Source organism: Manacus candei, unplaced genomic scaffold (assembly GCF_025592945.1).
Source record: "Manacus candei isolate 608988 ecotype Guabito, Panama unplaced genomic scaffold, ASM2559294v1 h1tg000010l, whole genome shotgun sequence".
Taxonomy (NCBI): Eukaryota; Metazoa; Chordata; class Aves; order Passeriformes; family Pipridae; genus Manacus; species Manacus candei.
In genome coordinates, this window is record NW_026138058.1 from 1,241,134 (window position 1) to 1,385,312 (window position 144,179).

Below are 144,179 nucleotides of genomic sequence, written 5' to 3' on the forward strand. Positions count from 1 at the left end.
AAATCTCTTCTGCTGAAATGCACCTCCAGCTATTTGCTTCCATAAACAAACAGATCGTGATAGCTGTTCCATCCTACTTGAAGATCATTTCCACTGGCATACGAGTATTTTCTATTTTCTTTAAAAAATGTTTCAACACTACAACAATATTACCTTAAAGGCCTTTAAATATCCCAAACTCGACCTTATGGAGCTTGGTCATGTACAGAGCAAGTCCTAAGGCACAAATCCTGCAAATAGTTACATATCTGATTAATTTTACAGGCTTAGGAGTCCTTTGAGAGTTAAGCACTTAGTAAACATTTGCAGGATTGTTGCTTAAGTATTTTTTATTGTAATATATTATTTTGCATGTAGGAATATGCTTATATCCCATGACTGTACTATCTGTTCAAATATAAATTTTCCCTCTCAGCCCCCAATGTCAGACAGCGATATTTGAATGCAATCCATGATGTCAGATTCCCAACCTGAATTCAAAGCCGTCTAAGAAATGCAGGTTTCTCCAGCAAAAAAAGGTGCTTTCGCAGTTTAAGCTGAAATAGCTGCAGATCCTGCTTGTGGCTGGGCATGAATTACGGACTTTAAAACAGTGTTTGAAAATCTGTGCTTTTAGTGTAAGAGACAGTGTGTATAAAACCAAATTTTTCTCCTAAATGCACTTCGAGATGAAACATCCACCCCTTCAACGTTAACTGGATAAGTTGCAGCAGTTACAGTGAAAGGATGCCAAGACTAAACTATTTACTTAAAGGATTCCAATTTATCCAAGCACCAAATGGCTTAAGTCTCTCAACCAGACAATTAATAATACAACCACTATTCCAAAACACAGTGTAGCACCCCAGATATACACCGCAACTTACCAGTATCTGACTGTCCAACACGTTGCACATTGCCCTAAAGAAAAATTTCTCCCCACATGGATAGCTTCAGTCCTGAAATCCACATGAGATGTTCAGGATGTATACTGGTAAAAGATTTAAATGCCTTGGATTTTAAACAGTGGCTTGTCTTCTCGTGGACAAGTACTTGAGGAATTAAAACAACCCCCCCCCAAAAAAAAACCCAAACCAAAAAACACTAAACAAACAAACAAACAAACTAAAGAAGCTCAAACATTTGAAAATAGTTTTGTTTTCACTGGAATGTCCGAAGAATTAACAACACTTTTTTGTATTCACAGACTTCTTCCCTTGTGATGATAGCTAGATGCCACTCAGTTGGGTAGAAAGTGTATTTTTTTTGAACTGAATGGGTTGCATCAAAATAAAAGGAAACCTTCTTGTGTCACTATAGCTTATCATTAATTATTTTTGCATTACCTGACACCTGTTTAGAAGGCCAAACTCAAGTGCCTCAGTTTTCTCATGTGGACAGAAGGGGGAAACTGGTGCAAATGCAAGTAAATATCCAAGTGAAAAACATAAGTGAACATACAGAGACGTCCAAAGCAGAACATTGATAATGAAAAGTAAACACAAATCTGTATTTTAATAAAAGAGATACAGCCACTGCAGCAACATTCAGAAGTCACAGACCCTAGTAAGCAACATCCAGTGAATTCAGTTCACAATTCTGAAGTCAAAGCAATAGAAACAGTTTAGAAGGTTCACCTGATAATGTTAGATTCCATGAAGGATTAAACTGATGTATGTCCAAAGTTCCAATGTTTTACAGCTGTGCCAGAACCACTAACAATGATGCCCAGAATAACAATTTGGATGCAATTTATTCTTTAGAAAGATGAGTTATTGAAGGCAGTATACACATCTTGGAGTCAGCTTTTTATGGGGAAAGCAGTGCATTCTCTTTAATAGGATTCCAGGTGTCTTTTTATTTATTGCGGTGGTCTTCCTCAGATCTGTCTTTACTTGATCTCACTTACTGTAAAGATGTTAGGGAGAACCTACCAGCGATGCTTCTGCATAGACTCCTTGAATGGGTGTAAATTATTATCCATAGTAGCATATAAATTTGCACATTTCATAGAGGCAGTGTCTTCTTTCAGCAGCTGGCAAACAACAAACACTTTCAAATTTGGTATGCTCTGGTTGCTCCCTGGCTATGACAATAAACTGCTTAAATGGCCATGACTGCAGATATGCCATTTTTGTCAGAGGGTGTGTGAAGGGGGACCAGTGTTGTGGCTGTTTCTGCTGACCCAGTGAATATCTGTTTTCAGCAACATGTTTTGCGACACATCTGAGGCTCAGGAGGTAAAAACCTGACCGGACTACGTGCCCTAAAGACTCTGCATTAGCAGAAATTCTGCTATATTTCCCCATTCACTTCAGCTCAGCTCATCTCATCTCAACTAGATACAGAAAAATCTTTCCTCGGTGCCTTCTCCTGAGCTATTAAACATGGACCTTTCCTTCCATGGAAATGCACAGGGGTGTTTAAACTCTGTTAAATGATATGGAAGAGTAGAAATCAACTTTAATTGTATGTAGCTGGGAATCACACACTTTTTATTAGTCTGAAAGATTACCCTGCTCATCCCTTCATCAATTTGCTACTTCAGGACCACTCAAAATCCATTCACATTAAACAAGCAATAAGCCCCTTAGAAAAAATGTAATGTTAGCAAGTTAATCTCTGAAAGCACTCATGTAATTAATCCAATAATGATAGTATAATTTTTGTTTAATATCCTGTAAGGGACAGATCACAAATCTATATTTTACATTATAGTGGCAGAAGAAATCTTAATAAAAAGGCCCTGTTATGAAATATGCTGCAGCTTGAAACTTTCTGGAGAAAATGCTCTGACCCTATAGTGCCATTCAAGAAGATCAGATTGGATCAAAGACCCGCTGGAGTGTCTGTGGTGGATGAAAAGCTAAGACTTTATCAGTTATGGTAAGATATAACCATAAAAGAATGGGAAATTATTCTTGGAACACAATAAAAAAGATGTGTGGCCACTTTTAATTTTGAAACATAAAGATCTCTTCAATATCAGTACGTTACTGACAATTTACTACTGTAATTTTACCGTAGATTACTACTGTCCATTATGATTTTAATGTATTTTCAAGTGACAACACAGTTCTCCTGACAATGCAGCACTAGGTGCAAGTCTGGAAAGAGAGCAGCAGTTAAACAGACGATCAAGTATTTTATTTAAGCCATGATTTACAATGGTGACTGTTTCCAGAGCCCACTTCCTTTGGAACAAAGTATAGCAAGAAAGCAAAAGAGAAAAAAGCTTTGGTCGTTCTTTCCTACCTCTGTAGGGTGGAACAAAGGGGCCAGCACACATCCAATAGAGAAACCACTGCTGAGTTCTCAGGGCTCTTGAAAATTTAGTAACATCTTTTGGTGCCTAAATAAAATTGTATGATCCCAGAGAGGGCCACGGGATAAACCAAAGCCAGAAGGGACTAGTAGGAGGGCACTTTCCTATCCGCTTGTCACAGTTATACAGTGTCAGTTTTTTCTATTGTGGCTCTTTGCTGCTTGTTTTTGTCAGTGTTTTGTTGTCAAAACTTTAGAGAAACAAATGCTCAAAGTGTTCTTTGATTGTAGATTTGCATCTATGATTTTGCAAGCAGAATTTCTGAAGTTAAATAATATCTTTATTCTTAGCAAGGTTATGCTCTTATTGACAGGCAATCCAGAGTTCAGGGATTGAAAAACACCCACCAAGATGTACATATCACAAATTCCCACAGAAAAGCCAAAAAATCCCAGGAAAAGCCAGTGCAACAGGCCGACTAGCAGCTGACCCATGAGCAGTGGCTTCCCATACAATCCCACTGCAACACTTCTTCATGAGGGCTTCCAGAGCCTTTTCTTTTTCACACACTGAGTCTGTTAGATGGCATGTGAGAAATAATATAGCAGTTATTATGGTTACGTGTTCTTTGGAACTGAAAAAAAGCATCTGCTAGGTCACAGCCTGCTTCTGGGTTGGACACACAATGTCAGTGGGAAAAAATTAAGTGTTATTCCAAGCATCCATGCAAAGAAGACCTTAAAGGGAAAGGTACTACGAGGCCAGAGAAAATAATTTTAAATGACACAGTGAAGTGTCTTCAATTCAGAGCTTTTTTCTTCTATTACATGCACATTAAGGAAGCTAACAAGACCACTTACAGTAAGTCAGTACCCTTCCATTCTGCTTAATCCCATTTGTACTCCAAAGAAATTAATCAAAACAACAGGAATGTGGAAATGATGTCAAGAGACTCTCAGAAGTATGCAGGATAGTGCAGAAGAAAATTCTTTAGGAAAAGTCAGCAAAGTCCGCCCCCAGAACGAAGAAAAACAGTTCTCTGGAGCCTCTTCTTCTAAGGTTCCCTTCAGGAGTTTGCTAAACGACAAAAATTAAAGCTGAACCAGAAAATGAAGCAATGTGCACCGGGAATGACAGCACCAAGGAAGCTGTGAAATCCAAGGTACAACTGCCTGCATTTTGGAAGAATTTTAATACATTTCAGGACAAAAAAGCACATGCAAAAATATAAGCCTACCTGGTATTTATCTTGGACTCAATGCTAAAATAACTTGCCAGTAACAAATTCCATACACTGAAACCACAGTTCTTGCTACACACTCGCATGTTTCCCATCATACACACTCGCACACACACAGACACACACACACTGCATAGAAAAACACTCAAAAAGCCAGCATCAACATTATAAAAAATATCCCCCAAAGCAAGTTATCACCTCACCTCTGAGCAGGAACACTGGGCTCTTATGCTCAGCGTGTAGGCACAGCCAAACCTCCCTTGTCCATCAGAAAGACACCCCTGGTCATTTTGCACAAACTTCAAATGCACCTTTTAAAGGAACTTCTGAGAGTCCTCCCACATGGGCTCAGGGGTAGTTGTCTCTGTTTCTCTGTCTGCTGTTCCCTTTCACTTTCTGCTGTACAGCTCACTGACTTTTTTGCTTCTGTCTCAGCTTCCCTTCACCCTGCATCTACAAACGAACCAGCACCACAGTGTGTGTGTGTGTGTGTGTGTAGTACTGAACGAAGAATACCCAAGGCCCATGTTGCCAAGCTGAACTAAATCTCCTTAGCAGTAAAACTCAAACTTTCTTATATGTATTTTTATTAGCTGCAGCACTACTTTAGTGCTTACTTAATTTTTCCAGTTCAAATAGTCCTAGTTACTCACCACAATTGTGAAACAAAGGACTTGAATGTTCAAAGGATCAGAGGCCCTGTCTCTCTTTGTTAGGAGAATCTTGAGTTTTCTCTAATACTATTTTTTCTGCTAACCATGTCTGATAAAAATGGCTTTCAAAAGTGTAAAATTCTCCATTAGAGTAATGCAAAACCTGAATTATAAAACAATTTGGGAAACACACACAAAACAGAAAGAAAACAAAACCGAAGAAACACAGACAATAATTTCCCAGGGAACATGCTCTGAAAGGCTTCTGACAGAAATTATTTTTTGGTATTCCTCAGGCCCGGCCAGCCCCCAGACAGATTTATAATATCTTACTGGTGCACAAGAGATCTTGTACTTCTGCACTGGGTTTTTCATTGGCTTTTTGAAACAACTCCACTCAAACTGCATATCACAAGTATGTCTCAGCATAGCTCCACTCACTAGCTAACCATGAGTCATGCTAGAGAGAAAGGGCAAAGAGAGGAAGAGGTGTTGTAGTTGTGAGTAAAATCACATTTAAACTTCAAGGAAAAATAAAAATTCCCTGCACAGATCCAGTTCCACAGAGGTAAAGGGTGCAATAATTTTCTCAACTTAAAAGGTTTCCTAAGATTTTAAAAAAAGGAAAATAAAAAGGTGATAATTTAATACAGAATGGCAAAACCAGAACACAATTATAAAAAAAGACTGTTTTTTATGGTAGGGACCTGGAGGCCTAGGCTTAAGGTTCACAATGTTGTTCCAAAATAGCTCTTCTATACATCTCAGGTGGGTGCAAGACAGGTCACTTCCACAAACAAAACCTTCTGCTTGCTGTTTTTCCTTGTGCGACTTCCTGCTTCAGATGCAGCTCAAAAAGGCTCCTGAAGGATGCAAATTCATTCATGAAGCCCCAGAGTACCAGTGACTAAATTACAATTTACAGTCTGAAGGCAAAAAGTAGTCTGAATTTTTTTTTTTTACTTGATTCTCAACCTCAGCTACAGGCAACTAGCTCAAGAATGAGTTGGACAATGGTGACAATGTTCCCTCCTGCATTCAATAAAGGGTGGAGATTTTCTCTGGCCCTCCTTCTGTTGTTAATATATTTATAAAAACACTTATTATCTTTCACAGCAGTGGCCAGATTGAGTTCTAGTTGAGCTCTAGCCTTTCTAATTTTCTCTCTACATGACCTGATGACATCCTTCTACTCTTCCTGAGTTGCCTACTTTTTTGCCCCCAGGCATATATTTTTCCTCAAATTATACTGAAATGTCTGACAACAGCAGTGGAGCTGAACACCACAGCTTATGTTTTGGTTAGTATTTTCACCAATTATCCACTTAACAATTATATTCATATGCAGGCATTTTTAGGGCAAAAAATAACTCAATTTACAGTTCTGTTTCCATACCTGACTCAGTATGGGTCAGACTGAACGAAACAATGAATTCACAGAGCTCATACCATGGAATCTTTTGTTCCATTCGTTTAGTTGCACAAGAACTGTTGAAAATTTTTTGCAAATTTTGATAAGGTAAAGAGAAACAAAAAAGAGCCTCCCCCTGCCCTTTTGCCAGGTAGAAAGTGCTGTAGTACTATCTCAAAAATTAAAAGCCTTATCTTTTAGATGTCATTTCAAAATTTTCCCAAGTGTTACACTAATGTGTGTGACACTGTGCAGTAACACCCTTCCTTAGCCTTTATAACCATTTAAAGTTTTACCTGTTAGTCTTTTAAAATGTTGCAGAATGGTACAGAAGCACACTATATTGGCTACCAAAGTAAATGCTCTTAAGTTAAAATGAATACTTACTTAAAATGGTTGCATAATAGTGAAAGAGGGTTTGAATTCTCTTACAAATACTAGTTCTTTGGGATGAATGTCATGTGTTTCCTATTTACCCCAGTTATTATACAGAAATACAGTACTCAAGTCCTTTACCTTTATTAGTCTTAGCAACTAAAAAAATATCTGCTCCTTTGTTTAATGAGAAGTACTAACCTGTTGGGCTGAGAGGTAAAATCCCATTACAGGTGGTTTGTATGTTTGGTAACTCGGAAAGGGTCAACTGGCATTTTAACCTCAAGATTATTACGTTAAATCTAGACATCTCAGAGGACATTTGTTCCCCATGTTTGGTGACTTCCAGAGTCACACATATTTTCAGTAAAGCCACCTTAGTGCAGGAACAGCACTCTGCAGTGACAGACTCTCCTAAATGAAGCTCCCCACTTACAAACCCTACTAAGATCCAGCAGACCAGAGAGGTACAACTTCTTGTCTTCCATGTAAGACACAACATCTGTCACAAGGCAGAGAGAGAGGAAAGATTCCCCTTCATCCAAGCAACAAAAGCTGGAAAAAAAGAACCTCTTTTGAGTTCTTCTTAGTTACCAAGTAACTCTTATTTAATTCCTCTCCCTTCCCCACTCTTTCAAAAGACTAGGTGGACATTCCTCCCTACAAATCTATTCCCCAACATAAACTTCAGATGAAAAAATCTAGGGGTGCTAAACTTGATACGACCTGGAACAAAGAAATCAGTTTTACCTAGGCATTGAAATATATTAGCAATATCATTGTGGGCCTCATAAATCAGATGGTGGAGCTCTTTCCCTTCCAGAGCACCCAGTATTTCTCATTTCTGCCATAAATTGCTTTTCAAATACTTCAGTGGTCTTTCCCCCTCAACAGATGGGGAGACCCACCTCATTCACACGCCTGGGAGTGAAATCTGTCTCCTGGTTTCCACCCCTTCCTCTCCAAGAGGCAGAGTCCTCCCTAGCCTGGGAAGAAGTTTCCAACCTCCAGCTTCCTATCTTCCCCTTTCCAGCTGCTGTGGCTCACAGCCATGCTTCCCAGCTGGTTCCACAAGGCTGTGGGGTCTGCTAGGCAGCCAGGGACCTGCAAGTCAGACCCACTGCAAGGATTTCAGCTCAAGGGATGGAAAGACCAGACAGAAAGGTCACGTTTTTTGGTGCTCCCTTGAGCAAAACCTATATCCATCGTGTGCATGTAGGTCCTAACTCAAACCAGATGACCTGCAACTCCTACCTGGCAGCTTTAATGAAGCCTGGAGAAGAGCCTGTGAGAGTGCTCTGATTAGCAAAGCAGATAAAACACGTGCTGCTGCCTTGTGTTCTGTGCTCCACCAACCCAAGATACAACCTTCTCCACTGCAAGAAGGCACAGCTGCTGTGGCAGCAGAAACACCAGTGACAGTGCAGTTACAGCTGCTAAAATGAAGGTGGAAATGTTCATAAGGAAAGCTCTGGTAGGGTGAGAAGTGGCCTGGATGCCACTGCAGACAACCAAGAACCCAAGGCAGAGATGCCTTTGTTTAAGTCCTTGCTTATCTGCAAGGGCAAAAGGGTTTTTGCAGTATCAAATATGCCAGTGTATATGTTAAATACTTTTTTTTCTGGTTAAAGCAGTGGTACCACTTCATTTTGTGTGCTTAATTACCTACAATTAACCAGGTAAACTGGGCATGTATTTTTTTTAAGCCACTCAAGATAGGTAGTGCAGTTTCCTGGCATGCATCCTGTTCTAGCAATAAGGCTTAACATGACTGCAACAAAAATGACAAGAATGATTAAATGGAACTGGAAAGTAGTAATTGTTCTCATCCCTTGAAGCAGACATTAAAAATAATTACAATTTGGCAACGGTGATTTTCAGATATAAACAGTCAGTGTCTCAAATGCTCACTGGGAGTAAAAGCTAACAAAAATGAAACACCTGTTTATACATAAGTGCTGCTGCAGTTTAGCAGCATGCAGCATTCCTGGAGCTGTTAAATACATGCATTATGCCAACACAAATGTGGCCACATGTTTACTTAAGGCCTGAATAATATGGCCAATCTAGTTTTTACCTGGGGTTAATAAGACTGACAGCAAAATGATCAGAAATTTAAACATGACAAATAACGTCATGTAAATAGCTATTTGTTGATGCAAAATGGAGTTTTTAAAGAAAAATCCTATGTTCTGACAGAATTTATGGGTTTATTTATGTGGTTTCTAGCCCTGTGAATGGAGTTGCCCCATGGCTGGGACACCAAAGACAAAAGTCAGTGAGATGAGCGAAGTAAGGCTTCAGTGGGCACTCTTTTCACGGGCTGTAACCCAAAGCCAAATCTGCAACCTGACTCAGCCTGGCTAATCCTAAGGATGTGAAGGAGAGTGTTTTGAGTAGCAAGAAAACAGGTGTAGGAGTTCTGCAGTTCAAGTCCTTTAATTCTCTTTTTCTCTTTTGTGGTTAAACTTCCAGAAAACATAAACTAGAAAATTTTACTTGCCTTTCCTCTGACCATGAAAAGTAGAGACTGAATTATAAGTTATCTCAAGACATGTTTGGGCTATTTATGAGACATTTTGAACACTTATGTAAAAAAATACCTAAGAGTTCTAGCACAGAGTAAAAGCTGGCTAAAAAAGGATGCAGATAAGCTGGCTGGATCTGTGGCATTTTGAGGGATGCTCAGAAGAGTATCTTTGCACAGGACAAATCACAGTGAGGTTTATGATGCAAATGACTTCAGACAAACGTGTCTACTTACAACATCCCCCCTGTGCCTGCAGTAGCCTCTCCTCCTTGCCAGGCAGGGCCTGTGCCCAGCACAGGGACCTGCACACTGCCTTGCAATCACTAGCACACTTCCCAAAACAAGTTTTGTCAAGACCCTCCCTTCTTATGGAGGGCTTTTCAGAGTTTGAAGAACTCCACTTTTTTTTTTTCTTCCACAAAGTGAAAATACCAGACTATTTCTCTAAACCAATTTAGGGAGCAACCACAGAGATGGGAAAAAGACAAAAGAATTTCCTCCCACAGCTAAGCAGAAATAACCTGTACGTAAAGTGCTTTAGCCAAGAGTTTGAAGTCTACACAAACTGTTTCATTCACAGTGAGAATTAAATGTATAATCCAGCCACAATCCCCCAACATATAACAAGGGTAACAGAATCAACAGACAAGGACCAGCAGGTTACAATTTAGACAGGGTATCGGAAACAGCTCCTGCACCAAAATGGGCAAATCTCTCAAACATTCCAAGTTCATGCTCCAAATCAGAACGCTTGCATGTTTGTACCTTCACAGCTGACCAGTGGTATATAGAGAAGCATTCCATAAACAACAAAATCAATAACCAGTAAGTTATATTCTTTTTATTTATGTTAGAATTTCTATCAGTGTTCGAACATTAATATTTAGAGAGTTTGTACAATTTCCATTCGAAGTTTAAAATGAGAACCACACTAGATCACAAATGGTAGCTAAAACACAGTTCTGAATTGTATGAATATTCACACTCTCTTTCTCTTAACACTGTTAAACACTTTCTTTTCTCCAGGGGGTTTACAAGGAAAAGTGTGCACTGTAATCGTATCTCAGCAGTGTTCCAAAACATAATGGTATCATCATTACATATAAACTCTTTAAAAATATACTTCTGTCAAAAGACTTGATGACTACTATGTACACTACAAAAATAAATTTTCATATAAATAAATTATATGGCATAATTTTATCTTTGTAACTGAAATGACACAAACCCACTCCCACCAAAACAGGCAGGTAATGAGACCCAGTTTGAATATTTTTTTCCTTTTAACTCCTTACACTAAAAGCTACGACAAATCCTTAATGTAAATGTTATATACTCTTTCCTATTTAACATTAGTAAGCACTCTATACACATAAAAATTCATTAAACAGTAAAAACATAACTGTAATAGTGTTTCCAATAGAAATAAAATCCCTGCATCTTGTTTGTTATAAACTGGCATGACAAATACTGTAAGAAAAAACATTCCTATGATACAAAAATATAAATATCATCCATGATTAAAAAAAGTTAAAAAAACCCAAAACCCAACAAAACAAATGTTGCCAGCCACTGAGTTCTCTTGCCAATGTGACTATCGAAGGTCTACATTGAGCACGAAGCAGCAGAGAGCTCACCCCTGCAGAGGGCAGGGCAGGGCAGAGACACTGCAGCTGCCCTGGGCCCCCTCCCTCCCGAGGAGGAGGAGGAGGAGGAGCAGGAGGAGGAGGAGGAGGAGGAGGAGGCAGGGCAGCCTGTGGCACAGGAGGCAGGGCAGTGTCAGTGGGAGCCCTGCCAGCCGTGGCACTGGGCAGTTGGAGGCAGCTCCCATTAGTGTCATACAGTTGTGTTACAGGGTTGTATGATCTGAGGTTAGTGTGCTGCTTGTGCTACATCGGGGCCCCTCGTCTTTTTGTCACCAAGAGTTTTCCCGTTGGTTGGACAGTGACCTGGACCAGGAGGCAGCTGTGACATTAACCCCTGGGGTGCACTGAGACAGTAGCTTATGTTCTAGGGGAACGACACCAGGCTCTCGCCACCTGCCCTTCGAGCGTTCACATTGGACATCTGTAAACAAGTGCCTCATATCAAAGTGTTTTCAAGTGAGCAAAAAAAGGCATGGAAATTTGTGCATTCTAATTATCCCCATTCATTATGCTGGCAAGGTCTGCGGGCAAAGACAGACTCCCTGAAGCCACTGAAGAAAAACACTTTCCCATTAAAGAATTGGCCACTGCTGTTCAGGAATACGTAAAGAAAAGCCCCACCACTGCTGGTTTAGAAACTGAATATTGGTTGTGTTTGGCTCTGAATACACAATTGAACATCTACCTGCTCTAAAAAACAGCTTAGAGAAGGGTATAAAAAAAGATGAAAAAAGAAGACAGAGATAAGGAAAATTTGTGTTGCATTATTTTAACTTAAGGTTCTCCGTTCTTAGGGTTTGTTTCCAACCAGAACACAGATTGTAGTGTTTTTCCAGACCCTTCACCTGCAGCAATCCCCTTCTAGTTTAAAAATAATAGTACAAAAAGCTAAATTAGTTTCGCAAAGAGATCCCAGTTTAGCTGTTTTGATTAAAAGTGCCAATGCAGCATGGGAAAACACAAACAACAGAGAAAAGAACAACCCAGGTTTTATATGTCATTACCATCCTGGGCCCACCAGAAAGCCATTTATATTTAAAAAGTGTATATACTTTCTTTTTATCCTTCCATTTGATTTTTATCATTTACTATTAACTCCTTCCTGCCATGAAAATAAGGTGACCAAAGATACTGCTTTCAATGCTGTAACGACACAACTGAGCTGTGGCTCACCATTAAGCAACTCATCATCCACAGCTTCTAATGCCACTCATGGTTAACAGTATCAAAATAAGGCAGATGCTAATTGTATTTCTATAACCACCAGCACCTCTCAATATCCAGCACCTTTGGAAGTGAAAAAATAATGGTTATAGTGTTTGCACTCACCTGGCACCTTTTGCAAGAAAAAAACCCCCAAAAAACCCAAAGCACTACAGGAACAGTAATTAAGCCTCACAACATTCCTGGGAGGTAGGTAAGTGTAATTATAACCATTTTACAGGATGAGAAACTGAGGCATGGGGGAGTTAAGTGACTTGACCAAAGTCATGTGAACCAAGTCGTCGGGGTCTTGGAACTGAAACACAACCCCAAACCTCACCTCCCTGTCTTCTCTTTTATTTTAGCTGGGCCTTTGATGATGGCAGTCTACGGTGTGTATGCTGGTAAACACCAACTCTGTTTTTACTAGTGCCTGCTAACAGGGAAAGCTGGACTTACATCAGCATCAGTGGGTTTATAAGCCCACCAGGTGTTAACATACAGTAAAAGAGAAACTACAGTACACCAGGAACATACACAGAGATGCATATTTCCAGATGCACACAGGAATACATACAGCAAAACAAACCCTGCACATATCTAAAATTATTTAAGCCTCCCAGATTAACTTGCTTTTCTTCGTATCTGCTTATTTTAAAAATTACCACGCATAGCGTGTGTGAAAGTTAACAGTCATTTCATACTACCACAGGGTCGTGATACGCAAATTTAAAATATTTTAAACAGACATGTACCTTTCAAAAAATCCTATCACATAAGCAATATTTGCATAGAATTATACAAGTAAATTATAAAATATTTAAGCAGCAGCAACTTATGCTGAAATTTAGAACTAGATTAAGCTTAATTGTGGCACAGAAATCAATGTACAAAAAGTACAAAGCGCACACAATATTGTCCCCATTCTATTGCCCAGAGGCAAATTACTCCAGATTATACTACTTTACATTGTTCTTTTGTATATTACATATGTGTACATCTTTTAAATACTTAAAAGAAATATATAACAAAATAATACAATAGGTTACAGTAACAGTGAACTGTTGTCCTGATGCAGCATGTCCTTTTCTACAACTTCAAGCAGTTCTTCTCTTCAAGCAGTTCTGGAAATACAGTTTTCCATCTTTGGCCTCTTCTTTGCTTCAGTTATTACCCTGTATAAATACAGAAGAAAAAAAACCAAACATCCATTAAAGCTCAAGAAAAACAAACAAATCAAGCTAATCCAACTCATTTCATGTTTCCTGAGGTTACAGTCAGCAGCCAGGAAACGCTGGCTCTGCTTTCATCTCAGTCATTAATTTCCTGGTAAAGAAATACTGACGCCAATTAAAAAAATGCAGATGCCTTAATTTTGAGTTCCCACTTTCAGATACCTGTGACAAATTCAGTCAAAACCAATGAATGTTTGAAGGACAGAGACACTGCATTGAACACTGCACACATTTAAGAATCTCACATTACCAACCATGCACTTCAGCTCCAAACAGATGAGCCCAAGTACTTCCTTATTCTGTGGATACTATTACTTGTCAGATTTCTAGACCGGAAGGCCAGAGGCATTCACATCTATTTGCACTTTGGGATGTTTGGAGAGATGTTTTATAAATCAGAAAGTGATTCTATGAGTTATCATAAAAATTTCCACCAAAACTCTGTATGTGTGAGCGTGCATGTGTCCTACAGCCAAAATAAAATTACTTCCTCTGCTCAAACTAGTGTCTGTCACTGAAAAGCTCAGACAAGCAAAGAGAAAAAACAGGGATCTACAACTAAGTAACTGTTTAACACTCTCTTTTTCCCCCTCCAAGAAAAAAACCAGTGTAAAAATAGTGAGAAACAGTTTTTCAGGTAAAAGATCCAAAAAGCTTTCAGAGTAAAAACCCGGTGGGCTTCCCAGCTTCAAAGTACTCCCTAGAAAAATAACAAAAAACTAAGAAAAATGAAAAGAAAAAGAAAATCTTTATATTCCCCAAACATCCTCTAAAACATCCTGCCTGTTATAAACAGAACCATTTCCTGGGACCTTCTCTTGCCAGCCTAAAGACAGACAATGATTTAGGCAGCAAGTCTCCCCAGCTGTATCTGTGGTTTCACAGAACACGTCAATACCCTGCCAGGTCAGCTCTGCCCCATCCAACCTGTGGCAGCCCCTGCAGCTGCCCCTGCCAGGCAGAGGTTGGCCCACGACACCTCCAGGGTGGGAGTTCATGGGGTGGGTCTCTCAGGGCCCCTCAAAGAGCAGGGGACACCCCACTGTGCAGCAGCACAGTAGGCATGGTAGGACTTCCCACTTTTCATCAGCTCATCTTCCAGAGGGATTCAGTCCTCATTATGGACTTCAAATTCTTCCACAGACTACTTTATTCAAGACGGAACAACTCTTGAAGGAGCTGACAATTTACACTCTCCTAGGCAATGTCATTCTGCACACTGTGCTAGAGCATGCCTGAGTCAGGGGTCAGAAGACAGGACCTATCAGTGGTAAATGCAATCACAGAGCTCTGAAAAAGTTACACAGCAACTCTGCTTCATTTTCCTCATCTGGTAAACTGGGACTGCATGATGTACTTATCCACTTTCCAAGGCTCTTGGAAGCAGTTCAGTCTAGACCCACAATAACTTCTCAGCGTTGGAGAGCACTACATCATCCAACTTCATGTCTAGTGCAAAATGTACTCTATTCACGGTTTAGGATGATCAGTGACCTGTAAGTAGCGCTATCTAAAGGAAAGATACCTCTGACAAATTTTATTTTTCCTCTTTTTTTCTTTCTTTCTCTCATACTATTGCCTGACACAGGCAAAGCCTGTAGTTACACGTGCTGGACCTACCTTACTGTGAGCTGTTGCCAGGTACCCTTTCCTCACATTCAACATCTTGCAGTTCTATAACTTCCACTTTAGAGTTTCTTCTTTCACACCACACGTTAAAAGGCACGTGGGGGTCCTCGAATGGCCCATGGTCAGGCTCCTGGTGCCCCTCGTGGGAGGGGCAGCTCCCTGCCCGGGCGCCGTGGCCGTGCCGGGCAGGGTGGACAGCGACGGTCACAGAAGCCGAGGCGGTCACAGTAGTGATGGGCTGGCAGTAGGACGGTCCCGGTCCCGCCGTGCCCGCGGCCCCGCACGCTGGGCTCCTCACGGGGTGGGAACGAGCCCTGTGGCCCGAGCGGTCCCTGCTGCTGGGTCCTGAATGCCCCTCAGTAGAAATCTCAAAGGCGTCCCTGCGAGGGCGGTACGGGGGCGGCTGCGGCCCCTCCCTGCCGTCCCGTTTGGGGTGTCTGCCCTGACCCCACACCTGCTGCGTGCCGGGCTCTGCACTCGACTGCAGCCCGGGGCTTGGCTGATGCCTTGCTTCTGGCTGAACCACCTGGAAGAGAGAGAGATGCACAGTCATGTCTCTAACAAACCTAAGCAAACTATGCTTGCTTATATTTTACACTGAGAATAAATATAATAATGCTCTAGCTCTACAAAGGTAATGTTGTGGAATCTGCTAATTGATTTTTCCGTGTTTTTTGTCTGAAGTTATTAAAACCTAGAAAGCATGTCTTCAGGAGAACACAGGATGACAGCTGAACACATTATTGTAAGCTTCCTACATACTGGTCCACCTTTTCAAAGAGACGGATGACAAGCACTTGATCTTAACTTGTTCAACAAGCAGAATTGCTGGCATTTGGAAAAGGGTCTATTCCATGCAAGGAACATACGCAGGATGTTATCAGGGTAGTTCACATAGACTGTAGGAATCTGTTTTCTGATTTCCATAAAAAGCGTGAAGCGCAGCAGCCACATCTCTCAATAAGCCGTGACCAACTTCAAATGTGGCTGTGCTTGTACCTATTTCTAGGCCTCTCCTGAACAAAACCAGATCCATATTGCAGCTCAGCATGCAACACCAGCAGGGGTAGGAGACAGAGGTTTTTCGCTTTCCTTTGAAATCGCAATTATGCCAACCCAGCAGCGAGATGCAACAAGGCCCATGATTTGGTACAACACTTAAACTGCTTTCTTCTGGCTCTGGCAATCTTTCTCCCCAAAATGTGCTGTCACAGAGAGGTATATGAGGTAGTGATCCACAAGAGCTGTGTGAAAGAGGTTGAGATCTTGTAATCTCTCCCTGAAAAGTCATCAAACAGACGGAGAGCTCTCTCTTGTGGCTGGTGTCAGCACAATGTAACAGCAGTTATACATGCCGAAGACCTCTGCTTTCATACCACCACTTTACCCCCAACTTGATTCCAAAGGAGAGGACGAGGAAAGCCTTCACTACTTGTTTACAGGTTTTGGCACAAAGTCACAAAGCACAATCAGCCAGAAATATGAAAGAGTTTTGCATGAAAACAGATTTAAATAAATCTTAAAAACCCCCAAAACAACAAAACTCTTCTTGTCCTCCTGCTGGTCCCTATGAAAGCTACTCACAGTGGATCTTGCAAAGGGAGGGTTCTCAGTGGCCTCCACTCTGACCTGGTGCCCTGGTGCCCCGGGGCCGTGCGTGCCCTGGTACTGCTGCAGCTCCTCGCTGATGCCCGACACCGTGGTTTGAGAGCTGTACTCGGAGTCAGAGGAATCCGAGGCATGGTTTGTGTGCCCAGGTGGCAGAGCAAACCTCACCACACTGGGGGGTGGCTCAGGAGATGGTGTGGGCAATCTGTTCTGTCCATTGGCTGGAGAAACCTGAAGACGGTAACACATTCAGTAATATTCAGCTAGCATTACCCTTCTAATCATTACTGCTTGACACAAATGTTCTCCTGCCAAATACACTCTCCATGCCACAACAACCTAAGCAGCAGTTTCCTGGGGAATGTTTATACTGAACTGAAAAAAATCACTGAAGGAAAGAAAGGCATGGCCTCCATCCGTGGATATTCATGTAAACAGGATTACACAGACTCTTCTGGGTATCGCTGTCTCAGGAAGTGCACGTGTGTGTGTGTGTGTGTGTGTGCACTTGCACTTAATAAACGTAAAAATCCCTCTCCCTTCAGCAAGCACTAACAGTGATTTCAGAAAATCACCTCAAATGCACAGGTATAGCATGGTTCACTGCCTATCTGTAAAGAGAGATGGACACATGTATCATAGCAATATATATGGTAATAACACACACATATACATTGCTCGAGTATGGGATAGGTCATGTGTACAGCTGGGAATTAAGAGAACACACATTGTTGTCAAAATTGTTTTACCATTACTAAAAAAACCCAAACCCTTCTCAAATATACCTGTGACACACAGACATGTGAAACCCAGCACACTGATTTCATTGACACGTGACAAAGATATCCCTGTGTAACACAGCGATTGTATTAACTACAGGGTAGGTAATGAATGATCAACAACCAAATATACACTTGCTATCTCTGAATCCTGGTATCTGGACTTGGGCTTTGTACTGTAAAGTCACCAACACCTAAGTGAAGCCTTCCACCCATCAAGAACGCCACGTGAGGCAGGAGGATGCAGCAGGGAGTAGGGACTGGACAGCAGGGACCTTCTGGCAGACCAGTCATGGTTACCAAGGTGTGGTCTGTGGACCACCACTGGGTATGTTGGTCCACACAGGCCTTCCTGGTGGTCTACTCAATTAAACATTTTGAGGAATGCAACAGAGGCAACGAGGTAAGAAAGAAGAAGCTACACGTATAAAACAAACTGTCTTTTGCAAAGTATTGGGGGAAATCCTTATTTTACAAACTTGTTTGCGTATCACGTTATGCTTTTAAAAGCATAAATAATACTAGACTTGTATCAGGTTTGCTGATTGTGGCCTCTAAAAGAAGACTTATTAAAAAAAAGTTTGAAAAATAGAATAATATCAACTATGTAACAAACAGCACTTTTAATAAAAATAAAAATAAAAAACCAAAACAACAAAACCAACCAACCAACTAAACACCCCCCCAAGACCCCCTACATCAAGAAACTAAATCCAAGAGAATTAAGAAAAGTTTCTAAAAAAGGGGAGTGATCAGGAGAGATAGGGCTGCAGACACAGTATTATTTCTTCTGTTCCCCATTAATTTTACTGACCTCAGGGTATGGTCCAAAGAATGAAAGAAGAACAGGAAGCAGCACCAATCCATTGAGAACTCCCAGAATGGTTAAGATTGCCAAAACAGCAAAGAAATACCTGTAGTACAGTTCAAGGGTTTGGGGGAGAGAATAGCCACAAGTACTGTTAGAAATACGGGATTACAAATTATTCCTACACATGTTAAACTAATATATATACTAAATTTAATCCAATATATTACTCACATTGCAGTAAATAATTATATCTCTGTGTGAAAAGTGATATAGGGTTTTTACCTTTTGAATTAGAGAAGCTACATTCCGCAAAGTGTTAGTTGAGAAAGGAAAGAAAAAAATTATGTTTGTTAATTTCCCAAAATCTAGAAGCATGTAATGTTACTTATGAATGTGTTACACAAACACAAAAATATGGAATGTGCAGGGAATAGCTGAATGGATTGAAAGCACAAATACAATGAAAAGGGGCCCCCATTAGTGAAAACCCAGCAGAAGCAAACAAATGAAGTGAAGGGTGTAGAATTTAAACAATTTAGTCTAGAAGGAAAAGAAGCTCTCTTCTCCCAGCAGTTAATCCACTGTGAAATGCTTCTGCAACTTACAGCAGAATGTCTAATTAAATCTACAGTATATCAGGTAAGGGTTTTCCTCGCCGTTCATTAATCACAACTTAACGCCTCGAATTCTGTGAGTTCCAGTTTTACCAAATAGCTTGAATTGCAACCCTTTTACAACACAGGAACCCGCTTTCTGCAAAGAAAATGCCCATTCTATAGTAAGCTTCAGCATTGTACTGAGTAAGAGTGCTCCACAATGGCAGAGCTGCATTGCAGGCTAATCTTTTGTTGAACAATTTAGCATCTCTGAATACTCTTGTTTTGCGTCAGCCAATTCAAACATAAAGGCTGAAATACTATGGAAGAAGAGAAAAGTGCACAAGCAGTTGTCCTTTCCCACCACTGAGGGCTAAGGTCTGGGATCCTTCATGAATACCAAGGTAAACCTGTCAGTGAAAGGAAAGCCTTGCTAGTTGGTATTCGGCACAGCTGGGGCTCAGACTAAACTTAAGGCTGCGTTGTAACTAATGATTTCAAAGGCTCACTCTTGGTAAATTCCTGGAGGAGAAGGCAAAGGAGAAGAACAGAGGGCAAGTTTGCTACTAATGGGTCTACTGATTACATTGTCTAGCTGGCAACAAACTTTACTGCCTCCCTATTTCCACATCTGATCAAATATATCAGACTCCTGTAAAACTATAAATATCCTGCTATTGTAAACATCTGGGAATTTCTGATCTGCATTAGCAAAAATCAGCAAGCCAATCTATTCTACTAACATAAACCACCAGAACTTTACACTGGGACACAGATCAGCTACAGACATTAAAAACATTTGCATCTCATCCATCTAGTGTTAGAATAAACAGGACGATTATAGCCTTGACCACTTGGTGTATACAATGTCTGTTAATTTACTTAATCTTCCAACATTTCTGGACTAATCTATTGCTTTCCGGAAGTTTGGGATCTTCTTTGCCCACTATAACAATGCTCAGACTCCCCAGAGTTTATTTTATTTTATTTTTTAAGCAAGGCAAACTGAAGTCAGATTGTGCTATAAAATGAGAAACCGATGGCCAAAAAAAGTAAAATAACGTAAGTTGAAAAGTTGAAAGGGTCATTTTATAAACTGAGAGAACATGCAATCCAAATTTGGTGCGAAGGGCCCCTACAATCTTCCTTTTGCTATGACAGAAAAATACGCTTGCCAAAATCTTGTCTGTTAAGAAGGGAAGTAGCTCACCAAATGCCCCTTTAAGTTCAGGTCAAATCTATCAGTAACCTGTATGTCAAAATGTTCCAGCCCTTACAAGATCAGGTCCTAAAAGAATAATTCTACTTCTTCACTATCAATAAAATAAAGTAAAAATTACTGACTTGGGAAAAAAAAACCACCTCTTTCAGGACATGCAGTATCTGTATAGTAATAATCCTCATGTAGGTTTCATGAGACCAAACTGCAATCTGCCTGCTTTCTTCAAATCTCATTCACACATAAACAAAAAGCTTGATGAGATTTAGCAGTCATTCTCTCAGTTCCTGCCCCTGACATTTTGTTGTTCTTGTTGTCAAATGGATGTCAGCTAAGTCTAGTCATCCAGCCAGCTTACGTCCACATAAGCAGCTAAGCCATCTTTTAGAGCATTTTTATTTGGCCCAGTTTTACCTCGGTTCCATTTTAGGGCTTGGATTATTTTTTTGTGTGTGTGCGCTGTAGTTTACCACAAAAGAGCCTTGTGTTACCTCTAAGATTAGCCATTTTGCAGAGCTCCCCAGGTTGTTTGGAATAGAATAGGATCTGTTTCATTGCACTTCTCATATTCCCCTCAAAGAAAAACTTGCTTTCCTCTCTATTTGACAAATTCACATTCTTAATTAAATTCACAAGAAACAGTCCGCTTGTAGTTCTAAACAGAAGGGTCTTCAGGCTCAGTATGAAGTTCTGTGTTCATATTTCACAGAACTTATTGGGCCCCAGCTCCCAAACAGGGTCTTTTCGCCCCCCCCCCCTCTCTTTTCCTCATTATGTTTACCTTGCATAATGACAGAAGGGGAAGGCCCTGAGAGAGTCACTTGCAGTGCAGTTGAATGTTTGTAGGTACACATGTCCTTTGCACACAAATTCCTGGGCATACAAGAAGTCTGGAGGACCTCCATGTTAAAGGTCAGACCCACTAATATGGGACAATATCAGATGCTTTGAACTAACTCAACCCAGAATTAGCAAACTTTTGAAAGAGGGACACTTTTGCATTCTTTCATGCTGAGTGTCAGATTTTCCTGGAACAGATTTTAACGCCAGCAATGGAAACACTACCATGTCTAGCACGTAACAAGGAGTTAATAAAACAGAGGTAAAGCAGGACCATGATGTAAGCATGCTTGACACACCATGCATAGTAATAAAATGACAGATTTGCTGAAATGACTTAAAAATTAAAAGCATACTTATTTTTATTTTAAAAGTAAGTCGACACACACACAGATGCTTTACCTGACAATGAAATCAAACTCTGACCCTGCAAGCATTAACACCCCAAGCAGAGTGGACACAGCCCCGTCCAGCACTGGTGCAAACATGTGTTCCAAGGCCAGGACAGCCCTGTGGTTCCTGTCTCCCATGGCAGTTAAAAATGCCTGCAAAACAAAGGAGTCCATTTCCTTAGACAGACACGTACAGCCTTCCAGAAAGCCTCTCTCACGGCATGCACAGTTTTGCATCAGTTAATTACTCTGCGCTACAGTTTATCACAGTTATCTCCGTGGCTGGCTGACCCCTGCAGGGAGGCCTTGTCCTGCAGTCACACACAGCTGCTGCTTCAGCCACACGACCAGAGAAGCATCACGGCACAGTCAGACCAGACCACGGCAATGCTTTTGGAAGCAATGCCTGCCTGCACCAGTACCCTTCTGCCTCCAACTCTGCTCACTTCCACCTGCCAAGAATTCATGTCATGTGAAAGCACTTCAGGTGTCACGACTGCAGGGTTGCTCCTCTCATCTCGTGGGGCCACAACTTTCCACAGGTTCCACAACTTTTTTAAACACTTCTACTTCACTCAAAATGAACGCTTTTGCAACTTCTACTACTTCAAAGTTGGCAGGTCCATACACACAAAATTGCCTCAGGAATAGTGCTGCACATGGTAGCTCCTGAGCAACAGTCTGACTAGTGAAGTGCCTTTATCCTTCCATCCTCTTAGTGAACAAGCTGCATCAAGAACGCTCAAATAATGTTGTTTGTTACGTATTTGTCTACTCCGTGTATGATGCAATGGTTCAAGAAAACAAGAACCTGGCTGATCTTCTTCCTGTGATTTGTAAGGGCTCTCTTTGGCAAATTCTCTACTGCCCATTAAGACATGAGCTGAAGCAGCTATCTTCCTCTGAGTCCTGGAATTGAATTCTCTCTTCTCTAGAATTTGCAGAATTAAAAAAAACAAGGCCACAATTCACAAGCCATAGGAGAGAACTGACCCACAAGTGGGTTGTGAATAATTTTTAAACTCAAATTCTGTATCAACAGTTCCAGAATTGCCTATTTTGTTTATGCAACACGGATTTGACTGTTTATATGTTTCCAAGTTTTTGACTCCAGTTTCAATGTGAGAAAAGCACCATTTTTAGTTTGCTTGGCATTTTAGCTTCAGCCACAGGTGACCTGTAAAGTCCTATAAATTAAATTAGTTTCATTTCATTAGTTTATGGCAATAAACTTCCCACTTAGAAACAACTGTTTTGTCCTTTTTTTAGTCCAGTTTTCCTGTTTTAAATCTTCAATGCTAAGAAACTGTCATTTTTCCCTTCCTCTTCAACACCATGATTTTTGACATGTCTTGTACTATTCCAAGTCCTAGCAAACTCATTTACCTCCAACAGCCTAACCATCCATGGCAGCAGGTGAAAAAAAGTTGTCATTACTTCATGGATCCAATTCCTCCTCTTTAACTTAACATTATTTTCCCTATGATTTTTCTTTAAATTATTTTTTTCATCCTGCTATTTTGTGTGCTCTAACTCTGCACATCATCTACACCAGTAGACAAACAGTAGAAAACTCTTTTCCTACAGACTGCATGTTTGTGCCCACTATTAATAGCTGATGACTTCTAAAAAGAAGGTGCGGGTTTTACAGCTGGAAAATTAATCCAAATATGTTCACATTCTAGTGGTCTAGAAATATCAAATGACACTGTATCCGATTTTGAAAATCTCCTTTAAAGGCTTCTCTTTCACAAGATACAGAATCTACATGCAAAAGAGGACAAAAAGCTACATAGCACTGAGGCAATAACAGTAAGGCTGCAGACAAGGATCATGAGAGTCTGGACTGAAGTAAGGTGATTTAAGATCTCTGTTTTGTCTGTATAATTGCCTCAATCAGACAGGTGGGTATCACAGGTAATGTATCCTCTCTTATTTCCTGGGAGACTGACTCTGTAGTTAGGAATTACTCATCAAGATCAATTCTGTTCCATCAAGACAAACAGAAGGGCGCACAAAACTGTGACCATATTCCTTCTGAGAATCATGCCACTGACAGGAGACCAAGTAAGGATTTGTGACCCAAATATTGCCACCATTTTATCTTAATACGTTTTTTTAAAATGTTTCTTAACTTTACATACCAAAGCAACGTGAACAGTGAATTCCACGCCAATACCAACAGAAGCAATCAGGATAACCACAGGCACTGCACTCAGCTTTATTCCAATTAGACCCATCATGCCAAACAGCTCCACAGTCATCAGAGCCAGCACCACCACCTAGATGATTTCAAGCATCTGTTAGCAACTTCTTATACTCCAGGCAAAGGAAAAGAAAGATATTTCAAAACATGGTGACTGTAAGACATATTCCCCAAAGCCATCCTGTATTCCCAAAGATAAGCTGCTTTTGCTTGTTTCGTTTTGCTCAATGCCAATACACTGCTGAAGAGCCAGTCTAAATTACACTCCTAAGAACTACTTAACTGATCAAGCCTCAGTTTTATAATGGTTACAATCTATCAGTGATCTGAAGTACCATTTCTTCCTCCTTATCATGGAAACCCCTCAAAAACATACATTTTCTCTTTTTCATCTGTCTCTCAGACAATCCTTCCAGAAAAAGTAACTTTGAACTACCTGTATTTGAACTCTTTTTTGTGTAACTGCAAATTTAAGTGAGGATGACTTTTCAGTAGGTTTTAAAGCCCAGAAAAAAGTGAATGCCACAATAAGCTGACGAGACCCAGGTTACAGAGGGGCTCTGAGCTCTTAAGATATTTGGGGGGACTGACACGGACAAAGTGGACAGTCAAATCTAAAGGAAAGCTTTTATTTTTCTTTCATCTACCTTGTAAAATAAAAAATTGAGGAAAAGGGAAGGGAGGAAATCTGGAGAATCAACTTTAAAAGTTGCTAAAGCCAAGCAGGAAAAAAAAGATAGACATACTTATAAAAGCAATGGTGGACTCTGAAAATAAATGCCTTTTCCAAGGGTAAAAAGTATGCACTACAATAAATGATTTTATAAGTTAATGAATCAAGCATAATAACATAAATTGCTTGATTAAGTGCTATAAAAAATATTCTAGACTAAACATTTACCTTTTAACATACCTGTCATATAAATGTACATTACAAAAACTAGTAACTGTTTTATGCTTTTCTACTTCTGGCGTTTTATAAACCATATGATAGTTTATGGAATTTAAACATAGGAACATCATCATTCAATTTAACTTAAATGTTTACTGAGAGGCTTATGGTGCCTTGCAGAAAGCATAGGGGAGTATTCTCTTCACTTTATAGTTTTATGCTCCTTCTCCTGTGATAGCTCAGTTACACTCTTTCCACAGCACTGTACAACAGAACCATTGCAGTGCTTTCCAGAAAGACTGCATTCAGAAATCAGGGAGGGAATTTACAGGCAACTTAGTCACAAGCAGCTGCCTTGAAAAATAACTATGTCCGACAAAAGGGGAGAGGGAATACAGAATTAGAAATTACTTTAATGAAGTTCCTAATTTTCCTCTGTGTCTTTATTTCTCATGTTAGCGTGCACGTGGGCGAGGGTAAAAGTTTATGTACCTTTCTAAGAAACCTTTTAAGTTGCAAAAAAGGTGTCCAGAAGATTAAGGTTATTAAGGTTTATACCTTTAGTATGAACCCTACACCCCCTCAAGTTGAATAAATATATAATGAATGATGCAATACACATACTCCACCAGAAGCCCAGACATAAACAAAACCTTCCCGGCTACAGCAAGAGCTATGCTGAAAGGAATTTGACTTCAACAAAGACCCTTATAATAAACTTACAATGATCCCAGCTGTCCAGGGGTTCAGGAGGAAGAGGGCACACACCAGAAACGTGCAAGCCAAAACCACGCTAATGGATAAGAGGAGCCAGTGGCGAAGGCCAATGTACTGCTCCCAGAAGAGGAACGGGTACCCGTTGGGGTAGCTGGAGATGCCCAGGCTGGTGTAGTTACTGCAGATGGCTCTCACTTTCTCAATAGCCTCCACAAAGTCAGAAGTTTCACGCAATCCATTGAGGTAGAAAGGGAACTGAGCGTACTCAATGGGCTCAGCTGCTGGAACTGGAGAAGTGACAGCAGTGTTAAAATGTGCATTTGGGGAGAAGATATACAGAGAGAGTGGTTAACACTTTATTCTCCACAGCAAGATGATTAAAGGTGGTAAATTTAAATGTTACTTCTTTGGAATGAGTGGCATTTTTAAAACTCCCCAAAACATTGAAACCAGAAGCAGTACATGAGGTTACCACATTTTATTATGCAGTACAATGGGATGAATACAGCCTGCATCAAATCCCCAGACTATTATATATAATTTAACAGATATCTTTCAATACATGTATTTAATCCTCATTAGTGTTACAGTGGTTTTTACTGAATACCTGGCCAAAAATCTCTCTCTGCAATATCAAGTAGACCATTTAAACATTTTATCCAAATGCTCCTCTTTTATGCCAGTGCTGTTGCTTCGAAATCAAAGGTCATTTCCCTGAGATTAACTGAGGTCTACTGACACAAAACTAGAGAAAAATTAGGCTTGATCAGGTTGATTTTAAGATTTCCACTGAATATTTTCAAAGTCAGATTAGGAAATCTGTGTTCTGTTACTGATGGAAATTACTGGGGGAAAAAACTAATACTGAAGTAATGCTTTACTGAGGAAAAACATACCTTTTCATCCTTTAATAATTTGACACACCAACACTCTCCATACTTTTTTTGAGCATAATGCCAAGTGTACTCTGTGACAAATAAAAAACCCCTTCTACAACAAGCATTTGGTTACTGTCGCTGTGTGTTCCAGACCCTGCAGGGTCATTCAGCTGACTTGCTTAACATGATTTGCCCTATTATAATCTCAACTATAAATTTTCATTAAGACAGGACTTGGCTGACTGCCACAAAGCTCTAGGGTTTGGATACATGGAAGCATGGTTGGCTGGTTATCCAAGAGCACCAGTTGTCCCCCCTCTGCACCCTCTCCCTTTCCCCACTGGTGTCCAACCAGCAATCCTCCCAGCAAACTGAAAGCTGAAGCAAAGCAATGAGAACTGGTACTAGTGCTCAGGAAATTAGTGAATGACATGAAGTGGGACTTCTCCCCTAATTTAGTAGCTCTTGAACTGTATCAGTGCTGGTAGCTCAGCATGTGAGTCACCTTGATAAAAACTTCTTAGGTATTAAGGATTGAAGGTAAACATGATAGAACCTCAGTGATGAAATTTCAGAATTACTTAGGCAGGAGTTTCATGCAAACTCCAAGCCTCTCTCACAGACAGAACTATCAGCTGACACTAAAAAAAACAATGTTCACTATAAAATTTTAGAGCATTTTTGCAACATGTTAAAACCCTGCTGTGGTGCCAGAGCTGCAATGGTGCTTGGATCCCCTAAGACTACAGAGTAACACCACAGAATCATAGAATCAGCTGGGTTGGAAGGGACCTCCAGGATCAAGTCCAACCCTTGATCCAACCCCACTGTGGTTCCCAGCCCATGGCACTGATGCCACATCCAGTCTCATCTTAAACACCTCCAGGGACGGAGAATCCACCACTTCCCTGGGCAGCCCATTCCAATGGCTGAGCACCCTCTCTGGAAAGAAATTCTTCCTGATATCCAACCTAACCCTCCCCTGGCACAGCTGCAGACCCAGCCCTCTTGTCTTGCTGATGGTTGTCTGGGAAAAGAGACCAACCCCCCCTGGCTCCCCCCTCCTGTCAGGGAGTTGCAGAGAGTGAGGAGGTCTCCCCTGAGCCTCCTCTTCTCCAGGCTGAGCCCCCCCAGCTCCCTCAGCCTCTCCTCACAGCACTTGTGCTCCAGTCCCTTCCCCAGCCTCGTTGCTCTCCTCTGGACCTGCTCCAGCCCCTCCATGTCCTTCCTGAGCTGAGGGCCCAGAACTGGACACAGCACTCCAGGGGTGGCCTCACCAGTGCTGAGTCCAGGGCAAGAATCACTTCCTTGGACCTGTTGGCCACCCTGTTCCTGATCCAGGCCAGGATCCATTGGCCTTCTTGTCCCCCTGGGCACACTCTGGCTCCTGTTCAGCTTCCTTCCATGTGCTGTCCTGCTTATTCTGAGCCCTGTGCAGCACCAGCCAGCTGCAGGGTCACTGGTGGCTGAAGGAGCAGTGGGGACACTCACAGAAGTTGTCAGACACAAAGATGAAGGGGTACTCACTCCTCAGCCGTGTCTCTGGCATGTAGTCTGCCTTGTCATGGACCCACTCCGGGCAGTGGGGGCGGATGTTGGCCTGGGAGGCAGCATAGGCCACGGGGTCATTGCTGACCCAGGCTGTCAGGTAGATGTAGAAAGCATTTGGGTTAATGATTCCATCTGCATCCACCAGACGCTGTTTAGTCAACTGCGAAATGGAAAAAAAAAGTTGGAAGCCTTTCAGAATGAGTTTTGCTTTTGGGGGTTTTGCCATAATGCTTTCAACAAACGGCCTGAGGATGCAACACATATAGGATGCAAGAGAACACAAATCTTCACTTGAAGTGACTTATCAGTAAACTACTGTTTAACAATAAAAACAAAATCTCAAAAAATCCAGTAACAGTGGCTAATTTATAAATTAGTACTCATGTAATATTTACAATAACCACTAAATCAGCAGATGGATCCAGAATAGACTAAATCAATTAAATCCAAATTCTGAAAGACTGCAGCCAAGAGTAAAAAACAACCAAGTTGAAGAAACATATTTAAAGACATGGAAAGAAAACCTGGCAAGAGTCCCTATACATGTCTGTGTGCAGTTAACCTCTGTTGTTAACACTGAAGGAAATGCCACCCAGTAAATGGAGGAGAGCTATAAAAATAAAACAACATCTGTATAAATTTTGCTAACACTTGCCTCCTATGACCTATGTATTCAGAAAATGCCCAGCATCATGAAAGCAGACGAGTGCCCTGTGTTATGTGGGTCACTGTGGGCAGATACATCTGTGGGGTAAACAGCAGTGGTACACTTCCAGGGTTCTGTTAGCCAAATCCTGCACAGCTAGAGCTCTGACAGAGGACTCTGTGGGTGAAAAGTATTACTGGTGGGTTTTGTTTTGTTTATTTAAAATTCTGGCTCAGCTCCAGTTCCAGGTCTTTTTAATGAAATGAAAAACAACAGTGACAGCAGTAAAAAAAAAAAAAAAAAAAAAAAAGTTGGATTCCAAGGATCTGGATTCAATTAGTCCACAGGATATGCAACAACTGTATGTCTTCAAGCTGTCTCTGGAACTGCACAGCACAGTGCTCAGCCCCTGTGGGTGCACCACACTTTTCTCCCTCCCAGGCACAGGAAATTATATCAGCAGCTGCAGTCCAGTTGCATTTGTTCCACAGCGTACCTGGTGCTCTCTGCTAAACAAAATCTCACTGAAGGTTTTCTCTTCAACTCACTTACTTGGCCTAACTCATAGCTGAGGCTTCATTCAGCCCTGACAGCATGCTGCTGTACAGCACTGTGCTTCACACACCATAGTGACTCTGAACAATGTGCACTGTAAATCTGTCACCTTTAATGCCAGGGACAAAAAAGGGACACAATAAGCAGAACTGCCAAGAAGCCCACTAGAAAGACTGTTTTTCTGCCTGAAAGCACAGTGAGCCACTGATGACTCTCAGAGAGGAGAAGTTATGTCATTGCAGAATTTCTCTTCAAGGTTTGAAATCTAATTTTAGTGTAAGGAGTCACACCCAATGTATTTCCACCTATCAATGGCTACCCCAAATGCAGTCATATGCTTTGGTAACCTCAGGCATATTTTATTTAGGCAGCTCTAACAACTGCCATTCTTAGTTCTCCAACAGTTTAGATGTATTTAGTGATGATGGTACAAGAATATGACATTGCACATCATGATTTCAGTCTCCTTCCTCTACCATTCATCAACACCATTTGTTAAATGTTTTGTTTTGCATAAATCAGTAGGAACAAACCAAATAATTGCAAAGTCTGGCCTAGGACTGGACTCCATCTACCTAGAGATGCAGAGAAGCATTTTTCTCAACAATTTCAATGGGAACTGAGTGTGTCTGACACAGGAGCAGCACTGACTGCACACCAACCAGTAACAATCAAGGGCTTGGCATTCCCCACATTGGTTTGGAACACTGTGCAACACAGGTCAGACTGCAGCTAAGAAGTGGCTTCAGCAAAGTCAGTGAGGCCATGCAAGTAAGCTGTAGCTCAGACATTCAGCTCCTTGAGCTGGAAAAAAGAAACTCAGGACAAGCTCTATGCACCTTCCCTCACTCCTGATGACTTGTGTATTGCTGTGTAAACCAGCATGGACTCTGATACACTACCTGGCTGATGTCAATGGGTTTTGCACGGTTGCCTGTTTGTACCAAGAGTTTGTAAGCCAAAACAGCATCATCAGATCCATTTTTATAGTTGTTGTAAGTGATCTTCCCAGTCTCCCAGTCACTGTCAAATGCATCCTGAAGTCCTGAAGAGTTAAGGGAGGCAAAGGGAACACAGAACAAGCAGGTAAGTAATCACTCTTACAAACAAATTTCAGAAGGAGAAAGGACAACGTCTTTTTCATAGCTGGATCAGGATGAAAATTATGCACCTGCTGCCTCCTACGTTTGGGGCTCCTCATTTATTGTCAGTGTGTGGGATGGTAAAAATACCAGTTCTGTGCCCCATATTTTGCCCAAAGAAAGGCAGGGGAAGGAAGAAAATGCAAGAGAGAAGTCCCAGAAGTCTTCCTATGCTGTGCAGACCAGCAAAGCTGAGCAAGCAAGCTGCAAATGCATTGTGCCATGTAAGCAGCTTCCCCTCAAGGCAAACTGGACATCTTCTCCAAGCACTCTGCTTGGAGAAGTGTATGGGAAAGAGTTAATCTTATCTAGAATAAAAATTGGTTTTCCTCATGAACCACAATTCCAGAATCATCACACTCAAAACATCATATGCATATTTGCAGTTATCACCTCTTTCATACACACTACTAAAAACAAAGCTGAAGTCTTGCCCTGACCTGGGTGGTGCCAGAACAGAAAAGGGCTCAGCTCAGCCCTCATCCAACTTGACCACCTTAAAACCAGAGGAGGCATTTAGACTGTTACCTAGAAGGGAAACACTCTCCTGACTCCCCTCTGCCTCACAAAAACTCTGGCTGAGTGCACTGAGCCACAGAGAAGGACACACACCGCTCTCATTAACTGCCTTGGGCTACTGCAGAGCACTGAGGCAATAGCTTCTATGCTATAACCAGAAATTCCACTACAAGGGGGGAAAAAAAACACACTCAAACTTTCAACTTCAAACAGCAACTCAGCTGCTCCTCAAGCACAGCATGAGCGAACACGATTTTGTCAATTTGTTCCATCTGTTCAACTTGTGCAGCTAATACAAGTCATGGGATCTGCTGCCAGCACATGTAAAGATCACAGCCAACACCTATTCACTCTCAACTGTTATTTTCCTCCTTGCCACCCTTCAATACCTCACAGCAGAAATTTGGATCAGGTTTAGCACAGGAAGCCACAGCCCAGCACAAGGAAGCTCTGAGCAGGCAGATGACAAACCGCATGTCCAGGGCAGGGAGAGCGGCGGTGCAGGAAATCACAGACCCACCTCGCAGCTGGGCTGGGGACCCCTAATGAGAACCATCACTGCAGCCTGGAGAGGTTACCTACAGCTGTACCCAGATAAGAGAGGGACAGAGTACCTGCTCCCATCCGCAAACCCACCCCTGCTTCCTCGCAAACCGCCCCCCGTGTTGTGTCACTGAATCGTGTCAAATCCTGTGAACCCACCAGGCTGAGAACCAAACAATGAGAGAGGCCTGCCAGAGCTCTGCCTGCAGCCCTGCAGCTCCAGCCCAGGAGGACAGTTTGCCACCAGGTTTTATGGCATCACCAGAGGACTTTGGGGTCCCCTCTGAAAAAAAGCGTTGTTTGATGGCACCCTTGGAGAGGGGAAACGTGCAAAAACACCAATCCATCTCTCCCGTGCCGTGTCAGCCTCTCAGAAAGCAGCCAGATAAGAGTATTTATGCTGTTACACCAGTCACATGAAAGACAACTTTGGGAAGTTAAGAGAAGGCTGTCAAAAAAGCACGTAGAAAAAAATGGAGACCACCTAAGAACAGCTTAACTTCCAGTAAAAATGGCTCCCTTCAGCAGGAGGAGCACATAAACTGCTGTGACAGAGTGTCAGGGCAGAGCTTTCAGACAAACATCCTGCCCCTGTCAGGGGGCTCCACAGACACACAGTAACAAATAAATCCATCCTCATGTGACAGGAGGTTCATGGTTGCAAAAGAGTCTGCAGAAAGAATATCCAGAAACTACTATCAGTTGTGCTTAATTTCTAAAGGATTTCAAACTGTCAATAATTAAAATTTCCCTTTACACTTTGAAATCAGTAGTAGAGTTGCTGCTTTCAAAGCAAACATGTTCATATCAATTATTTTAAAAGACATATAATCTTTCATAAATGAGATCAATGAAATGTTTCTGGGCATAAAGATAAAAGCATCTTGTTGACCTCTTTCTGTGGAAAAGTTATAAAAGTTGAAGGAATTTAAAAAATCTTATATATGTGAATTTTTCACATCAGCAGTCACTTTTGCTTAATGCTTCCGAAGTGACAACATCCAAAATTATGTGGGATGCAGGAATGGGGGTGAGGAAGGAATTCCTACTGACTCATGTGAACAGCTGCCACCATGAAACACCAGATAAGATTTCCCTTTGCAAAAACACGCCTAATTAGAAGGCAGCAGGGAATTCAAGCTACCTAATTTACATTCGGTCACTTACAAAAATAATGTTAACATTTACAGTTAAAGTGAGCGATTAGTGTTAGTTGCATTTTCAGTAACAGAAAATATGCTAACATAACAGGATACTAAAAAGCAAAAATACAAGGGGACCTCTGAAAAGAGAAATACATTAGGCAGAAAGCACTCCACTGCTATTAAATGAGGCAAAATGTGTGGCTGAGACCAAGGACACCTTCTTGATTAAAAAATGCTTTTGTTCACATGTTGCTTCCCTCGCTCTGCTGGACAAATGTGTTTGTGTCAGAAGGCCATCTTGAGCCATTAACCTCTAGCACTAAATTCACAGAGTCAAGATGGCAGGAATTAGCCACGCAGTTCAAAGCTGTCCCACCAGCATGCAAAAACATACCAGTAGAGCCGTTCCACCTCACTGAGGATCCTCCCTGAACCCAGCCTGAAACCGCACCTTGTTTGTAAATTCTATCTTCACCTTCCCTTCCCGTGACTCCCCTGGTACCAGCCACAGCAGGTATTATTCAGCCTATTATTGCCTGCACCTCATGGTAATTCTCCAGCTGTGGCAAGTGTGGTAGCTTCTAGTATAAGAGTTTAGCTCCCCCCTGTTACATCAATGCCCTGTACCACTTGAAAACGTAACTTCTTTCTACTGACACGTCTCAATATCCTCCTTTGCAGATTTTGGAATGCAGTATCACACTGTGTGCAGACAGCCTGCAATTTTATGAAGCAACAAGGTTGTATTAATTGTGTCCCTTTCAGGGAAGGAGGGTAGGAGGAGTAAGGATACAGACCTAAATGCTAAATAATAATAAAAATGATTAATTCTAGAACTGCGGGTAATCAATGGGCAAAGCAATGCACCATCCATCACAGGGCTGGCATGTCCACTTGGACCACAGCAAGCCATTGCTTCCTGGATTCTCCTTGGCCTTTCCTCCATAGCTTTTCAGCTCCATGCAGCCCAGCAGCACACTCAGGGGACCAGGAACACACACAGCTCCTCCAGCAGAAGAAAAGAAGAGGACAAGTAAGGACAGGTAGGCTCATGTGGACTGGAGTGCGAGAGGGAACTATGTGCTGAACCAGGCACAGAGTAGGAACAGCCCTAAGAGCAGAGCAGGTCTGGGAAGGTTTCTGTGAGCACAGAGAGAGCCTGCACACAGCCCTGAGCAGCTGAGTGTGGAGGGGACAGGGAGGCACCCGAGTTGGAAGTGGTCTGGGAAAGCACATGGTGCACCTGAGAGAGGGGTACTGGGAATGCCAGCGCTCCTGGGAGCAGCCCCAAGTGGGCCAGCCTCCAGACTTCCCTGGGAGCAGCCTGCCAGGGAGCTCATCCAAGGGCACCTCTTCCCGACTTTATCGCTGGCAGACTGTACTGAGGCTGAGCACTAGTAAAGCTTCCTGAACACAATCTCAGATTTCCACCTCCTTCACGGGAAGGGGGGGGGAAGTGAAAGACGGGACACACCAGACACATTTTTTTCCTACTGTTTTGGAACAGCAACAAAAAACACCCACAAAAGAAACAAACAGCAGAGGTTTAAGAGAATCTGGAAAAGTATGTAGAAAGATGATTGCTTAGAAATCTAGAAAGTATAATAAGGTTCCAACCCAGTAAAACATCTAAGCTATGCTGAACTTTCTTCCTGCCAGTAATGCCTTCCCTTACAGCTCAACATGCTTATGTGAGCAAAATATTTTAAATCAAGCTTCCCGTAAGTAGACTGTAATAAATTGATCCAAAATATTTAAAAACCATTAAAAAACCCCAAAGCCGAGAGCCAAAATACTGCTTTGCATTATTTATCAATGCATTAAACACACAGAAAACTTACTTGTTTTGTATAGATCTACCACTAAGATGCATCTGCTTTCCTAATGTTGCCCGACTTATTTTCAGAAGAAATAAAATACCTCAGTTACTGACAGTTACCTACATATTCTGTAAGAATCACTGGCTGCACTGGTCACCTGTACACACTTAAGGTTAAAATTTACAGCCTTACTAGGTCAGGAAAATCTATTTTTCTGTAAGCAAAAGCTTCCTGAAGATTCTCCCAACAGAAAGACAGAGGTAAGAGAGAAGTACTCCTTGGCAGGATATGTTAGCTGTTAAATTTCCTAAGATGTAACAGTTCTATTTATTTTAAATACAAAACTCTTCAGCACAGAAAAAGCACCCTGACAGAAACAGTAAGGATGCTTGACTGGAAATCTAGAACATCCAGTAAGTTTCCAATCCAATAAAACACATAAGCCACACTGAATTGTCTTCATGCCAGCAGTCCCAGACGAAGCCAACAGCATCACTCAAGAGCTGAAAGTGAAGCCTGTGTAAGAATACATCACTGGACTGGGACTTTCCATTTACTGTTCTGAAAACACTCAGCAAAACATTTATTTACCCAAGACAGTGAGCCATATCTGGCCATTAATTATAATGGCCAAATGCAGAACCCCTCATTAGCTGCTTAGAAATTATTGGCATGGATATAACCACTTAAAGCTTCAAAACTGTCTTACTAGGGAGTAAACATAAATTCTTTGTGTTTAAGTGACCTGCTGGAGGAACAGCAAGGCCCCATGTGATTTTGGAGCAGCACTCAGGCATCCCCCCCCAGCCTTCAGCTGTGTGACCCCACCCGAAGAAGGCAGCAACACCAGGGTGAGCAACACTTACTTCTGCCCAGCTAAGAAAAGTTTGTGTAACACTCCCTTACCTTGCAGCCAGTCTCGAAAGTAGTGCAACCACATTTTGGGGAGCTGCCTGTCCTCTTCCAACAAAACATATGTCACGTTGCTGAAACTTCTGTGAAGTTCATAAAGTAAGTGCTGGACATTTGGATAGTCTGCTTTCTGTGTCACAATATACATGTTGTAGAATGAGAAGTACTTGAATTGTGCAGCAATAAAGTCATATTCCCGTGTCTCCCGTGGTACAATGTCTGTGAGATCTAGTCCATCTCTCACCCGGGTAGTTCCATAAAGGCTGAGCCCAAGTAAACCCAGAAAAAGAAAAATAACCACAATCTGCAACAGAAAATGGAAATGGTTTTTGGTTTAGGTTTCTAAAGCAACTAACAATTCATACTGTCACACTACAAAGCCAGGTTCAAAATTAACATCCATCAGTCTACTTTCAAGCTTTTCTTTCTTCCGTCCTTTTTTTTTCCTTACACATATATACTACAAGACTAAGCTGATTTGAGCTTCATTGAAGGGGCTCTGAATCACGGATGAGAAATTTATATTGCAGTAAAGTTTAAAAGCGGCTTTAACTTCCCTATTCACAAGCTTACGTTACTAAAAGACACCAAAACCCTCACTCATACCTACATTCTAAAAGTATACATTCTAAAAGTATGTCTCTACAGCACTTGCAAGATAAAACTTTTAAAGTAAAAAATCAGCTGTAAAATTATTAAGAACTGTTATTCCACAAGAATTGTATTTATTCCTTATATTTAATACTACTGCCAGAAGACAATGTTTGGAAAACGGGTGAATAGTTCCCTAAAAACAAAATCTACCTTAGCTTTTGGTTTCAGGAGGAAGGGAGCATAATGCTTCTCTGCAAAGGACGAGAGTGTCCACTTGGTACAGGGCGGCTCCAGACAATGCACGCCGGAGTCTGGGAATTGGGAGAGCAAATCCCTCGTCGAGCTGGTGCTCTCTGGGCTCTGGTAGCTCAGGTTGTCCTGTGTCACTGTCACGGGCTGCACGGATATCTCAGAGCGGGGCTCTGCTGTGGTGTAGAACACCTGCGTGTGGGGGTCGTACTCGGTGCGCAGCTGCACTGTGGACTGCATCGTGATCTGGGTCTCGTGGGCAAAGCTGTGGCTGCTGTAGGGGGGTGGGGGGCTGTAGCAAGCGCTGTCACTCTCCGCATACACCTGGGGCTCAATCTGGATCACCCTGGTGACACACGGGCTGCAAGAGAAGAGAAAAACATCTGATTGCATTTCGACGAGTCTTTATTTCAGTCACAGTAGACTGGATAACACGCCTTCACCTGAGACTGCTTCTACTGCTATTGGATGGTGTTTACAGAGCCATAGTGCTGTCTACTCTCTCATATGGATCTGAATCCTGGGTCATCTACAGCCACCACCTGCCACTCCTGGAACGCTTCCATCAACGCTGCCTCCGAACAATCCTAAACATCCCCTGGTCAGATGATGTGACCAATCCATCTGTTCTAGAACAGGCAGCAGTCACAAGCATTGAGGCCATGTTGCTGAGAACACAGCTGCACTGGGCAGGGCACGTCTCCAGGATGAAGGACCAACCACCCCCTCCCTAAGATCCTGCTTTATGGTGAACTTGCCACCAGCTGCTGCAAGAGAGGAGCCCCAAAGAGGAGATACAAGGACTGCCTGAAACAACATCTCAGCCTTGGCCATATTGATCATCATAACTGGTCTGCTCTGGCCTCCAATCGGGAGGTCTGGAGACACCCCATCTCTAACGCTGCTGATGCCTTTGAGAACGCAGCAGGATCACCCTTGAGGAGAAAAGACAACGCAGAAAGAATCGTGTCTTGCAGAATTTCCCACCTAAGGAGTCTTTCTGCTGTGCCTTTTGCAACCGGACGTGTCTGTCTCGTATTGGCCTTTTCAGCCACCAGCGTGTTTGTAACTAATGTGGGCAGAGCCCTTCCCAAATCTTCCTTCACGAAGCCTGGACATGATGTAATGCTCAGATGTTAATTTCATTCTGCACCTTCAGGAGACACCTCTCAGACATGGTTCACAGTGTGTAGGCCTTTGAGAATATGTGCACATTTCTTGTGCTCTGGAAAGAAGCAAACAGCATCTGTCTGAAGACACTGACATCTACACACCCCACTCCATTAATTACACATGCTATTCATTAATTACGCATGCTAATCAGGTCACTACCCAGGCAGCTGCACACAGTCTGAAAGCACAGTGAGTTTGCACCTATGTACCCATGCTGAGAATTAGGATATTTGCACCAAGAGGTAAAAACATGACATACTTAGATCTTCTGTTTAGAACTACTGAAGTGTTAAATAATATTCAGGCTTTCTGGATAAGATCTCAGACTTCCAGGAGGCAGGCTGAAACCACTCGCCATACACTGACTGAATCTTTTATAATTCAAGAAAATATTAAAATCACAGGCATAATTGAAGTATTCGCTTTATTTTAGTCTATGCAAGACCCTAACAGGTACCTAGTTTATATTAAAAAAAAACCCAATTATCAGAGACAAACCTCTTCCTGCACATCAGAAATGATAAATGGATAATAGGAAACAGTATCAAGTATTTTTCACCAAGTGGACAAATCCCACAAAAACAAGAGGAATTCAGAATGCTGCCTACCTAAACAAAGCAGGCTCTCACTAACTGCATTTCTTCATGTGCAAATGGGCTGAATTCTGATACACATTTGATGCAACTTTAGATGAGGGAATAAATGGCAGGTCTAACTGCCCTGTATTTCTGAGAATCAGGGCTCCAAGACTCTAATACATCAGGTAATCTGCTGAAACTATGACTGAATCAGAAACAGAAAGTAGGAGTCCTGGGGGATCAACTCCCTATTCTACTCACTCACTCAGAAGCAAATTTAGTAAAGTGCTTTCTTCCTTTGATAGTGAAATATCAAACTGTCAGCTCCCAGATGCATGTAAAAGGCTAAGAGGACACATGGTGGATTCTCCACATCGTGGTTATGGACAGTAAGAGTACACGTGTAGAAATGTAGCTGATCCTCTTCATCAGAGTCAAAAGCAAAATCTAAGGCATAAAAGATGTTTAATTTCTAAGCAGTGGCTTCACTGATGACAGCGGGATCCTCCTAGCCCCACTGTAGGCTCAGAGCTGGCTCTGCATCAGGCAAGAGTACATTTATACACTCTTCAGAATGGCAGTATTACTATTCTAAATTAATATTGCAGCTGTAACTTTATCAAGCATTATCTTGTAATAGTATTGATCATTCCTTATAGTTCTATGAAAAACTCAGCTAAGGGGAAGTCACTTTACAGTTTATTTATTTGGGTTTAAAGGAATAAAACTGTAAAAATTAGCACATAATGATTTACTGTAAGTGAGGCTTCTCTGTGTCCTGAGTTATGTACAGCTTTCCAAGACTGCCCAGTACTGGCACTGGACACCTTGCAGTACCTCATAACATTCTAAAAATACTTGAAGATATTCCTAAATCATGGAGCTTTTATCCGCTTTCAAAGAGTTGTTCTCCAACAGTCAAAATGAACACATGTACGAATGAAGGGAAAAGTGCAGGGGGAAGGAGAAGTGGGGGAAGAGAGGTAAAGGGAGACATGTATTTTACCTTTTCCCCTCAGGCAGGCAAAAACCAAGGTAGCAAAGGTAAGTCAGTCACTAGCAAAGAAATCATAAAAACGTAATGACCCCACTCCAGTGAAGAACTTCCACTCCTGAGGAGGAACTGAAGCCCTGACCGGTGACCACAAAACAGACACACATCAACCTGCTGCTCATTCTCACCTCGTGAAACAGCAGAATATGTCCAGTCTCCTGTCCTCCCGACGATAGAGATCCATGCTCAGGATAGCAGGGAAAATCAACAGGACCATGGCAAAGTTGAACACCACGACAACTGCTGCCTGGAGACAACCACAGGAGAAATGATGTTGCTAAACTTCATGTCAGGCCATCAGCTTTACAAAGCATAAAGATTCCTTTAAATTTTTGTCCATTCACTGATCTACCACTTCAAGCTTTTCCCTGAGCAAACTGGGTGATGTATTTTTGCATTCCCATTTCATTATGGAACGTCTATCATAGTTAATTAATTAATTTTAATAGTAAACTTCGTATTATTTTAATACATCTGTGCCTGGATATTTGCTGATAATTTTTACAGTGGAAAACCAGAGTCTGTTGACTCTGTAATCACATCTTTACATGAAATTCTAACATATTTAGAGTCTCAAAATAAAATAAGACGGAAGCAAAAGCAAAACTGGCATTAGAACTGAAATTCTCATATTTAAGGGATCTGAAGTAATTTAAGCATGACAATAACAGCAAAGGATGTTACTAAAGCAGAAATGTAAGTTCAAGTAAATTTTAATGAAATGGATCTATTTAGTAAGATACTATGCACTTGCTGTACTTAAAAGTCTAGCCAAAAAAGAGCAACATTTTGAGTTTATCGGGGATTCTTTTTAAAGGAAAATCAAAATTAAACCAACACCACATAATAAATCTATGTATTAATATGCTCGTGTTTAACAGAGCTTGATTTATGAGCCAGTCTACCAAAATGACTCTTAAATTGGAACAAGAATACTTGGTTTAATTTGTAAAGCGAGTATCACATAATGAAAAAAACAACCTCCCCGCCCACCCCCTTTCAAACCATACTTCAAACCCTTTCCCACACAGAGATTCCCAGAGAATTTCCATGAACATATGTGGTGCAGCATCTATCATTATTATTGATAGCATTTATTTGTAATGCAGAATTGTTAGGAGCACTGGCCATCACAAAGGGAAAGCCTGGCACAGATGGAACTGGAAGATAGTTATAAGAGTAGGAGAAACACTGGGAAAAAAAATGGCTGAGCCATCAACCAGTGGGAAAAACCTTGAAAGCCCTGTATTTTATCCATTAGATAAGCAGCAACCATCTCAGCAGTAGCCCAGTTTCATGTTAAGGTAGTCTATAAAGAAACTATCAAGTGTCTCCACCTGCAACTTCTGAAGTAATAACTGCTTAGGCTAAAATGGTCATAGAAAAGAACACAAGTGGGGCTACAAAAATGACCTGATATAAATGTGACCTCTTTTTTCCCCAAAGAGATGAATGGCTTCTTTTGATCTTGAAAAATCAGCCCTCAAAAGTGGCAGTACAAAAGATGTGATATCCAAAATCCATGTTTTAAAATTTTTGACTTATGTGACAATTAAATGACATAAATTGCTTAAATTTATCTGTGAAAAATCAAGATAATAACACACTGAATTATTTTTACAGTTTTGAAGCTGTCACAGTATAATAAAAGACTTAGATACTGTTTTTACTGATCTGAAAATGGCAGAATCAACTAATTATGTAAATATTTTCTAGTAAATTCAATCATAAATATATTCTATATGAAAGTGAGGTTTACTGGTATTTCTTGTTTCTTGTCTCCAGCCTGCTTGAAGTAAGATTTTAGAGTCCTGCTGCTTGTCTGTAGACAGCTATTAAAACAGAATTTACCTGGTACTTAAAGCCGAATTAGTATTTAGCCATCTTTGTGAGAAAAGATCAAATGACTATTTAATGATTTATAAATATTCACAGAGAAAGGTATGTAAGGTCATAGCCAAGACTTTAAAATTAAGTGATTTGCTTTTGATCCTCTCTAGAATTAATTCAATCTGTCAGAAAAACAAATGGCTGCTGTTGCAAGAAAGGTGTTTGTTGGACCTAGTTCATGCAACTGCTGCTAAACCAAAAAAAGGTTGAATCATCCATATAACATGAATAATTAGTTGTGCCTAACCAAGATCTTGTATCAAGGATCAGCTACGATTTATTGAGATTTGGAAAAAACAGCTGAGGTCTGACTCAACAGTTCTTACTCCTCTCAGCACGGTTGAAAAACTAACAGAAGTCCTCTGTTTCTGCTCCATAAACTGCAAATACTCCATGCCATATCAGTTCCCTTTGTAGACACTAAGATCCTTGAATCTCCAATGTTACTAAATCTGAAAACTAATACTTAAGTGTGTGTGGCTGAGATGCCATTAAAGTTAGTTATACTGACATTTGATTTTTTTAAGAAGTATCAAAACTAACCCAATAACACACAGTAAATCTGCCTACTTACATGGAATCTCTTTTTAGAACAACTAGATTTTCCATTGTGCCATCCCAGTGCTGATGTCCTAACTGCCCTCCGGCAAGGATAATATTTCAAACCAATCGCTGTTCTGATTTGTACTTGGATTCCCAGAGCTAAACACCACACTGCCTGTGTGCTGAACACTCTCTTTCTCTTGCCCACCTCTGCTGCATTACAGGGATGTAACAGTCTTCAGTTTTCACAATTAAATACAGAAAACTTTGTTCTTTTATGAATTCTAATCTCTTGTCCCATCAAAGAACACCCTGTGACTTGATAAGGAGAGGGAAGGAAGCATTGCTGAGGAGTGACTCAGTCCCCGACCTGACCTGGTGCATCTGTCACTGCTCAGACACTGGTGGGTGGCAGTAGCCGGGAAATGCAATCATGGCAACAGCCACAGCCTGGAAAAGCAACAACAAACGGTGGCAGCAGAGCTTCCAGAGCACAGGCAGCACGCAGGCTGAAAGCACCTTTAGGATTTCTGGGGACAGGGCATCTTCTCTCACCTCTTCAGAGACCAGCGGTTAAACGAGAGAGGAAAGGGCCCCAAACCTTTTACTTGAGAAACCAGCAAAGGTAAAACAGTCCTAGAAGGGATAAAATGAAGCCTACTCAAGGGTGTAAAATGAAGGCATTCAGTGAAATTAGATCAGAGAGCAGTAAAAAAAATCCCATTAATCAGAAAAAAATATGTTGGTCACTTCCTGAGAAACACGCTACGGTTTTCGCATCTTTTCATAATGCACAGCCTAAAAATATTATTGCTGCTGCAACTGCTAACAGAGACTGAAGAATGGCAGTCTGTGCTGGAAGCAGAGAGGGAGCAGGGAGCCAGGCTGGTAGGTATGTGCTGGGGCCCTGCTGAAGGTATGTGCTGCTATGTGCCATTCCTGGCAGCCCACCCAAGGAGAGCGGGTGTGCTGCATAGCCAGAGGTGATGAACGGAGGAGGAGGGCTGTCAGGGGAACTTCCACCCTACTGCTCTCTATCTGCAACTCCTTCCTGACAGGGTACAGACCCGGATCCTCGCCCCTCCCTGCCCTCTCTTCCCTTAGGCTTTAATTTTGCTTGTTAAATTCTCATGTCAGGGGCAGGAAAGGTAAATGATGTGGGTAAAAGGCAGGGGACAAACCAGAGTAAGATAATCGAATGAGCTTAAAAACACACATTCTTTCTCTCCATAAACCCACCACCACCACCTGGTAATGCACTTCTACATTTAGGAAAAAAACCTGTCACTCTTATGGTGAGGGAAAAAGTTACTGCTAAGACTTACTGGGAGAAGTTCCACCCTGCTCATTAGTGGATCCACACCACTCTTCTGCTGCTAGAGGAGGAAGCTTCTGGTGTAACCAAGAAGAGGTGGATGAATTTTTGTACCTTATCTGTATGACAGTGTCTGACTAGTCTGTCTTAGAAAAGAATACAGCCCAGTCCAGTTACACTCTGCCTTGCCTTCCTTCATTTATACTCAAACAAAGGGCTATGTTTAAGGCATCCCTACTGCAAACTTCAAAACTTTCAGTGGATTTCTCTGATAATCTCTTCCTCCACCACAATTTTAAGAAATGAAACACATCTGAAAACTCAGACCCAGTCCTTCAACGTCCTGAGTACTCTTATAGGTGATTCTTGTTATCGAGTATTTGGGTCATATTCAGTAATCTCAAAGCCCTAAAACTGCTTGACTAAGGAGCTAATAAAATCAACAAATGAAAAAAAAAAAGGAGAAATTAAAACAGTGAAAGAGCTGAAATAGTCCTTACCTGTGTAATTTAGTTAACTTTAAAATAATCTCACTTTTAAAAGGACTGAATTCCATTTTTTAGATCTTGGAAAGAGCTAACCCGAGCAAACTCTTAAGACAACATCAGACTTGCAGTGTTTGAGTTCCATAAAGTAAATGAACAACTCAGAGGTATCAATGAACTACTTTAGCTGGCAGAAGAGGACAGAATTGAGACAGGACAAAGCACTGAAATGCAAAACGCGAGTTTCAAACTAGAAGCTGGGCTTGCAGATGCAGGAAACCATTTATTCTCCCTCAGCAGACAGGTTATTTTACCAATACTGGGCCTCCAAAGTTACAGAAACTTTGACAATTACCTGCAATGTCTTAAGAAAAGTGAATGAAAAGCAAAACAATGTCAAGAGTAACCCTCTTTTTTAAGCCCACGTCTTAAAAATTCACTATCTAGATGAGAAGATGGCAGAATCTGTGAAAAGTATATGCAGTACTTCATTGCTTTTTAAGTTTTGCTAGGGAACTATCAAAGATGGCAAGGACTTCTTGTTTAAACAAGACTGAGGGAGAGGGAGGAAGGAGACTGCAAATAAAGAAATCCGTATATGAGTACAGACCATCCACCAAAGCTGCCATGGTTCTCCAGTTCTGAGTACTGTGATTAAAGTATCACCTGATTTTGATTTTACCTGGTGAAGCTGGGCAAAGCAAGTAATAGATGTTCCTTTCTAAGAACAAAGGATTTCATTTTAGTGGTTGTTAACTTATGTGTGTGTCAGTCGTACACGTTACTCTGGCATCAATAAAAAAAAATCATTACAGGTCTCCCCCACTGTTCTTCTTTTCATTCCTCTATACATATAAGGGGTCACTATGTGAAAGCAAACACAAATTACCACGTGAGAAAAGACTGAGCAATTCAAACACTAATTTCTGGACACCCATTTGGGTTCCTACACATAAATTCCATATTAATCACTGCCTTCAAAAGACTTTGATCATAATGTTTTTATCCTGAATAATATCAACACGTTCATACAGTAATATGTTAAAATCTCACTGGAAACATTTTTTTTTTATCATTTTGCTATGCATACTTTATTTTTAAACTTTCAGTCACTCAGTCTACAGCACAGCAGTAGGCAAAAAGCAATGACTCCAGGAAAGGTGTATTTAACTTATACTGATAACAGCAACAACTACAGCTGTTATCTCCATGTATGTTCCAAAGGCAACCTGTCATGTTCTGATATGAAGAGTGAGAACAGAAAAAACCTGAGCAAAATCTAATCAGGTAAGAATTCACTCTGGTGACAGCTCAGCAGTGTGATTACAATAAAATGGCCCATCTCTGCTGAATATCTCTTATGAGATGCATTTAGGCTGAGGTAACTTCTGTAAAGCACAGGCACTACAAGTTTGATGACCTCCAATGGTAGGTTTAGATTAGACATTAGGAAGAAGGGTTTTTTTACGTTAGGGCAGTAAAACACTGGAAGAGGTTGCCCAGAGAAGTTTAGTTGAAGATGTCCCAGCCCATGGGGCTGGGGGAGGTGAGGGTTGGACTAGATGACCTTTAAAAAGTCTGTTCCAACTCAAACTATTCTGTGATTCTATAAAGTAAAACAATTCATTATCATATGATCTGTATGAAGAGACATCTAGGTTTTGGCAAATCAGCAGAGCTAAACACTGCTAACCATTTGAGACTAAATATCTAGTTTTAGTTGCCACAGATATCCTCTAAATGATACACAAAACCAGCGAGGCCTTTACTTTATTATTCACTCCCCAGTTGCCTACTGAGAAGGAAATGCAAACAAATTATTACTGCTTATTTGTAACATAACTGCAATCACAAACAATTTACCATTTTACAGCTTAAAACAGGCATACTTAAATCTCTGAAAACAGCAATAACTGCCACATGCATTAAGAAAAATGGAAGCCTTGCTTCCTCTCAGTAGCCATGGGCTCAATGAGAATGAGAAACGACTGGAGAACCAAGCTACAGCAGAAGAAAAATAACTGTTGGAAAAGTACAGTTTGCCTGCTCTACAGTGCTATAAACTGCTTGTGTCAGGGAGAAACTCCCAAAGCTTCCTTCAAAGAATCCTCACTTTTAGAAAAGATCTTACTCCAACATCCTTAATATTTGACATGCCTGAAGGTATATAATCTCAAACAAATACAAGAAGACAGAGAAAGGAAGAGCAAGTGATACAGGGTTCAGCACATAAAATTCATGTTTTCTCTCTATGCAGTTGGAACATAAAATTCTTGTAGTTTTCTCCAAGTTTGCTAAAATTACACTGGGAGGAAGGCAGTAAAAATTGCTGCAGTAATAATTAATATGCCACATGCATATTTGCTGCTGTCATGGCACTGTGGTTGTAGCTTTTAAGAGCAGCAAATTGGACAAACATGAATGAAAGGATTAAATTACTACTGAGGAATGTTACAGTACACACCACACTACAGTTTACTCCTCTTGACTTTAGAACCCAAATACTTTTGGAGACTTTCTCTGCTTAGTTGCATACATCTTGGCTTTTGTGAGAGACTCCACGCATGAGAAAAGAGAGCAGCAGAATCAAGGGCAGGCAGCAGTTGTTATGACCCAGATCTGTGGTAAACTACAATAATGCCCTGGTTCAGTGAACTGCAGCAGCACCCAAACCAGACTTTATCACTAACATGTATCATCACTGGACTGCCACCAGAGCTAACAAAACAGGATATAAACTTACTTGAAGTGAAAACGCTCGTAAAGCAGGAATAGGGATTAAGGCAGCCATAAAGAAGGCAGTAACATTGCTGATAGATGTAAGGGCTACACTGGCTCCTGTTCGCTTCAAACATTCACCTGTTCTGTCCTGCAAAACAAAACACAGGTCTTAAAAGTCAAGTGAACAAGGTGATATACTGCAAATGAAGGGGTCATCCTACAGATGTAACACAGCAGCAGTGAAAAATGATTACACTCAAATTCTGAATACGAGTTTGCAATTGAGAGTATGTGAGAATAAACTATACACTAAGTATACTGTTCAGGAGAAACAGAGATGACACGTGAAGTGCATCTGGGTAGAAAACATTACCAGAGTTGATTCTAGCTTCAGATCACAAAACTAAATGGGTACTGACATTGTATCAAAATACATCTGTAATTAAGCAGGATGTAATTTTTACCAGTGGAATCACTTGGCGTTCTCACTTTTCAGACAAAATAAGCATGTATTAACAGCACAGAGGTGTAACAGCTACACATCTTGAAAAGGTATGTAACAAACAAAAAGAACAACCCGAAGCCCAGGGACCACACACAAAAAACCACAGAGAAATCAGGATAAATACATGACCCTTTCCCAACTAACAGGCTATTATGAAGCACACAGAGGTTACAGTATAGTGAGGCTGCAGTGTCTGCATGCCCAACCAGCTGGAAAGAAATGGAAGACATTGCTTGTACAAAACAGAATCAGCAAATATACATAAGTTTTAATTGGGTTGTACTTCGGATATGAAACTTTGGACTGAGACTAAAAAGACTTTACTTTTAAGGGATCATAAAAGTGATGACACCTTAGATTTCCTTTTAGAAGTCATGGTCAATTATAACCATCAGAAAATGAAACTAAGAGAAAAATATACAAAATAATTTGTGAATGTGAGCATTCCAAAACACTCCAGGGCCACATGTATTGTTATAATTTCCTATTTTGACAAAAATAAGAATTTCTAGACCGTAGGAAAAGCTACTGAGGGAAAAACCCTTTACTGATTAATTTTGTATATGGTTATCTTTTCCTAGATGAAGCCTTTTATTTTATCTTCCCCAAATCCCCATTTTGTCATTACCTCGAACGGAATTCTCTTATTCTGTCCTGTTTCACTAAATGCATGTGCCAGAAGGAAAACATCATCTACACCAACTCCAAGAGCAAGAAAAGGCAAAACCTTGAGTGAGAAACAAAACAAAACAAAAACCAAGAAGATTTTTTATCATCTGCCACGCAGTTCTCCATTAAGTGGCTTATTACAACAACTTTTGCATTACACTGCACGCAAACACAAGGGTAAAATGAAAATCAAAAAGATGCAATACAGGTATTAACCTTTTTTCTGGAATATTGCTGAGGAACTTAAACTTTTGTACCATTTACAGGTACAAAATCTCGCCAAAAGTAGTTCAAGTTTTGTTCAGTCAAAAAATACCTGATAACACTTTGAGTTATATTCAAAATATTTTCAGAATTTGAACATCTTGATATATTCAGATGTAAAAACAAATCTGCAGCTCCTTACATACAAGTGGATGCCTCCACTGGTATTGGGACACAGAAAAAAAAAAAAAATCAAACAACCCAGAACCTATACAGACTACATAATACTGTTTTTTTTTCTTTAACGTCACTTGGCAGCATGATCATTTAATTCATCACAGCACAGGCCACGAGATAGGAAAAAGATACAAGCAAAAATGTACAGTCAAAATATTTTTTCAGCTTTTTTCCCCCTCAAAGATTCAGTTGTGTTCATTTATTAGCAGTGCGCCTGTAATTCAACAGCAGACTTGTGTCTTCTAAATACCTGAGTTGTGGCAGCATTAAAGGAAATTCCAATCAATGAGCACAGGCCCAATCCTGCAGCCACTGAGAGTGCAACCAAGAGGACTCCTGCCAGCCCCACAGCACCCTGAGACTTGGCACAGTCCCACCGCAGCATCGTCAAACAGGCATAGGCAAGCTGAGGAGAGGAGCAGGGAGGGGAGTTTGGAGGAAAAACCCAAAATATTAGAATGGATCTTTCTCTAACAGCTCTCTCCCCACCCAACATACAGATGCTTACACGCATTTTTAATCAGAACAGAACGCAGAGGTTACCAAGTGGAACAGGTGATATGCCTGAGGGAAAGTTTACAAACTAGTTTTTATTTTAAATATATGTATAATGTTCTAGACTATTCTCTGGTAACAATAAAGCAGATTTTTAAGCCCTGCTCTACTACCAAAGAAAATGAAATAAATTTATTTTATTACCATTAGTAAGTAGCCACTAGCTACTCTGATAGCACTGACATCAGAAAATGACTTCAGGATGTCATCCAGGGTGGTTGTAGTAAAGGAAAGCACCTTCTGGGTAGAGTTTTGTGCAACACTTTGATGAACAACCTACGAAAACAAAAATAAAACTCGGTGTGACTGAAGAAAATGTTTTCTTTTAGTCTCTTAGTCAAAAGAAACCATTAGCATCTGCTTCAGCACACACTGAAATCACCTCCTTTTGCCTTGATGCCCCAGTGAAAGCCCACACCCCAGGCAGAGACTACCCCTGGTGCTACACAAGTGTGCCCTGTGAGACCAGAATCTGCACCCTTCAGGAAAGGCTCCTGCATTCCCAGCCCATCAGAAACATTCCCCTTGAATCCCTTCCTTCCCACAGCCCCACCATGCAACACCAGCTCTGCCTTTACCCCAGGCCAGCAGTGTCCCTGCCCTCCCTGCCTGGCCATTGCAGAGGTCAGCAGGGCATTGTCACACAGCCTCCCCACCTGGGCTGCTGCTCAAAGAGCTGCCCAGGGCTGGGTAATGTTTTCCAGACACCTTTAGAATAACCATGCCAACCAAAAGCTTTTAAACTCCAGCCAGCTCTTCGGTTTCTCCTCAGCTCCAACAAAGCCAAAAATGTCCCAAACAGCAAAGAGCAAAACCTTCATGGCTTCTCATACGGGAACAACCAAGCAGCTTCTGATGGGAAAAAAAACCCCAGAAACAATAAAACCCCAAAAGAACCCTTAATAATAGGGGGGCAATGGTTTGGTTCTGGTTTAAGCATCTTCCTTCAAGAAATACTGTAAAAGATGTGACAGAAGGCAGAGGATCTTAGTAGAACTTTATAGTATGGTATTTAGGTTATCTTCAAATTTACCTCAACATACATCCTCTGCCAGGCTTCCAGAATTGCTGCTGCCTTATCCTCATTCCAGTTGATATGGGAAACATATTCATACCCCTTGAAGTGCTCATACATTTGCTTAGGAGTCATTAACTGAAACATGGTTTGCAAAGCCTGGGCACTGTAACATAGAGAGAAAATACAGGAGAATGAGGTATAAAATGAGCATTTTCAGGAAAATATTTTCATAGCATGAAGTCCCAAATGCAACCCTAACAGGAGTTTGCACGAGTTCTTGATTTCATAGGGCACATGCCTGTACCAAAATTGAACAGAATATAATTATTCTATCGTGTCTCTGGTGCAGCTGTACTGCTCTATGCAAGTATTGAGGCTAAATCTGGTTTCACTGAAATTAATGTGAGTTTTGCCACTGTTTTCGACAGGTTCGGTTTCAGGAACAAAGAATGGAACCCTACAAATCAGAACCCTAAAAATTATAAAGATTATGACTGATAAGACACATTACTGTGAGGATACCACCAGAACAGTTATTTCTATGAGATCTTGGAAATGCTGTTGGCAAAATGTCATTTGATGACCTTAGTCCTTTTCATCCCTTGGAGAGAAATGTCAGACTAAACTCTTCATGCCTGACAAGCTGCGTGGAGAACACAAGGGCAACAACTATCCACCCTGACTTTCCACAGTATGCAACTGTATGCAACCATTTTAGAAGCTTAAGGAACTACTTTATTTTTCACTAAAACCACACTATTTGGCTACTTATAGAAAAACAAACCAGTGTTTAGAGTGAATGTTAAAAAGGTCAAAATTCATACTAAAAGTTCTCTGGAAGAATTATGCTTCATTTAGCTTAGTATGGCCTACATTTTTCAGAACAGTTCAAATTCACCGGTTTCTTCCCCCACTGAAGTCCGGTGTGTCACGTCCTCATTTAGAAGTTTAAAACAAAAGGGTTTGTTTCACCACCCAAAGTTGTATTTACAATACAGGAACATAAAAATAGACTTTTCTCTATATTTATTCCAAATGAATTCATTGGAGATCTTGGAATTCTGAGAGAAGTCAAATGAGTGAGCACACTGCTCAAACTATTTTTTTTCCCTTTTTCCTTGAAGGTGTTCAGTGCTGTAAAAACCATTCAATGCTTTATAAATACATTCTAAACAACAAAGTTGCCAGTAAGAAGCCTTCTTCCTGAGAGACATACACTATCACTCTGAGGTTAGAAGTAGGAAGCAAAGATGCTGCCTTAAATTTAAACAACTTCCTAAGCACTCTTTTAAATTCTGTTCTCTTTAGAGGGTCACATCCCTCTTTAAGTGAGATTTGTAATACACATGAAGGGCAGCAGACTTTGCATGATCCTCCCACTGTGCCCCAAAAAACAAACTCTTAACAAACTAAAACTTCTTCTTTAAACATTTTTTTACCTGACAAGTTTACCAGAGCTGTTCTTGATTGTACCACCTATAATCAGTTCCTCCTGCCAATGCATGTATTTTCTTGACAGTCCATAGCATCCACCACTCAAAACAAGGGCTACATCAAGAGGCTAGAAAAAGTTATAAGGAAGCAATTAATTGGTTTCATAATTTTAGACAAACTCATACCTTAAGTCAGCACCCAGTGAATGAGAATAATGGATATTAAAGGCAATCTAGGCAGTCTACTAGAAGAAATGCATTCAAGAAATCAAGTTGAACAAACCACCCAGATACTCGTGGAGCAAATGGCAATTTCTGCAAGGCCCAATGTGACTGATAAAGGGATATATTATAGATTTGAGGCCCAAATTTGTCAGGAAAGTAAGCAGGACTGGCTGCCCTGGAGGACAGGCCTGGCTGCGTGGTGAGCAGGGGCAGCTGTGTTCCAGCATGGCCATTGTCTGCCTGAGGCACCAGGTTTGCTGAATGCCACATCTCCACAGCCAGAGGAGAGCTGACAACTGTACTTTAAATACTCAGCATTAAGCACTGCATCACAGAACAAGGAAAAGTCCACCACTGAGAGCTAACAGCACCTAACGGGCACAGAAAAATCACATCACTCAAGAATAAGAACTATATATTGCTTGGAAGAAAATGGTACTTTTTTTCTATTCTGCCTGACCTTCCCCCCCACCCCTCCCCACCCCCCAGCCCTCCCTTGAAAAGACATGCACAGGGACAAGCAAACTTACTTTGGTGGAATTTTTATTGGGAGCTGTGATTGGGCAATCGGGATCAGCAGGATTCAGGCAGGGTCGATCCATATAACCATGACCAACCTCCGCTTTATTCAGCATTTCTTCCCAGCTCTCCACTTGGTAGTTTATTTTCTTTAACTCTTCCAAGAATTCTAAGGGGTCAAAGTTGATCCACTGCAAAGGAGGCTTCCCTCTGCAAGAGCAACCAGGAGAAAAAGACACATAGAAAAAAGACAAAAGAAGTACTGAAATAAGCATACTTTTAAAATTCATATTTGAACAAATAACTAACTTATGTTATGCTAAAAGTTAAAAGTTTTCTAGTAAGGCTGTTTCATAAAATGTAAAGCATGTTTTAATTAGATTTGCTTATGTAGTTTTCTTGCAGCCCAGTCGTAATTTTAACAAAAATACTCAGTTCTTACAAAGTTATCATATAAAACAGAATATTCACAGGTTAAAAATATTTCCATTTACAAACAAAGCAAAACAAATCATCAACCACCTAAATAATAAAAAAAAGCAGCCAACTGCTGCTTCAAAGAATTAAGGGGGAGGGGAGAGGGACAGAAGAGAGGGGGCTGAAGAAAGAAAGCCTTTCTCATAGTATCAGATTACTTCTTGCTAGTCTAATAATCATCTTGGAAATGTAATCAATCAATATAACTGATCTTTGTTTATCTGTAACAATACTGTGCTCCTTCAAATGCCCTGGCAGCTTGACTATCAACCAGGCTTTCCTGCAACCATGGCTGTCACCACTATCACTGTCACGTCTCCCACCCCCCACTTCTGAATTTGTGATGTTGACAGACTAGAAAGGCTTTTGACTGCCTTATTCTGTGCTTCAAACCACACTGTATCTGCTTAACCAGGCTTAAGTCATTATTCCGAATCTCCCAACCAGAAAACACAAACCCCCTTATTTCCCCATCTAAAACTGTACACTAAAGGTTAGGAGATGGCCATTGCAAATTGCTTTTGCAGAGACATGCAAACCAGCACAGAAACAATAACTCAAATGCTAACTCTTGCATAATTAACAGAAAATGCCTGCACAGATTAACAATTAACTCTTTAAAGAATTCAGGGCATATAATATCACACTTGTAAACTGTGAGAAACCATCCATAAAAGATACTATATGGTTTCTTTAATGATCTCATAAGCAAAGGATTTGTCCTTTATTCCTTAGGAACACTTGAGAATTAACCCAAGACACTTTCTTAGGTCTAAAATTTCCAGCCAATCAATGTTTTTGTGTTTTGTGTTGAAAAAAAAAAAAAACCACACCAGAAACAAGTTTGTTTCAGGAAAAAAAAAAAAAAGCAAACCATAAAATTCTTAGAACTTCAATACAGAATTTACATTTTATTTTTCATGCTACCAGAACAGGAAAAATAACAGAGGATTTAAACTGAGGCTTACAAATCATCTCTAAGAAACAATGAAAATCTTTGTTAAATTAAAATAAAATCCGTGCGTACTTTCCATGGAGACACTACATTTATACTTCTTTCTTGTTAAATAGGAGTCTGAATAAACAATGGGAGTGCAAATGAAAAGTCGTAGAGAGTTATACAATTAAAAACAGTCAGACCAGAAAGCTATAAAAAAGCATGCTTACAATAGATAGGCAGTTCCTGATTGTAGCTTTGCTCCTTCCCAGAAGCAGTCCAAAGGAGTGATAATTAAACAAGGATAAAGGTATTCTATGATCTGTCAAAATCAGAAAGGGGAAAAACACAGTCACACTGGAATATAATCAAAGCAGCACAAGCTGAACCATGAAAATGCACAAACCTTGTAACTGAATGCCTGCTACACATACCTGGTCCATGTAACCTGCTTCTGTGATGAGTTCTCCTGATTTGTAACACAAATGTTCCAATTTCCACTGTCTGTAAGAAACACGAAGGACAAATATCTTCTCTTTGCATAATTACTGAGGAATTATTTTTAAAATGTAACAGACATTTAAAATTGCAACTCATATACCCAAAACTGGGAGGAGCTGTTGAGTCCCTGGAAGGCAGGGAGGGCCTGCAGAGAGACCCTTACAAGTCAGAGGGCTGGGAATCACCAACCATGGGAAGTTTAACAAAGACAAGGGTCAGATTCTGCTCTTGGGATGGGGCAGTCCTGGATGGACGGACAGAGTGGGAATGAGAGGCTGGAGAGCAGAGCCAGGAAAGGGCCCTGGGGGTCCTGGTGGTGCCAGTTTTCCCTGGGTCAGCAGTGCCCTGCAGCCAGGAGGGACAACCCTGTCCTGGGGCATCAGGGAGGGGATTGTCCCTCTCTGCTCTGCCCTGGGGTGGCCTCACCTCAACATTGGGGCAGTTTGGGGGGACACAGTGGAGGGAAGGGATTGAGCCATTGGAGAGTGTCCAAAGGAGGGAAGGAGGATGGGGAAGGGCCTTGATCTGAAGCCGTGTGAGGACACTGAGGGCACTTGGTGTGTTCAGCTGGAGCAGAGGAGACTGAGGGGAGACCTCAGTGCAGTTCCAATTCCTGGGCAGGGGCAGAGGAGGGGCAGGGACTGAGCTCTGCTCTGGGGGGACCAGGGACAGCAGCCAGGGAATGGCTGGAGCTGTGTCAGGGCAGGCTCATGTTGGATCTCAGGCAAAGGTTCTTTCCCCAGAGGCTGGTTGGGCACTGCCCAGGCTCCCCAGGGCAGTGGGCACAGCCCCAAGGCTGCCAGAGCTCCAGGAGGGTTTGGCTGATCCTCTGGGGCACAGGGGGTGACTCTGGGGATGGGCCTGTGCAGGGCCAGGGGTTGGACTCAGTGAACCTTGGGGGTCTTTCCAACTCAGCACATTCTGTGATTCTGTGATATTGCCCTCAAGCGGGAAATCATTCAGTAAGGCAAGTATTATTAAAAATAAACATGCTAGACCTCAAAAAAACCCACCCAAAGTCTCCACCCCCCACCCCCCAAAAAGGCCTTTCTTTTTGTAGTTACAGAGTAGACATTTGGTACAGTTATTCAGTTATTCTCCTATTCTCGGTAACACTCATTAAAAACAAGGGAGGTGCTTTTGCATGTACAGGCTAGTCAACACATGATAATGGGAGAAAAAAATCCATCTTCGTATAAATGGGACCATTTGTGACTTAAGATATCACTCAGTGTCACAAGTATGTCAGAAGCCAGCTCCAGCTCAGAGGACTAGAATATACCCAGCTATCCCACACATACGCTGAAGAAAATTAACCATTAAGATTTCTGTCTTCCTTTTTCACCTACATTACAATTTCCACTGCCATGACTTCTAATACCTTAGGCAAGGCAGTAGCTGGGTAAAAGATAATTGAAGCCTCAGCATTAGCTCACAGAGGCATCAGCTGAGTATGCTGAAAAGAGCTGCTGAAGGACAGGGAGCTCAGTGCCTCACAGGCAGAACTCCTGGGCACATCACTGTGTAAGTAATAACCCTGGAGGAATAATTTTTCAGGGACACATCCTAGCCCAAAGCTGGTACCTAAAGTATACCATTATTATTTTTCTGTTGGACAACACCCAACTCCCAACCTTCAGTATGCACATACGACACTCTTCAAGGCCAACTCTGTTGTCTGTGTTATTAAACAGCTATTATTCCACCCCCTGACACTGCTAGCACATCTGCATTTCCTTTACATCCAAACTACTGGAAGGACAGTAACCTGTGCCATTGTTTACAGTCATTATGTACCTCATGATGGTGTCAGCAAGTGAATTCAACTCTAACATGGAAGGATTTTCAATGTTAGGAATCCCATCCATAAGGTCCTATGTTTAAGATCACAGACCTCTTTTCTTTACCAAAACAAATGCTGCATGCTGTAGCACAGCTCATGGGGTACTCTCTCAGAATCTCTTCTAATACCACTTACCCCATTTTACTTGTTAAATGCCAATTTGTCACTGCTATCATCCCACAGTGTCAGGTATCAGAAACCAGTGACATTCAAATCAAAACACAGCCCCAAGGGAAAGGCTGAGAAATGCTAACCATGTAAAAATACATGGAAGAAAGCATGTGTCCACCTTCTTGCTATTACAGATGACCAGGACAACTCTTAATTCTCCCCTTACCTGTTGTACATATACACATGCACTCTGCTGGCCTGGAGTGCAGACTCAAGGTGCTGTCGGAGTGCTTCTGTCGTCAGTACATTAGCACCATCTTCCTGTGGAGTCTGGATCATGAGTTGGGGGTTGAACATGGCCTCTTCTCCAATCTTCTGCCGTGTGTAATTTAACTCCCGACTCACTCGTCCACCAACTGATGGGTAAATATGAAGCACTTTGTATTAGCCAGTACCTTACTCTGCATTCCCTTGATGAACACCCTCCAGTCAGAAAAACTCGACTGTGTGCAGTCAAGACACTATTCTATCTCAAACTGATGACAGTGTAACTCTAAAACTAGTAACAGCTGTTAGTACCTCTGACTGCTACTGCACTGAAACATAGATGTGTAAACCGGAGCCTCATTTTTTTTCTACATTATAACCAATATCCCACCTGTAAAAATTAAAAAAGAAAAAAAGAAAAAAAAAACTTTTCCTTGCAGACCAGACGAAATACTATGTTACAATTTCTTACACTTGTATAAACAGTCTGCTCCAATAGCACACTTCAAGATAAATGGCTTTAATTTACACTCTTCTACTAAATAATTTGGCAAAGGTAGAAGGCAAATGTTTCCCTTTGGTTAAAAAAAAAGGAGGAGGGAAAGAGTGAGCAGAAGTATTTCTTTCAGCCTTAAATAAAAAAGGAAAAATACTAAGTTCACATAAAGAGATGCAGTTTTGAGTGCAGCAGAAAGGTCTGCCTACAGCTAATTTACTCAGTGGTCCAGTACCTGGCTTAACATGCTGTGATGCAGAAGATGATTCATGTGCAACATCTGTTTCTAAACCCACACGAGCTGAACAGTGTGCTCCATATCAAAATGTGGGCGGGGGGGGGGGAAAGAAGGGAAGGAAAAAAAGAAGACAAAACACAAAAGAAAGAGGTAGAGGAAGACTGTAGAGTCGACAGGCTCTAGAGGGAGTCATACTCAATTTGCCTCACCAGAAAACACTGCATAAAGAGTGGAAGATTATCTTCCCTTCTCCAAAAACCCACTCAGCTAGTGTTCATACACTTTATATAACCTCCCTTGCAGTCTCTCTAGCAAATGCATGTGGGAGGTGATGTCAATTACTACAGCCCATTAGCTGAATCAAGACCACATCCAGATGAGGATAAGAATCTAAGTACAAGCCACAGATCTGGTCGAATTTGTTACATTTTTCTCAGTCCTAATAAGCTTGACACTGGTGATCTGAATTACTGCCAAAGTTTAGTTCTGCAACAGCATGAACAGAAATAAAGCATGTACATCTATCTCTTCCTAGGCCATACAACAAAAGACTGATCCATAGCCAGTTGGCAGCGTGGGAGATGAGATTCACAAGCCTAAACAGGGACATACTTTTTCAGTCACTCGGGCCCTCACCCCACCTGTAACACCCCCAGGGCTAAAACGACCACCAGGCAAGAAGCTAGGCCCCTGCATGCATAAAGCTGTCAGAATGAGACCTTCAGCAATTAAACCGTACACACATTCTGGCATGAACCATTGCTTCATTTCTTGTTCAGCAATTCTTTGAAGAAGTAAGTGTTTCCACAATACACACAATTTTTCTGCAGTCTGTCCAATGTGGTATTACGTCCTTCATATCAAGTAACAGAGACCAGCACACAGCAAACAAAATAAAACAACAACAAAAAAATCAAAGTACAACTTCCTGACCTAGAGTGCCTCTAGAATTTCTTAACATCACTCTTACTACAGTGAAAGGACATACAATAATAGACTGTACACACACAGTAACAAAAAGCTATTGTTAATTCTTATCAAGATTTATACCCTAAAAATACTTTCATTCATCAGCCCTATGTTTATGCTCACTGCTGTCTTTCTCCACCAACCAGCAGTCCTTGATACTTGAATTTTGCTTCACCTTACAGGAATATGGGGAATAAGGGAGCAGAGTTATCCTACTCTGTATGCCTTGGAACTAGACCTTTCTTGTGCAATCCTCTACACTGCAAGTGCTTCAAAGACAAAATGACTCTCCCCCCTTTTGTGTCAATGCCAGCCAAGACAATAAAGCCCCAATGTTATGAGGACTGTGGAGTCTACCACAAATTTATACTCCTGGTACTATATTCTCTCCCATTCCACCCACGTGTTCCTTTTAAATTTGAGTTGAACTAACAAACCACAGTTCACACAAGACAAAGGGCGTTGTTCCCATCTCTGCTGAAGTGACCAACTGTTTACTATCAACAGAGATGATCTCTTCCTAATCAAGGACCTGTCAAACCAGATCAACTTCACTGAACAAGGCAGATCTAGCTAATCAAAACTGCATCGTGCAAGTCAGTCATCAGTACAGCAGCCTTTTACATTCTTTTAACATTACTCTTTTAACATTCAAACCAGGAATAGCAAAACCACCCAAGAAGACGGGCACACTTTCCAGAACCCAGCAGCAAATCCGCTTCAATGCCTTGTTCTTAAGGCATTACAGCAATTAATTATTTCTTTGAAGGGTCCATTATCTACATTTCTTCAAGCAAACAGAGCAAAGATAACTCCACTGGCAAAGGAGGGTACTTTATACAAGGCAGCAGTCCGGTACAAAGAAATATAAATGCAGATTGACAGAATTTTCCTCTGCAAAGCCAGATTATGTGAAAATATATGGACAGACCAGAAGCAAGTGGATACATCAGTGGCCATTTGACATATCAGAAGTAAAAGAGAGCAAAAGGAAAGGAAAAAAGAAAAATGTGAAAGTTCTAACCAGTTATGTTTTAATTTATTTCGATTGGAAGTTTGCAAAGATCACTGGATGCCACTCAGGTGTCTTAAACCTACACAGTCAGCACAATTAGTTGAATATGCTTTTTTTTAAAATCAAGCCTCTTGTTGCTTTGGGTTTTTTTCCCAGATTTTCCACAGTTGGTGCAAAAAACCTAAGAGAGAACCCAGTAAAAAGTGTCATTGATATGTACCTGAAGCCTCTAGCCTCACTGTGCTGAAGAGATACAATACTACACTCAAGACTCATACACTCTGCAGAAAGTCATTCCTTACACTTTTAAGAAAAAAAAAAAAGCATTATAGTCAGAATTTCCACATTATAGGACAAGTGCTGCGATGGAAAATATGACCAAAATGCTGGTGTTCTGTGGTTTTCCCTTATGGTCTCTGTTTTCTTTTACTTGGTGGCAGCAACACTTTACACTGAAAATGCTACTGACTGAAATTGCATATATGGCATATAAGTACAAATACTTCCAATTTTATTCCATATCAGAGACAGACAGTATTTCATTTTAATATTCTGATGACAAAATTCACACATCACTTTCCCTTTTGATATATCAAAAGCCACTTGATGGCATTTGAGCCCTTTACTACACGATTCCTTATGATTCAGTACCTAGATGACTGAATCAGTAGCACAAACTCCCATAAGCCAAAGTGCTGATTTAATAACAGATCATGGGCTGGTGGTAACACAGTGCAGCAGCTTGTACACTGTCCTTCCAGCAGAGCCATCAGACTCTGGGTGTCTGCCTACTAAAAATGAGATACCATGCCATCTGTACAATTTAGCCAACAAATTTTAAAAAAGGCGAGAGGGGGAAGAAATTACAACAAAGCAGTAACACCAGTGTCCTGGCAGTATTTCTCATTTAGTGTATCAGTGCCTAATTCTCAAGAATGTGTTTGAAGGCCAGTGTTCAACAGTTTCAGTGATGGAATCTCTGTTGCCGAGTATCAGTTCTTGTTAAAAAGCTAGGTTTTTTCCAGGAAGAGGAAAAGTGTCTTCCTCCTCCTTACCCTCTCCGATACTCATAGGCCTCCCTCTTAGCTCTTTGCCCGATCACTCAAGATCTGCCATGTGCAAGTCAGCCTCACATCTTATGGAACACATCTGCTGAAGCTCCCCACCAAGTGCAACAGAAGTTGGTCAAGGTACTAAATTCTTTGCCCTTCTGAAGAGCCTGAAGTCAGTGGTAACTGTTCCTCTGGGTTGCTAAGAACTATGTAAGGACTACTGTGTCTCCCTCTCCCAAGAGCAATGAACAGCTGCCAGGTGGTAACAAGCTTTAGTCATCCTTAACTCGAGGCAGACCTGAACCCATGACCTACAGGGGAAAGGCTCTAGATCCCATTACTCAGCACGGGGGTCACAGTCCCACTGTTTCAGTCATCACACATTAAAATGCTTCAGTGCATCTTAAGGGAGAAGCACCCAGAAAAACAAAACTGCTTGTCTCTATGTCCATCTGGGTAACTCTGATACACCCTCCAAGGACACAAGAATGAAACTGTATTCATTGGCACCATTTTTGACACGTTTCCTTTCAATGACTACACAATTTTGCAGTTACTGGGTTATTCAGCTCATATGCTCATTTCCACTGCAAATGTCAGTCTTATCTACACCCTTCTCATAACCAGCATTCAAAATTTACTTGGCATTGTATCACCATGCTTATAAAGAAGTCTGGAATCCACCACTGCAGTCCCTTCCACACTAAGTAGTCTCAGGAGTAAGTTCGACCTCTGTCACACTTAGAGATCAGTGATAAATCAAGCCATGAGCAATTGCTTTAAGTCACTGCTTATTTATTTATTGTTCAGTGGCTTTAAAGGCATGAAATGTTTTTGTTGGTGTTTGTTTTTTTTTTTTTCAGAGTATCTTACAATGGTCCATTTCAGGTTACTGGAATTGCATCACACAGCCCAAGGTTTTTTATTTTTCTTGGACATGGACACTACCTCTATTAACCACTGAATAGTTACCTTGTGCATAACTGTGCAACCAGTAGCTTAGCAGTGAGCAAGCTCTCTCTGAAAAAGAACATTCCTGAGAGCCAAACATTTGGGATAAAAATGCTTGCCTACCAATGTGGAGGACAGACTTTGAAAAACCAGAGCCAAGTTTTCCACAAATACCTACTGGTTTTGGAGCCTAAGTTCTTCTGGACAAGCTTGAGGCACATGAATGGAGTAAAATTTTCCAGAGAATGTCCCTTCTAAAGACTATAGGCCTTAACGTGTTTCCACCTGAGCACTTGAGGGGCAGACACACTTCTGCTTTGTTTGAGCAACACCACCTATTTAATTTTTTCAAGACTGTAAATGTGTAGCATAGAGCAACCCAGCCCAACCTTTTGGCAGTGACAACTCAAAGCAATAAAATCACATCTCTAATAGTCACAGGCACCTCACACAAACAATGTTTTCATTTCACCTCTCCAAAAGATGCTGACCTTTTTGATAAGTCAGATACGTAGATTAATACCCTTACAGTGCTTACTTTATGCCCTGAGCAATAGCCAATGCAGGCAATCTCTGCAATTTGCAATACCTGTTATCACTACAATAGGAACCAGAGACACAGGAATAAGACCCCTTTAGGACCCAATGACATATAAAAACAAAAACAGAATAACATCCCAATGTGTTCACCTGGGACTCAGTCTTCACTACCCAACCCCAACCCAGCAGTGTGCAGAGAAAGACAAGTGCAGGCCAGACTTAAAGGGAGAACAGACACACTCCCTCCATTCTGCACCTTCCCTTCTCACCCTTCAGCACCCTCTCTCTGCCCTGAGGGGAACCAGGAAGGGACTTTGACTTCATACCTCTCTCCCTGGCATCCTACACAGCCTGTTTCCCTCACCTCTGGCTGCTGCCAAGGGCTCTCTTCTACTCCACTTCTCACCCAGTCTCTTCCTGTGCTGTTCCCATGTGCATCTGTCACACAGGTACATGTATAGAGGTGTTACTCAAGAACCAGGCAATGAAGCCAGTTTCAGTCCATGACAATGGTACACAGACAAACCAGGGAGACACAGTTTTGCCTCCCCATCCTAACTGGATCCGGGGATTACAACTGCTCACACCTGCCACAGAGCAGAAAGGAGTACCTGGTGACACCAGTGACAATCTCCATTTTTACCAGTAAAGGAACACAGACCTCACGAAAACAAAACATAGCAACCAAATACTACTCATACGGGATTGAAACCTCCTATAAAGAAACTGATATAAAGAGTCAAAGTTCTCTGGCAGATAGGAACATTACCCTGCCTCTTACTGGGCATAGAAAAAAAACGGCCCTTTGATTTAAAGCTTCCTGTTGCTCTCTAGGGAGTTCTGTCTACACGTTCTCTCAGATGTTTGAGCTTGTCTGTGTTGCTCCTTGTCAGCAACAGAATATAGTTTTTCTCCACACAGACAATTTTAGTCAGCATCCTGACAGAAGAGCAGTGAAGACAGCATATTCCTCAGAATTATCATTCTCTAGGCCTGACAGGCAAAACTGTTTGCTTGGAGAAGGGCAAAACATCTTCTATAAGTCCAGGTTTAGTTAAAACAAGAAATGGGACTTCTTGGCATGTCTAATTCTTTAAACTTTCAAAATGCCTTCTGCTTGTAGAGTCAGAACTGCTACTGGTTTACATGGTTGCTCTCTGAATTTATTAACTACTGTGAGACATTATCATGTATCTGATGTATATGATACTGTAATGATGCAAGGATGGCTCTCATAAACTCATTAGGATTATATTATACAAAGGTAACGCAAAATAAAGATGTCAGAGAAAGTGAATGAAAACTGAGCTAAACACAAAAAAATCCACTGAGAAATGGTGAGCTTACAAGAGCCAGAACAACACAGTGGTAAACAACCAACATCTTAAAGAGGGGGCTGTGCAACATGTCCATGAAAAAATATCATATTTATCATGTAACTAGGTATGACCTGTGCCAGCACTGGACCACAGGCAGTCAGAAACTGCATGCTGTGTCTGTGTTTTCTTGCATGGCATTTACTCTGTTGAACACACATTTCTGCATCTGTACAGCACACACGGAGCAGGCTCAGTGCCTGCCCAGGTTAAAACAGCCTGCACCCCACCATCTCCCTTCCCAGCACTCAGTGCTGTCCACCAGTGTAAAGGCAGACACTCCACACTCATCCTTCTCCCTTGTTATAATGTCCAACAAAAGGACACTGTCTAGAATATCATCACCTCCCAATGTGAAGATTTAACCAATTTCAGCATCTCTTTAGCACCACTGACTCCTAATAAAACGCAGAAGCAATATGACCAACTCAACCGCTTCTGTCACACTAAGAATTAGGTATCAGGTTCTTTGTTTTCATGTTAAAAAAAAAAAAGCAAAAGCAATGATAAAAGCCTACAAATGCAAAAAAGCTAACAAATAACCCCCAGAAACAAAGCACTTCAAAAGGCTGCTTTTTATCTCCCAAGCCATCATATGATATGAGTTAAGTTACTCCTCACACATGCTGGGGATGACTCCAGTGTTGCTGTTACAAATTTCATTAATGCTGACATGATTATGAATAGCAAAAATAAAAACACACATCAAAGTTGGTTTCTCATTCTGTCACAGTATGATAAAGTTTAGAGCTGTGACAAGGACACAAAGCCATCTGCATACTCAGAAAGACAGCCCAACAACAGCTGTCACTGCTTGTAGTGGGAAACCTTCCCTGCAATTTTAGGAGCTTTTCTTTCTAAAAATCAACCAAAAGCTGGTTTAACATCTATGCATCTGTACTGCCTATAGGCAGATAAATATTCTTTCTGATTGGGTAAAATAGATCGCTAAAGAAAATTGGACATTTTGATTTCTTCCTTGGTATCCATCTGGGTTAAGAGCGTGGAAAAGTACAGCAAAAAAAGCCAACAAACCAAAACTAACAAATTAAACAGTACAAACAGAAGGAAAAACCCAACATGCAACCAGCTTTGAAATGTAAAATAATATACCAAACTTGTACACAAAATTCAAACTTACCAATTAAATACAAAATGCAGTGGCTGCTTAGTGAGCTGCAACACATGTCCCTGGTAACATGAGATGAGCTGTTCACCTCTGGGTCGCTGTTTCTAATCCAGCCAGGAACAATGGTGACCACAAGTTGTTTACCATCTGACAGCTGTTTGCTAACTTACGTGAAATGAGTTGGTGGTCTCAGTGCATTTCCTAGCAGGCAGGTGTCCATATTATAGAAAACCACCATCGTATCTGGCATCCTTGCTGACCATCCAAACAAAGAGACTGAGGAGTGAATGGCCACGGAGAGAGAACTCTCCTTTCTTCTAAAGACATGGTCCTTTTAAGTCACAACCAAGCCCCAGCTTTCCATGGAGAAGTTCAACTATTGAATTTTACGGCTGAAGTAGCAAACAAATAAAAGTCTCTTAGGCTCTGCTTTTTCCTAGATATCAAGGAGACTGCCTCCACAGTAAGGACAGGCAGCTAACACAGACCATTGCTACTCTCCAACAGTTTATGGTCATGTAACACTTTACATGCACTAAGGCGGAAGGTGAATTTTTATTCTTCAGTAATTTAAGATAATGGTCAAGCACGCTTCATAACAGGCCAAAATCCTCAATCACACATGAAAGTGGCAAAGTTTCTAGTTCTGCTGAGAAGGGTATGTAAAGGGCTTCAAGGTCTAAACCTAAGGATTTCAAAACAGCTGAATGTAATTGTTTCAAGTTACTTTAGGTTGAATAAGAGCTTCTGCTGGGTAATATGTTACAAACAATTTGCTGTGTTGTTCCACAGCAGTCAGCTTTCCTTTAGCCCCAACTTTTCATTTAACCTCTCAGTGCCCCTTCCTCAAATATGTAATTGTTTTCCTGTGTGGTTAAAAGCAGCATTTTTAGGTCTTTTCATCTGTGCTCCTGGGATAGCACAGATTTCATCTGTAGATGGAGTAGCACAAAATTTGAATGCAATTTTTTTTTTAAAGGAGCAGCAAGCAGCAATGAAAAAAACTCTTCATCTAGAACCTTTTAGGGGATACCATTTCCTAAACAACACTTCTAGGAGACAGCAAAATTAACTTACAGAAAAATGAAAGGAATGAACATGTTATGAAATGGGGTACAGCTCCTTTCAAGCACTCCCCACCAGCTGCTTGCTGGACCATCTGTTGTTGCCTAAGCAGCTTCCTTCTGAATGGCTCTGCACTGAAGCAGAACTGCTCTCACTGTTGGACACAATCAGGTCAGGTCAGTGCTTCCCCACAGCACCGAACCTGCTGCCTGCCACAGCTCCCCCCACCTCGAGATTTCTTACTGGCCACCAGCTCCCGCATCTGTCACCAGGCCAATTTTTCACCTCTCGCTCGCCGCTCACACCAAGTGGGACAGAGACACCCCACTCACAGAGACACCCCACTCACAGAGGCACCCACTCACATGGACACCCCACTCACAGAGACACCCCACTCACAGAGACACCCCACTCATAGAGGCACCCCACTCACAGAGACACCCCACTCATAGAGGCACCCCACTCACAGAGACACCCCACTCACAGAGGCACCCCACTCACAGAGGCACCCCACTCACAGAGACACCCCACTCACAGAGACACCCCACTCACACGGACACCCCACTCACAGAGACACCCCACTCACACGGACACCCCACTCACAGAGACACCCCACTCACACGGACACCCCACTCACACGGACACCCCACTCACACGGACACCCCACTCACAGAGACACCCCACTCACAGAGGCACCCCACTCACAGAGACACCCCACTCACACGGACACCCCACTCACACGGACACCCCACTCACAGAGGCACCCCACTCACAGAGGCACCCCACTCACAGAGGCACCCCACTCACAGACACATCCCACCCGCGCAGGATGAGGGCAGAGGTTCCCTCGGACACTCCGAGCACGTGGCCACATGGCCAGGTTTGTGCTGCAGCAGGGAGGGCCGGGAAAGAAAGCTGAACAAATGGCAAACACACCCCCGGGCAGGGCTCCTGCCTTCTGCTCCGGCCACTGGGCAGTTCCACCCCACTGCCCAGTTCACCGCAGGGGCTGCGCTCCCTCCCAACTGCTCCATCCCTGGGCACGGAGGTCACCCCGCGGGTCCCCTCTGTCCCTCCCGGGTCCCCTCTGTCCCTCCCGCAGGTCCCCTCCATCCCTCCCGCCCGGCCGGTGCTGCCAGGGCCGCTCCTTCCCGCCGCATCTGCGCAGGGAAACACATCGCTGGGAGCCACTTTCATGATTTTGTTGCGAGCGGGATTAGCTGGATTAGGGGCCGATTCATAAGGACCCCCTGCGGCTGTGAGGAAGTTTCATCACAAGGTCAGAGTGGTGTGAACTATATTCTGTCAACACCACCACTCCTTATAGCCGGCTACAAAAAATACAAAAGGGCGGGGGGGGGCGGGAGGAAATTGCGAATGAAATATATGAATGAACAGTTTACAGCAACAAAGAGATTTACCGATTTCCCCCTCAGATGCTTAAAAAGATGTGTATCCTTCAACGCTGTGCTCCTTTAAAACTAGAAACCTGCATTAGTCATTTTTAATTTATAAAGAATTCAGTGGTTTAGGAGGTGGGAGGTACCTGGGGAATAAGTGTAACAACCCACACACAAAACCACAGAGGAACTTCTGGCACTTAGTCTAAAACCAGTCATGCAGCTCCAAGATTGTTGCACTGTTGAGATTTTATTACATTTAATGCTGTCACCTTCAAGACTATTTAATTCCTACCCCCCCTAAGTGCAGTAAGTAACAGAGAGTTAAAAAAAAAAAAAGTGGGTTGGAATGCAGAGAGAAGGTGAATTAAAGGTTTTTTGTTTGTTTTTGCTCTTTAAAGCATAATTACCCACCTTGTACTTCCCCTCACAAGATTCCCCTCATCCAACCATAATGACATCACTCAAAGACTGCAACACTTCTGTAGCTGGCATTATGCAAAATAAAATTTTTAACGAAAGAGAGGGACTTTTGTTTTGCATGTGTAGTTTTTGGGGAATTTGTTTTTTGGTTGTTTTTTTTTTAAGAGTAGTCCCTCTTGCACGGAACCAGGCTGTTCAATCAAAGCCTTATCTGTTATATTTCTGTCTTTCTCTTCTGTTTAGCGCATTCACCAACAAGAGAAAAGGGGGTAAAGCAATGGAGGCTTTGACCTGCAGCTGTAACACAATACTTTCGCACAGCCCTGTCGACCCCTGACATAAATTTTACACCGCAGCTGGCATTTACACACTTAACATTACCATATGTATAGCCTACTCTGTGCTAATTATGCTAATCACCTGTCTAACTCTCTGCTGCGAAAAATGGTTGTATTTAGCAGTCCACTGCCTACCAATACAGCTTACTGTGTGGCTGAAATGTACATTCAGACGGCTCTGAATGGCAAGATTTTTCCACGTTGCTGGCTTCATTCAGACCACAGAAAAATTTATTCAAGTCAACTGGTTTCGGTACGCAACAAAAAAGTTACGAGAAAAAAGTGAGTGTGTTCCTGCCCTAACATTCTAAGCCTGCTTGCAAGCAAAATGATAAATCAATTGGTGTGGGAAACAAAAAGGGAGAAAGATTTCTTTTGCAAGCCATGTGAAACTGTAGCCTATTTAAAAAAAAAAAAAAAAGAAAAGAAAAAAAAGGGAAAAAAAAAGAAAAAAGGTCATCCTATTTCCCCAAATTTCTAGAAAGAGCCATTAATAGATATTTACACCTGATCACAATTCTCTCAAGTTGCTTTTATCTACAGCTGGAAGTCACACTAAACATTTTAGCTTTTGTTTCTTGATCTTAATAATTTGCACCAGAACATCATATTTTCTATTATCTACTGCTTAAACAGCATCAGCTTCTGAACAGTGACTCTCTTCTTTTTGGACTGTGGGAACCCTAAGAGAAGTCAGTAAAGACTGGTGTAAATGAGATCAGAATGAGGCCCGTGTTGAGAGACAAATAAGAAAAACGCACAGGAAGTACTCCCCAGGAGAACTGGTGCAAGAAAGAATCTTAAGTACGTATATAATTTTTTTTACCAATTACAGAAAAGGTAACTTAGGAAAAATTAAATTTGTAATAGATAAAGACTTTTTTAATGCTATTGTAGTGTCAGCAGGAAGGGAGATGTTTAAGTGAGTTCCTAAAGCACATCCTTCTCTGAGTATCTCAATGAGCAAAGTGAGTTTCTAAAGCACATCCTTCTCTGAGTATCTCACTGAGCAGATTACACTGAGATCTGCATGGGATTACATTCGTAGCTATTTAAATACAGTTTATCACATACAGTGAAGTTCCTGTAACTCCTTTCCCCTCTGCACACACCCAAGGAAGCTATGGCAATTCACAGATTTGTCAGATAACTAAAATGTAAATCTGATTACAGCATCGCCCTTGGCAATTTCCTTTCAGGTCAGATTTGTGGAAATCTCCTTTCAATTAGTTTTAAACATTATGAAATTACATGTTCACACACCAAATGGAAAAATGTGTAAATGAACCCCCTATACCCACTACCACACCTGAATAAGATAAGCACACTCGAAGGTAAATCACTGTTAATATTGAGCAAAGAGTATTTAACTGAAAACAAGAACAGCTCAACAGTGTTTATGCTCAGAAGGTGCAGTAACATACCCAGTCACAGCATGAGGTCGAGAAGAACCCCATGCCCCTGCCTTCCCTACTTCTCATTCTTTGTCCACTCTGCTTCTATGTGCACAAGATTACAGCTCATAATAAGGTAAAGTCACAGGTTTTGCCTGTAAGCAATGGTCTTTAATATTTTAGTTATTACATTGCCTGTTTGACTAAATTATGCAGCCTCAGCCAAGACCCATCTTGCTTTCTAGCATCTCAGTTTCAATCCTCTGCCAGTCCAAAGCACTAATTTATCTGTGTTCTTTCAGCTCCAAAATACGAGTTGTGCAGCCAAAAACACAAATAACACTACAACTACTGTTTATTTCAGAGTGTATTTTCCCCTTTTCTTTTTTCTTTCTTTCCTTCTTTTTTTTTTTTGACTAGAAGATGGACCACCCTGCTCTCATGGCACAGAACACTATTTACATTGCAATACTCAACTGTGTAATACATCTGGCATTTTTGGGCAGGATTCCTGAGCTGGGGGCCAGAAGCCCTTAAGCAATGATTTAACGGGGAAAAAAAATCATACAACTTGACTCAACAGTGCTCATTTCTAGTTTGCTGCACTTAATTTTTGATTACTCACTGAAAAACAGAAATGCATCATACTGGCAAACAAGAGAAGATTGTTTCTTTTAATTTATCTCACTGTTAGTAAAAGAAGTTTACAGGGCTCAGTTCCAGCTCCAGATATCTGGGTGTACAACACTGCACATGTGCTTGCACATGAGCAAAATACAGATGTTTCAAATCCACAATTATTATTGTGTATTTGAAGCTGGAATTAAGTTCAGTACAATCTCTAAAGAAGCAGCACCTTTGCAGAAAGAGTCAGATGATGGTTCTGTTCACTCCCTTACCACTTCTACATTTTGCTCAAGCACTGAAATAACTAAGTTTTCCAAAACCAAGCAGAAGTTAAAGCCAAGACGTCCATGCTAAAAACCAAAATTAAAATTCTACATACATCAAAGTATCTATACGGTCAGCAGTTTCCACAAAGGACTTTTTACCTCACGAAACTACTACTTCTGCCAACATCAAGATGTTTATAGCAACTGAGGTGATACTGAATGACTATAACAGAGCAAAACCAAGAAAAAGTAAATTGTACTTACAGATATTAAACTAAGTTTAGACAGCAAAAAACGAAGTAAGAAAAACATTTTATTTTTAAATTCTGGATTAAAAGCTCAGTTGGTTAAGGCACAGTGCTAATAACACCAAGGTCACGGGTTCGATTCTCATACAGGCCATTCACTTAAGAGTTGGACTCAATGATCCCAGTGGGGCCCTTCCAACTCAGAATATTCTGTGAATTATCTGTGATTCCCTTACTCCTTGCAACTCCACTCCACCTATTTCTAGTGCAATGTACAACAAAAAATTATTCCAAGTCAAGAGTCACTCAATTACCAGCAAGGGTGAACATAATTTATTGTAGATGGTATCCATCACTCCTATTTAGCACAATCTGAGTGGATTATAAAATACCACAGATCATGCAAAAAGGGAGCAAAATATTTTCCCATTCTCCTTAAGTTCATGGGCACGGAAATGAAGAGGCCACTAAAAGCTGGCATGCATTCTCAGCAGAGAAACCATCCTTTAAAGCAACGAGCTTTCTGTAATGAGGCACCATCTCAGGAACCTGCCACTCCAGTAAAGCATCAACATCAGAAAATGACACGGTTTCTATAAGTATTAATGAAAGCTGTGCACCTTTGTCTTTCTGAATTCTGATAGGGGACTACACTTCTCATTGTAGGACTGTCATTTAGACCTTAAAAAGTTTTACTGATTTCTTCAGGTTTTCCCAGGAAGAGTAACTCACAAACATAAATGTGGAAAGACCTCCTGCATACCACAAGGCAGGAAATACTAGAGAAAGTAAAAGAACCAAAGGCATACTGAAGATAAATAAGGATGACTGAGAAAATATATATAACTGTGCAGTAGACACAAAGAAGAATTAACTTCTTGGTAAAATTCTGCACTCCTGATCCTGCTGAACTCCAAAAAAGAGCAGGTAGAACCATGTATATTCACACCATCATCTCTAGATAGAAAAAGCACTGTGCAAATGGTCCAAGACTGAACCTCATTCTATATACAGGAGAAAAAAACTGACAAGTAACAGCCCCACAAAATCTAAAACCAAAAGGCTTTTCTAAACAATCAGAATATTCTTAAAAAGCTAGCTGTGGGGCAGAAAACTTTACAAGCATGGTTTCACCTGAGTGCTTATAGGCTGAAGCAGGCAATTCACCATTAAGTTAAAAAGGTTGTCCATTAAAGTAGTTGAGTGTGAAAATGAGAACACGTTCCATCAGACACCAAAAGGAAAGCAGTTGCAGACACATTAAAACTAGCATCCTAGTGGACAGAGCTCCCACAGGTCACAGGGAGGTCAGCTTTGAAGGAAAAATCCAAACGAAATATAAACATGGCATTGTGGAAACCAGACAAATCTCCCATAGCTTTGTCCAGCCAGGACTAATCTAGGCATCAGCTGTGATGCACAATCCAAACAAAGGGATCAGTCGGTTCATACATCTGGAAGCTGTCATATTTTGGAGAGTCCTAACAAGTCACGTGTAAGTGAAACATCCACTTGCGTGCAATGGCCTTTAAATTCGTTGAGTGATCAAGAACTGTTACATGCATATGCTACACAGTATTACGACTTTCTGGGGAACCACCACAAATATTATTCAATGACAGTACTTGGGCCATCTCTTCTCACAGAAAAAAAAAAAAAGTCATGAAAACGGAGCCAGGGTGAGGAGCTCAGGTTTTCCTCAATGCATTGAATACTAAAAGCAAGCTTGAGCACCCATGGCTTTTAGCACTGTTCTTTTCTGAACCCACTGTCTGCTGAGGTTCATTCTCTACAAAATAAACAAAAAACCAAACAAAACCCAGGTCATTTAGCAGGTACAGGAGCTGGTAGTAGACCTCAAACCACTCACCACCACCTGTGCACAGCACAACTCAAGCAGCACCAGCCCTACAGCTCAGTTAGCTCTTCTGCTTCCCCTGTTCCGGCTCAACAACAGTGGCATGGGGGACAACAACAAAGCAGCGCTGCTTTCAACTGCTTTATTTTACTCAAGGACTTCTGCACCAAAATCTGCAAGCTCTCCAGAACTACAGAAATGCCTTCACACCCTGCTCATAAGCAACAAAATCCCCAGAGTGCAAGATGACACTCGAAGCTCAGAAGAGAGGGAGAGTGCAGTGCCACAGCCAAGGTGCTGCCCCGCTTAAATACACATTTAAACAGGAGGAAACAGACCCTTCCAAACAAGGATCTGGAGAGCACATTCTGTAAAGGACATGGGCAACAGTGTGTTAAGTTTGGAAATAATAATGAAGATTAATTTTCTCCAGCCTTGAGTAAATTAAATGGCTCTGAAGTCTGAAAGGCAGACAGAACCATGCAACCATGCAGTTATAGCTTAGGGCATGACAGCTCTACAGGAGGAGCTTGTCCTCTTTCCCCTCTCTGAAGAGGTAACGTGGGCACACTGTTAAATCTGCTGTTACTTCATGGATAAGGACTGGCCACACTAAAGTCATTCCAAGTTCTGCCACTACATTCAGTGAGTTCAGGATTTCACCCTTTAACTTCTCAATGACCAAAGAATGGTCACAGGCAATATCTTCAGTAAAAGTCTTGCAGATAAAACAGGATTTTTATGCACTGAAGCTGCAGGGGTTTTTTATGTACAAGAGTTTCAGCAAGGAGCATCAACTCCAAGCAGTGATGTCAAGACAGAACTTAACAGAGATCCCCAGTGACTTTGAATTTAGTAGCAGTCTCTTGGAAGATGACAATCAACTATCCATGTAACTACAACCTCTAAACATCTTTCCTTAACAACTTTCAGGACATGCACACAGAGGGAGTTTGAATTCACAGGAACATAACACTCACTGCACTGATGTTTTCATTCACAAAATCACATAAAGCCTAAATATAAGAATTTGATGTGATTTTTCAAAACAGTAGCATGGATTGAAATACTTCTGCACTTTCATCAGTAAACATTAAAAAGGGCATGTTACCCAGATGACCATCCTTGAGTTATCATGTGGAAACACTACTGCTACTTTCCCACTTGAAAAAAATCCCCACCTGATAAATAATCACATCTAAGTCAAACAAAACAGTGGCTTGGAAATTTTCCAGGTAAGCACCTTTCAATGAACTTTCAATAGGCACTGATGAATGCAAGAAAGTATTCAGGGATAAGTAAACTCTTATGTCACCTGATTCATCAGAAACTAATTGAATTTGGTGATGTGACCGGAGACAATGTCCCTGACTGACACACAGCCTGCAAAACCCCACCACAGATTCAACATCAGAGTAACTTTGCTCTTCTACCACCCAGACTGTATCCATGTGGTGATGCAGAAGCAAGTACATCTTGAACACCACCACTCCACTGCTGCCCACAGACGTGCATGTTTGTGGGAGAATGGAATTGTACCTGACTGGGTCAATTCCTGCTAACTGCACTCAAACCCAACATGTTACTTCAGCCCACTCACAGAAATTTGTCTCCTTGAAACAACAAATTCACACAGATCTGTTCCCTCACTATTCTTTTCTGTTTCTCCAAAGAGTACTAGTGTAAAGTTAACTGATGCCTTAGGCAGAACTTAAGAACAACTTTCCTCTCCACCTGCACTTAATCTTGCTGGGTTAAGAAAACCAAGAATCTATGGAAATAATACTGGTTCCTGCATCACTCACACACTTTCCTCATTTTCACCTCATTCTTACATTGCATGGGTAGATTAACATATTTTAAGACGGGTCAGCCATAAATACTGCAGTAGAGTAACCTGATTTTTGCCCCCTTAAAGTGAAAGGAAACAATATTACATATAGCTCAAATTTTGACTTACAAAATGTTTCTGTGGTACCCACTCAATCCTAAATCACTAACAATTAAAATGCACTTTGTTCCACGTACCTGAGCTAAACTAGGCAGCTATCAAGGCATTTTTTTCCCCTGTAGTATGTCTCACCCATTTGTATCACCCACCCTCTTCCTTCAAACTGGCTAAAAGAAGGGGCTCTGCATGTTAGAGCTCAGTTCATGCTCACAAAGCTTCACAAAGCTTTGTGAAGAAGGCTACTTAGAGAGGGAGAAGTTTGACTGAGCTAGTGCAAAAAGTGCAGAAAGCAAGAAAGGAAGGAAAGAACAGCATGATCCTTGACCTCTCAAAGAAGACAGAGTAATGAAAAAAGTGAGGAGAAAAAAAATCCCAAGACAATGGTAACATGAAACGGATTATCACAGAACAAGACTAGACCATCTCTCCCATTATAGGTTGCTCCAATTAACAGCATTTAAGGCATTACAGTAGCCAAATTTCAAGCTCCACTTAACAGAACCTTTCCTGGAGCCACAAAACTACCTTCTTTCAGAAGCAGAGGCTGTGAATTTATATGTCTGACTGCTGTTGACACACTGGGTCTTAGAGTGCCTATTAAGAGTGGCAGCAAAAGAACATGACCAGTTATAAGCATGAATTCTTTTCCACCCAGACAACTCTCTAGTTATGAATGGATGATTCTAAAAGCACATTTGTGTCCAACAAAATCCAGCCACTGAGGAAATCAATGCAAAGCCTTTTTTTTCCTCTCTAGGTGTACAATATACAAAGATGCTAAACAGTCTCTGCAACTGCAGGATGCACGGACACCCACATACAGCAGTTCAGCTAAAGCTGAGGGGCTGTGAATAACAGAACTGCCATTCAAATGCCAGCCCAGAATCTGTCTGCCCAAGAAACTAAAACAATCCCCTTCACAAGCCAGGTATGCACATGGGGATGACAGATCTGTTCATGCGCTGAGGGTAGCAGGTACGTGTTCCAGTCAAAGACAGCCCAGAGCAAGTCTACAAGAAATGAGCATGGAGCAAGAGCATACTGTAGGACACACAGTAATAGGTGAAGTATTCTGAACAGCAGCCAGAAGAGGACCGTGTTTAACAGAAAGCCCCCAAAACAAAAAACCTTCTCCAAAACACTGTCAGAAACAAGCTGACAGGAAAGCTACTTTGGTATCAGTAGCCTCAGAGAAGGCCAAGAATGCTGGCACAAATTCTGAAGGAGGAAGACTACTACAAAAAAGTCTGAAGGAATGACATTTGGGACATCTGTTTTTCTTTTTCTCTCTCTGAAAGTTTGCCTAGCAGGTGGGTTTCTAAACTTCCTATGTAAATATTTTAGCCATATTAACTGCAGGCCCAGACTATTAATCATTTATCTTGGTCTTAAAACTCATCCAAAGTTTACTTCGCTATTTGTTAATTAACTGGGTCATGGTTTTAAAGAAACCATTTACTTCCAGCAAACTTCAGTGCTATATTATGTTCCATCCACCATGCTATTCAGAAATACACCATGTAAAATCAGTTTCTTTAAGTAAACACTGCCAAATTATTCAGCAGCAATAACTGTAAAATATTTCACTGGCAAATCAAAACCGTTACTTTAAATATATTTTAAGTAACCTGTGATTCTACGCAGCACTTACAGGACAACCAAGGGATCAGGCCCAGCCAGCATTGGCTTGTGAAAGCAGGTCCTGCCTGACCAACCCAATCTCCCTCTGTGACCAGGTGACTCATTTAGTGGATGAGAGAAGGGCTGTGGATATTGTCTACCTGAACTTTAACAATGCCTTTGACACCGCTTCCTACAGCACTGTCCTAGAGAGACTGGCTGCTCATGGCTTGGATGGGGACACGGTTCGCTGATTTAAAAACTGTCTTGATGGCCAGGCCCAGAGAGTGCTGATGAATGGAGTGACACCCAAGTGGCAGCCACACACTGGTAGGGCTCCCCAGGGCTCAGTGTTGGGGCCAGTCCTGTTTAGTATCTTTACTGACTACACAGATGAGGGGATTGAGTGCCCCCTCAGTCCATTTGCATGGCACACCATGTTGGGTGGGAGTGGTGATGTGCTGGATGTCAGGAAGGTTCTGCAGAGGAATCTGGATCAATGGCCTGAGGCCAGCAGTATAAGGGTCAACAAGGCAAAGTGTCCAGTCCTGCCTTTGGATCAAAACAGCCCCATGCAGCACTACAGACTTAGGGAAGAGAGGCTGGAAAGCTTCCCAGCGGAAAATGACCTCGGGCAACAGCCAGCACATGAGCCAGCAGCGTGCCCAGGTGGCCAAGAAGACCAATGCCATCCTGGCCTGTATCACAAATAGTGTGGCCAACATGACCAGGGAAGCGATTGTTCCCCTGCACTTGGCACTGGTGAGGCTGCATCTCAATTCCTGCTCAGTTTTTGGGCCCCTCACTTCAAGAAGGACATTGAGGTGCTGGAGCGTGTCCAGAGAAGGGCAACGAAGCTGATGGAGAGTCTGCAGCACAAGTCTTATGAGGAGCAGCTGAGGGAGCTGGGGTTGTTTAGGCTGGAGAAAAGGAGGCTCAAGGTGACCTATAACTCTGTACAACCACCTGAAAGGAGTTTGTAGGCAACAAGTGACAGGATGAGAGGAAGTGGCCTGAAGTTGCTCCAGGGAAGGTTTAGATTGGATAGTAAGAAAAATTACTTCACAATGCCAAGCACTGGAACAGGCTGCCCTGGGAAGTGGTTGAATTACTATCCCTGGAAGTATCTAAAAGATGTGTAGATATGGCACTTAGGGATGTGGGTCAGTGGTGAACACAATGGTGCTGAGTTACCGGCTGGACTCGATGATATTCCAACTTAAACAATTCTGTGATTCTGTACTTGTCCAACATTGCCCAGTTCGCTCAAACTCTCAGTAAACAAAAGGCAAAGACTAAAGTAAGACAACTATTTTAATAAACAGAACAATTCAGCCACTGCTTCTATGGTAAGAAACCTCGATCTAAAGAGCCCCTTAGGATAATAACCTCCATGGAGAGCACTTTAAACCTGCTAGGATCAGTTGCACACAAGTGTAGAAAAACAAGTTTGGTCACTGCTTTGCACTTCTGCATAGGAAAAACAGCATTTTCCATACTATCTCTTCCTATATCTGTTCTGTCTCAAATTCTCACGTTGTACTGCTGTCTGCAGTTTAGCAACAGAAACATGCAATTACTATTTGTTAGGTTTATTTGTGTAACACTGAGGCTCATGGGCAGGACTTTCACTGACTCTCTATCAAGAAAGCCATGTTTAGCAAGCTCTTTTGTGTAGATAGTCATGTAGTGCTAGAATAGGGAAACTAGATGTTAATTTCAATCAAATCCAGAATATTTTATTTCACCTTAATCTGCTAGCCTGTTTTGGGGTTTTGGTCGGGGGGTTTTTTTCCAGTACAGAAATGCAAAAATTTCTAAATGCAGAATTTTAATATGTTTTAATATTGTTTTCAATTTGATATGAAAACTAAACTCAATAGATGTAAAGTTACATACATCAAATCTGTCAAACCAGTTGCATTATGAATCTATCTTTGCCATAAAAACCTTACATATCAATTTCAACCGGATTTTACACTAGGGATTCCCCCCCCCCCCTTCCCTAAAAACGATGACATGGGAAGAGACCAGTGCAGTAACTGAACTAAGTTTATATTTTGCAAGTCATATTTTTTTCTTGGGAATTGCATTTTTACTGCTAGGCCAGTCACAGAGGCATCATCAGCAAATACTTTCTTGGTATTACAGAGCTACAACAAGCAGGTGACATTAATAGAACAGGATCACCATTCCAAGTAAGTGAACGCCAGTAATACCAGGATAACAAATGTCATGGAAGCACGCTGGATGGAACTGCAAGCACCTATTAATTTACCAAATACGGAAAAGCAGAGGCAAAACACCTAAGAGCAAAAATTGACACAAGAAACTTCACCACAACAACCTCAAAAGGGTACTAGAGGGAAAAAAAAAAAAGCAGAGAAAACCAAGGTTCACAATCGTTTTCATCGCTATTTGAGGCACATGGGACTTCCTGAGCAGCACAAGCTCTGAACGCACACCTCTGCCTACGGGATCCTGCAGTGCCTATTCTGTTCCTCAGGCAGGTCTGCTGGCAGGCCCCAGCACAGTCTGACCTCCTGAGCTGCACTACATGGACCAAAGAAAGTTCAGCTGGTAACACGCTATCTTCCACAACAGAAAAACTGGCACTCACTAAGCGACCCGTGAACCTCCTCCTGACCCCGGTGCAGAGCATCTGCAAGGACCGACTCTGGTCCCACTCGCCGTAATTCCCCTCGGGCAGGACACGCCGCCTTCGGAACAGTCACCGACTGTGTCTGCACTCAGCGCTCGCTTTTCCACACATGCACATAAAGAGCGCTATTTAGTAATGATTATTTATGCAGCCTTCCATATTAACTTTTATAAGCCAAATTCTGCTGCAAGCAACTTTGACATAAACCTAGAATAGTAACTGCTGCAGTCAAGGAACTCTGTTTTCACGTCGACCTAGTAGCTAATGGGGGAATGCGATGCTAAGCAAATAACAACTCCCCCCAGGAAAAGAAAAAAAAAGAAAAAAAAAAGGGAAAACCCACCAAAAACACACCTAAACCCAAGCGCCGGCAGCCTGGAGCCAAGCCTCTCAGCGCGGGGCGCCTCGCCCGGGCTCGGCTTCGCCTCCGCTGCCTTTCTTCCGGCTTTTTTTTTTTTTTTTTTTTTAACCTCGTCCTCTCCCTGCTCTTTTTTATTTTCCTTTCTCCTTTCCCAGCGCGCTCCCCCCGCTGAACGCCGTCCAACTCCCGGGACCACACACGGGGCCCGCCCCGCCCGCCGCGGCCGCGCGCACTCACAACATGGCGGCGGGGGCGCCTCCCGGAGCGCGGCCCCTCGGCACCGCCGGCGGGGCGCGGGAACCCGCCGCCCGCGGCTCTCCCGGCACCGCGAGGCGGGACACGGGCGAGGCACGGGCGGACGCGGCGGGGTCTGTCCCGCCGCCCCTCCGCCGAGCGCGCGGCCCGGCCGCCGCGGCCCCCCGCGGGCCGACGAGTGGTAGGAGCCGCCCGGGGCCGCGCGCCCCGGCCCAGCGCCCGCCCCCCGCCCCCGGACCCGCCCGGCGCCGGGCTCCGCACAGAGCGGGCACCCCGCACTTACCTTCCACCCACAGCTCCTCCACGTTGGTCTCCAGGTTAGCTGCCCTTAATCCTACAGCGAAAGCCCCAAAGATCAGGAGGCCGACAACCAAAAACTTCCCGCAGTTTTTCTGAATGTAACAGCCCAGTTTAAACAACAGTCTCTGAAACTTTGCTCGCAGCCACAACGGCGCTTTTCGTCCCGTCGCCTTCCCCTGCAAGGCAAGAAGAGGTCAGTAGTTGGGGGGCTGCGGCAGCCGCCAGAAGCGGGGGGGAGCACCCCCAGCCCTCCCACGAGCGGGACAGCTCGTGCCCCTCGGGGCGCGGTCCCCGGGATGAAGGATGAAGCGCAGTGGATCCGCTCGAGCAGGCATCCTTCTAGCAGGGCCCTCTGCCCCACAGCCCTGCCGAGCACACATGTAGGGACAAGATGTACCTGCTGGCAGCCATCCTTGCCCCACGCAGACACGTGGGTTTGGGTGTGACAACACCGCTTCAAGCCCCCGGGCCCTACCCTGTGCTGCCCACCACCACGCTCTTCTCGTGCCCGAGGCGCCGCCAGCAGCTCAGGCTGCAAAGCATTCTCGCTGGCAGGACCCGTGGTTCCAGGGCAGAAGGAACCACTTCCGATGAACTTCTACAGCCACAAGAAAGAAAAATTCCTTTTCCTGTTCTCCTTAAGACCCCAGAATGGCTGGGGTGGGGGGAGGAGGGAATTGTGTGACAGACTGCCAGTGGGTAGCAGTGGCCGTTTCCCCCACTCCCAGTTTCTAGGAGGGATTTGGTGCTAAGGCAGGACCCACGTGGTGAACAGTGCTGTAAGATCTGCAGTAATTCATTTCCATAGAGTTTGGAGACGCTGTGTGATCTGAATTAGGAAGTAGAGCAGCCATCTGTAAGTTACGACAATATTTGTGAACGGAAGAGGGCAGCCACATGGATTTTTTTTTTCCTCCTCCTTTCCCTCTTCTTACAAAGCCTAGAAATCCGCTCCCTGAAGTGAAACCATCCCTGCAGCAAGGCAGCTTTTGGAGGTTGTTTACTTTGAACATTTTTTGGCCGGCGGAGATTGGCGGACGGGGCCGTCCCCCCCGCCCCGCCCGGGCCGGCACCTCAGCCCTCCGCGGGGACCGGCGCGGCAGGGTTAAGGTGGCAATTTGTTTACGGCCCTCGCTCCCCCTCCGACCGCCGGGCAGGGGAGAAAACCGCTGCCTTCTCTGCTCGGGGACCCCCCTCTCTGAAGGCAGTCGCCGTGTCAGCGCTCGACGGAAAAGTTCACAAAAGCCCAACTGCTGCCAAGAAACCGGCCGGCCGGGAGCGAGCGTTGCCGAGGTCGCAGGGAGCTGCGAGGGGCTGGAGAGGTGGAAAGGAAGCAGAGAGGGAGAGGGGGAGCGGGAGAGCGAGCCTGGGGCTAGCCATGGGGAGGCCGGGAGCGAGCCGAGGCTGTCTCAGGAAGTTTAACAGGAGAAATGCTCCGCAGCGCAGGTACGCACCAGGGCAGGCACAGGCGAGCAGGGAGAGAAGGAGGGCACTCTCTCCCGCACTGAAGAGTCACAGACGTCCCTCTCTTTTTCCCAGCATTTTATTGGTGGCCGTTTCGTTTCCATCTCCTCCTTCCACCCCCACGAGAAAACACACCACCCCCCTCCTCCTCCCCCGCCGAAAAAGCAACACTAGCACTAGCCTGTATCTCTGGAAAAAAGAGGGAGAGATTGAATGCACCTTTGAAATCTGCTCCAAGGCGAACGCCGCATCGCAGTAGCTTGGCCGCTGCAGATACTCCCGGTCGGGCGCCGCGGCGCGCCGGTTCCCTCCGGTCCTTCGCCGCCTCCCGCCGCCGCTCCTCGCCGCCCGGCCGGGGTGGCCTCCGCCGCCCGCGCTGCTGCTGGTCTCCGGCTCCGATGCGTTACCGGCCGAGGCCATGTTGCCGCCGCCGGAGAGACGGAGGAGCTGCCGCTGGCGCTGCCGCGGCGGGGCCCGGGGCCCCGGGGGCGCGGCGGGGCCGCGGGGGGCTGGCGGCGCTGCGGGCCGCGGGCTGATGCTGCTGCTGCGGGGGCTGCTGCTGCCGCCACTGCTGCCGCCGCCGCCGCCGCCGGGGCTGGGGCTGCTGCTGGGGCTGCTCCGGCGCGGCCGCCTCACGCGGGGCGCGGGGCGGCGGCTGCCGCCGCGGCCGCTCCGGCCGAGTCGCTCCCCGCGCCTCCCATTGCCACATCGCGCGCGGACCCCGCGCTGCAGGCGGCCGCTCCCCGCGCCCGGCGAGGGCGGGCGGGCGGGCGGGCGCGACTCCCGGGCCCCCCCGGCCGCCGCCGCCGCCGCCGCGCTGTCCTCCGCTCCCGTTGAAATCGCCTCCTCCGGCCGGCCGCCGCTGCCTCCGGGAAGCCGCTGTCCGCGGCGGCGCTCAGCGACGGCGGCGGGGCGGCGGCGCGGCGGGCCGCGGCTGCTCCTGCTGCTGCTGGGCTGCCTCGCCCCGCTGCACCATCCTGCCTCAGCGCCGGGGTGCTTCCCGCGGGCCGCGGGGCCGGCGGGGTTCCGCGGTCGGCCCCGCCGCGGCGGCGGGCGGGCGGCTGCCTGGCGCTCTCCCCCGGTGTGTGCGCGGCAGCACCGAGCTGCAGCCCCTCGGCTCCAGAGATGAGATGAAGAAGAAAAAAAGGACTCTCTCCATTTGGATAAAGAGGAGGGGGGGGGAGGTGGGGGAGTATGAGTGGAGAGAGAGCGAGAGAGGGAGAGGGAGGAAAAAAAAAAAAAAAAAAAAAAGGGGCTGAGAGCCCGCCCCCGGGGCTGTCAGATGGCTTGGGTTTCTGCGAGGCGATTGGCTCGGGGAGGGCAGAAATTACTCAGCAAACATGACTATTATTAGCTGCTTAGCAACAGCTCACCAAAGTAGAGGGACCACCCAGGCCGGCAACCCTTGTGTGTGCATCTCCAGCTTCAGGGGGAGCCTTAAAGAGATCCCGTCTTCTTTGCATGCAATACTTCCATTAAGGAATGCCTTCTCCCCCTTTCTTCTTCGTTTTCTTTTCAAGAAAGTTGGTTTTTTGGTTTCGATTGATTTTTTTTTTCCTCCGTCCGGGATGCTTGCAGACAAATACACGCGCGGAACTTTCTCGCGAGCGACATACAGAAATACATTTTTCCCTTTTTAAAAGAAAGAGAGGGAAACGGGGGGAAAGCAGCACTAAGCGATTTCTAAAGGCCTTAAAAGAAAATCCTTTTAGAGGCACCTTGGCCTCGAGCTGCAACAAATACTGGGAGGTCCGAGCTGAATTCCCAGGCTTGCAGGAATAATGACAGGGTGGTGGATACTGCGGTAGAAAGTGCCAGATTTTTCTTCCTCTCTCTTTAACTAAAGAGGAGACTTAGTTCCTTGCAAGAAAACCACTCCGTCCAGTTAGAAAAACACAATGAAAACTTAACACTTGAGGGCTTTAAAGCCGCGGTAGCTAGCCTGTTTCAACTTAGGGCTCATTCTTTAACTGAAACCTGAGGAAAGCCAACTTTAATATGTTTTTAGTGTGAAAGTCCATGAAACGCAGCCTGCCTGGCCGCGCTAAACATTTCTTGAACTACACGCGATTGTTTACGTTTTTGGCACCGCTTCTCCCCGTCTCCGTTCATTGAGAATCAGCCATTAATTTGCTGCCTTTGGAGCCGCTCGCACCCGCCCCCAGCTCCGGGGCTGCGCGCCCCGGCCCCCAGCGCGGCTCCCCGCGGGGGCGGCCCTGGGCCGGGCGGACCCCCGTGCGCGGGGTCGGCGGGGGGCGGCCGCCCCTGCGCTCCGGGCCCGGGGACACTCTCTGGGGGGCGGCCCTCCGCAGGGACGGCTGCTGCCTGCCCGAGCAGGGCGGGAAGTGGCAGGGCGGTGAGAGAAATGCGGGGGAAAAGAGGGGGGCGCGGGGACCCGAGGTGCGAGGAGCAGCCCGGCGAGCCCGGCGCGGTGCCCAGCTCGCCACACCCGCCAGCACCGCGCACCTCTCCCTTCGGCCCCGCCGCGCGTGTACCTGGGGGAGCGGTCCTAGGCGAAAGCCCCGAGCCCCTGGTCACTGCCAGCGTCCTTCTCCCCTCGGCGGGGCTGCCCTGCGCCAGCAGCGGGGCCCCCCCGGCGCCCGCACGGGGGGCGGGCTGTGCACAGCACCGCTCTCTCCGTGAAACTGCCCGGGGGCACCTACGGGCAGGGCCCTTCCAGGGCCATAGGCGCCACTTAGCGGGTCCCTTTTCCCTTTCCCGGTGTCCCACCTCCGTTTTTCCCACAGTGGGAAACCTGCCTCCTAGAAGGCCCTGCCCTGTGCTCCGCACAGCACTGTCTCCAGCAGAGCTGCTGGGAGCAGCAAGCTATCATGCACGCACACGTAGGTGTGTACATATGGGACAAGGAAACCTGAAGCGGTTGGAGCTGGCAGCTCTTTTCTGTTGGAGGCTGAAACTTGCACCTACAGTGCTGTCGACCACCCCCAGGTTTCCACTTGGGAAAGTGACCGCTCCCTAAGAACTGATGTGCCACTGTTTCTGCATCCTCTAAACCTCTATAGGGGTAGCAGAGCTGGTGAATGGAGAAAGAAGGGATGGATGGAGAAGCATTTTGGTTCAGCCTCCTAGCAGGCTCCAAAACCGCGGAAGAATGTCCCTTTCAAGCACCTCGAGTCCCCAGAGCTGCTTTGCATGCTTCCTGCCTGCCAGGCTTCACAGAGTAGCCTAGCACCCGTTCCCACTCGTGATTCCAAAACTCGATCTGAAGACTCAAATTTAACAAGCACTATCTTAATCTCCCTTCTCTCCCTGTGGTCTGGAGGGATTTTTTTCTTATTTTAAAGCATACACAAGAGATTAATTACTGCAAAGATCTAATTGGTCTTGTTTCTGGGATGGGGGGTTGCGTGGTTTTGTTTTTTTTTTTTTTTTTTTTTCCCTTAAGGAAGAAATGTCGGTGTAAAAGTCTCCACTTGGGTGGTCAGAGCAGTGACTGCCCCCAGTCTGCCTCATAGCTGATGCCTGCGTGCTACATTCCTGGCAATAATGTTCCTAATCAATCTGCCCTTATTCACATTTGTAAGCACTGCTGGCTGTGATATGCATGCCCTGTGTGTGCGGCTGCTCCTCCACACCAAGGGCTTTTTCCATCTTAAGCACTCGAAGGGATCTCACAGATTTCTCATCTAGGACTTGCTCTATGGTAAAGGCCTGGGAAGGTGTCTCTTTATGCAGTGGCTGCAGTCTACAATCACCATTTATACCTGTTCCTTTCAATGACTGGAGAGCCACGCCTGGTGTACAAGAATCTCAGCTTTGACTTTGGTCGTAGTGGCTTCATTTTTTAATACTCTGCTTTTTAGGTCACCTTGGCGTCCATAACGCCCAATATGGCAGAGCTTCACACTTCCTCCAGCCAAGTGACGTATCAAATCCAATTGAAGTTAACAATGGGTAAGTGGTATTTACAGTGATTCTACTTTTAACACATTTTTTTTCCATGTTGCTCATCACCTGTGGACACACCACCAAATGCATTTGTGCTGCTGGAGCATTTGATTATCGTAATAAAGACACAGAAATGAAGCACAGGCATTTTAGTTTCCTTCTGTAGGGCTACAAGGGAACTGACCATGGGAGAAGATGGACTTGTGGAAAAATAACCTGATTTTTTCTATTCCCTCAAATTTTCGCCTCTCACGCAGGATTCCATTGCACGAGGGCACACGTCTGCCTCGACCCTGTGCTCCACCCGCACACCTGACACTGGCTTTGACATGAGATCACAGATGACTCGGCTGTGCAGAGCAGGCTGAGCCTCCCTCTCCGTTTGCAGTCGCGGTGCCTGCTGGCCCCCCGGCCGGCGGGGGCTGCCCCAGGGGGGCCGCAGTGCTCCGCGGGGGCTGCCCCGGGGGGCGGTGATGCTCAGGGGGGGCTGCCCCGGGGGGCGGTGATGCTCAGCGGGGGCTGTCTCGGGGGGGAGTCCGCGGTGCTCGGGGGATGCTGCCCCGGGGGGGCTGCCCCAGGGGGTCCGCGGTGCTCCGCGGGGGCCGCTCCGCAGGGCAGCGCCGCCGCGCAGCGCCCGCGCCTGGAGGAGGAGGCGGGCGGCCTCTCCCCCTCCTCAGCCGTAGAAGAAAGGGAACTGCTCGAGCCAACTTGTCAAAATAATGCGGCTAATTACCCCTGATCTCCTTTAATGGAAAGCTGCTCTGCACGCCACAAAGGAGCAAATGAGGGATCTACAGCACCAACCGAGGAGTTGGCATTTTCTTCCGCGGAGGGCTGCGGGGAAATGTGCCTCCAGAGGAGCCTTCGAGGTTTCTGTGCTCCTCCCGCGCACAGCGGACTCCCAGGGGAGGGCGAGAGCGCGCGGGGAGCTGTGCAGGGCAGTGGCGGGAGCAACAACCCGATCCCTCCAAAACCCGGAGGACATCCCAGCTCTAGCACACCTTGTCACATTCCACGAGGGGCTTTAGCTCTATAAACCCAAGGCGTCTTCAAAACAGATTCTTTTTTTGGCAAAATGCCCTGCCACTTGTAGGACATTACTGTGCATTGAGAGGGGGAAGTTACCCTGAATCATTTTTAGGCAGTCTGGACAACACCGGGGCTGTGTAAAGACAGCTCTAATCTTGCATGTGCCAGAAGGCAGGGCATTCACTTTCATGATCTCTGCCATCGGGCCTTGCAAAAAAAAAAAAGCTGAGCGACACAATCTCTTTGACCCACTGCTGGAGCAACAAATTTATTAGAGATATAGGCGTGAGAAATGAAAAGGAAGTAAAACAATTCAGGCTCATTGTATGTCTTTCTTTCATACTGCTAATCCGGTTTACACATCACGCCTACATGTCTCAATAGGGCTTTATATACTGTGGCAAAGGCAGAACAAAATAAAAGGTGTGTGAGTGTGCGTATGTGTGTGTGCATGTGCATGTGTGTGTGAAATAAGGATAAAAACAGAGAAGCCCAAGACATTTTAATTCAGAGTGGGCTGCCAGTTTTATATCTATGGGCTCTTGAAAGCAAATAGATTTTAAAGGGTTCCTTCCCCTCCCACTCCCTCCTCAGCATTAACATTTCTAAACAATACTACCTACTGTCCAGATACAGTCTCATATTATAATCCAGACACACAATGGCCCCAGGAGTGCTAACCAGAAATTAGATACAGACTGGTGCTGAAACAAGGTGAGACCCTCTAACCAGAGGTGGTAAATGCTATGTGGTTAGGAGCTGGCAGATACCCACCTTGGCTCCAACACTCCTTTTAAAACCACCCGACGACATCAGATGTCTCCCCCATTCCCCTCCTCTCTTTTGCCTTCCCCAGGTCTACTTCCCATATTGGGGCTAAGGCAGTGCCAGGGAGATCTGTCACTGAAGAACCCCCCGGCCTCCAACCCCTGGAAGCAGCGGGACAACACACACGAGACAGATGACAGCAGCGCTGCACCGGTCCCGACGGTGCCCGGTACCAGCCACAAGCGGAGTTCGATCCCGAAGACGGAGGCTGAAGCCACTGTTGACCTTAGCCTAAGGCGGCCCCTGTCCCATAGAGCCTGGCCCCGGAGAGATTCCTGCTCCCCGCACGGCAGCTCGTTCGGACTGGAGCTCACGCAGGTGCCGGGATGCTGGGACCGGGGCGGGACTGCACAGAGTCACCGCGGAGCCGCTTCCCACCGGCGGCCAGTGCCCCCCGCGCCTCCCTGCCCAGGTCCGGGCCCCCGCCGAGCAGCGCCAGCCCCGGGGGAGCCCCGGGGGAGCCCCGGGGAGTCCGGGGGAGCCCCGCCGGCCCCTGCCCCGCGCCGAGCCCCCGCCCCGCCCCGCCCGGCCGTGCCCGCTGCTGCTCCCCCGGCACGGCCGAGGCCCCGGGCCCCGACGGCTGTGGGGAGCTCCCCCCACGCCCTCCCTCCAACACCGCCCCGGGCCGGGCCTTGTCCGCCGGGTCCCCCCGGGGACGCACCTACCATCGCTGCCCTTCCAGGAGCCGCCCGGGGGGAGCCGCGCCGGAGCTCTGGGTGCGCCCTCATTCACTGGGACTGGCGGCTTACACGGAGCATCACTGTTCTCTTCCCCTGTCCTTCTACTTGTCTTTTTTTTTCTTTTTTTCCCCCTTTCTTTCTTTCTCTCCTGCTTTCTTTCTTTTTTTTTCTTTCTTTCTTTTCTGCTTTCTTTCTTTCTTTTTCTTTTTTTTTTCTTTTTTTCCCTTTTCTTTCTTTCTTTATCTTTTTCCCCCTTTAGTTCATCTTTTCCTTCCTTCCTTCCTTCTTTCCTTCCTTTCTTCCTTCCTTCCCTTCCTCTTCCTTCCCTCTCTCCTCTCCTACCTTTTTTTTTTTTTAATGCCAAAGGAACTGAAAATATAAAAAAAATAACCCTCCTAGGTTGCAGGCATTCTGCAGAGTGCTGGAAAGCCTCACAATTACATGCCTGTTTCTATTAAGCAGCTCCATCGTCCTCTATGTGGGTGGTCTGGCTCTCAATAGGCAGGACCTGTCAGGGTCACGTGACGGGCCCGCAAACGTTGCCCCTTTACAATAAACTTTTAAGAAAAAAAAAAGCGGAGGAAGTGAGGAAGGGAGAGCCCCGCACCGCTGCCCCCGCCCGGCCGCTCCCCCCGGGTCCCGCCGCCCCCGAGCCCCGCTCCCACTTCGGCCGTCCAGAGGAGGGAGAGCGTGGAAGGTGCGAGGTGGCGGAGCGTTGTTTCCTCGTCACGAGAAAAATATAGTTGGATGTGTGCCGAGAGGAGAGAGAAGCAGAGTTTCCTTCTGGCTGCTGAGCGCTCCGGGCTGTGACTGAGGCGGTGCGTTTGAAGTCCCGAACGTCTGTGCCTGCCCGGCTCGTTTTTGCTGCAAGTCACTAGAAAGTCAGCTTTCAGGTGAAGCGCTGCAATGCAAGGAAGCTAACTCCAGTGAATAATTCCTGAACGTTACTGGAGAAGAGCACAGTGATTCTCTTTTTAAAAGCAACATTTTCTTGAATATTTACAAACAGGATATATAAGCAGAAATTTATAACGGCCTTTTTAGGAGCTTGTGGTGGTTGGTATCAAGTCATGGCAAGTGTTGCTCCTGAATAAGGGCACATTGCAAGGAATAAATTACCTGTCTTGGAAGACTTGTCACTTTGTTTATGGATGATCCTTTCCCCCTAGCCAGTCACATTTGATTTGCTATTGGATTTGGAATCATCACAACATATTTTGATAATAAAATGTATATTGCTGTAGTCCTGTGTCCAAGGTGCCCAGATATTTCTGCCTGTGATATGTTTAGAAAACGTGCTTCATGATTGGGTTCAGTGATTCCACATGACTTTTTTGGATCCTCTTTAGCCATATTTTATCTATATTGCTCCGGTTAGAGAATTCCACTAACAGAAAATAATGTGTATGTTGCAGTCATATGTTCACTATCAAGAATATAAAAACATTGTATAAGAGAAACTGTAAGGAAATATTTCACGATCAGCTTGCATTAAGCAGCCTAACTCCATACATATTATCTGCATAAAACCAGGCTATGCATCAAAATAATGAGTAAGAAGGACATTTTGTCTACAAAACTTATTTTTACATGGCAGAGGGGCTTGTGACAATGATAAATACTTGAGAGAGCATGGGAAAAGACAGGATTTTAAAAGAATACATGAAAAACATGGGAGGGAAGGGAAACTGAGAAAACTAAACCAAAGCTGACTTTGCTGCTGCAAACCAGACATCCCCTCTCTAAGAAGCACTCTGCTTCAGTGTTTCAGTTTTATCCTGCTTTATTCCCCTTTGCTCCTACATGGATAAAGACCATGTTTCAATCCAATTCTGTATTTTCCCGCTGAAGCCACTGTCGAAGGTCTTCAGCTCAAGCTACTTTGATTGTAACTACAGGCAGTTCTGACAAGAAAACCATTTTGAAAGTGTGACAAGGCCATCACATCAATGACTGTGTGTGTTGCACCTCTGTTTGAAGCAGAATTAAGGCAGAGAGCAGCTGAGGTTAAGAGAGCTCTCTCATCATCTTGCTGCAGCCAGGGCAGCCTCATGCCTGGATGATTGAACCCTGTAGCAAGTATTTGCAGTCTGACACTAAGGTGAAGCCAGGGATTTTTTTGTTTTGTTTTGGGCTTTTTGTTTGTTTGGTTTGGTTTTTATGACAGGAGTAGTCCCTTATCACTTCAGTGCTGACCCTCAACATCAAGAAAATGAGTGCTGAGTCCTCATCACCCAGTACTTTAAAAGTCACGTGGTTTTCAGCTACAAGGGTGTTCATTTCTGGAACAGAAAAAGGAGAAAGGACAGAGGGGAAAAAGAAGACACTGACTGCTTTGCTTTTGTTTGTTGTAGAGAGGAAGCACAGCACTGGATATCAGTCTGGTAGTCCTTTGCTACTTGTATAATGAATACCTTGCAGGTGGCTGGTGATACAAGAAATGCTATGAAAAGAGATATTCAAATGCCAAAAAGTTCTCAAAAAAAAAAAAAATCCCACTACCAGAATTCTTAGATCATTTGTTCCCCTCTCTTTCTGAAGACAGGATTCGTTCATATGATAATCCTGGAAGGTGGTCACCCAGTCTGGCCTTTAAAATCTCCTTCCACAATTTTGGTTCTCCAACAGTAGGTTTGAGACAAACCTACTGGTTCTGGCTGTTGGAAAGGTTTTTCCCGATATCAACCCCGAATTTCCATTTCTATAGTTTAGACATCTTGCTTCTTGTCCTTTTTAATGTGAACTTAAAATTTATTTCCCTTTTCATTACATAAAAAAGGAAAGTTAGATTACCCATGTCTTTCCTTGTCTTTAGTCTCTAGGCAATTCATTCCACCTTTTCCCAGTGGCATATTTTCTAAATCTCTAATGAGTGTTGTCTGTCTCTCCGTGGTGCTCCACAGCTGGTTCAGATGTTGTGGTATCAAGGCTCACACACTGTACCTTTCCCACAGATGCTGCTGTGGAGTTTGCCTTATTTGCAGGTGTGGCATTTTTTTTGCTTGTGCTCAGGATGGAATCCACTATAATCCCCAGATCCCTTTCTGCTTTATTCTTCCCTGAAGTCTTCCCTTTAAGCCTGTCTGTATGTCACTGGAAAACACTTCTATTACACCTTTATGTGTGATATTAAGCTTTAATGAAATACCATTTTTTTAATCTGCTTTTCTTTGTACCATAGTGCAACACAGTAAGCATTCGAGTAAAAATTTGGTCATCATTAATGAACACATTAAATGTTTTTACCATACCTCTGTTTGGTCTTTTTAGAAAAAGAAATATGCCCATTAAACATGCAAGTGAACCCAAAATTCACTGACTTAATAAAAAGATATTGCTAAAAAGTTTTTGATGAAGAGTAGTTCAAAGATTAATATGTATAGGAGTTTAGCTGTCAGAAATTAGCCCATCTTTTGTAAGACCTCAACAGTATAGGATTTAGATGGCCAGTTCACTGATGGTTTAGTTCAGAATATCACATCAAGGATACAAGACCCAATGTCATACCAAGGATTCCCACCATACCAACTGAAATGTAGACCTGAAGGCAGCTCTGCAGAAAATAAATAAGTGGTCTCTAGGCTGCACTCTCAGGCCATCCCTGGCTTGGTGTGAGGTTAATGAACCTGAGAAACTTCTTAGGTCATCTCTGGGCTAATGGCCATCCCTGGCCTAAGAGGTTTCTCAGATTTATTGAGGTGATTAACATGGCACATAAGGTTTCTGGTGTGTTCATGCAGGGAATACAGAGAGAATGCAAGTGCCAGAAGGCAAGTCTTCTGTATGGTCTTTTCTTCTCCATCAGTCTCAAAAGCTGGAGCTGTGAAGTTTCATATGTGTGTGCCACTGTATGTGGCCTTTTGTTAATCCTACACATCACCCTGAAAATGGTGCAAACCATATCCACGGGACCAAAGACTTCAAGTAGCACAGAAAAGTAACAGAAGCAGCACCACATATCTGACCAGTTGCTGGGAATTTATCTGGCTCTAAGAAACAGTCACACATTGTACCTATAGAAACCAAGGTGATAAACGAGGGCTTGGCATTCATGGCTGGGAGGATGTGTTGAAGAGTGTACCAGTCTGTAAACATCCTGTTTCTGTTGCAGCATTTCCCACATCCACACCTCTCCATGGGAGAGAGAAGGACATGCCATCTGAGTGAGACTGGGAATATAGTGAGCAATCCCCTGGGAACATGAGCGGTAGGGGCCTTGGTAAGTCATGGGACTCTGCTGGGGTTTTGCTGACAGAACATCCCTACCCACCTGCCACATGCAGCAGTGTTACAGAAGGGCTAAACAGTCTGCCCTTCTTCCTGCAGTGATTCCCAGGAGACTGACAGCCACCAGGACTGAGGGGATTTCCTGTGCCATCATTTGCCATTAACCCTACTTGACTTTGCTTCAAAACAGTGATGGTGGTGTTGGGATGCTGGGGTCACACGTGCTGAAGATGTACCCAAGTGTGGTTTTGTAAGTTATGGTGATTTTTTTAAAAAAATAAATTGGAACAAGTGGAGTAGTTGGGAATCTAGGCGAAGTTATTGGTACACGAATCTTTCTTCAGCTCTGAAAGAAAAGCAGAGAACTTCGAAGTTATGTGCAGGTTAGGAACAGTTCTTGTGAATTTAATCATGCTGAATTTAATTAGAAAAGAGGGGAAAGGTGTTTGAGCCTCTGGAGCAGGGAGGAGTTAAGAGGTGTTATCTCCTAAGATAGCTGAGAAACAGGAATTTATTGCCTAGGGAACACATAGAGGTTTTTGGAGGGAGCTGGAGGAGAAAACAGAAGCTTTTATTTTATGTACGTGCCTTTATATACATGCTTAAGTATGCCCTAAAACTGCTAAAGAATCCAGGATTTCTACTGTCTGCCCTGGTTATGAGTTTCAGTTCCCAGGTGCATATTTTGAAGGAAGTTTTAATAACAGGGGGGTTTATGCACCCAAAAGCTATCCTTTTTCCTTCAGCTGTACAAGCTGAACTAGTAAAATATACTATCTCTGCCTTCACATCTGCATTTAACAAACTATGAGCTCAGCTGCAGGGAAGTGCAGTGTTTCTGAATGCCAGACTGTTCAGAAGGGAGCCTAACTTTCCTCTGCTCTTCAGGGTTTTAGTTGCTCATCTGTAGATGTCAGAAAACAGAAATCTGCCCTGTCCTTAACTGGCGTGTTTAGATCCCGAAGCATAAGAACTGAAAGACTGTTTTTGGCATTTTATCTCAGCTAAGTCAGCTGCAGAGTTTTGCTCCCAAGATAAATGCCAGTTCTGTACCTCAGTACCATGATGAAGGTGTGTTTTGTATGGTTTCTTTGCATTTTCATTTCGTCAAGTACTTTCATGTTCCACTGGGGGAAGAGCAGCCATTCAGTCTTCTCTACTATATTTAATGAGTCTGGGTAAAAATATTGCATTACAAATTGTAACCCAAGACACTCTTGTGGCGGATTATTTCCTCTAAAATAACAATGGAAAAATTTTGCCTTTTATTTGGTGTAGCAAGGGAGGAATGCACAGAGCAATTTTTTCCCTCTTCCTCCAGGAATCATGCACCACAATACACTTTCTACATTCATTTTGCGAGTTTTATTTTCCTTATTAGTGATATTATTTAATATACTGCAAAGCAAATGAGTAAATGAAGTCTTAGCACTCACTATGCTATTAAACTAACTAAATCTTTGCTTAGTGTGAAACTTAGGAAAGCATCTGTATTAGTGATGTTCAGTGATGTGCTACTGAGAATTCTGTACTCATCTGTAACAGATTGTTTGGACAAACAGTCCAGCATTCATGATTCAGAGACACACTCATGACTGTTTACGAATCTATGTTTAATGTTTACTCATGTTTCTGTATTTTGTCTTTATTGCTACTAGTGCCATTGAGCTTTATTTTGAAAAAAAAGTTATTTTCTTCTCTGGACACGTGGCTGGGGCTTCTGCCACTTTGCGAATGATTATTTCCATCTTGTACTAGTAGTAATGATGGTGGCTCTTCTGGTTTACTGATGACCTGTGACTTTTATCCTCTTTTCGCACACAGTTCTCTTGGTTTTGGGAAGTCCTTAATTTCCTCCCCTTCACAGGTTGCCAGGAACCCCTCTGCAAAGAAACCAACAAGCAAGAATCCACTTTAAAATCCTGGAATCCACTTTAAAATCCTGGGACCTCACATAGCAAAGCTGAGTGTTTATATCCTGGTAGAATTCATGCTTCCAGAATACCTGTGGTGGTACTTTTTCGTACAATAATTCAGTTGCAGACTGAGGGCTCTGTGATATCTGGAAGGAAGAGCTTAGGAAAAGGCAGCCTGTTGGAATCATGGGCTTATTTTCAGCTGCGTTGACTTCACTGAGAATTAATTGCTCTTGAATAAAATAGTGCAGTTGAGTTATTCAAGAGAACTCTTCCATCTGTGTGACTTGTAGTATTATGAGCCAGTTAAGGAGTTCATTGGTGTTTTTAAAAGTGGTAAAGCTGTACATTTTGACCTGCTAATGGATCCTCCAAGAGTCACAATTCAGAATATTGTCACTTTTTTCCCCCCTTATATTTCTTATTTTTCATTTGTTTGTGGGGTTTTCTGTGTGTGGTGTGTTTTTTGTTTTGTTTTTAAACAAAAATATGTTTGTAAGCCAGGTGCTTGTATGCTACCAACAGAAGGTATCTGCCTCGAGTGAAGATTCATGAAACATACCAAATATCCATTATTTTCAGATCTCCAGCTAGCTGCTGTTCTAGCCCTTTATACTGAATTTGGATATCCTATATAAAAGCTGTGTGGGCCGAATGACACAAGGTTAAACTTTAAGCCATTATAATTGTGCTGAACTGCACTTTGAAAACTGTCCTTGTCTGCTGACCTACATAATATCTTTAAAGATTCTAACCTGTGTTTTCTTGGCATGTTACTTCAAAAAAAAATGCTTTAGAACATGAATTGCTCCGGGTAATTAAAGAAAAATGTGAATGTCTTTTGGCATACTGCCACAGAGTATAGCTTTAATTACAGGAAATAAATTTCATTCTCAGAATAGACTTTTTTTTTTCTTATTCTGTCATTGATTTAACAGTACCATGGCCTAGAGTATTGTCAGCCATCGGAGAAAGGCTGACAAAATCAGACAGTCTGAAGAAACAGCTCCTGTAGTGTGACATCAAGAGGAGAGCACATGCTTTGGTGAAGGTTATCACTGTCTGCACCACGGGGTGTTGTAGGTGGGAATGACTCGGTGGGAGTATTGAGGAATGGACGGTAGGAATGACAGAAGGGATGGGAGAATCAGACCCATCAGGTGTAATGAAGCCTGTCCAGTCCTGGGGTTGCTAAGTGTCATTTGAGCTGAGATTACAACAGCTTGATATCAAAGTCTGTGCAGTTGCTGTAGCTTAAAAAAAACCCACAAACATCCCCCCATTCTCCCCCACCCCCGGCTTTGTCATTAGGAAATACCACTGGAGAGCAAACAAAAGAATGGTGTCTCATTAGTGGCAGATGTCAGGGAACCACATTCTCTTGGCTTTGTTGACACATTGCTTTCTTAAAAGTAATCACCTTCAGCTATAATGGATTGCTCCACCAGGAGGAAAACTAATCCTCCTCTTCAGCTGCCAATCAGGGCTGAAGAATGTTCCAAGAATTCCACAAGATGACACTCTTAGCAAAATAAGGGCAGTTTGGGAAATTCTTTGCCTTGGTTGCCTTGTGAGGGAGCAATGATTTACAGGGGTTTCACATTGCTCTGGAACTGTTACTGAGATTTCAGCACCTGCCTCATAACAGCAACTCTGTTTTTTTCTTCTTTCATTAAGAAATACGCTGTTGACCCACAAACCCAGCAAAGCTGTCCTGGAAGTTATATATGTATCACTAGGGAGTAATTGTTAACTCTTGCTATGTAATAAATGTCTTTTTGGAACAGGCTTTTCTTCCATGAAAAGAAAAGTAGGAAATACACCAACCAAAATGCACTCGAATCTAGAATTCCTTGTATTTCATTTTTAGCTGCTACAGTAGGTAGAAGCCCACTTGGCTGGTTGGATCACCCTGATATTTGTATGAGACTAAAAGAAAGCTGTTCTCAACTCGTGTTTCCTAATATTAGTTGGCTATAAAGAAAAAACCCTGCAAATGTATAACACTCTATTTTTCTTCTACAATACCTAAGAAACATGGATACCACAATAGGCAGATCCACTCATGTGCAGAAAAATTTGGTGATCATGACTTGTTACCCAACCTGTAAAACTGAAGTTTTTCTATCCCTTCTTCCTTGAAGTGTAATCAGGTCCAGGGCAGGATGCCATCATCTTCTCTCACACAAAACCTTGGAAATACTGAATTTGGACAAGGAACTTGCAGAACAGGGTGCTGCTTTAGCCCACAGTGAAAACTGAAATTTAAAAGTCAAGGGCTGCTTTGGTTACTAAAGTTTTGTGTTTGAATGCTCAGTGTAATAATAGTTTGGTTTGAACTGGCAGGCATAAGTGGGAGATAGGAGTTTTTAAAACAGTTTTGTCACTGAAGCACCTTCTGAAATGATCACAAGTAGCCTCCAGGCTCCCAAAATTACATGTGATTCCTTTTTACATTTCTTCTCATACCTATTTCCCACATGTATCTTTCGGTTTGCTACTGGGAAAAAAATGGGGCGAAGGAGGAAGAATGACAAAAATATCCATTATTATACCAGAACCTTCTCAAACCCTCCCAACAAGTTCCCTGTTTTTGTTATTTCAATTCTTGTAGAGTTTCAGTTTGAAACCTAAGCCATTGGAACACTGATTTTCCTTGCACCAAGAAATTTCTCAATAGGAGAGATATTGATGAAAATTAGCTTCTTCAGTAGAACATCTCATAAAAGATGATATTAGCTATAAATAACTTTTATAAATTGAGTTTTTCGGATCGTGTAAAGAGTAAAAATCTCTTTCAAACTCAATTCCAACAAAGCCAGTGACACTGCACAGGATTGAACTAAGGCTGAGTTCAGTGTGGCATATAAGTCTTCAGAGGACATTATGTAGATCTATACTGTGGGGAAGGAATTTAAGACACTGACAGCTCTTGTGGTAACCTGATGGACCAAAGGTGGTTAAGTGAAAAATGTTTAGTTTTTATGTGTTTCAGAAGACTGTTTTGAACAAACATCTTTGTGTTTAGGTGCTGAGTTGAAGTGTAGGATAGGGAGTATCTTACAGGTGTTTGATAACCCTTGAAAGTGAATTCAGATGAAAGGGTCTGAATTTGCAGCATTTCAGCTCTTTGTGGTTACTTCAGCTATGCACAATCTCATTGGGTCTTGCTCTTTTAGTTCACACATTTTCAGGAGGAATTAAGATGTAGAAGACAGCTTGACAGTGAGCTGGAAGCTGTTTGGGGATAGCTTTCCTACTCCACCTCTCATCAAGATTTTTTCTTGTGTCTACCTTCAGAGGGTTATGGTCCTGCCTGACACTTTTTTAAAACTATTGCAATACAAATGACACATCACACCTTTATTGAAGTCCCTTGCTAACCCCAAGTTTGAAAAATACTCCTTTGCAGTTTACTTAACCTTGTGGGATCTCTTCACTTTGCCATTGGCATAAATAAATAAAAATATTAAGCAATTGATAAGTGGATGTTGGTCTGAAACTTTGACAATGCTCTTCAGTTTGTAGAGTTGAGCTGAAAAACTCATGTATGCCCGGGTCCTCATGAGAGTTCTAGTGCATCTGAGTAGGCAAACAGTCCTCTGTAAACAGGTTTTCTTATGCTCTTTCCCCATTTCCACTTACAGTGTCTGCAGGAATCAGAACATACAGTACTAGGCAAAAAAAAAAAAAAAAAAAAGGGAAAAAAAGGAGGAAAACAATGGAATAAAGCAATTACAGTCTTTCAAACTGCCAGCAATGCCTGCTTTGAGCTTGCATTTGTTCTGAACTCCAGCTCCGCTTGCAATTTTGGGTGTGACACAACCGAGGAAGAGGGGGAGAAACATCAATTGTTTTCTCTGGTGAAGAAGGCAATAGATTTCAAGGGCAAAAACCGGCAAAATTAAACAGAGGCTTCTTAGGCATCACATTAGCGATTAGGTCCTAAATTTAAGAGGCAAACAGTGCTGATCAATGGTTATATTTGGCTAGCACCGGTTGAGTGGTTTTCAATGGTTGCCTCTGCTTTGTGCCTCATGAAACGATGCTGCAGCTTTGTAATTTAAAGGCTGCATTTAAAATAACAACCAGTAAACATAAAGTACTGCAGAAGGAAGGGTTCTTTACAATGCAGTTACAACTCGTGGAACATTGTTTAAATTATTCTAAGACTTTTCTTAAAAAAAAAAAAAGCTTATCTTTGCGAAGGAAAAATATTTTTTTCTGTGTGGAAGAAGTTCATGTAAAGGAACACTGACTCTTCAGCTGTAGTCAGTCACACAGAAAAAGTGGGCATGATGTACAGTATAGAAAGTAGTGAGTTTTCTAACTAACAACAAAGACCTGTTGTCTTAAAAAAGGCTACACTCAGGTCCTTTTTGGAAAGGCCTTTCATTGCACAGCAAGGCATTACATGTCTTTTACTTACTAAACGTGCTTTTAAGATTTGATAGTAGCTTGTGCATTGTTGTGTAGAGGTCAGACTGGTGTGTCTTCAGCCTTTGTACTTCAATCTATACCTACACAGTTGGACCAAATTCTGTATTTTGAAAGATTTGAGCTTTCTGCAGTTCCCTGTGCCTTATCACTGAGGTTGATGCTGGCAGCACCCACTGCAGCACTGGGTGGTGAGCACCTTAAAAATTCTGGTAAGACACCTCTAGCTAAGATTGTTAAACATAAAGGGATGCATAATCACGGAGAAATCCACACATTTAACTCTGATTTCTTTTTAAGAAAAATGTGGCCTCCTATTCACCTTATAAAAGCTTAAAAAAAAGGTTGAATTAGAAGTTATTCAGTTAGGTTGACAGCATGTAGGATGTCTTTCATCTGACTAATTTCTTCTGAATCTAAAACAAAATGGAAAAGCCTGAATGTTGAAATTTGTAGCTCACTCAGTTTTATCTTTGTAATTCTTGCTAGAGACTTCCTCTTAAATAATCAGCCTTCCCAAGCAGCAGGTTTTGTCTGTATAACACCATCAGAAACGTGGGCCAGACTCTGACATCCACAAAAAGCCTCTGACTACTCTGGCCTTCCACCTAAGCCTAATAATACGGGGATGATTGTCAGTTGCAAAGCTTTAGATGGCAAATTAAAGGGTGAAACCCCAGATTAGTTTTTACCGATAGTGGTGGTAAATCAGAGCTATGTAAAATAGTATCTGTCACATTCTACTACCTTAAGTTACAGTAATGATTGTGACATATACTAAATGCTATTCAAACACTGTTTGTGATGTTATAGTAAATTAATTTTACTTAAAATTATAGTAAATTAATTTTACTTAAAATTAGAAAATGTTGGCAAATATTTTGCTTTATCACATGAAAAATGAGAGTGCATTTAAATCATAGTTTGTGCATGCCTAAAGTTAAGGATGAAGGTTAAAAATTTACACTTAATTTTAGCATTTCCTCACCTTGCAGTAGAATCTTTTAGTATAGTTTCAAAAATTTTTACATTCATGTAGTGGCCCGAGCATTTTATTTTCCTATATGATATCTGAATTCTAAAATTGAACACATACTGTGTGTGTTGCAGTACAGCTACAAGAGGTTTGTATCTTACCAGCACTGTATTCCAGTATATACTCTCCCTCCTAAAATAAAACTAAGCAGAGGTAGTAATGTGTGTATCCACATCTCTGTAATTGGTTTCTTCCTTTCAAAAAGCATTGGTGGAAAAATCATTTCACTGGTACACTGAAGGAAATGATGAGTGCAGGCAGTTCTGTTCAAAAGGAAATGATGAACAAGGAGTGTAAGGAAAATAATAAAAGTCCATGGGGTAACCATTGTAGCTCTTGCAGTCCTATAGTGGGCAGGTCAGTCCAAGGCCACTGTCTGGTGGTTGGGCATTGCTCACAGTAAAGCAGCAGGGATGTGTTCTGGTGATATAAATGCTCAGCATTATATATATAATCTCAGATTAAGTCTGAGAACTGGTGGTAGCAAACCAGCCAAGTGTGGTTGGTGAGGACTGATAACCAGATTTCCTGCTTTGTTATGATTCCCTCTCACAGCCAGATGAGTTTGTTAATCTGTGTTGCTGTGTAGCCATAGAGGCACCAGAGCTGGCACAACAAATGGCCCAGAGCAAGGAAGGAGCACTGGGATGGACCCCTGACGGCAGCCCAGACCAGGAGCCTGCCTGGTGATGAATGGTTGCAGATGGGAATCTAAATATTTGGAAGGCTGATATGAAGTCAGAGGAGAAAGAAATGTGGCCTTCATCATCTACCATAAACAAATGAGCTGTTCCTGTTGTCCTTAAAATACTGTGACTGTTTTTCAGTGTAGACCAACCAATCAGATGGACTGTGTCCAGAAATGGCAAAAGAGCTGTATAAAATTCTGCTCTTTTAAACATCAAGACTGCATAAGCAAACCATTGCTGTTCACTAGGGACTCATTCTCAGGTAAATCAATAATTGTTAAAAACATCAGTATCCCCTAATATTACTTTGCCTGTAGTATAGTTTAGAATTCCTTTTCTGAGATTTATGAATTATTCATTAATATCAGCTACTGCACTTCAAAGGTCACCCAAAAGTTAATGTATTATTCTGCTATTATATTCTGCTTGCTCGTCTCAGCATATTTTTTTTGTGAGCCAAGAGAAGCAGGGAATGCATGTGATAATCAACTCTGACCCCAGGAGCCAGCATGAAGGTAGAGCACAGTGAGGAGAATCACCCTGTAGAAAGAGTATAGAAAATCTCAGTTGTTATCACAGCTGATAGAAGAGAAGAGCTGTGCAAGCACCATAATGTAGCAAATCAACAATAAGCTTTTCAGGTGCTTCTGAGTCCTTGATCAGAACAACCAGTTACATATCTGTTTTTATTGCCCTTTTGAAAAATGAAATGAGGTACAATCTATTTATTTACCATCCCCAGAAAGGGTAGTGTAGCCTGTGTAAAAGCTATGTCGCCTTCCCTATACTTTTTTAGAGCCTCACTCTCTCTGCAGTTGAGAAGCAAAACTTCTCCATGCCTCACTTCTGACCCTATCAGTTGGGATGACAAAAGCAGTCCCTTTGAAAATGCAAACAAACAAATAAGCTGGTCTATTCAATCAAGCTCTGTTGAAACTTGGTTTCCCAGACTTATTTCATCCCTTTGCAACGCTTCATGAAACTTACCTCAAATCTTGCTAAAATCAGTGCAGCTACTCTACATAGTTCTTCCATTTCCTCAGAAAACCAAGTTAAAATCATGCAGTCACCTTCTTTAGGCCACAGAATTGGAGAATGCTTTGTAGGTACAGTGTTAGTTTTGTGCAGTTTGGCCTCTGACAAGGAAGACTAATTAGTAGATCCGTTGCTTGCGAGGAATTTTTTTATCCTTCTTGCATTCACTTGCCCTTAGCTGCAACAGCCTAGCTCCATGTTGTTCAACAGCATGCTTGAGAATTGTTTTATGTCCTTTTGCAGTCAATCTGGACAGTCAAAAGTGCTGTCACTCACTGATAGCACCTTCCCCAGTAACTGAGCTGGGGACTACTGGGGCTGTACATGGTGCATCAGCCAATAACAACCAGATGAAAAAAGAAGATACACATGCTGAAAAGCCAGAGTGTTTTACTGTGTGGCTGCTGCTGCCAGTGGGGATTTTGCAGGGGTTTGGAACTGCTATGTGCCAGTACCAAAGGCCTCTGGATATTCTTTTCTTGATCCCCTGGTTTTTGAGTACCTGCTATCCCAGATACCACAGTGTGCTCAGGTAGCAAGCCACAGGTGGCAAATAGGACTGGCATGTGTGTCATACAGTAACCACAGGTCTAAGAATGGATCAATGGACAGAAGTCCATTTTATGTAAGCACAAAAACAACCCTCAAGTGCAGGTCTTTACAGAAGATAGTTAATCCTATTTCTGGATGGCTTTCTGCTTCACAAGCTGTCCTGTTGTAGAAGGCTCCATGTGTCTTCCTGACAGCTAAGGCTGCATTGATGACTGCTTGTCCAAAGTATGAAATGGGCCAAAATAGCCCCATCTTGCCTGAGTCGTAGACTATTATTTTTTCCATGACCATCTCTTCATGATGTGAGCTGAAAATAATCCAATTAGGGGATGGGAAGTTTTGTGAGCAGGCTTCAGGAGCAAGATGATTTGTTGTTATGAAGTAAATATGGAAGATATGGTTAAAAAATTAACAAAACAGAAAGATAACACAGGGTGATATTTAGATTTCTTCCAAGCTGTCTCTCTGTTAACACATGCCTAGTTTTTGGTGGTGGAGTCACACTAAAGTCTCCTACCTGCTCATTTTTTTGTTCTCTTGAGGGTATCAGTGCAAGTGCCCGTGAAGCCACGAGATTAAGTAATCAGGGAATATATCCAGGCCAAAAATACTGTTTGTTTGTTTGTTTGTTTGTTTTTTCTTTTCCTTTCTTTCTTTTTTTTTTAAGGGTGATTTCCAGCTTGACTCACTCATTGCCTCAGTTCATTCATAGGGTCCCACAAAGGGTGGTACCAGCACAACCTGTGCTGGGTGGGAGGGAGGGGAGGAACCTCTGCCAGTGCCAAGGGAAACACCCGTGCAACCCATTGGCTTCCCCCCACCCTGCCCAGAGGTGCCAAAATCCCAGAAGGGTGTGAGGGCCAGTGGGGGTCCGTCAAAGGAAACACCTCCACAGACACTGTTCCTCTGCTGCAGTGTGCACTGCATTCCAGAACATTCCACTCTCCCAGCCGGCAGCTGACTGGGGGAGCGTTTTTTAAAGCTGAAGTTCAGCACAGAGCCCTATGGCCAGAACCAAATGCTTCCCTGAACACTGAGTGCTATACATGGCAGTTGTTCATGGCAGCTACATTTTTATGCATTTGCAGGCTTAATATAGTAAGCATAACGTAAACATGCATCACTCTTTTGGCTCAGCCTTCATTCATGACTGCTCTCATTGCAATTGTAGAGCTGCAAAGTGGTGCCTGGTTTTCTCTTACAGACACCTCTGGAGTAATTTCCTTAGGAAGTAAGCTCACTCTCCCCCATGGAAGGGCTTTCAGAAAACGGGGGAAATCCTTTCAGTGCCAGCCACTGAATACTGGGCTGGAGTGTATGCGCTTTTTTATTTATTTATTTTAAACACCAAAGTATTTCTGTGTAACAACTTGTCAGCTAATGAGTTCTTTTTAAACATGGCTCCTAAACAGTGTACACAGTATTGTTTTACTAATAGTCTCCAATTAATAGGCACTATAAAAATATAAACAGCAGGAATGGAAAAATCATTAGAAGAGTGGCTTTTGGCTTCTTTCATTCAGGCAAAATAAATGGGTTATATTGCTGCTGTTATTACTGATACGAGACATAAAGCAGATTAAAACAACATATGTTTTCAATACTAAACTCCGACTCGAGATGTACATGGATGCAGGCTCAAAACAAGGAAAATATATTGCTGTCAGTTTGGGAAAACGGCTGCTCATTCAACAACTCTCTCCCTGTACACCACAAAAACCAGGAGACACCATGCCCCAAGGATTGTACAAACTACAATCAGGGAGCTTCAGGAGAGGTGCAGCTTAAGTTGTGAAGACTGGAATAGTCATTCCATTCCATGAAATATTTTGGCTCTATCTCTGCCATCTATTTAAATAACCTTTTTCCTCAAAGCAGGAGCACCCAGTGCTGTGCCTCCTGAAGAGCCCGTGTTTACACAGTGATGTGTATCCGCAGTTTCCAGAGAAGGTGAATGTCTCATTCAGCCCAGCACTGGTACCTCAGCTACAGAGCCACTTACACACCAGCTGCACTGCTGAGGGTGTTTGTCAGACCAGTGTAGCCTGGAAATGGGTTATTAAGCACACTGGTGTCTTTCATGACAGCTTCAAGATCTCTGGGACACAGTGAGGGGGTTTGGGATGTAGCAAACCCACAGAATGCCACCTCATATATCCAGTAATGCTGGTGGGAAGTCTGAGAGAGGTACTCCAGCTGGAAGCACGCTGACATTGGGTGTGATTTGGCAACCATGTGTAATTCAAAGGATTTGTCTCAAAGAAGTAGCTTCAAAAGAGCGACTTTGGGACAATATTATTCTGAGTTTTAAAACAATAGTAGAGCCAGTAAATTCAGGACAATACAAATAACACATGACCAACTCTGTCGTATTCCTGCCCTCCCTTAAAAAATGGTTGCAAGCTCTATAACAGGGAAACCACCTGGAAAAGCTGCTTCATTGAGGGTTGCTAACTATTGCCCAGCCTGTTAGCAAGACCTGACCCAAATTCAGAGGTTTTCTCCAAAGGAAAAGATGAGAAGACATAATGTAATTTGCTATCAGAATAACACATAACAGGGGAAGAGCTCTCCTGTCACTGCCTCATCCCACAGATAAACTGCTTGGCTACCAATGGCAAGGGTGGTAGAAGAAAAGGTAGAGGCAATGGCCATCTCTCCTTTAGCAGGAGCTATCTACACTATTATTATAAGCTATTCTGGGGCTTGAAAGTCTTCCAGCCCTGCTGATGTTTAATCTCTTATCCGTGATCATTTCTTGGTGCCTATTTCTCTTTAGCACTCTGTTGTTGCCTATCTTACACTGGGCACCCATAAAATAAAGCCCATTGAAAGTTTGCAGATAGGTTAAAACAGTAACAAAAAAAGTTTTCTTCAACAAGGATCAGTACCTTTTCCAGCCCTAAGTTTGCTGCCTCCTGAATTCATGAGAGGTGTATCTTCACTGCTGTAACTAGAATCTGTGAGCCAAGCCCATAAAGGTGTGTGTGCATAACTGTGGCTTCAATGAACAGAGTTTAAGATTTCTCACAACAAGGCATCCTCTCAACAGGCAAACCAGCCAGTGGCTGTGTCCCTTTGAGTCTGCACACACCTACCAGCCACGTTTTGCATCTGCCATTTTTAATGGGGACAAAATGGAAAAGGTGACCTTCATAATCCCTTTCTACCTGCTTATGCAGAACAGAATAACGACACACTTGTAAGCTTGCAGCCATACAAGTCAGCAAGCTGTGTAGTTCATGACTTTGTAGCAGTGCATTAGGCAAATATCTAAATTGCAATTAGAAAAAATACCTTAGAAGGAAAAACTCCTAGCAGTGATTCCTCTTATCCATGGAAAGGTGTTTTTAAGAGAAGAAAATCAATATTATGTTTAAACATCTTGAATTTTCAAGACTAAAAAAATGCATGTACTGTGAAGTAGCCCAGGTTTACGTTCCTAAAATTTACAAAGTTCATATAGTAAGTTTTATTTAACCGCATTTGTGGTCACAGATATTTTAACCCAAGTTATCAGGCCACAGTCTAGCTTTGACACTGTAAACTGAATAAAATATAGATGGCATTTATGTAAGTACCTAAATATATGTATATGAAAAAGTAATAACATTATAGACAAAATACTGCCCTCGAAAAATTAATTGTTGAAATGTAAAACCAATAAACACTTGAATATATATGACCCATAACTATCTTTTGAAGCTTAAACATTATAAACACCTATTTTCAACTACTCAATTTATAAACATTTATTGATTAAATTAGTGAATTAATTATTTTTCCTGTTGTGTTTTTCAAGATTCTGATTTATAGAAATATGTTTCCTTGCAAACCTCTACACTCTTAACTAGAATGAAAAAATATGGTACCATTTTAAAATAATAAACTACAGTGAGGAAGTTACTTGTACAACAGCAGCATTTCAGTGTGAAACTGCCAACACATTTACTGCCTAATGCCTATATTTAATTAAACCAGTCTGGGAGCATAACAGAGAATGCAACGTCTATGCTTTTGAAGATGGTCCAGTGTGCATTCCACATGGACTCTGTGTGTGGTCTTTTCATGGTCAGAAAACAATATTCTTCTCATGTCCCATGTTTTCTGTGGTAATCTTAGTTAGCTGTGTACTCCATCCAAATGCTGAACAGTCATTCTCTTGCAGATTCACAATGAAACCCTCCAGTGTCCAGCCCTGCATATAATATATGCTTTACTCCTGGTATTTGGGGTAACTGACTGTGAAAGCTTCGGTCGTGAAGCCTAGCCATGATGATGATATTTTGATAATATGCTTTAAACCCCATATTTTTGCTAAGCTATAATGATTTGCTCTTTCAGTTTAGTTGTGAAAACACTGGTTATGAGAAGAGCCAAAGAGGGCTGACAGGAGGTTCTGCACCACCAAAGTAGGGTTTGAAGAGTTTAAGGACATTGCTAAGCCAGGCAAAATTTTCCAGAGTACTTATGAACCAGGAAATCTGAAAAGAAGATGGGGAACTCATAAGCAATACCATTTTTATTATCATCTTTCCTATCCATTTTTTTCTTGAGATGTTCAGTTCAGATCTTTGATGTCTGTGTATTGTAAGACTTCACAGTATCTTCAGATGATCCGTAAGGTTTCAGTGGAAGGTGCCTTGGTCAGGTAGGGTGTCTCAATTTAATACATACTACACCCCCTCTTCAATGGGGGATTTAATTTACTTTAAAAAAGAATGCAAGGAAGTTACAAGCAGAAGTGGCTTTTCCCAGAGTGTGGAACACAAGCTGACAGCTGTGTGGTTCTGGTGCTGACTCTCCATTGTACACCAGCCTGGCCAACACCCTGCTTTCAGCCCTTACACAGAGGGAAAAGGGTGGAAGAATGGAAAGATATTTGAAGATGCAGCTCTGGCCTTTCTGGACAGTCAAGACAGAGAGTGATAGCTGGCTATTCATTACTCTGGAGAGTGGTTCATCACTGATTCATACAAGCTGTTCCCTTCAATGAAACAGGAAGGAGACAGTACAATAGAAGTTTTACAGAGTGAAGAAACAGGCAAGGACTTAGCATCACAAGGCAATAAATTGCTGTTATTATGCGAGATGTTATGAAACAGTTTGTGGTTCTAAGATTAATTTTAGTTCAAGTTTCAACTTCAGAACAGTTGCCAGTTGCTGACTCTGAAACCATCCTTCTCTCAGTCACAAAATGGGGAATTAGCAGAGCACAAAAACCCCTTCTAAAAAAGCTGCTCTGCTGCTTACACGCCCAGTTACCTCACTGAGACTCAGGGGTACACTCTGCAAAGGTTTTCAAGACTCCTTGAACCAATTCTGGACACCACATATTCCAGATAATATGGGATTTTTTCATAGTTTACAGTTCATTCCCAGTTCAACATGAAAAGTGCATAGGATGCAGCTCCTTCTACTACTTTCATGGCAGATGATCAGGTTAGGCTAGTCTTCCGGTCATCTGAAAAAACATCTACTGTGACAACACAGGAAAATAGTAATGTGTATTTTTGTATTAGATCTTCAACTATAGTCCTAATTATAGCTGTGAATCTAGTACCGATACACTTGTCCACTCTCACATGACAAAAAAGACAGGTAAACTGCCTTAGAATGGTGTTGAAAGATATTTCTGACCACACCAAACCACCAATACACTCACATGCATTTTTATAAATATGGGACAATCGTGAATTTAATTTCTCATCCAAACTTAAAAAATTAGCAACGAAAAGTATAGTAAAAGTATAACCTAAAACTGTTATAAAGATTATGGTTGATATGACGAAATTCCCTCTGTCCCTAATTGCAGTCTTAGTCTTGGCCCTTTCTAGTTCATCTCTCCTATTAGGCAGAAGTAATTTTTTGGTGTCAGTGGCAGTTTATGTATATTATGCCTTGGTAATGCTTTCCAACCGTTTTGGTAGCAAAAGCAAGCTACAGTTAAATGTTGCAGCAGCCTTAAATGACTACTACATAATTGCAACCGTGGCTGTTTTATCTTGTAACTGTTCCACTTCTTTTGTCCCTCCCCCAAACTATTTTTGATAGGGGAACAATAGAACAAGCCATTCTCCATAGGCAGCATTTTGTCAGAGAGAAACAGTCTGAGGGGTAACGTTCTTGCCAGGTAAATGTGCTTGTGGCTACACAGAGGGAGGAATGAACGGGATGAAGTTGTGAGCCTCAATATCTTGTTTGCTGACTGCCAGCAAGTTACAGGGAGGTCATGCTGGAGGTACAATATGATTTGGTGCAAATGACTGTACCCTGAACTCAGACCCATAAGTCCAGAGAAGCAGGCAGGTGGTTGGCAATTATAATCATGGCACAGGGAAAATTAGGAGGAATTACTTTTTTGTGTCTATGTGCATTCTTGATATGAGATGAGGGAGCAGACAGTGACAGTTCACAGGAATGCAATCACAGGCTGCTTGAGAGGAGAGAGGGGAGAAACCCAGAGCAGTCAATACTTGCAGAGGACCAAATCTTTATCCATACCCATTACACCTCACCCGCCCTCAATAAGAGAGCCAGTGGGTAACACAAAGGCTGTTAGCTGCTGACTAACCACGGCAAGCTCTGTTACCATCCTGTAGGTCCTGGGTGTCATGGTTTAGGAATGGTATTCCCAAATTTAGTGCTCCCACTAGAAAGAAAACCACGAGTTGCTCCCCTCCCTGGTCTGGTGAGACAAGAAAGACAGAGATTATGGGTTGAGATAAGAACGGTTTACTGGAAACAGCAATCGGAAAAGAAAACGACCAGTATCAGCAAAAATACTAATAACAAAAATGTACAAAGAGAGGGTGTTTTACAAACAAAATGCTCACCAAGCCCGGGACAATTGAAAACAGTGGCAGATGCACCCTGTGCCTGCCAGGCTTTTTTGCCCACCTTCTTCCCGAAAAGAGTCCTTTACTTCCACCCCCAGCGACGACGTGAGGAGGTACAGAACAACAAAGGAGACACTCCCACACGGCTCTAGGCTCAGCCCCTCATGGCTACTGCAAAAAATTAACTCTGCCCTGGCCAAAACCTCTTCCTTGGGCCACATCCTTGTGGCAGGGCAGGTGGGATTCCTTGGTGCTGCTCAGATCCCGCTCCTCCAAGCTCCTCCAACCTCCAAGGAATCACAGGGGTGAACTAGGGCCATTTTCTGCACGGGGTTTTCCTTCCAGAGAAAGCCAGGTAGTGAGTGCTGCGGGGTAGCAGCGCACTCACATCCCAAACCGACGGGAGGTGTGCTGTGCTCAGGCAGGTTGGCCTCGCCTGCTTTACACTGCGTACAGCCATGACACATTTCAAGTTCTTAGGATAATTTTTTTCACAGAAAAACATAAAAGACTCTCCTCCCTCCCCCTTCAGTAGAAGAAACACGGTATAAACAAGGAGCCAAATCCTCACTCACGTTATAGAGGACCCTGTTCAAAGCTTGGCAGCTGAATTTTGCTTGTCTCAGAAGCAATTCAGAATACACGTTACAGTTGCAAAATCACGGCAGATCTACCCTTTCTACCTGGAATTCTCTACGCTGCAACGTTTTTGGTCCAGATGTGCATTGTCTATATGTAATTAGGGAGTGGTTTGGTAACTGAGTTTGCACAGATGATAAGGCATCCATCAGCACAGTATTAAGATCATGTTATAAGGCTCTGGGGAAAGGACCAGCTTACAAATGAGTGTTTATATAATGTCCTGCACAATGGGAAACCAAATATCTTTGAATTCCTAGATGCCATCAGAACATGTCTGTAAGTGTGTATATATTTCACAAACATCATTTATGCATTATACAAAGACTGAAACACTAAGTAAAAGCCAGATGCCTTGCCCCTACTTACTTAGGGTGGGAGTTTTGAAGAGTGCTGTGTCTCTTTCTGAGATTTTATTCAGAAGGAATAATTTATTAGACAATGGATATATGAGAGCAAATTTTCTGGAATAAGAGAGCTGGCTTTGAATGACATTGTTTTTCTGCCTATAGCTATGCTCGGGGCAAGGGTAGGGTCTCCAGATCTACTGTAAGGCTTGCAGATAACCCTTTAGTCAAGAATCTGTGTGTATTTATAAACTGACCATCATAAATTTCAGTTCAAGATGGAACAACTTTCTTTGTAAGTCCTTCAGACAACACCTGGGTGTATCTGTGATGCCAATACAACTTATGTGGAGTCATGAGAGAAGGGAAGGTTAGTTCATCACAACCTCTCAATGCACTTTGCTGGTTGACCGGATATCATTGGATTCTGACTTTTGACAGCTAGGTCTGTGATCTGATCCTAGGGCACTACAGATTAAGTATCAAAGATGAATGATACACCCAATAAACATAATAGTCTTTTCTCGTGGAAGTGGTGATTTGAATGGGAAGCCCTGAGGCATTAATAAAGACAATAGCAAATGTAGTAAAATTGCTTTGACTATACAGTCTCTTAGGAACAACAAAAAGAATTGTTTCTCTTCCTATTTGATATATATGTATATATGTTTGTGTATTCTAGATGTGTATATGCGAGACATGTATGTATGTGTCTTTCAAATGTACACAGCCTTTCAGCAAACCACACCTCTTTTCTTTGGGCCAGTTTCCTCACTCTGTAGCAGCTCAGTGTCTGAGGTTATAACAGGGGGATGCTGTGATGAGGGTCAGAATGACCAGTGTTCAACAAAGACCATCCCCACCGGCTCTTTCCCCCATCCTAAATTGGAACACATTATGTGAGGGGCCACCCTGGTTTTATTGAGCTCAAAACCACCACAGGGACTGAAAGTGATTCTGGAGCTGTGAGCGTAAACCTGCTTTGTTGGGTATGTGTGTGTTTTAGCATGTCATCTTTTGGGATAATCATCCAAATGTGGTGCCCACGGAGATGTGGTTGATTCAATCCTTGTGCTCCTGGGTGGTCAGCCTGTAATTTAAAGATTCACTGGCCTCATGAAGATAGCCACAAATGGAACAGTAACCATAATTACAAGAGGCTGTTCTACTGATCCATGGTTAACAAATGTTAATTAAAAGATAAATAAACCTTATGCAAGCATTTCCTGGACGTGTATGAGCCTTGTGTTTTCATTTGTTCTGGTTTCCCCCTTTTTTAGAGAGGGAATTCAAAACGAAAAATATTTTGTAACCTAATTTTGTTTCAACTCCTGGAAATCGGAGAATGTCTTTGAAGTTGAAATATCTTTTAAAAAACCTCAAGTATTACTTCTTTTTTATGACTCTGAGAAACAGTACAATTCTTTTCCACGCTGAATTTCTCTTGCCTCCGTTGTTTGTTCTATTTTTTTATCTTATCTCTTATCTGTAGCTTTATAGAAGAGAACAAGAGGCTTTTAGAATTTAGCAACAAAAAAGAAAAAATGTCTGAGGACTCATTTTCTTTTGTAAAAAATGCAAGTATTTTCTGTATTTTCAGTACATTTATCACATTCATTCTTCATACTTTTTCTGCAGAATACTGTTTTAGTGGTTCTAAAGTATAACAGTTCTTAAAGATAGAATTGCATCCATTTTCTTTTAGGTGACAAACTGCTGTCTGGCATTGCTGCAACTAAAGCAGGTCTGATTACACAGCAATAAAAGAGTATAGGAATTGTATCACTACAAGTGCAGGCTAGTCACACAGCTCTGCTGTAACCTACTTACTGGTAAAAATCTTTACATAACTCTTCAAAGTAGATTAAAGAATTAAGATTTATTCTCTTAATTTTTACATTGCTTAATGTAACTTTGGATGGTCTCATTATCCATATAAATGTATAATCCTTTCCTGAATCCTGCTAAGCTCTTGGCCTCACACACAATTGGTATTCTGCCACGTCTAAACATTGCTCACACCATCAAGGAACTATGCAGTTGTGCAGGAGGGATGGAGAAGCAAAGATTTTGCCCCTAAAAAGAATCTGAAAGCAAATAAAGAGGTGCAATTTACTGAAACTAGTCAGTTGTTTAGGTCTTCTCTCTTAAACTTATAAACATTTTAGAATGTTGATATAAACTGTATAGGCTAGAGATGAGTCTAGTCAATATACTCTGTTTATTCTTAACATAGAGAGATACTTTCTTCATAGAAGACTATAGGGAAAGGTCATGTCTCACTCGATGAGATGCTGTAGGTGGAAAATACAGACAAAGCCTTATGGGGCAGTACTCTTCCAACAAGTCTGAGAAGAAGCAGGAAAGTCTATCCCAACCACGAGTTAGTGTAATTGCTTTTAGTTAACTGTGGTAATGCTGCTTAACTAGAACTCCTGAGCAAGAAATGCTGTCAATGACACTGAGCAAGAGATGCTTGTGCCAAACACAGACAGAAAATAGGACAGTAGATAGATATGTTGGAATGGAGGGAAAAAATGTGCTAATGCTTTTGCAATGGGGAAAGAGAAATAGGAAGATTGTGAAGTGCCACAAAATCAGTACCTCTATTGCATAGCTGCCATTTTCCAGAAAAACTGAGAATACCTTTAAGTGACTAGAGTGGAATTATGACTATGAAAAATGTTATCTTATTTGTATGTGGTTCTTTTCTTTCACTTTTATTCATCTTGGTTGAACAGTATTTACTTCGTCCACCTCCTTCCCATCAAACCACCTGAAGTACTGGAAGGAACAGATCATATTTTCACCTTAATTGATCTGGGAACCAGGTGGATTGTGATATGTCTGCATGGTTTATTTGGGTAGTAGTTATGATATATTTCTCTGGAAACGAATGCTTGCCATGTGAAGATGGTCTTTAGGCTGTGGCAGCAGGTACCCTGTTCTTCTTGAAACAAATGCAGTGGTATTTGAGAGCTTACCTGCATGCTGGGAATCTCAGAGACATTTGGTTCATTTCTGGAAATAAATATTGGCCTGTGAAGTTTGTCTGTTCCTCTACCTTACTTTCAGTGTTGTTTTTGAACTCTATATGAAAGAGTGGTCAAAGGCACATTTACTGTTCTAGTGAAGGGACTCTTTGAGACTGGGCAAAAGAATTTTAAAAACGAAAAGAGGGTGGCAAACCACTCCCTCTTCTGCCCATCTCTGAGACATAAAAGGTGGGATCCAATTCTCATGAAGGAAATAACTTCTTCTCTGGACTGGTCAGAATAGATATTACAATTTGAAGATAAAATAGCATATGTTCTGTGTAATCAATAAGAGGGCATTAGGTTTTCCATCCATTTCCTTCTAATGTCCATATTAAAAATGGGGAATTACTTAGAAGGGCTTAAGAGAGTTTAAAAAAGTACTTAGAAATACTACGGGAAACTTTCTAGGGGTAAGGTTGATGTCATTCTAGAACAGATTAAAATAAGCAGTCAACTGGCTTTATAGCACTGGAGAGGCAAAATTAATCCTAAGGAGATAGTCTAAACAATATTTTGAGTTGCCTAACAAATATACAATATGTGCAGTACATTTATACAGTACATTGTATATATGTAATATACAATATGTACAAGTTGAGAATTTTTCAAACTTTATGAAAATCGTATGTAAAGTTAACTGTTATTAGGATGGTATTTTCAGACCATAGTTACATTCCCAGGCAGAAGCTCCACAGCTGCAACAATGCTGATATAACCACAGAGCAAGAATACACTTCAATTCCTTCTTGAAATACAAGAAAGTCAGATGGGCACATGTAGATGTCAGTCTGGTTGGACTTGGAAATTGAACTTACAGAGGTCTTGCTGTTGTAATTTAAATCTGTCTATAAACAACACTTATAAAATTTATTTCTGATGTGACTGAATTGACAGAAAAGGACAAAAATAATTTCTGTTTTTAAAATAATTTTGACAACCATTTTAAAAAAAAGTTGAATAGATACAATGAACACATCAAAAGTGTATAAACTAATTTAGTGACTAATCTTTATTACAGATTTTTAACAATCTTTTGCTCAGACACTCTCTATTTGGTCATGTGGGATTTTTGTGATGAGAGGGGTAGTTGCAGGGAAATACTTGGCCATGCTGAATATTTTCAGGGGTGAAGTCAGGGCTTTGCTGAAAGACTAGCTATTTATTTTAGGGTTTTCATAAACATTTGCAGTGATACAATCAGTTTTGAGGTGCAGATGTCAAAGTGTGTAATCCTTGGGCTGTTCTGTACACACACACCTGTCTGTGGGTTCTGCACTGGAGTGCACAAGGCTTGTATGACAACCTCCTTCAAGCATCCTTCATATGAAGCTCAATACATTGTTCCCAGTTAAATGAGCAGGAATATGCAGTAAAGTTCTGAATATGAATAAATCAAGACATTCCTGACTGCAATATGTTTCAGCCAAAATAACAAATGTACTTCTCCTTTTTGTGAACAACGGTAATTCATAATTTTGAAAACTGTAAGGCCCTCTGCGTTTCTGATGCTCAGCCTCTCTGTCTTACGGATTTGTTTTTGAATGTCTCATCTGTCATTGTTTAGATTATGTCTTCCAGGCTCTGTTCTACTCTTTTATTAATGCAGGTGAGATTGAAGAGGTACTGTGGCAGGTACTTTATTCCTAGTTGTTCTACTTAAACCAGAATATACTGTACTGAGCATAATACTAACCCTGATTTAACACTGAGTCTCCTAGCTATTAATTGCCTTCAAAAACTCAAACTGTATTCTTAAAGCAGTTTGGCAGTAATTTAACTGAGAAAGGGAGAGGGGACACCAAAACCCCCACAGTATTCCCACAATGAAACTCAGATTCTTCACAAAGTCAGAACTAGAGAGGTACTTCTGGGAATTTCTGGTTTGTCTGTCTTACCCTAAGAATAAGTTTTTAGAGGATAGAAGGTTGCTAAAGGATTTAATGAATTACCTTTGACATGGAGTGATGTGAATTTCACTTAACATTTCAAAAAGAAATGTACCTGTTAGTCTAATTTTACATATGGAATGTCATAACACGATGACATATATCTGAAAAGTATGTTGTTTGACCCAGATTGTACATATCTATGGTTCAAGAGATAGAATCTTCTGTTCTTGATTCACCATTCATTAATCCATGTTTAAAAGATATTGTTTTGAGACCACAAGGGTCTTGGGCAGAAGAAATCCATGAACTGCTCCAATGAAGATGTTAATAACAGGCAATTTTTTAATTATTATTGCTTGATCCATGCAAAATCCATATAATGTTTAGTGGTTATAAAAGGCTAGAGGTGTTCACATAAGGAATAGTCAGTACTTCAGGATAATTTTTATACATTCCAAACTGTAATACTCTTGCCTCTATTATTAGTTTGTAGTTATGAGTAAGTTTTAACTTTTGCATACTTAAAAAAATCATTAAAGACGTAATTACAAATTATACATTTGCTTCTAAAATTGTTCAGTTCATCTGCACTGTAAGTTCAGATAAGAAAAGTGTGATGTATATTTTGGGTGCTTTCCTTCTTGAAAGCATAAATTGAAGGCATGCTACTCAAGAAAAAAATTTTTTGGTCACATTTCAAGGAGAATTCACGAATATGTACATATGTTGATTTATTTTTGTTTGGAAGTATTTCAAGCTGATTGTAATTAGAAGTAGAATCAGTCACAAAAATGCCAGCCATTAGTCACTCTTTAGAGGCATGGATTGTAACAAAAAATATGGTGACCTGACTAGTATAGTGACCTGACTCAGGGGAGATTGTGGCACCAACAGGTATTTAAAAGACAGTCTATCCAGAAGAAAGTAGGATTTCAGAAGGTAAAAACCTCAGAAGTTTGATGTCTGTGACATACAGGAAAGGATATAAATAAATTGAGGCTAAGTAGAGCAAACAAATGCAAATGAAGCTTATTCCCACTCAGAGATGCAAAATTTCATGGTTTCCATTTTTAAAGGATGCTGCTGAAACGACCTGTTGATGTGAGTGTCCAGATGGATGTCAGACCTACCACCATTGAGTTAAAGAAAATGCTGATGCCCAGGTCGGGTTTGCCTTGACCTGTCTTTTTGCCATGGCTGTAAGACCCTTGTGAAGGGTCCATGGGCTTGTGTCCCATCCTGACCTGTTTCTGTGACAAGAATTTCTCACAGGGAGCAGAAATGAACCCTGTGTTGTAATGTCCTAATTTAACTTTCTCATAGGCAAGAGTGGTGGAACTCCCTGCTCAGCCACCCCAGTTTATCAGCAAACTTCAGCTTTGTTTTATCTACCCCAAAGGCTTTTCAATCCACAATAACCATGTCAGCACAGTTCTCCTGTGCACAGGCTGCTCTTAATGGTGGCTGCAGGTTTACCTGTTGAGTGCAGTGGTTTCCTCAGGCAGCTTAATTACACTGAAAATGCACTTACTAAATTAGGAGAAATATTATTTGGAATGGATTGTAGGAAAATATAGAAAGTTTTGTAAAATGAACCATATAAACTATATGCAACAGCATTTTTTTTTTAAATTCCATTGTTACTCCTTTATATTGTATCTTTAAACTTCGGCGTGATCCTCTCTCCTTTTATAGTCCAGCCTTAGTATTAGTTAGGTAATGGGATTTATGATTTTGTTTACATCAGTTGCCATGGAGATCCACCATAAAAGATCAGTTGCTTGGCAACTGGGTATTGTGGAGCTGCAATGGAGGAAGGAATTTTTTGTCTCTCTGAAGCAACGGCTTAAGGAATAATGAAAACTTCTGCTCATACTTCTCATGAATGCTTTATTTTCAAGGTCAACCAAATGTTTTTTCAGTAAAGACTAATGCACTTTTCTTCAAAAGATGCACCGTAAAATGTTTCTCAAAGATTATCCTGTCTCAGAGTGAAGAACAACCAGCTTAAGAAGTTTTTATTCTCTTCATGCTGTTGCAATATAAGGGTTAGAGTAACTGTGAGGCAGCCATAATGAAGCAGGTCTCTTATTTCCTGCATTCATTAACAAATCAACTACTGTACTTTCAAAGCTATCTCTGATCCCAGAAATGCAGTCATTTTTCCTCACTGAATTAATATCTGGATTTATGTCACTATAGATCTATCTCTCATTTCATTATATAATCTTTTTATCCAATGTTTAACTTGCAGTGTAATTTAAAACTGAGAAACTACGATCTTATTATTCTAACATATAGGTAAACTTAAAGGAAAACATGTTAAAATAGAGTTTTGCAATATTGACTTGCAGTTTAAAATGTTTCCTATATATTTGAGTATACATGGTATCAGTGTGTCTCACTTTATATAAGGTGTGTACACTTTATATCCTTGCAATTATGAAATCAGCTTTGGATGAGGTAATTGTTAGACACAAAATTAAACTTGTGCTTAATCTGAAACTCAGGTTTTGGGGTCTTTTGAAATAATAATCTGCCTATCATCTTTTATGATATATCTATTTTTAAATGAACTTCTTTCTTGGAATCATCTACTTATTGTGAGATTGTTTTCTCTTTAACATTACTCTCCCAAAACTGAATCAGTATTTTGATTGTAGACTGGCTTAGTGTTTCTGAGGTTTATATTGCAATAAAGTATTATGGGTATTTAAATCTACACTACCTTTGTGACACTGTGTGCAATAGAGATCCATCTAATTCCTTGGTAAATTGCTGAAGTTTGACTCCTGCTCACATTGTGAAAATCAGAGTCTTTTGGGCTGGACAGAGCTGGTTCACACACTGTCCTTGTGGAGCAGTGTCAGCTGAGAGACATGGAAGTGATGGACGACTGCAACAGCACCTTGGCAGCAATTTTAACTCCTGGCTAAATAATTGCAGTTTACCGTCTCATATAAAATCATAAAAGAGAAGTTCTGCCATAGATAGTTACTCAGAAGAGGGGAAATTACATATGTGACTGTGCATTTTGTGTTGTCTGACAGTATTTTGAATTTTTTGTTCATTGAAGTCTCTATGCAGACGATCTAAAGGGGAGAGGAAAGAAAATGACACTGATATGTGTAGTGTTGCTTTTAACCAGTATAGAAGCATCCATTAATGTTGCTAATATCAAGGACATTGAAAAATGTGGAGCTTAGAACAATTGCCAACATGCTGCTAATATTCTAGTTCCATGTCAACCTTCTGTTAAATACCTCAGTATCCTTTACCCAGCCTGGAAGTTTTATGCCATTAAAAATCTAGTTTGCCCTGGACATTATTATTGAAAATAAGCAAAGCCTTGGTACTATGACGGTAGTGTGGTTAAAGACTGTGATTTTTGTGGAACAGAAAGACTGGTGCAAACAGCATGCACATCTACCAAATCCACCAGTAGAAGAGTCTGATGTGTGTTGTAGATGGACATCCATCCCATGAGGGCTGTAAGCCCCTTGGTCTCCATGAGAAGACATTAGAAGAACAAACTGCTTTTTCAAACCTTTTTTTTTCAAAAAGGGAGGAGTGGATGGCCATCATTGTGCATTTCTTCAGAATTCAGTGCTCCTTGAAGCTGCTGGAGAGATGTCTTCTATGTGCCAGATTTGGGCTGGTCATATACATATATATATATATATATATATATATATATATATATATATATATATATATATATATATATATATATATATATAATATACTCTTTCCCACAATTAAATTTTGGCTGCATTTTTAAAGAGTGGGAATATTGAGAGGGGAACACCTGCATCTTAGCAAAAAATGCCTTGCTTCCATAATTATGGAGGATTAAAGTCTTCCACTTATTTAACAAGAGAAAATAAGAAATGTTGAAATTACTCCATACTATTTAAAGACAAAACAAATATGTATAGGCTTCATCAACCCTCTGTTGTGATATGTTTTATTGCTGGTTCACAAGAGTTAAAGTGGTAAACTTCAGTATTTCAATTCCTCTTATCTCTGCCGACATTTATATTATTTTCGTTATGTCTGGAGCCTGATGAATTCCTGACCTTTCCAGCAGCCATTTTTTTTCCTCTTTCCTCCTCTTGGTGGTCTCCATCTGCCTGTCGTTGAGGGTGTAACTGCTATCACAATAGGTGATTAACATCCTGCCATGGTCATCTTCGCAGCATCTTTTCTCTTTCATCACCTTTTTTTTTTTTGTACCACACAAAAACCTAGTTTGCCTACTGATGTTAAACTACCTATTTTATTTCAAAACAGCTCATTAGTCTATGATGACTAACCCAAGCACTTACAGTTCCACTGGCAGGTCTATTTTTGGGAAGTAGTTCCCTAAAAAGTGACTGTTGCCAGACATTTTGGTGATGTGGGGTGATTCTGCTCTTGCCTGGGTGTAGAAGTTCACAACAGCTTTTCTGTATTCAGAATTGTGGAGCCCTGTTTCCCTATAACTTCTTTAACATAATTTGGCTTTTGAGGTTACGTTTCTTAAAAATGAGCAAAAAGCTGGCCATGTGAGATGAAGTGGCTTCCTGAAACTAAAAAAGCAAAAATCTCCTTGATTTCACAGATCTGCTTCTCTAAAATCTGCTTCAGAAAATATATATTTGCTTTTTTCGAGGAAACCCTTCCCTCTTGCATTTTGCTGCAGTTAAAACTGTGAAATCAACAGTTAGGTTATTATCTTCACTAATGAATTAGAAATACATTTGCTAAGCCAGCTATTTTGCACTGAATTTCAGTTAGCACAGTTCTTCAACCCAAGCTCTGTGTGTAGAATTTTTCGTTACCAGTGACTGCTTTCAAAGGCAAAGAGAAAGGAGCTGAGTAATGTTTTAAAACAGAGTCTGCTAATATGATCCTAGCTTAAAATGTATATTGATATTTCTCCAACATGACCATTAGTCACTAATCACCAATGAAAAAAAGATATCCTCTCTGAGAATTAAATACTGTCTGGCCTTTTTCAGCATTACTTAAGTAACACATTTTCTTCTTCCCTTAAATATATATCTTTTATATACATGCACACACACACACAATACAACGTACTGTACCCCTTTTGAATTAATTAGTTTAAATATTGAAAAATAGATTTCAGAGCATAAAAGAGGACTTTTTTCACTTTTCTCACAGAAAGGACAGTTACATATCTGTAACATAAACATATTACAGTATATATATACATATATATATGTATATACATATAGTATATACAGTACACACACTTTTGTGTGTACCATGCTTCAGAAACAGACTGATCCAAGGGAGAGTTTTGTGTATCATAAATCAGATATTTATAAGTCAATTTGCCAGAGAGGACAAACTGCAGGAGCCCTTCCCCCTCTAAGGATTTGACCAAACCCCTTTTCCAACACCCACACACCCCTTTCTTGGTTTAATTTTCAGACCTCCTTTGTAACTTTCTGTTGTTCTGTTTTACTGAGTGGAGTTGAAAAGAGTTTATTTTGTTGGAGTTTTTTTCTCTTTTTCAGTCATGAGGTAAAATCTTTTTATCAAATATCAAATTGGACTATTTACAGCCATTTTAACAGTTTCCTGTACTTAGAATCGTGGGATTGTAGAATGGCTTGGATTGGAAGGACCTCAGAGACCGTCTGGTTCCAAACCTCCTGCCATGGCCAGGGAACCTTCCACCAGCCCAGCTTGCCCCAAGCCCTCTCCAACCTGGCCTTGGACAGGGGTGGGGCAGCCACAGCTTCTCTGGGCAACCTGTGCCAGGGCCTCACCACCCTCACAGTGAGGAATGTCCTCCTAATATCTAACATAAACCCACTTTCCCTCAGTTTGAAGCCACCCCCCCTTGTCTTGTCACACAACATGCCCTCGTAAATACTCTCTCTCCATCTTTCTTGTCAGCTCACTTCAAGCCCTGGAAGGCTGCAATCAGGTGACCCCAAAGCCTTTCCTTCTCCAGGCTGAACAATCCCAGTTCTCTTAGCCTTTCCTCACAGGAGAGGTGCTCCATCCCTCTGATCACCTTGGTGGCCCTGCTCTGGACCTGCTCCCGGCAGGTTGGCGTCCTTGCTGTGCTGGAGCCCCAGTGCTGGATGCAGCACTCCCAGTGGGGTCTCACCAGGGAGGAGCAGAGGGGTGGAATCACCTCTCCGGACCTGCTGGCCATGCACATTCAGCCCAGGATCCAAGGGGCTTTCTGGGGCAGGAGCACACTGCTGGTCGTGTCCAACCCCTCATCCACCAGCATCTCCAAGTCTTTCTGGGCTGGGCTACTCTCGATCTGATCATCCCCAGCCTGCATTGATACTGGGGTTGCCCCAACCCAGGAGCAGCACCTTGCACTTGATCTGGGTAAACCACATGAGATTCCCATGGACAACTTCTTGAGCTTGTCTAGGTCCCTGTGGGTGGCCCTGTCCTTCAGGAGTGTCAACAACAATGCTCAGCGTGGTGTCATTTGCAAATTGGCTGAGGGTGCACTTGATCCCTTCATCTGTGTCATAAATGAAGATATTAAATAACTCTGGTCCCAGTATGACCCCTGAGGGACACCATTTGTCACTGATGTCCATCAAGACTCTGAGTCATTGATCACCACCCTCTGGACATGACTGTCCAATCAGTCCCTTATCCATCTAACAGTCCACTCATGGAATCTCTCTCTCCAATTTAGAAAGAAGGATGTTGTTGGGGGGGTGGTGTCAAAGGCTTTATAGAAGTCCAGGTAAGTGGTATCTGTAGCCCTTCCCTTGTCCACTGATGGAGTCACTCCATTTCTGGTGCCTGCTCCTTTCTCAGGGAGGTCAGAGCTTGATTCCACCTATTTCCCTTTCTGGTTCTCTAATACTCCTTAACCTTTCTGCTTCATCCTGCAGCAAAGACAGAAGGAATGCAAAAAGAAACAAACTCTCATTCTCCTGTTGGATAACAAATTCAAATACAACTGCAGTCCCAATGGCCTGGAGATGGATTTTCTTTTGTCTCTTCTGTTCTCTAGAAAATTTAACTTTTTCTCGATGTCGAAATCTAAATATCAGTGTGTCAGTGCTGTACTTTTCCCAGACAGATGACTGGGATTTCTTTCCAAAGCATGTTAAAAGGGTACTAACCAATCAGGTATGTAAAAATTTTTGTAAAGAGTAAATTCCTACCCATCCCTTATTCTTTGTCCCCTGCTATGAGTCCTCTTTCCAGAGAGCTGCCTTTGATGAGGGGGACTGTGGCTGAAGGAGATTTAAGTCTCATCAGCATGGGTATGCTATCAACAAAAGAATTCTGGCTCACTTCCTTTCTTCATGCCTAATTAACCAGAGAACAAATATTCAAAGATCCCCATTAGGAGCTGGTTTTATGAGAAATCTGAGAACAGTTTTGTCATTTGCTTTTTTTTTGGTGAAGAAATACATAGTTTCAATGAGATTTTCTGCCCCTCCCCTTTTCCTTGGAAGGAGTATATGATGGTAAGCTCACAACTTTTAAGTGCTGTAAAATGTGTTAGCCCCAGATACAAGTCCTTTAGCCTTTCTGGCTTAAAATTTTATGAATACATTTTAAAATAACAAGAAACCTCAAATAATATTATTATTTAATATGTGTTATAAATTGTACAAATAATAAACATTATTGTGCATAATATGTATTATTTATACTATAAACCATTTATTCTATTTTTGTGCTGAGTTGTGCTGTAGTTACTTTGATAATTGCCACAATTCGTAATAAATCACATACTCTCTTGAAAATCTAGGCTTATGTATCAGTGTGTTTGTATATGCACACCATAGTATTGGCAACAGCTACTGTATGTACTGCAACCCTTTGGAGCTTTTCTGAAGTCAAGCCTCTATTTTCATCCCAGCCACTCCTTTAAAATCCCTCCTGGGTTACTTATTCTTTCCCCCTCCCCTTCTGGCTAAAACAAAACTTTAAAAATAATTATGCCCTTTGCAAACTTTGTCCTTGGGTCTCTGTAACTGTAGATAACAACAGAGCCACCATAAATGACATCCCTTTGCTGCTCCTGGCCTGCATCACAGACTCCTGTGCAATGCACTTCCAGAAGCTCTGCAAGCAATTCTTGTCACAGGAACAAACTGGACTCTAAATTTTTTTCTTTCCAAATCCGTAAAGTGGAAAGCATAAAAATTGCTGTGTCATGACACCACACCAGACAAAATGATTGCATTTTGCAACTGTAATGCAGAGCTACCTATTGGCTTCCACTAAGGCTGAAAAGGCACTTTTCAGTAAGTAACTTCTAATGCAATTTTGTGTGTTCTAACTTCCAGTAAAGCTATGACTTGGAAAATTCTTATGTTTTCCCTGGAGATGACCTTAAAACTTAAGCTCTCTAGGAAATACGTATTTTTTTTTTTAAAAATTGAAGTGCAGAAATGAGAATTGTTACTCTACAGTGGCGCGTTCTGTCTTCTTGAAACAAGATGAGATAAAAGCAATTCAAAACAAGCAGTACTAGTTTACTTCAGTAAAAATCAGCTTACAAAATCAAGTTCACCTCTTTGTGCATCATCACATAACAAAGTTAGTTTTGCAGATGGTGAATGACCAGTTTTGAAGAAATGCTCCTGAAAGCTGCAGAGTGGAGTCACCTGTGCCCAAGGAGGATCTGAGTGTGCAGGAGCACAGATCAGATGGAGCATCCACAGGACATGCGCAGGAAATTGTGGTGATGGCAGCTAATAATGGTGAGGGACAGTCAGCACAAATATATCTAAAATTTCCCTTTTTCTTTTGAAGATTGTTTGACAGCATTTTCTAAGTAACTGATTCCTTGTAGACAGATCTCACAAAATTTTTCCCTGAAACAGAGTGGCATTCAATCTGCACTGAAACATGGGAATGTGATTATTTGGAAGGTAGCCCATTAAAACAGAATAGAATAAAACAGTGTGAAATATTTCAGAAGTCTGAAGAGAATATTTTAATTATTTTTTAAATAGAAACTGGGAAGTCCATTTGAAAAAAACTTTATCAACGAAACAAGAAAACAGAAGAAAAAGATCAAAATTAAGAAAGAATATTTTGATACCCTCTTAAAGTAACACTGTAAGGCTGAAATTATTTATTTAAATTCTATTTTTATAAGGAATATCTAAATATAGCACACTGATTTGAGTTTAAATGAAAACAAATTTTGAAATAACATTATTACCAGTTCCCACACAGCTCCCCTTTGAAGTTTTCAGCTGTGAAGTCAATTAATAACAAAGATAAATACCAGATGGGTTTTGCAAAGTGGATGTTACAGAGTCTGACATTATTCTTCTTTCTCTATTTTGTTTTATTTGTGTGAAAGCAGGAGAATAAATCCAAGCAAAGCAGTTATGGTATGCATGTAAGTGAAATAAATTGACATAAAGATTCAAGAGCCAATCCTGGATTTCCTTCTAGGGTGTGGTGTCTGAGCTTCACCAGTCTGGGCACTGAGGATGGGACACAGAGAGATGCTGAGGGGCCAAATCCATCTCTATTGATGCTCTGAGCAATCACAACCTTTCCAGAGACCCAAAAATATCTCATTTGGTCTTGCACCCAGTGATACCAGAGCTGGATTCCCCATCTGGCTCCTCAGCCTTTCCAGGAATTCCCCTGTCTCACTGTCTGCTCGTTTAGGGTGTTAATACCTACAGCTTTCTCCTCTCATTAGATGGATCCTGAAAGCAAATAACTGCTCACTCAGAAATGTTTTAACTGATTTTAATCAGGAGATTGCTTAATCTCTGTGACAATTCTACCATTTCTGTCATGACAGCAATTTGGGATCAGCTGGGATTAGCTGTTTAGAGCACTGTTGATTTCTCTGTAGCCATGATCTTTTTAGACACTCTGGCAATACTGTGTAAGAATGGCAGTTTGTTTTACAGACACCTTTTCTCCTGAGGAAGGCTGAGTTGGGGCTTTTGACACACCGTATTCTCCAAAACACTACATCCTACTTCAGCTCTCTGTGTGAATTACTTTTTGCATCACTGTAGGAGTGTGAGCTGTATGATTCCAGATAAGGTCAATCACAAACTTAATCTGATTTGTTCAAATTTTAAGGATTCACTGAGAAGTAATTCCTTTTTTTTTTTTTTTGCCTGCCTTTTTTAAGACTTTGTTTAGATTCCTGAGTACCAGATAATTTTTGTCTCAAGACACTGTGAACTTGTATTTTAGATTATTGTATTAACAATGCAAATTTTACACTAAAATTTTTCTTCTTAGCTTATTGAAACAGATCTCTAGTTCATTTTCATGCCTGAATTTTTCTCTGCCTTGGAAAGCTTGTGATTTTTGAGGGCTAGAAACCACATCTTATTTGGAAAACCTTGCAGAAGTTCCTCCAAACTCTTCCTGGACTTCTAGTCTGCAACTAGCTAGCTTTCAGGTGTTAAGACTTCACAAACTGCTTACCTTACGATGAAGACTGCTTTTCCCAGACTCAGAGAGGAGTCTGAGGACTCCTCAGACTTTGGTTTCCAGAACTGCAATCCAAACCTAACATCTAGACATGGTTTTAACTCTCAGTTTCTGAGCTGCTCTGTTGATTATCCAAACGTTTGAAGTTAAGTGAGATTGTAACTCATGTTCAAGTGATTTGCAGCACGTTCAAGTTAGAAACAGTTTGGGGGATGCTTTTAAGGATGTGTTTCATCCTTCAAAAGGGTTACTGTGGTATCCACAAGGAAAGGAGCGTGCAAAAGCAAAAAGTTGAATTTGGCTGAAAAGGCAGTGTCGAACACAAATACTTTTCAAAGAACAACTCCCGAAAAAAGCAGTTTGGAACGAAGAATGTTTTGCTGTAAACTCCCCTGGAATAGTTTTGACAAAGGCTATTGCTGCTTTTTTTTGTCCACATTCACAGAATCACAGAATCATTCATGTTACAAAGGACCTTTGGAGGTCACCCAGTCCAGCCTACACAAAGGAGGTTTCCTAGGAGTTTACCCTGGGTTTTTTCCTTGTTTGTTTTTACATTGATGAAGTAGTTATAGAACCTCTAATTGTCAGCTCTTGTCACGTGCGACTCTACAACCCAACTCTGAGCTTTGGCTTATGATCAGGTACATCCCCATCCCTGCATGCTCCAGGGAATGCTCCTGTACTGGTTTCTCTTTTGCAACCAGTCCTTATATCTAGTTTTCAATTCCAAGAATAAGGAGCAAACGTTTCCCAAACAGCCATACAATTCTACAGTACTGAATACCTAGAAAACTCAACTGGTCGCAATTAGTCACATTTGCAAAATAGTTTAATGTCTTGAAATAAAATAAAATATAGAAAAATATCAGAAAATAGAGGACAGCTATCACTGGTTTTGGCACAGGTATTAAGCAAAAGACACGAACTATGAGCAAAACGATAGTTGTGGCTATTCATACGTTGTGCAATAAGGAAAACACTTTAATATTGCTCAGGAAGATTGCTCTATTGGATATTATTTATGTTTGCATCATGTCAAAAAAGCTGATTATGCTAACCCAAGTTACACACAGAGTTTATGATACTTTGTACCACGTTACTGTAGTGCCTGCCATTATTTACACAGTGCAGCAATAACATGGGAACTATCATTTTTACTAAGCAATGCATATCTTTTGCAGGACAGAAAAATATTAAATTGGCCAGAGGAATGCATCATAATGGGATTTTGTGTTCACAACATTTTTCTTTAAACATGTTAAACCTTCTTTTTTCCCTATTTCCTGTTTGAAAATTCATTTACGCAAATAACAGTTCTAAATGTTGATAATAATAGTAATTATAGGCTTAATCTGAAATAACTTCTTAACATATGCTTCATTGCCTTTAAAATAGATAATCTTGGAAATATTGAATTGCATTTATTAAATTAGAAGTATATTAAAGTAGAAGTATAAAACAGAGGCATGTATTTGCACATGGAGATAATTATGATTTCAGTCCTGCTTCTTTTTACTTGGAAATAAGTTAAAGAAACTTAAAAATGAGTATCAGTGGAAATTAAAATCAGAATATCAGAAATAGGTAGATTTTCAGTCGCTAGTAACTCGGGATTCAAAGGAAAATATATGCAAAAATGTACAGTAAACAATTGGCCTTCTCTGCTTTTGCCTCACCATTCCCGGGAAAATGTCAGTATTTTTTTCTCATGCAATACTTTATATTTTTTCATTAAGACTTGTAAGTCTGTATTTGCTAAGATGCCCCTGAGTAACTGACATCTCCCTACCTAAGCAAGTAGCTGTGACCCTGTGACTGCAGAAACCAAAACTACCTTTGTGCAAAACTGATGTACCCTTGCATGTTCTTTTCTCCTCTCTGCTCTTGCCAATGCAAAACAGTGCTAATTACCATTGTCTAAAAAAAAAATCATGTTACTTTAAAGATTTTATTGTAAGGGAGCCTTTTTTTTGAGATCTGGAGTGTTGTTGCAATAGAAACTAATTTATTTTCCTTAATAAAATAAAAACCAGACTGCTGAGCAGTCTTTTATGAGTTCTGAAGTAAGGAGTACACTGTGAGTTAAATAAAGACAGAAAATCAGTGGACAGATGTCATTGGTATTAACGAATAACTTTTTACCTGCTCTGGGAATTATATTATGATTAAACTGATTTTTTATGTATGTATGTATATAGTTTGTATATATGTATATAGTTTTAGTATGCTAGGAAAGAGCATCATGAACAGTGGGGCCTCTTGATAAACTCTGAATGACATATTAAACTAAAGGACATTGCCAGATTAATTAAATGTGGAAAAGATTCAAGGATCTCCCTAAAGATTATCACCTCCACAATCCCCCCCAACCACCCAAGTCTCCTCTCTCTTTTCACAGAGGCAAAGAAATTCTTGTCATGATAAGAATTTTTCTTTTGACTTTTTTTTAATAAAAGTGATTAATCTGATTGATAAGAATAAGGACTATTCATAAGGATGGTTGATATGATTAACCATTTAAAACTAGTACAGAACAACATTCTTTATTCATTCTCCAGAAAAAGTCCCACTGAGCAGATCCATTTCAGAGTGAATTTAGTTAGGGGTTTTGTCCCTTCTGAAGCAGTCACTTGAAGATCCAGCCCAGTATTTCTATTACTTACTGCCCTCTTTACAGACTTCAGTGGGAACTCTGAAACTGCAGTCAAGGCAGACTAATTTTAAAATACACTGCAACCATTATTTGAATTACATTTCCTTTTAAGTTCATTACTTCTTACTTGAATTACATGCTGTGTGTGTCTCACTCCTTGGGTTTGCTGGGTCCTCTGAAGAAAGGCTGACTCTTAATTGTGGGACAAGAAGGTCACACATTTCAGTCAGTCTACAGTTGTGAGCAGAAATCATGGCTTGGTGACATTTGCTCCTTTTAGTTTTAACTGCAGCCCTTGAATGGTGTGCTAGCATGGAATACTGTGCTTTTTCATGGTAATGCATAACCATATACCTTTAGTTTGAGATAGTTTCCTCTAATCTCTAAAATAAAAGGTTAATGAAGAGCTACTGATTAAGTCTCTAACCAAAGATGAACTTTAAGGCTCTTTTGTTTCAAAGCAAGTGGTTTCTCTTGTTCTTCTGGGTCCCTGAATATCATAAATGTAATCAAGCTGTCATCCTACTCCTTGTGGTAACAAACAGAAAATGCAATAGAGACAGCTTTGCACTGCAAATTAGTGGGGTTCATTTAGTCTGAAAGGCTGTTTGTACAAATCCCAGCTGAAGCATAAGACATCTGAGAAATGTATTTACAGTGACTCTAGGATCCTTCTTTTCTCACTGACTTCTTGTGAAAACCCTAAATGAATCACAGTCTGGAGTCTGACTTGAAGCCGAGAAAATGTCCTTTCTTGAAAAAGGAGAGTCAACTGCTCACTGGGTTTGAAGGCCAACAGGAGAAACCCAGGTATCCTGTGTTTGAAAGCACTACAAAACTGTACGGTTTCGGCATATTTGGGAATTTTATGTCATCTGAAGGGGAGAAAAAACCCCTCAGCTTCACTTTGGAGCTGTGACTGAGGCCCATGTCTGTGACAAGTGACCCCACAGGAGTGTCAGATGAGCCAGGTCCCAGGAAGACAATGGCCTGGTAAAGGACAAACATCTTGTATTGTTCCCCGAGAAGCAAGACCTGTTACAACTGATTTCACCTTGTCTGTGACATGCTCGAGATCAGGCTCAAGCTCAGACAAATTTAGTTGGTCTTGTCCTGGCTGTCACCACAGGGCTGCTCCTGGTAACAGCCCACATGAGAAGCTGGGTTTGATTGGCCATGCTTGGATACAGATGAAACCAACAGGAGCTTTAATGTTCACATGAACACCATTGCAATTCTTAGAGCACAGTGTGAGGAATCCACACAGACTGCAAGCCATAGGAATGGAAACTCCACCTGCACCTTGCAGATCTGCCTGGTGTTGCAGGCACATTGGGCACAAAGATCCACTTCAGCTAAAAATGTTCTTCCTGCCCTGCCAAAGGACACACAAAATGTGGTGTGCAACAACTGAAGGGTGAAAGTATAGGGGTCCATGAATGCTGGCAAATTATTGAGAGCCCTCTCTTAAGAGCACAGCAGCAGGCAATTCCAAAATGTTGGAATTCAAGCAAGTGGATCAGGAGGGTGGTTTGGGTGACCAGAGATCTGCTGGAACTTAAGGAGAAAATGAAAGTGTGTGGACACTGGACACAAGGGCAGGCAACATGGGAGGACTGCAGAGATGCTATTTGCCACTGCAGGGAGAAAATTTGTGTGGCTAAAGCTCAGAGTTCAAGGGGCTGGCACTGCGAAGGACAACAAAAAGAGCTTTTTAGAATATGTTAACAGTGAGACAATCTGGGATAACACTGATCTGTTACTTTATGATGTTGGTCACTTCACAGATAGGGACGTAGACAAAGCAGAGAGGTTTAATGCCTTCTTTGCCTCTGTCTTCAACGGCAATACTGGGCCCTGGGCCCCCAGAGCCTGGAGAGTTGGGAGACTGTAACAGGGAATGATAAACTCCCAGTTAGCTCTGAACTTGCTTGAGACTTGCTGCTCCAGCTGCATGCACGTAAGTCTGTTGGGCCCGATGGGATCCATCCCAGGGTACTGAAGGATCTGGCTGATGTATTACAAGACCTCTCTCCACTATTTTTCAGTGGTCTGGGAGGTCCCTGTTGACTGGAAGCTGGCAAGTGTGAGGTGGCTGTGGGTGTGGTGAGGCCCTGGCACAGGTTGCCCAGAGAAGCTGTGGATGCCCCATCCCTGGAAGAGTTCAAGGCGAGGTTGGGGCTGGGAGCAGACTGGGATGGGGCTGGGAGCAGACTGGTTGAGTAGATGTCCCTGCCCCTGACAGGGGTGTTGAAACTAGATGATCTTTAAGGTCCTTTTAATAAGGGACATCCAAAACATCCTATGATTCTGTGGAATGTCCCAGTTTTCAAGAAGAGTAAGAAGGAAGACCCTGGTAAATACAAGCCTGACAGTCTCACTTTATTGCCTGGTAAAATTATGGAGGAAGTTTTTCTGGGATTTATAGACACACACTAGAGAGACAATGCAGTCATTGGTGGTCATAACTAGCACAGGCTCACAAGGGGAAAGTCTTGCTTAAGCAACTTAGTTTCCTTTTATGACTAGGCCACCCATCTAGCTGGCCAAGGGAAGCTGGTAGATGTGGTGGGTTAGGATTTTAGCAAAACTTTTGGTACTGTCTCTCACAGTATCCTTCTGAATAAAATGTCCAGCACAGAGATGGAGAAGTCCACAGTGTGGTGGGTGAACAACTGGTGGATGGGTCTGGTCCAGAGGGTTGTAATAAAGGCTGTTAGACCAGGCTGCTGACCAGCCATCAGTGGGGTTCCCCAGAGCTCAATTTTAGGGCCACTGCTCTTCAGTGTTTTTATAAATGATCTGGACACAGAAGTCAAATGTACGTTGGTTAAGTTTGCTGTGAGACTAAATCAGGAGGAGCTGTGGCCTCCCTCAAGAGTAGAGAGAGAACTAGGTAGACAAAAGATCTGTGCAGTGACCAACTGTATGCAATTTAACAAGGGCAAGTGTTGGATTCTCCACTTAGGATGAGGTAACCCTCACATACATAAACTGGGGGATGAGAGACTCGAGGCCAGCCCCAGGGAAGGACACCTTGCATCTTGGATTGATGGCAAGGTGAACATGAGTCAGCAGTGCCCTGGCAGCCAGGAGGGCCAACCCTGTCCTGAGGGCATCAGAGGGGGATTGTCCTGCTCTGCTCTGCCCTGGGGTGCCCCATCTCTGGTGCTCTGTGCAGTTTGCCTGTCACAACATAAAGAGATAAAACTGTGTCCAAAGGAGGATGATTGAAGTGCTGAAAGGTCTCAAGGGCAACACTTTGGAGGAGCAGCTGAGGTCACTTGCTTTGTTCAGCCTGGAGAGGAGAATGCTGACCCCATCACAGTCTACATCTTCCCTGGGGGGCAGTGGAGTGGTAGGTGATGGTCTCCTCTCTCTGGCCACCAGCAACAGGGAGTGAGGATGTGGAACACAGCTGGACCATGGGAAGTTCAAACTGGGATTAGGAAAAAATTAGTCATCTGAAGAAGAGGGAGGAACAAGTCTGTCACCAAGTCTGTCAGAGTTCAGGCAGAGTCTGGGTGACACTTTTGGTCCTACCATTTAGTTTTAGGTAGTTGTGTGAGGCTTCGTGGGTGTCTGATTTGATGATACTTATGGGTTCCTTCCAACTTCAGATGTGATGTAATTCTGTGATTCTAAATCATCCAGCTAGTATTTTTATAGAAGTAATGGTTATAGAAAACCACAACATCTGTCATGGTCCATTTGTATCTCTTGAATTTACAGTACAAGCTATTTCATAAATTTAGCTTTATTACAGGGAAGAAAACATACAAATATGTCAAATAAGGGTTCAATAATGGCTTTTGGAGAGATCAGTCTAACATATTAATTCACTAATTCATTCCTTTAGTGTGGGCTGTGTGCTAGCCACAACCTGACCAGGAGCTGGATGAAAAACCTTCCTGAAGAAGACAAGAATACAACTGTTATAAAATCTATTAGCTTGCTAAGTGAAGTGGCCTTGGACAAACCATAGTGCTTTCCTTGTTCACTTATAAAATACAAAATGGGGATGTTCTCTGGCTAAAACATGCAATCATGTCTAATGCAGAGAGCTTCACATCCAAGTGGTTCCACTGGGGGCTAGTATCACAAAAGGAATAATTTGTTAGAAATATTAATTGCATTTACAGTGGCAGCCACTTTGATGCCTCTGCAAATTGTTAGACAAATTCAGCCATAATGTGAGCGGGAACAATGCCTCTTGATTTCAGTGGAATTTGAATGTTCGTGACAGGGCTGAATTAGACCAAGTCAAATGCTGATGAAGATCTTTTTATAATCGCAGATAGTTTGATCCTAGAAAATAATCTATTTATGTAAACAACACAATAAGCTCTGTTATACTTTTTCTGGTTTCTTTACTGCCCTTAGATCAATTCAACACTTTGTACCATCAGCAGCACTGAACATGACTGCAGCACCTGCACTTCAAACCCAGACAAGGCTCTGGGCAGTTCAGGCTTTTCCAGTATCTTTTCCAAACCCAGCTACCCCTGATCTTACCAGCTGTCTTGTAACTTAATGAGGGATGAGAAGGGTGGGACTGAAACCAGTTGGCACAACTGGCAAACTTCTTGTGGTTCCACCTTAGCAGGACAGCTGGATGCAATTTTTCTTACGTGCTGCACTAAACAGGAATTAAATAACTGGGCCTGGCTCTCTCCTCAGCCCATCAGGAGCTGTGGTGAGGAGGAGAGAATCCAGACCTCAAGGCTTGGAGGTAGGCTACGACCTGACTTGACCTCAGTCTAGCCAACAAATAAAAGTATTACGAGTTTTTTCCACATTTCTTCAGGAAAATTTTCTCCCCATTCTACAAGGACATCTACTTGTCAGAGTAACTCTCAGTTCACAGGAAGTCTTTCAAAGTGGCCATAGTGTAATCTGTTATTATAACCAATCTGTCTGTCCATCATTCTGCCTACACACCTACCTGCTTCCCTTCTCCTCTTCCCTTTGTTCTGAGCTTTTCTAAATCAGGATTTGTGTCTTCTTCACGTTGCAGTACCTTGTGTATCTCTGCTCAGTGAGACTCTACTTCCTTCCAAATGATTAACCTTCAGCCATGACACACTGATGATATTCCTTGTAGGATATATGGCAAGCCTAGGGAAGAAATCAAAATGTTAGCTTTCTTCTTGTGGTAAAATATTCCCACCTTCATATCCTGTCAGGGTGGTTCTCACCTCCTGAAACAGATGCTGTGAGTCAAACTGAGTCCTGATGTCACCCTAATTACTCCACTGGAATTATATCTGGACTAATTTCTCCCTCTATCCTTGAAGATTTACTGCTGTTAAGTATACAGCAGATACATGTCTCTCAGATAGAAAGACAGTATATTTGAATACTCTGAAACATGAAGAAGCTTCTGCACTGTGCAGTGCACACACAAGCATGTGATAAAACCTTGACACAAAGGGAATATTCACTGCTGCCTTTGCCTGCAAAGGGTTGAGGATTTCTCCCACATCATTCAAGTGGAAGTAAAATGGCTACAAAAAAAGAAGTGACAATGCAGAGCAGAATACAAGAAAGAAACAAATATCTAGGGAAATCTTTAAAAGTTATTACCTGAATTACAGGGTTATAGTAATCTGAAAAAATGTGGCCCTTATTAATATAACTTTACCTGAAAAATGGGGATACTAGCAGGTATTTTGCAGGGCTATATGAAGGCCTTATTGGCTTAAATTTCTGAAGTATTTCACAGAGAAAAGAATTGAAGACATCCTTAAAAATGTAGACAGAAGCTTCAGTTCAGGTGAGGACTTGAAATTCTGGTGTTTAACTTGCATTTATCTGAATTTCATTTAGAAGATACTGATGTTTTAAATTTAATGAAAAAAGATATTTTAAAATCATACTTAAAAGTTTGCTGGATTACTTTCCAATACAATGATGTATCTTCTTTCCTCCAAAAGTTCTGCAGATCCTGTTCTTTTTTCTTTTTGCTGCTATTTGTTCTTTATTCACCATCTATATTTTTTCTGAGACCTTCCTTTCCTTTTTTTTTTCTCTTTTCTTTATATATTTTTTCACTTAGGTCAGGGTGGAGTTGTCTTCAGCTCATGTTGTCCAGGATATGTTCAGCTCAGGCAAGCCTCAATACAGCCCCAATTATAGTTCTTACAGTCTTGTAAACAATTACCCTGACAAACACTGTCAAGTCTGTAAAAATCATATGCAAGACTAAGAGCTGTAATAACTATCAGAGAGGCCTGTTGAATATTAGGAAGTATTTTGGAATCAATAGTGTACAATGACTTCAATGGAAAATGACTTCTAAGAATCAAACCTGTTTCCAGGTTGGAAATAAGATTTCATTTTTAAATTATTTTTCTGAACTTCTGGACGACTCAACTTTAAGGAAAAGGATGGTAACTTGTTGCTGCATTTACTTTGAAAGAGGTGGTAGCAATGTTGGTCATTTAGATTTAGAGCACAAAGTGTTGAAAACCAGGAGGCCGTAACAACTTGTCGATATTCATAAATAAGAGCACAGAGTGGGAAAAGGCTTCAGGATGGAAAATGAGGATTTTGCCTAATGTAGAACACTTTTTAAGAACATCCTTTTTAGAGTGAAAATCGTATAGAACCAAAAAATGATTATGCATGGCAAGATCCAAATCACATACTTACTGCCTTGCAATTAACAGGAAGATTCCTGATTATTTCTACTCTAATAATATCCTTTAAATGCTCAGTGTTACTAATTCTCCATATTCCCCCTAAGTATTTTAAACACATGACTAGACATAAAATCACAATTTTCTTACAAACTATGAGGTAAGCACTTGGAAAGATGTTCAATAATTAACATATACTGGACTATATTTGCTTTCTGCTGCAGTCAATGGCAAAACTTCTTTTTAATCTCAGTAAAAGGAAGATTCAGTCCATACTCTTGCTAAATAGCAAATGAAAGCATTCATGTTAATTTATTTAGTTTGTATCAGGTTTTCATCTGAGCTATTGATGTCTTGTTCTGCTGTAGGAAAAATAGAAGATTCTGGTTTAATAGAAGGCTGCATCCAAGTGGAATTCTGTTTAAAAGGTGCCAGAATCAGAAATCCTATTATAAATAGGGACAAGAAGCAGGTCTGTTAAATCTTCTAGAGAACAAATTAACAAGTGGGAATGATTAAGGCAGAAATGAGTTGGTGTTCTAATTGAAGAAGTCATGCAGCATGATGTCACCCTCTGTTATTAGTATTTAATTGCTTTCAGAGAGAGCTCAGTGTGCCTCTCTTCTCTCTCCCACAAGAAAACACTCATAGCATTTAAAATGCATCAAGTTAAAGAGGAATGTTGCTGTTTGGTCTGTTTTAAGTTCATGTAATTAAATTAGCTAAATAAAAACCACAGAGCTGTTTATAGGCTCAGCTTTGAATGTTTCATTTTATGCATCCAGGTCTGTTTCCAGTCTTATTAGCTGGCTTAAAAACTATTCTTGCAGTGTGTCTAACAAAGAATAGTCACATCCCGTGACTGCACCTGGTTTGCTGAACTGGCTATTTGAATTTTTTTCAGCAAAGTGTCAGTGCAGAAGGGTCATTATGTTATAGGAACTGAGAGGGAGAGAGGGGCACTGTGCTTGTTGCATATCCATGCACATGGAGTATTCAAAATATTTTTGTTGTCAAAGTGTTGGGACAGATGAACTTCACCTTTACATTAAAGCCAAGCAAAAATTGTACTGAGTGCTTCTATCAACTGCAGATCATTTAGCCTGCAACAGAGTATCTAAATAGAACTATATATATGCACACCACAAAGAAAGAAAGAAAGAAAGAAAGAGAGAGAAAAAGAAAGAAAGAAAGAAAGAAAGAAAGAAAGAAAGAGAAAGAAAGAAAGAAAGAAAAAGAAAAAGAAAGGAAAGAAAGAAAAAGAAAGAAAGGGAAGAAAGAAAGAAAGACTTAAATAAATGACATTTCAAAGGAGGGAATTACACATCACAGAATGGTTTCTATTTGCATACAGGTAGTCCCCATCATGGCAGTGGGACTGCTGAAGCATCATTACCCTGAGACCTTGTATCAAGATTGTTTTCTACATCTCTGATCACTCCTTTCATACATATAATATACACAGTCAGCTTTCAACATTTTTACCAATTCAATAATGCTATTATTCAAGAAAGGAATTTAAAATAATTGAGGTTGAACACAATTTTGACGGACTTCTGACTTCTTCATCTCCGTGTCTTTCTCTAGATGCTTGGAAAACAGTGATCTCAGGAAATGTTATATGGTCTCAGAACTTTCTTCTGATCACTTTGAAAAGAATGTCCAGCTCACATGTTTTCTACTGGACTAGTTGCAAGGTTGAAACATAGATATCTGACAATCACCGTAAAGGACAGGACTCTGTGTGGCTCTTGTCCCACCTTTATCTACCCGTGTTCCAGCTTCAGAAGGTGTGGGGGGGCTGGAAATCTAAGTTGGGCCTTCTGAGAGAAGAGATAAGCCTGAGACTTTCTCTCTCTTACACCCAACACCTGAAATAGGAGGGAGAGAAAAAAATGTGCTTTTTCTCCAGCCATGGGGATTGCTGTCCCACCCTGGGGCAGCCTGACACAGGGTTTTTTCTGTCTGACATTCTCCTTCTTCCTGCCTGAGGGGCTTCAGTTGAAAAGTAGAAAAAAAGTAAACATCAAAAGTGCCAGAAAAGAAACCTCTGTTTCCTGGTCTCGTGTCCAGATGACAGCTTCAGAATTAAATTCCCTATCCCACTGCAGAAGTTAATCCCTTCTAACCACTGACATTATCTTGATTTCTCTTGGTTCTGACAAATAAAACCAGAACATTACATACTTCAAACAACCAAGCAAGCCATTAACACCTTACTGAACCAGAACTGTTTCTTGGTCACTTTTCCAGCTCTGAATCCCCAAACACATTTTTATGTAGTTGCTTGTCTTTAGGTGTGTTTATGCTACAGTGCTGTAAAGTTTCAAAGTGGGAGATATGGATGAATAAGCTTTCTGTACAAGTTATGGAGTTCATGAAGTGAAAGGAAAATACTTTCTGTATGGGCGGCCAATGCAACTTCAGAAGGTTCACTGGGGCCTGGTGTCCTGGTATTTTACCCCTGCCGTGGATTGGGCTGCCTGTGCTTTGAGATAGTTCATATGTGTAACCTTCCATGGGGCTGTTATGAAAAATCCTGTGAGAGTGGTGAAAAGCAGCACTGGGGTCCTTGCACTGCCTGGAGCTGCAGGGGAGATCAGGCAGTTGGTCACTGAACCACCCTGCAGCTGTGCCAGTGCTTGGCCATGTACCTTGTTGGTTCAGACCCTGACCAGACTTCACTTCATGGTTTGATCACAGACCTGCCTCGGCACCATGAACCTGCTCAGGGACCGTTGGGCTTGTGGCAGAGGAGGTTCCCAGAATCAGACTCACGCTGCTGTCCTTGTTCTGAGCCCTTGCTTGAAAAGCTACCACTCCACCTGCCTTGCTGTGGCTCTCAGCTCTGGGCTGGCCTTTCCATAGAGAGGAACTCAGTCCTGTTGCTCTCTGACAAAGTGTTTGCTCTTGGTAGGTGTGTGTGGGGAGATGAGGAGGTGTCACCCACTGCAACAGTGAATATCTGGAGTGCAGTGAACTCCACCCAGGGATGGTGATGAGCTGACTGAGAGCTCATGGGTCAGGACTGAAGGCAGGGCAGGGACAGGTGGTTTTATTGTGGGGGTCTGCTGCAGGCTGCCTGAGCAGGAAAATGGGGCTGATGAGGCTCTCTGTGGACAGACAGGAGCTGCCTTGTGTTCCCAAGCACTGGTCCTCATGGGGGACTTCAACCACCTTCAAACATCTGTTGGAGGGACAACACAGCAGAGCATAAACCATGCAGGTGGTTCCTGGAATGCCTGAATGACAACTTCCTTCTCCAGGTGATAGAGGAGCCAAGCAGGAGAGGAGGTGCTGTGCTGGACCTTATTGCCACTCCCAAGGAGGGGCTGGTGGGGAATGGGAAGCCCAAGGGCAGCCTTGGCTGCAGTGATGATGAAGTGGTGGACTTTGAGATCCTTGGGGCAACAAGGAGGGCACACAGGGAGCTCACTACTTCAGGGGGATTTCAGGAGAGCAGACTTTGGCCTCCTCTCAGATTGCTTTGGTATCACCATGGAATAGAGCTCTAGAGGGAAAAGGAGCCCAAGAGAGCTGGTTGATGTTTAAGGATCGTCTCCTCCAAGCCCAAGAGCAATGAATCTGAACAAAGAGGAAATCAGACAGAAATGCCACAAGGCCTGTGGATGAACAGGGAGCTCCTGGACAAAGTCAGACTCAAGAAGGAAGCCTACAGAAGGTGGAAGCAAGGACAGGAAGTCCTTGAGGAATGCACAGAAATTGTCTAGGCAGACAGGAATCAGGATAGGAAAGCTAAAGTTCTGACAGAGTTAAACCTGCTTGGGGACGTCAAGGGGAACAAGTAAAGCTCCCATAGGTATGCCGGTGATAAAAAGATTAGGGAATGTGTGTACCCTCTCCAGAAGGGAACAGAAGACTCATGATATAGAGAAGGCTGATGTACTCAATGGCTGTTTTGCCTCAGTCTTCACCAGCAAGTGCTCAAGCCACGTTGCCCAGGGCACAGAAAGCAAAGGCATGGACTGGGAGAGTGAAGAACTGCCCACTCTAGAAGAAGGTCGGGCTCAAAAACATCTGAGAAACCTGACGCTGCACAAGTCCAGGGGCCCTGATGAGCTGCATCTGAGAGTCCCGAGGGAACTGGCCGAAGGAGTGGCTGAGCCACTGTCCCTCACATTTGAGAAGTCACAGCAGTCTGGTGAAGTTCCCACTGGCTGGAAAAGAGGAAACCTAAGATGTTTTTAAAAAGAGAAAAATGGCAGACAGGGGGAACTAGAGGCTGGCCAGCTTCTGAGTAACCTGATATAGTAGAAGCTGTCCCTGTCCATGGCAGAGGAGTTGGAGCTGGATTATCTTTAAGGTCCTTTCTAACCCAAAGCATTCTATGATTCCATTTTTTTTGTTTGAATTGGGTCTATTTTATTAAAAATAATGAAGGAATAAACTCTAAAGAAAATTTAAGCCAAGAAATCAGAGAAACTCTATCTGTACTGTAAAGGTGCCACTTATTGCTGTAAAGAGCAGCAGTATTAGAATACTATTTGCATGCATACTGCGTTTAGTCATCCAATACATTCCCTTGTGAAAACACAGTTTTTCTGAAAAATGAAATTTCTTGAGTATAATTTTTGAGTGCAGAAATATCCTGTCTCTCTTTTGGCCTTTTACCTCACCTTCCTTCATATTTAGAACTTCACTATTTGCTATTCAAACTCATCTCTGGCTATGCCATACTTGTGGTACATAAAGCTTTGTTTTCAAAGAATGAGGTTTATAATATTTATGAGAAAAAACCAGAGGTTAGAAGAGTATTTTCACTTGGAGATTACTTTTTGACTCCTTAGTTCTTTCAGAGAGATCCTAGTGTCATAGGTTACTTTTTTTTCCCAGATTATCATGAAGATCCTTTTCAAAAATGTTTGAAGGCAATCAATTAAATTTTTATATTAGGGGGAAAGACTAGATCCACTCTCAAGAGAATTTTTTTTACACAGAAGTATTTCAAATGGCTTAAGAGTTTTCCATGTTGTTTTTTATGAGTAAAGCAAATAATGGCACAAATATTTTTTTAATTAAGTACTGCTTTCAAAAGTGAGCCCTATTACTGTTTTATGTTTGTCACACGATGGAGACATGAAGACATTCAGTGCATTTAACAGCAGGACTATAAAAGATCAGGGCTTCCCTGGCTGTCCTGGTTCCTATCATCATGAAAGTGGACACTTCAAGATCTGACTGGGGATGTTGGTCTATTACTGTTATGGAGAGGTTTTCTAACGTAATATAATGTACATAATGAGACAACAAAGGAACTGGACAAGAAAGAGATGAAGGGAGTACAATTAAAAAAAAAAAGGAAGGAGGGGTTTGGTTTTTCTCTAGTATGGTGGAATGCCATTTTGTGCATCTTGCCACAGCCTTGTTAAAAATCAGTTAAAATGTGAGCAAGATATACAATGGACAGCAGAGGCTGGTAGCAGAGTGGACAATACAGACTAAGAAATGAAGGCTGAAATCACTGAATTATTCGGTAATGTTAAACTGCTTTTGTTCCCCTCTTTAAACTTATGAACACAGCAACAGAGTTTTTAGTATTATCAGTACAGGAAAAACATCTGACAACAATTAAAAGTCTACACAAGCACAAATATTCAACCTCCACAGACCTACACCAGCGTGAATGAACTTGCTTGCAGTCTTTGGGAGCTGCAAACAGGTGACAACAACATGTGATTTCTTTCAGCAGAGAAATTATATTCAGAAAACATATTCAAACAACTTCATCAGGAGGAGGCACAGGAGGTGCTGGGCAGCAAGTAGTATTACAGGGAGAAAACAGCATTTCCCTTTACAGCTATACACAATGCAGACCAAGGCAAGTACCAGGAGTCACAGGCAGTGACAGCTCCTGCCAGTAAGAGCTATGATCTTTATTAGTTTGTTTCCAGACTTTAAACCACCACTTCTGGAGCTCCTCTTTATATTTTTCCAAGGCTCTGACTCTGGAGGTAAGTGATTACTCCAAAGTTAGGGGAAACAACAGCTTGGGAAACTAGTTTATTTTCCATGAGCATAACAGTTTTCTGCATTCAGGCAATAAGGATAAAAAAATATGGAAACCTTCAAGAATGGGCAAATGTCTGTGAATTGCACAATAAATGAGTCATACACAAGCAAATCCTAACAATTCCCTCAAAATTTTTCACCTGAATAAGAGTGACCTGTATGTGTTCAGATGTATAACATGACAAACGTTACTTGTTTTACTGATAAGCCTTTGCACTATGTCATTGACAGTATTCTAAATATCACCACTGAAACCAAGGTTCTCTTCAAACCTCTTTGACTCAGATAATCCTTCCACTCAAATGCAACAGTCTTCTTAACCAAAGGTTGTTTTCAAGTCCCTTGGTCTTAATTGAGGTGAACAAGCCACATGCCTTGATATCTATCAAACTTCGTTCTGCCAGATGACTGAGAGTGAGAAACTGAGGTCTTTAAACAAAAGGTCCTGCGCTGTGGATCTGTGAGAAGAAAATCTGAAGTGTTTTATTCTGCTAGTTCAAAGGAAACAAGTTTTCTGCTGCAAAATCATCAAATTTTAGAAATAGTTCATGCCAATTTTTTTCCTCGGAAGTGTACACAGTGGGTTCTTTCCATATCACACAGTGCACAGCACACTACCTGCTCCCTGCAGGCATGGAAAACGCAGAAGCAAGCTAGCCAACACTGAAGTGAGGAAACAGCAAACAGATCAAGCCTTTCTACTGACTGTCTGGGAGAAAGGAAACCCAAAGAGGGTGTGGTGGTTTGAAACCCTCAGAAATCCAATTTCCAAGTTCAAGCCCCCCTCCCACAGTTTGCCCCAGTGCGAGAGGGCTTTCAGACAGAACACAACTACTCAGCATTGGGGGAAGGGGAAAATACAAGGTTTATTTACATACATATACACATAAGTAACAACTCAGCTATCACTTCTACAATGAAATAATATATTTACATTAGATTAAATTTCTCTTTTTTCTTCAACAAGAGTCCAAGAAGAAAAAGAGAAAAGTCCTCTTGCCACTACATTAGATAAGTCTCTCCTTTCTTCCAAAGAGAGTCCAGGAGAAAAAGAAGTCCCCTTCACTTTCAAGCTACAGTTCCTCCAAACCAATTTCTTTTGGCACCGTTGAGTGTCTCCCATCCCGCCTTTAGCAGGAAATAACTGCTTTTATTTTCCAACACTGTGATGACCGAGGCTCAAAAATGCCTGCTAGTGGAAAGAGAGCTACATGAGTTATTACAACACCTCCTGTGTAGAGTTGAATGAGTGACAGTAGAATTCAGCTGCTGCTGTCAGTCACAAACTAATTTCACTTTACTACCTGTGCACAAATCCTACCCACTACTTAAATGCTACGCAAATCCTATCCTATTGCATGGTATTTTTAGCTTCTCATTGCTTATGCTTGGGCTTTCTGAGGAAGCCTTACTCTAAAAACTGCCTAGGGTGTCTTGGTCATAAAGAGGGGCAAAGTTCTGCTGTGTGTTCTGGTACAGGTGACTCGGGACTTGTGGTGTTATTGAGTCCTAAAGAGTACTCTCTCCCCTCTTAAATCAACCGGTAGGAGTTTCAAATTCTTGCTCTTCATATGAAATCAGATATCACTGCAGGAATGAGCATTAGTAAGTCAAGAATTTACTATTTTTTTAAATTGGCATCTTATTAGTAAACAGGTTCTTATTTTCTAATAAATTTCTCAAGGACTTTCTGGAAAATGGGAATATTAGTACCTTTAGTTCTTCTTCAACATCTCTATCAACTTCACCACCTCCTCCTTCACTTAAGATTCTGAAAATTTAGGGAGAAAACAGATTTTTAGGTTTTATGAAGTCACAGATATCTTCTGTTACTTTGCAGAGCTTTTTCTCTCACAACTTTCTCTTCAGCTTACGTGGCATTGTCATTCCTGTCACAATTCATTTGAAGTGAGCAGTTTGTGTGCTACACCCTCTCTCACCAGGGACTGATTTGCTTGTGTGGTACCTCCTGCTGGTTTCCTGTACTCACCCTCACCACTTTTTGTCCTTCCATCCCTGGCTTAGAGAAACTTTGCAGTTTGGGAAGAATGTTGGTTTGTACTTGTGGGTGATGCCTGACATTCCTCCAGAGAGTGGCAGTTGATAATTCTACTTTTCCTGGAATCGCCTCCTTCATCCAACAAAGGATGAGACAGATTTCCAACATGTTCTGCTAAAACCAGATACCACACACCTGAACAATATGTGACACATGTGGTGTTCTCTATAAAGGTTTACTGAGAGGGATATGCAAAACCAGTATCTCTGATTTATATCCCTCCCTCTAGTCCTGTATTTATACACAAGTTTCATCTTGTTTTGAAATCATGTACATTGGCATTGCAGGCACCTTGTGTGCATTTGGGGTCCACGATTATGTCTGTAATACCTGGCCATACAGCTTACAAATGCTGACTAAAATTACCTTTTAAGCAACCTGAAAAACTTAACAGTAGTTAGAGATTGCAGCAAACTGGCTCCTCAAACCTTTGGCACTGCAGACGTAAATCCATCCATGGGCTTTGATATTCTGCTCACACTGAAATGCTGAAATTTGACTGACTATTAAGTAATTTTAATAACTTTCCTATGAAAAGAACATTAAGTATGAAAGTAATTAATCCTGACTATGAGGTAAGGATTTTTCTCTGAATAGGAATTGCAACCAACATGGTCTTAAAGTCTGAGAAAAATGCGACTGGAGCAATTAAACCAGTTTAAAACTTCAGTTTCAGAAGCCTACTTAGCCATAATTTTGTGAGGAGTGTTTTCTTCTCTTTCAACTTTGTGATAAGTTAACTCTGTGAGAGGTATTCTGATCTGAGAACAGTCAAACCAAACACACACAGTCCCACACAAAGTCACACACGTACTCAGATGTGTGTCACCCCACAGATGTGGGATGCCTGGAAAACCTTGCACACAACAAGTGACTTCCTTGTAACGTTGCTGCTGGAAACCACCAGTGACCAGAGGCTCTTGTCCACCTTGATGGACATGAAACTGTGTGTCTTGTTCTCTCAGGTGGCACATAGTCTGCAAAGCTTGCTGGCACGGGCAGCACAGCTCCCGTGGGCACATCCAGCAGCTGCCAGGCTTGACTGGTTGATGCTCCTCAGTCTCTCTGGGTGATTGCCTGGCCCTGAGCATCATGAGTTTGCAGAGGCACTGCAATTCCTGCTACGACTCGTGATTTTTCCACATGGCTTTTTTTCCCCTTCTTTTGAGCCAAGCAAAGTAAAACAGTAGCCACACCAGCTGCTGGGAGATTTCCCAGTGGCAGGGCTCCAGCTGCAGAGCCTTGCAGAAATAATGCAGACTCAAGCTAGAATCACTACATTTAAGACCAACTATAATAACACACATTTCTTATTCACAATTTTTTCAATATAGACAACATTAATGTTCTCCCCTGCCTCCATGGCATTCAATGCAGGTATCCCTGTTTGTTGAGAGCTGTTTTATGCTTTTCCTCTGAACCTATATTTTTCAGTTCAAAGGACACTTAGTTCCTGCACTAGACATGAAAGGAACATCTCAGACATCAGTATTTTAGATCAGTGTACATCAATAGATGGGAACTCCTAACTTGCAACTTGTGCTTTTAATTTTCTCCTCATCTTCATTACATTTCATGGGCAGTTTGGGAACTTGAGTGCTTAAAACTCTGCCTAGCTAAATACAAGTTTGTCTTACTGAGAATTACAAAAATGCTGGTCTCACAAGTTGTGAAAGAGTGAGGAACACTGCTCAATGAGAGCTTATGACGAGTTAAAGTTGATTCTTTTAGAGAATGCACATACAAATTTTTACCTGCACAAATGCAAACACCAGAATCAGCTTTCCATCTGTGACAGTTTCTGGTTTATTTTTTTGGAAATAGCGTTTACAATAACCATATTTACTTAAATTTAAATGAAAATTTCAAGTATGTTATGTTTATTTTAGTCCATAAACACGTGACTGTCTGATCTTATCCCACAGGTGACTTTGTCAAAGCAGGCAGAGCACACCATCACGGACTCCCTGAGGATAGATTAGAAAGGCAGGACTGGTAGCTTCTTGAAAACTTCCCAAAGCCTTTTAAACAGACAAACAAAAAGCTGGTGATCACCCAGCTGGTAGCATGCTGGTCCTTGTGTTCACAGAGCGCCAGCCTTTACCTGCTGCTAAAACAGCAGTTTGCTATCTGGATTCAGAATAATTCAGGCAGGGGGACTTACCTTCTCTGTGAGCATTGCTGAGCCTTCAAGGCAGTCTATAATGCATTTTTTCCACCAGCTGCTAGCAACTTAATTTTCTCTCTCTGACTGAGTAAGACACAGCTCACTGGTGAGTAAATCATAAAATAAAGTTGTACTGTGTTAGGTGTGTTCAGCATCTGTCATGCTTTATTTCTGGACATTTCTGGGCCTTTTTAGGTAATTGCCTTTCTCTGCACTTTGTAAGTGCACAGAGAAGACACAGTAATTCTCTGTAATTACCTCTGTAATTCTTCTCCACAGTGTCTTTTTCCTCTCCTCTGAACGAGGAAAGCAAAGCACTGCAGCGTGAAGCCTGCAGGTCACTTTTGTGTTGAGCTGTTCTCAGGTTCTTCTGGACATGTAAGGCTGTTTCTACTCTATTTTTATGGATGAATTTACTATTCCATATTAGAAAGGTTTTGTGGGTTTTTAGCAATTAAATAAAAATAATCCTTGAAGGAAAAAAGAGTTTCAAGCACCCACAATGTGGACCGGGAACTTGAGTGCCAGTTGAACCCAACCATCAGCAGTGTTCATGTTGCAGTAATAACAGACAGTAAATAGAAACGGTTCCAAAGGAGAAGGCCCCCAACCCACTTAAAAAAACTGGAAATAGAAACACAACATTTAATCTCTTTTAGTCTGGGTCACAAAACTAAGAGCCAATGTTAAAGCTTTACAAAACTGGCTGATGAACTGTCCATTCATGGCACAACCTGCTATGAAACCACTTTCACATTTAAAGTCCAAATTCAGGCTCAGTGGAGCATTTTCAACTGCACTGCCAACTGAAAGAGGAGAAAATAGGAAAATATGCAGAATGACTTGGTGCCTTAAGGCATTATTTGCCAATACTTTCTCAGTTATTTCCATGTTAAGCTTAGATCACAAATTAATATATTTATCCTGACTTTCAACATTGCAAAACAACTTGAGAACTTGACAGCAGAATCTTCTGTCACCTGAACTGTCATTAGTAATAGCACACTCTGTAGTCAGACCTCAGCTGACATGCTATTGTTGCACAGGGAAAAACAGATTGTCTGTCCACTTTGCTGTATGGCACTGGAGAGCCAGAACCAGTTCAACCAGCGGTAAAAATCCTGGGAAATTCAGAAAACACACATTTACCATCTATTCTGTGTGCAATGCAAACACTTCTGTTTGCTTGATGTTTTGCAGGGAAAATTCAAGTGGCTTTGTTTTTTTATTAAGTAGAATTTCTCAGTGGAAAGTGTGCGTGGCAGTTTTATGAACAGGAGAATAATCCGCATAATAATTATTTCCTGTTTCACGTATCTAGCAATCATATATCCAGGAAAGTAGGATGTATTGTTGAAATTTGTTATAATATTAGGTAGTTTTAAGTTCATTTAAATAATTAAAGTGTGCCAGTGTACATTGATGTGTTCAATGCCCTAAGAAATGACATTTCAAGGTTATAAAAAGCCTGTACAAGATGATGAATGGCGAATTCAGTTGTGTTTATTTGGTATCATAGTGGGAAACATTTATAATCATTTTGCTTACCTATCACTTTTAGTTACAGGGATCATCTTCCCGGGATAAAGTTCCAAAGTACAGCTCTAGGATCTTACAAAATTTTAGGGTGAGATGCATTGTGACATAAACTGTTATTTAGAATCATAGAATATCCTGAGCTGGAAGGGGACCCCAAGGACCATCCAGCCCAGCTCCTGGCCCTGCACAGGACAACCCCAGGAATCACAGTGTTGTCCAAATGTTCCTTGAACTCCCTCAGTCTTGGCGCTGTGACCACTTCCTTGTCTGAACTAAGAACGTGACTTGCAACCAAAGGAAAAATCTGCTTTGTGGTAAAGGTGAAGTGAAGGATTTTACACGTGATTTGTAGCAAATGGTGGGAGCCCTCCAGACCTAACAGAAAACAAAATTAATTTTATCATGTAAAGAAAAGATTTTTTTTCCCTGCTGCTCTTTTTTTGAAGAACATTTACAAAATACCTCAAGAAGAGGCATTTTGTGTTTCTATATGCTTGTTGAGCATGACATGCTAAGCTTTCTTGC

At 42.0% G+C, this 144,179-nt stretch overlaps 1 protein-coding gene across 2 annotated transcripts; it reads right to left on the bottom strand.

Moving 5' to 3' along the window:
• Positions 1-10,277: 10,277 nt before the first annotated feature.
• On the bottom strand, positions 10,278-80,273 carry PTCH1 (patched 1). 2 transcript variants are annotated; one of them, XM_051777320.1, is made up of 24 exons: positions 79,258-80,273; positions 77,558-77,750; positions 55,000-55,189; positions 52,753-52,822; positions 52,549-52,640; positions 50,916-51,114; positions 50,167-50,288; positions 48,743-48,890; positions 47,854-47,985; positions 47,405-47,560; positions 46,673-46,771; positions 45,562-45,687; positions 38,714-38,832; positions 35,742-36,141; positions 34,932-35,241; positions 29,759-29,901; positions 27,632-27,815; positions 25,233-25,513; positions 23,556-23,693; positions 21,422-21,564; positions 18,368-18,467; positions 16,751-17,005; positions 15,158-15,692; positions 10,278-13,477 (listed from the first exon to the last, which is right to left on the bottom strand). In XM_051777320.1, the coding sequence occupies exons 1-23, from the start codon at positions 79,456-79,458 to the stop codon at positions 15,159-15,161; spliced, it is 4,335 nt and encodes a 1,444-aa protein (XP_051633280.1). In that variant the 5' UTR covers positions 79,459-80,273; the 3' UTR covers positions 10,278-13,477; position 15,158. The 2 variants fall into 2 exon arrangements, 1 of the variants encoding a protein (XP_051633280.1); XR_007902763.1 differs by lacking the exons at positions 10,278-13,477; positions 15,158-15,692 and adding an exon at positions 18,647-18,663 and having other exon boundaries at positions 16,869-17,005.
• Between the last annotated feature and the right edge of the window lie 63,906 nt (positions 80,274-144,179).

Bases quoted from the DNA above. Each gene is read 5' to 3' on its own strand.
- PTCH1 (XM_051777320.1), bottom strand. From the start codon at position 79,458: ATGGCCTCGGCCGGTAACGCATCGGAGCCGGAGACCAGCAGCAGCGCG. The intron at 47,986-48,742 runs GTAAATTTGAAG...TTGTTTTCGTAG, and splicing joins GGCAGAGGATGTATGTTGAG to GTTGTTCATCAAAGTGTTGC. The intron at 45,688-46,672 runs GTAATGACAAAA...TTTGTTTTGCAG, and splicing joins ATAAGAGAATTCCGTTCGAG to GACAGAACAGGTGAATGTTT.